The sequence below is a fragment of the Wolffia australiana genome, chromosome 1 (genome assembly GCF_029677425.1).
Source record: "Wolffia australiana isolate 7733 chromosome 1, ASM2967742v1".
Taxonomy (NCBI): Eukaryota; Viridiplantae; Streptophyta; class Magnoliopsida; order Alismatales; family Araceae; genus Wolffia; species Wolffia australiana.
Window position 1 is genome coordinate 18,731,186 of NC_135835.1, and position 126,105 is coordinate 18,857,290.

A 126,105-nucleotide genomic window follows, 5' to 3' on the forward strand; every position below is an offset into this window, starting at 1 on the left:
AGCTCCCAACCATGCGAGGTATTCAGCTTGCCATCGACCTAGTACCCGAAGCTTTTCTCCCAAATTTGGCACACTACCGGATGGACTCGGTAAAGTACGAGGAGTTGTATCGACAGGTCAAGGAGCTCTTGGCCAAAGGTCTTATCTAGGATTAAATCTAGGATAGCCATTATACACGATGGGACCACAACACTGATCAACGGTTGTGATCAGTTCAACCCCTCAGTTATATCGGTCAAGATTATATAACAGAACTGTTATAGTAGACGGGTACAATGCACCGATCAACGGTTGTGATCGGTGCAACCGATCCGTTATAACGGACAAGATTAAAAAAAACTTTTAAACATATATATCCGTTGTAAACTGTTACAACGAATATATACTTATAACTAATTATATGAATACATATAAATACATCACCAATGTTCCAAAATCAATTGCGAGTTAATACAACAATCTTTATCTTTCTTGTCTTTCTTCTTCCATCTTTTTCTTTTTCTTCCTCCTCTATTCTACATTCTCTCCCTTTGTCCCTTGGTCCGGTGATTCAAGAAGATCAAACACGGCCATCATTCACCGCTGGCGTGCGCTCTTCGCTAATATGGTCATTGCCCTCTTGCACTGCAATGCCAATGGGGCCCACCCCCATCTGGCCCACCGGTGAGAATCCAAGAAGCAGGCTAAGTCACTGACTTACGTACAGTACAATTGAAGGGCACCGTGACTGCGGGATCGACCGAGAACAAGTCAGTTGAACGGGGTTTTTTTTTCTTTTCGGCGAGTGTCGGTCTTTCCCGCCACCGGCACGGAGTCCTTGAGCAAAAGTCTATGACTCCCTCTCTCTCCCACACTAGCTCGACTTCTGGATTCCCTCCAGGCCACCAGCGGCCCTGTGGATGCTCATTTCGCTCTCTCTGGTCGCCCTGCTCACGGCACTGATTAACGACCACCTGTTCTTGGCAGTGTGAATGCGCGACTATAGCGCGTTCACACCCCCCAGTCGGCTTTCACTCTGCTACTTCCTCTTCATGGCATTGTGTCAGTGGGGCACCTCGGGTCTACCCCTGTTCGGGGTCAATATCCGACGACAGTGAACTCGTGAGAAGTGGACCAGAATGCTGTGCTTCCTTCCCCACCGAGAACGGAACTTTGATCTCTCAGATTCATTCCCGCCACCTCTCATTTCACAGTATCTTTACTTCTCTCAGTATCGATTGCCGACGTCTCCTCTGCTCGAGTGTTCAAATATATATATATATATATTGTAGGTTAGACACCACTTTGCGATAGGGTTCTCTTGTTGACGGTGTTAGATTGGTTCGTTCGCGACAACAGTGGACTCCCGCGGGCAGTAATACGCTCCTCACCTAGTTGGCGCTCGAGTTGAACATACAAGTTATTGGGAGCCTGCCCCCGGCTCGACACCTCCCGTGTGAGATAGTGAGATAATATCAGATGGAGAGCGAGAGTGTGACAATATGGAGTGTGAGATAGTAAGAAAGTGAGAAGGAATACCAGAGTTAGAGAGAAAGAAATAGTAATGGAGTGAGAGAGTGAGAAAGCGAGGGAATGAAAGAGTTAGAGAGCAATGCATAATAATGGATTGAGAGAGTGAGAAGGAATGAGAGAGCTAGAGAGTAAGAAAGAATAATGGAGTGAAAGAGAAAGAAAGAATAACATATTGAGAAAGTGACAAAGAATGATAGAGGAAGAGCGGGGATTTTATAACATAGTGTGAGAGTGAAAAATGAAGTTACAGAGAGAGAAAGAGAGAGAGAGAGAGAGAGAGAGAGAGAGAGAGAGAGAGAGCAAGAAAGATTGAAATAGACCAAGAAAGATTTAGAGAGGGAGAGAGTGGGAGTGAGAGAGAGAGAGAGAGAAAGATTGAGAGAGTGAGAGAATGAGAATGTAAAAATGAAATGAGTAAGACAGTGAGAGTGAAAGAGATACAATTAGAGAGGGGAAGAGTGAGGCAGAAACACATAGATGACAAGAGAAGAAGTTAGACAAAGTTGATAAGGTGAGAGGGAGAGAGTGGGGGGAGTGGGAAATGAGAGATTTAGAGAGATAGAGGCTGAGAAATCAAGAAAGGATGAGACATTGAGAGACAGAGTAATAGAATGAGATTGGATGACAGGTGAGAGAAAGAAAGGATGACATACTAAGAGGGTGAGTGATACCACACAGTATTAATAGGTTAATATGACACTATTTACATATCTATTTGCATTTAATTGGTTATATATGTGTGTATTTTCCTGAATTTTTTGACATTTTATTCATAAAGACATTTTATTCTGAGTCAAAATATCCACTTATTTATATTTTGGGGGTTTATATGAATTATTAATGATATTTTAGATTTTATTTCCACTGTACCACTTGTTGCAACCAGTGATTATGGTTAATGATTGGCAACAACCAATCACTAAGCCTCCTTAATGTTTGGTGTTAAACAATCATTAAAATCAAACTGTTATGGCATTACAATTAGCAATGCATTAATGGCATTTAATGGTAATGATTATTTTTCCTTTTTTTAATCGTAGGATGATGTGGCCCAACAAAAAAGATATCATTTTTTCAAAATAAATATGCACATGGATCAAGGAGCTTCTATTTAAAATATAATTATTTTAATGGTAGATTCTTCTTTGATCAGTCAACAATTGTGGCACCGATGATGTGTCGTGAGATATGTGGCACAATGTATACACCTGGTGTGCATTTGTCCCACATTCATTTATAAAAGAACTATGCTGATGTGGCCCATGCTGATGTGCAGACACATCAGACACATCTGCCTTTTTTAATATACATAATATAGTAATATATATTGTTATTTTTTTGTCTTTTTTCCAAAAGGGACACCTGGTGCGACAGGAGCTGTTGATCGATGATGGCCCAGGGAAATATGAGTGAATGATTGCATTTAACACCAGGACAAGAAAAAATCCTAAAAAATGACATGACGACACTGATGTGGACGAGGAAAGAGAAATCTTGGATAAATCAACAACCGGAATTGTCCAAGTTCTGTGTCCTCTATCAATTTGTATTGTTGGATTTATAAACTGAGCCCACGATATTTGTAAAAAACATTTTTCATCTCACATCCTCCTAGAGAGGCATATTAAAGGAAAGCAAAGTTTTTAAGGTCCATTAAGTGTGTTGTTGGTGTCTTGAGTTATTGGAGAAGGTCACTAGAGAAGTGGGGAAGGTAATTTGCATCAGGAAGATGTCTTGATCCTGGTGGAAGATAGGGATCTAAGGTTAATTAATTACCATACATTGATCATTCTCCTACACATTCACTCAGGTGGATCATATACATTTCATCTCCACTATCAACAATCACCCATCACCATCCATCTTCATCTACCACCCACATCACATATCATCTTCCACATATGTCATATATTATCCACACTGTCACGATCTCGCCACGTGTTTCATTGTCTAACCACTAGTAAACTCAAAAATATCATCTTCCTTCATCTCATTCCTCACTCACTTTCTACATCCATCACCTTCTTTTTGACATCTAATTTTGTCATCTCTACCACATCTCAACTTCAAATCCTCCTATCCTTTATTAAACCTTAATTTAAATATCAAACCCTAAATTAGATATTTATTGTTATCATGTCTCACTTCTCATCCTAATTTATCATAATTTCTTCACGTCTTCCTCCATCCTACTCTCTTGTTTTCATTCACTTTATTCACGATCAATTATTCATAATTTCTTCATGTCTTCCTCCATCCTACTCTCTTTCACAAAGGTCACCTCAAATTCTGCAAAAGATTCTTCAAAATTCTAATCTTTCCCACATATTCTAGAGCTATCAAACGTGGGTTCTGAGATCTTCTGCCTTGTATAAAACCGCTAATAAGAAGAAAAATAAAAATAATTGCAGAAAATATCTAAAGAGAAAAGTTTAGAGATCACCTAATGCTCTTATCTCTTTCCACTAAAATGACATCAAACCCCTAAATTTGGACTTATCAACTGGCGCCGGGGAAGCAAGGCAATTTAAATTTCTGAGTTTTTTTTTGGTTTAGAATTTCTGCTCAGTCTATATGGTTGACTTCAATTCAGACTTAACCAACAATAATTATGAAAATTAATTAAGGCCAAGTAAGGGGTCAATCAACAGAGATCAGAAATTTAATTTCAGATTTTTCCTCAAGCTTGGAATGAAGAAAATGAGTTTAAAAGTCGGAATATAATTTTTGGGATTTTTCTGGATTTTTAAATGCATAAAATAAAATTTCCTGATTTTTCCTAATCTTTTGGAATTTTTAAATGCTAAAAAATATGAAAATTTACCTTTTACGCTGGATGCATTTTTGTAAGAACTAAAAAGAAATATTTTTTCTTTTTTAAAGGGCCGATTTGACCCGGTCTGGTCGGTTCGACTTGTTCGACCCCCCTCGTGGACTTAGCCGATTTTCGACTAAGTCCTCAGAGGGCATGCCCCTCTATCTTATGGGTGCGTGGCTGCACACACACACACGACCAGCGGGCAAAAGGCAGCACCATCGCACAGGTGCTGCCGTGCAGCACACACCAGCGCACAAAAGCGGCAGTGGTGGAAAAGAAGGCCTTCTCGATGTGAAAACAATTATTTTTTTTGGATTTCAAGAAGGATGAAGGGGAGAGATGATGGAAGTTCTAGAGAGAGATATAGTAACGAGTCTAGAGAGAGAAAAAGTTGAAGTGAAGAGATAGGGAGAGAAAATGAAGAAAGGGTGTAGAAGGTGTTTGAGAGGGAACTTGATGGTGCAAATGAAGGAGATTTTTTATGAAATTTGGAAGAGATGAACTAGGGATATTCTAGAATAGACTAGGTAGGGAAAATGAGTGTTTAGAGTGAGAAAATGATGGGAAAATGGATATCTAGGTTCCTAAAACCTCAATGCAAGTCTAGCAACCCGTCAATGCTTCCTCTCAAGTCTGGATCCTTATATTTTTCTAGGAACAGACAAGAGAAAATATTGAATGAAAATTTTAACAAACATACATTTAGTAGGATGAACAACCTGGATTCTAAAATATGCCTTGTCCTGTTGGCGAGTCTTGTCCAGAATGAGGGAATATGAGAGTGAAAAAGAGTATTTATATAGTTTAAGAATTACTATAATACCCCTTTGGGGATTTTCTATCATTTTCTTGCCATTTTGCCTCTTTTTCTCCGTTGATTGAGAGCTTCCCAGTGTAATCTTTAGCTTCTTTCTTTGTAAAGCTTTTGAGAGCTCAATGGGAATGCCAGGTTGTGGTCCATCTCCCTCAGACCTCTCCTTTGAAGGCCCACAACACCCTTTGCTCCTTTCAAGCCCCTTTTGAGATTCATTGGACTATCAAAAATTCTCCAACTCTTTAAGAATTACCGTCTTCTCATTCCTGTAAATTTCTGCACATGTGAAACTTTATAATACTCATCAGTACTAAAATTGCTTGACTTAAAAGAAGTCAAGGAGTTTAGTTAAAAATTACTATAATGTGCAGAAATTATAATTTATAGCTTATGAATAAATATTAAGTTAATTCACATAATAACATGATAAATTGTGAATTAATAATACCAAAATCATTTAAAATGTATCTAAATATCCAGGCATTTATCATGTATCGAGGACCATTTAAACTTCTTTAAGAATGGGGTCAACTAAAGGCAAGAAATGTGGAATTAATCCACAATTTAAATTTAAAGTGTCTATTTTAAAATATGGAAATGAGGGAACATGGTGGCTGGAAACCAAGTAATCTGATCCTTGGAACTAAATCCAGTGGTTGGGAGAGCTAGGGCACTTCTGTATAAATTCTTCTTTCCTCTATTTGTATTACACCTTGGATTTCTAGTCCTAACTTGTTGTTGGAGGCCTAGTGCATCAGATATATTTGATTTATTTTTTTACAGGGTTTTGGGGGAGAGAGTTGAAGTGTGATCAAGATTCTTAGAGAAAAAGCATCATTTGGCCTGTGGGGAAGTGATAACTAAGTTTTGTGCGATCTCCATAATATTTTATTTGTAGCATCTCTTATTTTTCTCTAGATAAACATCCGAATGAATAGTCTAGATGTCAAAATTTCCAACGCATTAAACAACACTCAAAAACGTCTCCAATAGCTAACATTGAAACAAATTTTCCCCACTACCCATTGTTACCCCAATTCTACTGCCTGGCAGAGCACCACCACCAGCAAATTACGGGCCAGCCAGCATAACTGCACGCAGATTTCACCAACAGAAGGGCAGTCAAAGGTTTTAATTTTTCTTAAAATTTATTTCTTTCCCTAAAAATCCAAAAAAATAGTTAATAAATTTTTATAGCTTATTAAAACAATATTTATAAAATATTTAACTTATTAACCTTTTTAAAAATATTTAAAATTATTGAAAATATTAAATCACCTAAAATTTTATTTTTAAAATATTTTTTGATTTAAAAATTTTCTCATGTGTTGTTCATTATGGATTTGATCATTACTTATCATATACTAAGTAAAGTTTTTGAAACATTGTTCCATAAATTAGAGCCCTAAAATGTCTTATTTTAACCCAATTTCTAATTACCCACCCTACCCAATCCCCTTAGCCAGGGTCATATGGTCCCCCAGTCCTATATTCCACGTCCTCCCATTACCTTCAAAACAAGAATGGGGTAATTGGAGCGGGTGACCTAACTGACCTGAAAAGTCTTTTGTAAAAAATATGCCTCAATGTGTTTAAATATCTGATATCCGTACATGATATTGGAAATTGAAACATAAAAATCTTAGACATTGAGATACTTGTCTGGATGACAGTCCAAATTCTGAAAATGTGCATAAATTTATTGTTATCCATTATCCAATAATGATAATAAAACTATAAGTAAAAAATGAAAGACAAAGGAAACTGCTATCCATATCAGTATCTGACATTTAGTTGTGTGTTCATAATCTAAAAGATAGCACTCAACTTGAGTGTATGGAAACTTTCATCTGATAAACATTTTACTCTATAAATAAGATATTATGTCACTCTATAAATAAATTAAAATATTCATGGTATTGGAGAGTAACTATTGCTTAAATTTAGCATAGGAAAATATCTTTCAAGAACACATGAATGTCCAATTTATGTCATTCTATACTACTCCAACATCAAAGCCAAGAAAAAATATTAATGAAACACTAATTAACCCTTTTTATTTCTATTCCTCTTCAAAAATTTTCAAATATTTAAATAAGTGAAGATTTGAAAAGTGGATACTAATTAAGAGCTCTCAGTTTGATTAAAAAACAAAAATGAGTTATGGAAAAAAAACTCAGTTGAAACCCTCATCTTTTGAGTTTTAGGGATAACCATGGGAAAACAGGTAAGTGGACATCTAATAAGAGAAAAGAGGGTTCTTAATTTTTCCTCTTGGTTTTCTATTTTTACTATTATGTTCAATATAGTTACTATTTTCCCTCTGAAACATAGAGTATCAAATAAAACAGAAATAGCCATCTAGTATTCTCAATTAAGTTGCTAAAATAAACAGTTATTCAAATCTTAATGATATATAGTTTTAATTAATAGATATTTCATATTGTTTTAACATAAAACAAATAAACAAAGTGTCACATAAATTTTTTTTTATTCAAATTCTTTTGTTAACTGAAAATTTTTCACTTAGTATAATGTAACATAAAAATATTTGCATTAAATATTTTATTCAACAAATTTTTAAATAAATCACAAAAAATGTATCAAGGCATAATATTTCTAGTTGATAGATTATTTTACTTCCCTTATATTTTATGTTTTATATGATTTTGGAAAAATATTTGAGGCATTTGAGATGTTGCAAGTGTTAGATGTATTTCACAAATCTGAAAAAGTACTATTGAAAAAGCATAAAGATAGATTCACAATTAACCTTTTTTCCTAATTTTCTGATGACAAGAGAGGAGGAAGAACAATGGATAAGTCTATCCTCCTTGGATTTGATCTGGGCCATTGAATTGGCATGAAGATGCGTGGGCCGCAAGTGATGATTGAACGGCTTGATCGAACGGCTCGTGTTACACCACAGGGAGGGCAACGACAGTCATGTCATGTAGTGGCGACGACTAATGTAGACGTAATGCAAGTGATGATGATGCAACAATGAAATCACTGAGAAGTACAAATCTGGTGTCGACGAGCCCAACAAAATCACTTAGTCAGAGAGTTATTTCCATAAGATCTGATCCTTCTAGAGAAGACTTGTGCTCATCCACTATCATGTGCATTCAAGTGAGTATTGGTTTATAAATTTTATTGATTAAATTAAAATCCAACAATGACATGATTTTACCCTAATTTTGATCTTATCTGCAAGAATAATAGAATGAATGAGGGATTGAGAGAAATAGAGAGTGAGAAAATGAGAGATTGAACAAATATAAAGAACAAGAGAAAGATATATTGAATGAGTGAGAGAGATAGAAAGATAGAGAGTTAGAGAATGAGAGATTGAGAGATTGACAGATCGAGAGATCATGAGTGAGAGAATGAGATAATTAGACAGCAAGAGACATGGTGAGTGAGAGAATGATATATTTAGAGATCAAGAGACATACAAAGTGAGAGAGAGAGAGAGATTGAGAGTGAGAGAACAAAATAAAAACATAGAGAAATAGAGTGAAAGAATAGGAGATTGAAAGTTTGAGAGAGATACAACCTGAGAGAACAGGAGATTGAAAGATTGAGAGAACAAGAGATCGAGAGAGATAGAGACTGAGAGAGATATAGAGTGAGAGAAAAAGAGATAGAGAGAGATAGAGAGTGAGAGAACAAGATATTGAGAGAGATAGAGACTGAGAGAACGCAAGATAGAGAGAGATAGAGAGTGAGAGAACGAGAGATTGAGAGGGATAGAGAGAGAGAACAAGATATTGAGATAGATAGAGATTGAGAGATCAAGAGAGATTGATACGAGATGATGGGTCCGGATCGAACGACTCTTTCAGTGTCAATTAGGCAGGGGAATGCGCTGGGATGCTAAATGTGAAATCCAACAAGAAAAGTCAATGAGAAGCACATCATGTGTCGACGGACCCCAATGACCACCATGTCACAGTAAGAGGGAGTTGGGAATGCCACTAGGCATCCAATGACCTGGAAGCCAGGTTGAAATCGACGGTGGGAGCACGAGTATTGTCACTAGTACATTCACCCTCGACATGTTCATAGGGAAGTCCTTCTAGAAACCCTATCCTTCATAATGATAATCATATCTATTCCTATCTTAACACGGCAATGGAGATACGCTCAGGAGGTACAAAGGGGCAGTTGCTAGTGTGCATATGGAGTCAGAGCCCAGTCATTCAGACAATGGCAACGTGAGTCCAGGGTGAGCCTGTCGATGTCAGCGACGTCATGGGATGGGGCGCGATGATGGCAGCCTGGGAAGTCGTTCGGCTGGTAGGGAGCTTGTAGTCGATCTGAGGGCGGTATCACTACAAGGGCCCAAGCAAATTAACAGGGCGTGAGGGTGCAAGCGCGTGGTCTCAAATCCATAGGTGTGGATTCAGCAATTGCCTACACCAGTGGTCGGTAACACATGACCGGTGCCTAACAACGGTGGTGTAGCGTTGGTCCTCTTTAGATGGCAGCAGCGGTTGGGGGAACAGAGGCACGAACGGAGATACGAGGGGTGACAGTGCAATGGCCGCGGTGTCGGCGGCGCAACATGGGCGCAGCAGTGGAAGCACTATCTGGATGTCCAGCGACAAGGCAGTGGATTCAGGAGATCTGTATGGGCCATGCCTCCTGTTGGGTTCTATGCATTGGTTCATCCATGGAAAACATGATTCCATGGATGCAGAAGTGTGTTAATTGATTCGTAATTGATCTTTAAAACATACATCAAATGTACCTTGAGGGGAACTTGTTCCACCCTTGACTTTGACACTCTGAGATCGTTCTGAAGCCATTCACGTGTCCGACCTCTAGAAGTATCCACGCGACCACTTGGCGCTTGGATCTCCACTTCTTCTTCTTCAACTCTTCTTAAAAATCTTGAAGATCTTCTCACCATGAAGACACTCTCCATGGTTGAGTGGAGAAGAGAGTGGAGAAGGGGGGGCTCTCAAATATGGCTAGCCTAGGTGCTTGAAATGAGTTCCCCTTCCCAATTCATATTTTAATTAAGTTTTTCTCAAAAACCCATAAAGTAAAATATATTCACCAATACCCTACTAGCCCAATAACAATTATTGACCAACCTTATTAATTAGCTATATCAACATATAGATTAATAAACTAAAGATCAATCTAACCTAATCATTAGGTAAAGTTTTCAGCCCGTGGGGTGCCAAGCTACACCTCGTGCTCTAGAAGATACCGAGTAGTGTTTGAACTCTCTCATGGAACCTTTACTGTCATCGGTTAACATATATGTATAATCCATCATCTGCGCAAGACTCTCGAATGACTTAAGGTATGGTTGGTCGTCAAACCCTAATCTGTCATTTGATTAGTATTGATGCGTAATGGGGATCATTGGAGAATATCCTCACTACTCTGGCCAGGTATTTTATGCATCATCTTCCTTGAGCCAAACTCCTATTATACCGCGTGTGAATGATCTCGTCTTGACCACTCAATCATCTCCGTGAGCTTCTCACTACATCCAAGCTATGATTTGTTTGAATCCCATGAGTAGAGGCTGGTAAGTCGTAATTAAAATGTATTCATCCATTCACAAGATGTCCTTGGTGTCTCAAGTCAATGGATCACTTATACAAAAGCGACATGAATCAATCTATAATACCATTCACGGATTCCTTCGGATCAATTCAGTGGACTCTTTCTCCGAAGAGCACCCACTATATGTCCTTAGTGTCACCACACTAATAGCAACATGATAAGATATACTTATCGTATAAGTAGGATCAATTAGTGCTATTCTATCTGGATAATTTGATGTCCATCTCGACTGTCCATCGAATAGGAATATTTAGAATACATGTTTAAAGACTAGTGATCACTGTATTATGATGTTATCATAATTCACTATGTCATTGCATGTATTCATGGACTTCATTATAATTATCACACTGGAATAATAATAAACAGAATATCTTATCCAATGAATTTAAATAAACATGGTGGTGTGAATTTCTTGACGGCCACATAATGTCCATCACCTCCTAGACGGGTGACGGCAGCACTGCAATAGTATGTGGCGGCGGCGCTCCGATAGTTGAGGCGGGCGCGAGATGGCAAGAGGTCATCTATCGAGAGGATGTATCTTGCAACATGATGACTTCCAATGCAGCGTTGGTGGCAGCGGTTTAGGGTTTCATTGGGGATGCACAAATTTTAAGTGGCAACACAGTAAATATGTTTAAAATAAAAATGTAATAAAATATAGAAAAAAGTCTTTTACCGGCCTTTTTTCTTGAACCTTCAACAAGGGGTACCCCCCCTTATAGCAGGTGAATATGCCCACAGAGTTGTGTCCTATGGGCCCCTGTAGAAAGGAGAGGCCTACACATAGGCCACATAGGCTCACACACATACAAACACATGGGGCGAAACACAAAGGCCCGAACATACAAACATGTAGGCGTACATACAGGGCCTTCAAAATGAATGCAAACCCATAAAAGCAAGAACAAAGATAATGCCAACCTCGGGGGGGCCTGCTGACTAGGCCGAATACTTGAAAAGCTGGGTCTTTCACTTCAGCCCATGCTCCTCGAGTTGGCTGAGACTGGTCGGCAGTGATAGATGGTCCCCATCAGAGACAGAGAGTGAGAGAATGAGATAGCAAGGGAGATAGAGAGCGAGAGAATGAGATAGCAAGAGAGATAGAGAGCGAGATAGTGAGATAGCAAGAGAGATAGAGAGCGAGATAGTGAGATAGCAAGAGAGATAGAGAGCGAGAGAATGAGATAGCAAGAGAGATAGAGAGCGAGAGAGTGAGATAGCAAGAGAGATAGAGAGTGAGAGAATGAGAGATTACGGGAGATAGAGAATAAGAGAACGAGAGATTGAGACTGAGAATGTGACAAAGGATGAGAGATCAAGAGGGAGAGAATGTGAAAAATACTGAAAGATACAGTTAGAAGGGAGGGAAGAGTGAGAGGGAAAGACACATAGGATAAGGAAGAGTTACATAGGAGGAGAAAGTGAGAGGGAAATAGCGAGAGAGTGAGGAATGTTGAGAGATTGAAAGAGATGAGAGGTAGAGAGCAAGAAAGTGGAAGAGAGAGAGAGAGTGATAATATTATCATTATTTTTGGTCTTTGGTCTGGTTTAACATGAGACCCCAAACTAGACCAAAACATCCAGTCAGCCTTAGAGTGTGCACCGTGGGTCTTGTTCAGTCCGATCTGACAAGTCTTTGGTCAACCTTCCCTACTCTTGATCTCTCTTCCTCTCTCTCCTCATCTTCTCTCCATTGGTATCGCTCTCCCTCTTCTCACTATCTCTCTCTTTTATCATTTTGAAATCTGTCACCACTGGCACAAATGATGGCTATCTCATCGCGTCAGTCGTCAGAGACCCTCCACCACCACCACATCATCCCTATCAAGTATTTTGTCACATCATCCATCACTATCACCCTTATAAAACATTATTGATCATTCCTCCACCACTGTGGCAAATGACATGATAGATGAAGTTTGTTGTTCCCTACTTCTATGCGATCTTCTATAACAGGATGTGAGTCACACACGCACATGTATATATATTGTAATTGTCACTGTTTTCTCTTTAAAACTAGGTTGTTAGTTATTCTTGATCAAACCATATATGACTAGGATGAAGATGAGAGAATTTCTACTAGGGAACGTGAGTGAAGAATTAAGATGATGGCTCATGGTATGAAGGATGCAAAAAGATAAAGGAATGAAAAATTATGGTTTCATGAATCAGACTTATATGGAAGCCATAAGGTTACAAACATAAAGATGTAACTTATTTTTCATGTTTTGAATTGTCATGTTCATGTAGTATTTTTTCAGATGGCGACATGATAATCCAAATATGTCATGTGATTTATTACATACATGATATCCAGCATCATATTATTACCTAAGTCAGTTATATCCATCATGAATGATACTATCTTTATCTGAATAGATACCAATTTAATGTGAATTCCCTTATTGAAGTTACACGTCATTATCAATTAGTGGAGTTGTCAAAAAACTACCACGCACGTGATAGTAACTATTGGTTCCAATCTGGCAAAGGAAATATAAGGTAGGAGCTCTTTGTGTTCTTAAAGAAATAATGTGTTATTTTACCAAGGGGGATAGGTCCCTTTCTCCAAAGTCTTTTGAGTAAGCAACTAAGTTTTAAATTCTTTATCAATTATGCAGTAAACATGAAAATAACACACATTAATTGCATTTTGTGTTGCTGCATTTCTTGCACTTCTAGTGATGCTAGATTCATTTATGAATCATCTATTATTTCTCCAAAAGTATTCATTGTCTATTAAAGATATTCCAACCCAAATTACAGAAGATTCTATCATTTTCATCATAGACCAAATCCATAATTGGACAGATCAAGAACTTCATTCAAGGGTGCAAAACATTACATGTGAATAAACATGGTCGTTCTGTTTTCTTAAGCAAATTGTTCGTTATATTTGGTTATTTCTCCAAAAGTATTAATTGTTCGCAGACCCATGTGCGGTTCTTTTGTTTGCTTTATGCGAATTTTGTTCTAGTTTCATACGAATGTCCAAATTGGTGAGAACATGTGAATTATGTTAATTTAAAACTAAAAAAAACAGAACAAAGAATAAGGCCCTGCGCGGTTCTTTTGTGCGCATTTTTTGTAGTTTCAAACAAATATAACAGAACAACCATGTCTACAAGTGGGTAGATAGGGTATGTTCTCGGTCCAGTTTTAGTTTCTAGCAACCTAAACCTTAGCTTAAGTAGGGGTGGGGCGAGCACGAGTTGGTCGATGTCTAAAAGGGGAGGGTAGAGAGTTATTTTGTCTCTAAAGTTCACAACAAGGGCAACTTTCATGCTGGTCATTTATTTACAAAGATGTGCTTACCAGCCGTCCGATCAGAATGCCAAGTCGACATCGCCAAAGATCTCCAGATCGGACGGCCCAAAGTCGAGAAGCATCTCCAGATTCAGAATCTGCGTTTCTAGTTCGGCTTGGGAGGGGGCAGGGCAGGACGAGGCTGGAAGATCCGGGAAATTAAGCTTAGCTTTCTTACCTCGTATCTCGCGCGCCGCCACGTCGTAGGCTCTCGCGGCGTCGTCCGGGCTGCCGTACGTCCCCAGCCAAACCCTAACGCCCTTACGAGGATCGCGAATCTCGGCCGCCCATTTGCCCCCCCGTCTCCGCCGTACGCCCCGGTAACCGCCCCTCCGCGGGTTGTTACGGACTGTTGACTCTTGCACGGGCCCTGAAATTGCGAATTGCGAGGTTTTAATTCTTCCCCAAATCAACTTGCACGCAAACGAGAAATTTAAATTTCTTTTTGCTGAAATAGAGTTCTGTTCGGTCGATCTAGCGGACCGAGCGAAATCAGATGCCTCGATTCGCCGCAAATCGGCAACTATTCGAGAAATCGAGCATCCGGAGAACTCGTTCTGTTGCCGGATAAACCGAATCGAGCGAAATCAGATTCCTCGATTCGCCGCAAATCGGCAACTATTCGAGAAATCGACCGTCCGGAGAACTCGTTTTGTTGCTGGATTAACCGAATCGAGGGAAATCAGATGCCTCGATTCGCCGCAAATCGGTAACTATTCGAGAAATCGACCGTCCGGAGAACTCGTTTTGTTGCTGGATTAACCGAATCGAGCGAAATCAGATGCCTCGATTCGCCGCAAATCGGCAACTATTCGGGAATCGAGCGTCCGGAGAACTCGTTTTGTTGCTGGATTAACTGAATCGAGCGAAATCAGATGCCGCGATTCGCCGCCAATCGGCAACTATTCGAGAAATCGAGCATCCGGAGAACTCGTTCTGTTGCCGGATAAACCGAATCGAGCGAAATCAGATGCCTCGCCTGGATGTAAATCGACAACTATTCGAGTGATCGAGATATAGCGAATTTACTGTTGCTACACCGAATCAAGCGAAATCAGCGATGGAACGAGGAATCGAGAATGTAATAAACTCATTGCTGCCAGTTCAACAAAAGCGAGCGAAACAACCTCGCTTCAGATCAGCAACAGAACGAGAAATCGAGCATGTAACATAAACTCATAGCTGGTAGATACAACCGAATCAAGCGAAATCAGCGACCTCGCGTTCGATAGGCAACGGAACGAGAAATCGAGCATGTAACATAAACTCATAGCTGCTAGATACAACCGAATCAAGCGAAATCAGCGACCTCGCGTCCGATGGGCAACGGAACGAGAAATCAAGCATGCAATAAACTAATTGCCACTAGAAACAACTGAATCAAGCGAAGTCAGCGCTTCAGATCGGCGACCTAAGAAGAAATCAAGCATGAAATAAACTCATTACTTCTAGATCAACAGAATCGAGCGAAATCAGCTACCTCGGGGCAGATCGGCGATCACTGAATCGGCAGATGAGCGAAAACCGTCGGCAGAAGCAGGAATCTTGTTGAGATTGTCGCGCAGATCGGTGCGCAGGGCCTTGCGGATGGCGTTGTCTTTAGAACAGACGAGATCGGAGAGAATCGCCCCACCGCACATCTTCACCTTCTCTTCCTCTTCTTCCCCTGCAACATGCGTGAGTGACTCTCAACAAGAAACCCGCCGTCTATTTATAGTTAGTCGTTTTCCGCGATAGATTATGAATTATAATTGTTATTTATTTCCAATTTTTCAGCTCTAGTGACGTGGACTGACTGTTATATCTCACATCACGAGGGGCGAAAATTTTCTGGAATTTTCTTTGTTCCATAATTAGCAAGGCGCCACTTTAGGGACATCTGATGACGTGTCTTCATCTCGACCGTTGAGAAAAGACAAGCCGTACAGTGACGATGTGTCAGTTGCATACTGTGGTAAACGAGATGATGACAACATCCTCAAACTGCATGTGGGCCAAGTAGGTAGGTTACCTCATTGGTCAACTCTGTCTAATCCAGTCGGGTTGACTCGTCAATGTCAAAGTTTTGAAAAAAAAGAAGCTCAAATCTAACATTAGATGATAAACTAATAGAGTTAATACAATAATCAAATCACATTTACTGCCGCTTCAAGAACTTGAAATGGGGAATGTTGTAGAGCATCCATGTGGGATTGCATCTATTGATTTTCGTGCATGGTGAACAAAATCAATGGGTTTATGTTTTCACTCTCTTTTTTGGATTTGACGATAAATAAAAGGTGAGATGGGAAAATATAGTTCAAGGGGGGGATAGAGTGAGAGACAGGGGGGGAGAGCATGAGCAACCAAGGACGAGAAAGTGAAAGAGTGTGTGTGAGAGAGAGTGAGATGTATAGAGCTACAGAGGGGGAAATAGTGAGAGGGTGAGATTGAGAGAGAGTGAGTGAGTCGGAATGAGAAAGCAAAAGAGTTAAAGAGTGAGAGAGTGAGAGAGTGTGTGCGAGAGAGAAAGGGAGCGAGTTTAAAAAATTGAGAGAGTGATAATGCGGGAAGGAATGATTGATTGAGAGTGAAAGAAATAGAGTTAGAGGGGGGAGAGTGAGATGGAGAGATTTAGAGGGAAGAAATAATTAGAGAGGAACAGACAATGTGAGGGAGCAAAAAAGATTGAGAGGGGTAGAAAGTGAGAACAAGAAAGACTGAGAGAGTAGAATGAGAGCAAGAAGATTGAGAATAAGAGAGTGAGAGAGTGATAATATCAGAAGGGATTACAGAATGAGGGAGTGAGAGAATGAGAGTGAAACAAATACAGTTACAGGGGGAGGGGAGAGTGAGACTAAAACACAGATGGGAAAAGGAAAATTTAGAGAAGGGAAGACAGTTTGAGTGGGATAGTGAGAGACTGAGGAAAGAGAGATAGTGGGTAAGAAAAAGGAAATAATGAGAGATTGAAAGAGAAACAGAGTGGGAAGAAGAGAGTGGACGACATATTGAGAGATTGAATGAGAGAGCAATAAAGAATGAGAGCTTGAGTGAGATGTGAGAACAAATCAGAGGTTGTGAGCAATTGAGTGAGAGAAAGAGAGAGGACAAGAGAATAAGAGAACAAGAAAGGACAGGAGATGAGAGAGTGAAAATGTGAGAAAGGATGAGATATTAAGAGAAAGAAAATGGGAGAAGGAATGAGAGATAGAGTTACAAAGGCCACTGATGACAAAGAAAACCACTGATGGAAAGAGGAAGAATGGGAGGGAAAGACACAAACAGCCAGCTTGGGTGGTGGGGGATCAGGGTTTGATTGAGGGGAGAGGGAATATGCTCTCTCTCTCTAGTGTACTAATATCATCAAAGTTCAATAAGAAGATGATAATAATATTTTAATGCTAATTTACCTTCGGTCAGTGTTATGGTTTAATGTGCAAAACCAAACTGGACCAAAAGTTTGGTCCACCCTGGAAATGCAGATTGCCAATCTAGTTTGGTCCAGTCTGACCAAACCTCACTCAGACCTTCTCTATCTACTGTCATCTGTCCACATTCCATCATCCACACCATGTTGCATTTCATTCATGACGAGAACAAAATGGAAGATATAAATGGCAGAAATGATTCCCAACTCTCAAGCTCTCTCCAATTTAGTCGTGTTGTTGCTGCTTTCATTTCCACTGCAATGTCATTGCCACATAGTTTCCTTCATGCCACCATTGCGTCAGGTATCCACCTGATCACTTGAACACCTTTCTCTCTTTCCCGTTCACTCTCTCCCCTTTATTAAATCTATAGCTAACTGTCTCCCTCTCTTGATCTCTCTCTCTCTCTCTCTTATCCTCTCAATCACTATTTCTCTCCATCCATCTTGCTCTGTTTCACTCGCACTCTGCCCCAATCCTGATTCTCTCACTTTCTCTTTTCTTCTTACTCTCCTCCCAATTTCTCCCTTTTCCCTCTCTGTTATTTGCGTGTCATTTCATTCACCAGTCATCCATCATGTATTTTTTCTCACAATGGTAAGTCACCTGATCCTCATTCTAAGAAAAAATAAAAGATGAGACGCATGTTGTTCTTTTAATCCAAGATCAATGAGAAAAACAATGTATGAATCCTTTCACTGATAAACTAAAATGATAATGGGTATAAAATTGGACAACTGTGTCATTTTTTTGAATATCCTTGAAAATATATTTTGCTGAAGTTATCTTCATATATATGATCATATGGATTAATTAAATATATAAACTTTCAGTCTATTCTAATGTACTTTGGGGGTGAAATAAGTGAAGACTTTGAGGGTTGATGAATAAAAGGCTTTGAGGGCTGAGTTAAAGGAGGTTAAGCATCGTCACACTGTGGAATAATTTGGGGTTCAAGGATGGTAGAAATCACAAAATTTTTATTTTGTTTTTATCCTTATTTTGCCTTATTTCTTGGTGTCTTGGTATTGAACATTGACATAAATGTGGTTGGGGCTTATCATGACCTTGGGCTGGATACCTACGAACAACATTAAGGACTAGACAAGCCTGCACCATACCTCAACCTCCAAAAAGTTAGAACATATTTCACTTAGTTAACTTGTAAGAGTGAATAACTCAATAAGAGAGAATAAAAACATTTTTAATGATCTAAATCACCCCGTCAATGGCTGTCACTTATTCATTTAAACCAATATCTTTCAATATGAAATAAGAAGGAGAAGGTATCGTTGGAAAACTCACTCGGTGTTCTCTCAAAATCAACTTTGTCATTTTATAATTAAATTATGATTTTTCTATAAAATATTGGTATTTTAACTATATTTTCTTATATCAAATAAGCCTCATGTATGCGGCCCTTTAGGCCCATGTAGCAGTCTATTTAATGATTCCATAGGCCCAATAATTATTTATTGGTTAAATCTATTAAATAAATATTATATATAAGAGTGAATAATTAATGATGGATGGATTTAACCCAATCAATAGGCTGAAGCCATGTATGTATAATCTTTCCTCCTCACAACACTTTTAGAATGAGTTAGGGTGCGATCGACCACCATATCTTAATCGATGGGCCTAGCTAGGACTGATGCATTAGTAAACCATCGGGGAACTCCTCCTATATTTCCACTATTTTGACCAATGATTCATTATATCCTCTTGAATCTATATCCTCTTATACTGATGGCAGATGATCCCATCTTCAACAATCAATCATCTTTACAGATTTATTTCTGCATCTGATCTGAGACTTCTATATTTTTGTCGCAATACATCCATCCATCTAAAAAATATCTTTGATTTCTTAGGTCTTAGGGATACATTAATTAAATGTGACAAGAATATGCCACATTCATGGCTATGAAGGAAACCAATATATATATATATATCTTTCCCTAAAGAGCACTCACTCTTTCACCTTAGAGTATCCACATCTCTAGTTATGTAATCAACCATATCCATCATATGAGTGGGAGCAATACGGATATTCTATCTTGATATTTTCATGTCCTTCCCAAACACCATATGAATGTGATTAGTTAGACCATATCTAATATAGGTGATCCATGTATAATTGTGTCATCATAATTCATTTATCATTACACATGTCCTTGTATATTACTATAAACATCGCATGACTATAATAATGAACATGATTAATTCCAACGGACTTTAATGAGACTTATAAGTGCCATTGGCTTGAATTCCATGTAATGATATGAAATATATGTTATACATTATCAGGGAATAAAATTTTAAATTTTGTGTTTAAGGTAATTTTACACTGAACAGTAAAAACCACATAGCTACTCATCAAGAGATCCTTTTGGAACCTCAACTACTAAGACTTCTACATTTAAGGTTGTGATGCCATACGACCACACCGGGATCGACGGTTCGTATTACAACACAGTACAAGTAATGAATTGATTTTGAGAATTCTTTTAGGTGAAATGGATGTTGATAGAAAACCCCAATGAGCAATAAGAGACGTCTACGTACTAGGGCGAACTGTCAATGAACTCCACTAAGAGAGAGGTTGATCAAGTTAGACTCCCAATGACCCTTAAGACCAATTAAGATGTCTACAGTGTAAGGAGCATTTGACGGCCCTGAGTTGTTCCAAGTATAAGAATCAACGAGTAGTCCTTTACCACAATGAAATCCTAACTCTCAACAAGTGGCTATCCTAAAACAATTATCGTCTTCGTCCTAGGTAGAGGAATTGATAGGGGAAGCCTGCACTGCACGAAGTAATAATACCGAAGTGTAATGGGAGGGAACAAGAAGATACCTGATTGGCGGAAGTCCACGGAAAGATAATCCGGTACGGTGAGATCAAGACGACAGCGAGGCACCGAAGACGGCGAGACACCGATGGCGGGAAGCCGAGATGCATGATGGAGGACCGGGGGCGCTTCACCGCAGGGCTTGGGCACGCGGTGGCGTGGGCTTGGGCGTACCGGCACGCGGCCGCGGGCGCGCGCGGGCTTGGGCGCACGGAGTCGCCGGTGCTGGGCGCAGGCGCGTGGGGCGCAAGAGTTTAGGGCGTGCGTGGAGCACGGGGCGCAGAGCTTCGGCGCACCGACGAGCGGGGCGCGGGGGCGAGCGCGGGCTTGGCACTCGGGGCACAGGCTTGGCACCCGCGGGCGAGCGCTCGGAGCACATGCACTCTGGCACCGGGCTTGGGCGCGCGGGCGCACGGAGTGCGAGTGTGCGGAGCTGGGGCATGCTGGCGTGAGGAGCGCGGGGCGTGGTCGCGTGGGGTGCCCGCGGGGCTTGGGCACGCGGGATCGCGGGCGCGCGGGGAGCAGACGCCGGTGCGAGTGCTCACAGGTGCGGGGCGCAGGTGTGCGGGTGCTGGCATCCACATTGACGAGGCGACAGTGGCGAAGGCGTGAGGGCGACAGGGAACCAGGGTTTCTTGAAAGCTAACCGCTCAAGAACCCCATTTCTTGAAGAATCCCACGAACATAAGGTGGCTTAATGGTGTCGCTGGCAGCAATTTCGTCCACGGAGTATTCTTGACGTGGGAGACGGATGCCGTTGACGATGATTGCATCAGCACGCCCTTGGAGTGATCTCAACGAGGAGGGTGGCGATGAAAAATCTTGAAAGAAGCTTCATAAGAAGACTACCCGGAAGGGGCCGGTTGTCCTTGCGGTGTCGAAGCGATCTCGGAGTGATCTCGACGAGGTCGTTGTTGGCGACGACTCACGGAGTGATCTCGACGTGAGGTGGGCGAAGGCAGCCACATTCCCACTACTCTCTAAATCCTATCTAATCTCTCTAAGCACTAAGAAAGAAAGAAGACACAAATTTCAATTCATCAAAAGCCTGTCTTACTTGGGGCATGCTATCCCCTTATAAAGGGAGGATAGGTGCCAAGTGACGTTTGTAGAGGATGAATTGTCGCGAGACGTGGTTCATCCTCTATTCAATGGTTACAAAAGGAGAATTGAAAATTAACATGGACAAGGCCCAAACACCGGCCGGGTCTGTAAAGTTCATAAAAGGAAAATACAACTGAACAAAATAAGGCGCGAAATGAAATGTTACTTACACGGAGTACTTGAACCCTGGATGGCGAGCGTCGGCGCGAGCAGCCCAATGTGGTTGGACTCGTACCGTCCCGGCATCGTCCAGATGGTCCTCCATCAGGTTTGACTTTGTGGTTTGATGGCATCATGTATAGGCATGTACAGGTGTAGTGGCTTGATGACACTCTACAACTTTGTGGTTCAGCCATGTCAGTTGTTGCCGTGGGCCTGTGGTAATAATTTTTGTTTTTTTGATGTTCATAATTTTTTAAAATTCATTAAAAATATATAAAAATACTAAAGCTTTGAAAATTCATATATTTTAGTTTATAAGGCATTTTTAAATGAAATTTTATTTATTAATTCCTTAAGTTATCTTCGTTAAATTGATGCCACGTGAGACGATTGATTAGACATTGAAAGGGTTAGTTTACCATAATAATAAACTGGAGTTAAAAAGACAAATCAGGTGTTCTTTAAATTTTGATTGTTTTGCATTAATAGTCTTCTTATTCTTTTGGATTTCGTTTTCATTCACTTATGTTTTAAAAATGACTCAATTTAAGGAATATGGTTAATATCAAGTGGTTTGACCTTGATAAAGGTCAAATATGACTAATGGACATAATTCATCTTAAAATATATAAACTTAGAGTCTTAGTGTTATAACCCAGTAATAGTGGATATATCATACAATAAGGATAATACATATCATGATAAAAATAATTAGGCATTAAAGGTAGCAAATTGTGACGTAAAGAATGCACAAGATGCATGTTATTATATCTCTAACTCGTGTAATTTCTAGTATCTTAGCAATGGAAAGTGACCTTGAAAATTGATGACTTGAGCATTGATACAATTTGAAATATAAGGTGTACCTCAAGTGGGGTTAATGAGGATGTAGTTTACTTGAACTTTTAAGGTTGAGAAACTCCTCCCCTGAACTAGTCCGTAAATAAGACCTCGTACTCTACATGTTAGTGATTACAAATAAAAATAATTAACCACATCCAAATCAACTGTTAACTTTCTCCGTTTACAATGGACAATGGATGAAAAGAGCACACAAATTAGACCAACTATTGTGATTTTTATACATAATGGTGATGACTCTCAAATATGTCATCAAATAATTAAACTTTTTAGTTCTCATTCATCAAAATTATAATGTTAATTCATGCTAATATCATGCATATGCATCATTTTGTAAAATCACTAACCCCACTTGATCCTTTGAATCAAGTGGAATATATTTAACATTTTATGGTTAGTAAACATTCAGAGACAGGTTAAGAAGATCAAGGAAAGAGACGAGGATCAAGAGGAGCGGGCAAAAATTCAAAGAAGCAGAAATTACGAAAATGCCCCTGGGCATGACTTAAGAGAAACCTATAAATACTCTCTTGAGAGTTGATTTTAGGTTGTCCAGAATTTCTCTCAAGGAAGCTAGGGCTTGGAGAGAAAGGATTTCTGCAGACCCTCCAAGGCTGATGAGCATTGGAGCTGGGAGAGAAGCAAGCCGAGGAGTAGCTGGAGCACGACGATCGTCGCCTTGCCCGGAAGGAGTGACGCAAGGAGGCGTGAGCGTTTCGGTTTTGGTACAATCTTCTTCTCCCTTCTAAGACAGTCAGGGTTGGGCTGAAGATCACAAGCTGTGTCTTCAGCATTTCCAATTTCTGTTGTTCCTTTGGTTACGTTTGATTTCGAATCCCATAGTTGATTGAATCGTTTTCCATTCTGTCTAGCAAAAATTTCATTGTTCTCGCATCCGATCGTGAACTCCTTCCCTGCAGAACTTCCAACTGCTAGCAACCCAGGCCTCAGCCTAGGTTGCCAGCAATCCAAGCAGCGAGCAAGCTCGCCCGCGCGAATCAGCACCGCGAGCAGGCTCGCCGCGCGCCGCAGCGCCGCGCGCAGGCTCACCCGCGCGCAGCAACGCCGCGCACAGGCTCGCCCGCGCGCAGCAGCGCCGCGCATAGGCTCGCCCGTGCACAAGCTCGCCCGCGTGCAGCAGCGCCGCGCGCAGGCTCGCCCGCGCGCAGCAGCGCCGCGCGCAGGTTAGCCCGCGCGCAGCAGCGCCGCGTGCAGGCTCACCCGCAGGCGTTGGCATACAGGCACAAACACCCGTAGGGTGTTTGCTCAATTGCCTCACAGGGCATAAGCGAACCGTCAACAAAGAAAATTTCTCTGCTGACGGTTCTGCTCAATTGAGTTTGCCAAGATATCTCCGTAAAACTTAACTGAAGATAATTTGACTGAAGAATTAGCTGAATCCATACTTTTAAGGAATTCTCTGCAACTTATTCTGAAGAAAATTTCTACAGAGATTAACACTTGGAATTAGAGAACTGAATAGACTGATTTAATAGAAAAGAATTTTCCGTTGTTTTCCTTGCTTGCCAAAGGCTGTGAGGTTATAAATTTCGTTGCATAAGCTCAATCCTCACACGAATTCAACTGATAAATAACCAGTAAAAAACACCCTAAAATTGAGCTCATCAAATGGCTATAACTACAATCATTTAATACACATCGGAGATATATTTCCACACTATCTATACTTTTTTCTCTTCAAATTATTTTACAAAACTCCACCTTTTTGTATGTCTTATGAGAATGGGGATTATATGATACATAGAGAGTGGTGAATACATGAAAATGAGTAAAAAATTGAAGGCTTTTTTCTCAGCTTATAAACACACAAACATTCACACCCACTCAAAATGATTTTCATCCTAATCATTTCCTGTCAATAATAGATATGAAGAACATATTATGTATCCTCTATGGCTCAGAGAGCTTTACTCAGTAAATAAAATCATCACTCAAAAGGATTATAGGCGCAACAACTTTGTATAGAAATGGAAGGATCAACTCATATTCATTTTTAAAATAGATAGATGATAACTATATAAAATTATCAAGTGATATAGTACGAGATTGAGGAAACTCATTGTTAGACTCATTGGTTCGCAAATAAATGCAAAGATCCATAGTTCTGTCAACCCTAAAACCTGCTCTATATTGACTCAAGTTTTATCTTCTCATGAAAGCTCTTAATGCACAGGAGGTATTTAAGAACATATGTTTTGAAAATAATTGGTGAATGATCACATGTACATATAACTCCACAGAAGAGGAAAGCAACTCGATTTGAAAAAAAAGAAATAAAAAAATTCACGATAGGCACAAATAAAATCTTTGGAAAGTTTAAGTTTTTCAAAATCCCAGAATATCTAGCAAAAAAAATATTGTCCTCAATAAAACCACCATGCTCATGAAAGATGTGAATTATTATAATGCATGGCATGTAAATTAATAAAAATATAATGGTGAAGTGGGTTTAGAAATACTTATTGTGCATTAATTCCTTGTTGCAGTTGGGCTTCCTTGCCGTGAGGTTCATTTTGGATGACTTTCTCTCCTCACTTATCCTGTAAAATAGAAAATAACACAAAATTTAAGAAAAAAATATAATAAAAAAGGATAGATCTTGGGGTGCTTCCCAGCAAGCACTAAATTTAATATCTTCATTGGCACACAATGCATTTCTCTTATGAGTATGGATAAGCTAAAGTTTTAGGAATTTGTAATACTGTGATGTTTTACAGCAAAGAACTGGAGGTGGTATGGTTTAGCATTGATGAGAGTAAAGTGTGACAGTATTCCCGTAGTATGTTGGGTAGTTTTAATGCCCGATCGTTCCCCTCTGAACAAACTATCTTCTTTAATGATTCTTGAGTACACCGTTGCTCACTTCTGCTTGGCCATTTGCTTGGCGGTGGTAAGGGATCATAATTCAGCATTGCAATCCATATTTATTTTATAAAATCTTAATTACCATTTCTGAAGTGTGATCCACCATCACTAATAATGGCTATAGGACAACTGAATTGAGAAAATATGGTATTCTAAACAAACTTCTGCACAACTTGTTTATCATTTGTCTTAGTGGACGTTGCTTCAACCCCTTCATAACTGTACTGCTAGTGTTTATTTCGATTGGAAGGTGAAAATGTTCCAATGAAATATATTTCCCACATGTCGAATATCACTACTTCAAGGGTGGATTGCAAGGGCATTTCAGCTTGTCTTGAGATATTTAATGCAAAATGACATCTAAGGCATTTCTTGAAAGCTTTTAGCATCCATAAATATATTAGGCCAGTAGAAGCCACTTCAAAAAACTTTGTCTATTGCCTTTTTTCAAAGCAAAATATCCTCCACATGAGGAGTGGCATTACGCCAAAATATTCTGTTGTTCTTCCCCATTTACACATCATCAGATAAATTGATCTTCCCATAAGTGGTAATAGTAAGGTTCTTCCCAAATTAGTCCGTGATCTCATAGAAGAACTTATTACTTTGATTCCAAGATTCAGATGTTGGTCCTGTACTTAGAAGTTCATGATGTGGGCATTACATGGCACTTTATTTGAAATGGTAAAGGGTTATTTGTTCAGAAATGTGTCACTAATTTTTCCAAAGTTAGTAACATGGAGTTGAGAAAGACGATCAACCACAAAGCTCTCACCGCACTTTTTGTTCTGAATTTACAAGTTAATTCTTGAAGGATCAGCACCAATAGAAGGATCAGTACCCATACAAGGGTCCTACTCAGGATATAAGGCCTGAAATAATCTAGGACAAAGACAACAAGCAACGACTCCTCCATATTTGTATAATGGAGTTGATCTATGGTTAGTGAATTTCTTGTGTAGTAAATGAAAATCAATATATGTAATAAATGTTAGATGTCAATTAACATCCTAAAACAACATCCATGACATAATTGGATCCATTACACATAACCTCAAAAGGTGAGTCCAATTCAAGACTTTGAAGAGTTGGTGTATCCACTAAAGCTTTCTTCAAGATTACAAATGTGTTCTTGCCTCCTTATCCATATTGAATTCTTTTTTCCTCCAAAAGAGGTTGTCAATGGTTTTGAGACTTTAGAGACTTCAATGAATTGATGGTAAACACAATGTGCCCAAGGTAACTTTGTATTTCCTTAGTTTAGGTGACCATTATTTAGTATTGATTTGACTTTGTCCTGGTTCACTTCCAATCATTTAGCTGAGACTAGATGTCAAGCACTATTTTTTCATTGACCATGAATTCTAAAAAATTAGTGAAAGTTGTATTTTCTTGACCGTCAGGGTCGATGGCAATCGGATTATATCCATAGAAGAAGAGATATTAAGCTTGACTAACAAGCTATACACAATCTGTTTAATGCATGGACAGTGGGCCCTTTTTGTTGTTGCATTGAACTTTTGATAATAAATGCATACTTTCCATTTAGTTAAAAGACATGTTGGGAACCCATGCTCTTCACCCTTGTTATTTGTTGTCACTACGAATCCCACTTTGTTTGGAAATACATGCACCAGACTAATAAATGGACTATCATATAAGATATATGATTTCAGCCTTCAACCATTTCTATGGCCTCTTTGACCCCATAACATACCGTAGGGTTGAGCCTCCTTTGCATTTCCCTAGAGCGTTTAGAATAATCCTCTAGAAAAATCCTATGAGTGTATTAGGGTAAATCCCCTTAAGGTCTGATAAACTCTATCTCATTACTTCTTCATTTACTTTTACTTCTCAAGCGATATTAGTTTTTTAGTTCTTTATGGTTATCTAACTGTGAATATATACTTACAGTTTCTATTTTAGGGTCTGGGGTAAATTTTGCGTTTGAGAGTCAGCTCAATAGAGGGATATAGATCATCTTCTAGCTCCTCTATGTGCTCTTTCTCAATAGATACCATCGTGTCCTCAATGGAATTATTGATGTTTCAATTTTCATAAATATTGACAACACCTATTTCATGGAATAATTTTTAAGGGTATTTCATCAGTTCATTGATCTTCACCTTCATCTGGTGATCCCCTACATGAAATATGACTTTGCCTTTTCCTAATCTGTGATATCCTTCTTTGTATCTAACTAAGAATGGACTCCTGAGAGATGAGTGCAGATAGTTTGTGGTTTTTATGTCCATGAATATAAAAAGTAGTAGAAAGAAGCAGTTTTCTACCTTCACTATCACATTTACTACAATGATGTGAGGTTGTCTCACTCGCCTGTCTAGTAAGATCAACTCGATGAATAGAGGAGGCAGTTCTCACACTGGATATCTGTAATTAACTCCCTTAGGTAGAATATTCACACTCACTCATGTGTCTAGTAGAGATCTAGTAAATGTCTTTCACATATTTGGATGGTGATCATTGGGGCTCTAGGATCTCATCTCTTATGAGGCAGTGCACTCAGCATAATTGAGTTGACTGTCTTGCACTTCTGAATTATTTTCAGTTTCCTCTTGGAAATGAATAATACTTTTATAAACATGACATACAATGGAATTTTCTGGATCACATCAAAAGTGGGATGATAATAATAAGTCATTTTAAGGCCTTTGGTAATTGAACTTGGTTATCACTCACATTGGCCTGGGATTGGGTCAATAAATGAGGATTTGACACTAGAGGTTTGTAAACCTTCAGATTGAGATGAGCTTCAGGATGCTACTTAATGTGTGCATCCTTATCTTTCGAAGTTATAAAAGATGTCTAATCCCTCTCATTTGAGCTCTTGTGGCTTTGCTTATCCTTCTCAGTATCGTCTAAAATCTTTCCACCTGTAGGATTGAGATAGATTGTTACTCCTTCAATGTCGTATCAATATAAACATGGTTTCCATTCTGATGGCAGTTTGATGATGTTTTTCCTACACTCTTAGGGTTCACCATGTGTTGGGAAGGCAACTAATTAGAGAATTCAATGTGATTCTCCTTCTTCCAATTGACTTGGGCATCAGAGCTTTCTGCTTGATCAACTTTGAAATTTTCAAGTCAATCATGGCTGCCTATATATAGAGCCAAATTGATTATTACCCATTCTGCTGTTAGGGATAGATTGAGTTATAATAACTATTTTTACTATAAATCTAATTGGGTAGTTTAATCTATCCATTTGGCTAGGCCAATTATTAGTTAGAGGAACTTGTTGAAAAATGTTTTTACCTTAGACTACCATAACAGGACAGTCAAGCTCTAAATGCTTCAAGCTAGAGCAATGAGTGCATACAGAGATATCATTTTTGGGTGGTGGTGGGAGGCTCTTAAAATCATTTGTGAGAATACCTATCCTGGCCCTTGTGAGAATTCCCATACTGCTTATCTCACATCACTAGTCCTGGCCAGAGTAGAGTTTATGGGTAAATGCATACTCCTTTTCCTCTTATGAGTTAAACTCATGAGGTAAATAAATGAACCAATGCTTTATCTTCCTTCAAACCAAAGGATAACAATGACATCTTTGCCAATTTGGCAGAGATAAATGTGAAATTGACCCACTTGGTTGAATTCATCCATTAGTTGGATTTTCCTATATTGGTTCCTAAATTTTATGTTCTTTAAACACATGGCACCTGAAACAATTGATTTGAATGATAGGTTTAGAGTAACCTCTGGCAACTAGTCTTTACACAGTAGCAGATCTATTGCACACTCTTGGTTGTGGGAGTAGCCAGCTCTGTGTAGCACACCCGACATGTTTTAGCAAGTATCCAGGTAGCCCTGAAAGTAATGGATGCGCCACCATTAGCTGAGGGCATGGATCAGTTTTGCATGCACCTTCCACACAATGGAAGATAGGTATAGAGGGGGTATAGGAGTGCATCCTTTGTCAAAGACCTAAGGTGGGCCATTGAGGGACATATTATGGTCACACATGTGCTGTAGGTGGATAACATTAGAGTTGCTACTGTTGGGTTCAATGGGATTGATTGATTTTCTAAAACCAAATGTCATACCATATAATGTGAAAATTTAACTCAACATTATCACACTGCGTGGAACTCATTTTTTATCTCTTTGTTCCATGGAAGAGTTTCTTCAGGCCGTGTGTCTGGACTCTAGATGTATCAACACGATTGATGTGATGATGTATATCCTCTTGATCACCTTTAATCCTCTTTGAAGATATGGTGTCTTCTCACTACCCAGTCAAACTACATGAGTGAGTGAATTCAGAAAAAAATTAGAAAGTGATAGTCTTAGGTGTACCTGGCGTGGGCACCTAACATGGGTGCCCCTCTACTTATACTTATTTGGGAAGTTTTTTTTTAAAAATGCTTATAACTTTAAGTATATACAACAATGATCAAAGATCTTAGTTAATAACTCCAATGGTCCTATAATAATTTAATGACCAACATTATAATTATCTTCATCAATAAAATATAATGAATAAAGGATTAATTAATCCAACTGATGGGTTAAGTTTACATCTGTGGGTTGCTTCGCTACACCTCCTGCTCTAGAACATAAATAATATAAACTAAAGTCTCTTATTGAAATTTTATCATCATTGGTTACTCTATATGTATAGTGCTTCATCCGTCTGAAACCCTCTACTGACTTAGGGTGTGGTTAAAATTTAATTACTAATCCATCTTTCTAGTTATTACTAATGTGTAACAAAGATCATTAGAGAATGCTCTGTCCAATATCCACTACCTTGGCCAAAGATTTCCCGCATCTTATGCATTGAGCATATCTCCTCATATAATATACTATGAGCAGATGATCTGATCTTCATCACACAGTCATCTTTGTGTGCTTCTTTCTATATCTGAGGTAAGACCTGTTTGAATATGCAAGTATAGACTCTTTAGTCATAGTTAAAATAAAGGTGCCCATACACAATATATCTTTGGTATCTCAAGACAAAGGGCCACCTATACATCTGTGATATTGCTCAACCTGATTGAAATTAGGGAGCAATACCATTCAGGGATTTATAAAAATCAAATAAAATTATTTTTTTCCTGAAAGAGCACCACGACTTGTCCTTTATTTCTCTACACTAATGGACACTAGATTGACCCTACTCATTGTATAAGTAGGATCAGATAATGTAATTCTTTCTAGATATTTTGATGTTCGTCTTGAGTATCCATCAAATAAGAATATTTAGAATACATGTTAAATGAATAATGATCATTGTATTATGATCTAATCATAGTTCTCCGAATTTCATAGATGAAATTTGGACATCAACTCCCCATTTCCCTCCTCTGAAATCGGCGATTTTGTCATAACTTTTGCTAGAGTGCTCGGATCAAAGTGATTTTTGTTCCATTGGATTCAGAAGGCCTTAATATCTAGGAATCAACTGCAAGTCCATCAACAGAATCCTATTAGCTAAGATTGGAGGCTTTTGAATCCAAGAGGTAAGTTTTTCTATCCAAATTTTATTTTCCATATGTCTCATGATTCTAATGCGCTAACTATATCAAATCTATAGTCTATCTGCTCGTCTCATATAGTTCATTTGTTATGAATTTTCCATTTTTATCACAATTTTAGCTTCTAAAATCCGTCTCGCCGTGTAAGTTAACTCGCAGCCCGCAATCCAATGCATGGTGTAGAGTCACATGGGTGTTCACACGACGTGGCTGCCACGTTGGTGGACTAGTTGGCCCTGGCCGCCCATGTGGATACCGAAGTAGGGTCCACTAATACCATAGTGGACCCTTTTCAGTCCACGTCGGCCGTCGAGACCATCCACGCCGTCAGATTCGCCAGCGTGGACGCATCCGACGGTCCTTTGAATATCAAAAAAAGAAAAAAAAGGAAAAAGTCAAAAAGAAACCAAAAACGGAATCTCGGCAGCATTAAATGCTGCCGAGCAAGCGCCCCTAGAGTCTAGCTGGACCGTCGTGAAGCACACGTGTCGCAATCGCGACGGTTCAGAAGATGGACTTCCGGTGGACCTAGAGATGGTTCAAAAAATTGAGACGTTGGCAATAAATGCCAGCGGCTCAATTACTGCACCTATTTGCCTCGAAACTGCCCCACTAGCCACGTCAGATCTGACAGACATGATTGAATCTTATCATCCGATAGATTCAATCGCAACCGTCAGATCCGCCACCTCATCCCACGAAGACAGAACTCATTTGGCGCCGACAACGCATTAAATGCATTGCCGGTAAGCTCACTCTCTCGACCGCCCACACTTTTTGACCATTCCACACCTCACCGCCCGCACTTATTGACCGTTCAACGCCCTCGCGGCCGTTAGATTCTCATCTGGACCATCATTTGGACGGTCAAGATCCTTCCAAGAAGACCTCTCCATGCCGGTCCACCCACACGACTGACGTGGCGTCGTGTGATCAATACAACCTAGCTGAGTCATTCCCAGTTGACCTAGTCGACTCGGACGACTCAGCACGAGTCGAACCGTTCGGTAGAGGCCGAATCGACCTGGTCGACTCGGCTGATACCAATTGAGTCAACTGGGTCGTGAATGGCCGAGTTGACCAGGTCGACTCGGTAGCTTCCAAGGGAGTCAACCCGGTTGACAACGAACGAGTCGACTCAGTCAACTCTGATCGAGTCGACCAAGTTGACTCGGTCAATACTGACCGAGTTGACCCGGTCGACTTGCTCAACCCCAAAAGAGTTGACCTGATCGACTCGGTCATTTTTGACCGAGTCGACGTGGTCAACAACGACCGAGTCAACCTGGTCAACCTTGACCAAGTTGACTAGGTTGACCCAATCAACCCTGACCGGGTCGACCTGGTTGACTCAGTCAACTCTGACCGGATCGATCAGGTTGACTTGGTCAACCTTGGTCGAGCTGATCATGACCACTCGGTCAACGATGATCGAGTTGACCAAGTTAACTCGGCCAACCAGAATCAAGTTGACCAAATTGCTTGGGTCAACTCTGACCGTGTTTACTAGGTTGATTTGGTCAACCTTGACCGTGTCGACCAAGTCAATTTTGTCAACCCTGACCATGTTGACCAAAGTGATTTGGTCAACTCTGATCGTGTTGACCAGTTGACTTGGTCAACCTTGACCATGTTGACCAAGTTGACTTGATCAACTATGACCGGGTTGACTCGGTCATCCCTGATCGTGTTGACCAGGCTTACAGGGTTGACGCTGAATAGGTAGACCAAGTTGAATCATTCAACACAACCACCTTTGATCCTGTCGGCCAGGTCAACTCGGTCAACCCGAATCGAGTACACCCGGACGACCTAGGGCATTTATACTTGGGACATTCAGACGGCCCTAGCCGACCTGACTCGGGTACGTTGCCCCCCTCCCCATCTACTAACCGGACTGGCATCAATGGGCCAGCCCGAGAGGTCTTGACTAACATTGGAAAAGTCAGATTGACATCTTCCATCGAAGCTGTCCCTCCTACTTTAGATCAGGTCCCACCACTCGGACTAGGCATGGAGGATCAGCGAGAACCGAAAGAGTGTGGGGATGCACTTGCTGGGTAATCCTCTGGGCGACCACCATCGACGACCTGGGCGGCGAAAGTGGCGGGGACTACATATCCTTCTAGGTCACACACTCCATAGGTGTCGCCAACGGGCGTCACAGACTACCTCAACCCCCTCAAAGGAGTACCTCCCGCCTTTGCCTTATAACGACTTCATCATAGAAGCAAAGTCTACCTCTCAACGGCGTCACCCCACCTAGAGACCAACTCCCAGTACACGCCCTGCCCCTGGACCGCATGGTGCGCCTACTACTACCCCCGTCCTACCTAGGGACTCTATGTCGGCCCAACTTGTCTCGGCCAAGCATACAGTTTCAGGGTCACAATGGGTGAAGAAGGGGGCTGACAAGCGCCCACAAACCCTACCCCGTCCCCCGGATGTTCCCCCTATCAGCATTCGACCAGGCAAGGGTAAGGAGGTACAAGCACTCACTAGTACCTCCAATACCTTTGCCCTCTTAGATCTAGAATGCCTTGAGGGAGACTACGTGGAGGTTGGGCAGAGTTGTTCAAGTCTCCCCAGTACTTCCGGCCATACACCCACCCGTCCCTCACCAGTCCCCCATTCCTTATCGTCCCCCCGTTCTACACCCTCTCGCCTCTCATCAGTCCACCGACCTCCATCTTCATCATCCCAACCACCTTGCTCCCCTCCACCTCGCTCACCTCCACCTACATATTCCCATTCTTCCCCTATGTCTCCCCTAGCGTCCCGCTCCCCTCCACCAGCTTCACCTCCATCCCCTCCCTCCTTCACTATCCCACCCCCTGCTCCTGCACACTGCCCTCCTCGCCCTTCCCCCTCAGACCCACTCCTCCCTATACCTCGCTCACTACCCATCCCCATCCCTAGCTTACTGCCCCACCCTAGCCACACTCCTCCCCCACCTGATATACTCACCTCCATGCCCGGCCTCCACCCATCACATATCCCTTTTGAGCAGGCGGAACGCTTGACTAATTGTCAGGCTTCACTCACTAGTTCGGAGGACACTTCTGGAGGTACTAGTGGTCGGGCTTCCACGGGAGATGAGGAGGACGATGTCTCTCTCACTGAGGATTCAGACGTGGATGCTTATCCCCCTCTGGGACATCGTTCGGATGCCTCCCATACACGTTGCATATACAACACCCAATTGAGGGTGCGTCACATGAGCCGGTAGTTTTATGATTCCAAGTCTTGTTTGGAATTGTAGAGGGATTGGTAATCCTCTAACCCAGTCACATCTCCTCTCACTAATAAAAAATCACAACTTAGGGATAGTTGGGCTTATCGAACCAATGACAACATCGGATCATTCCCAATCCATAGCAAGGAAACTCGGAATGGATCATGTTCATTGTCATTCCTCGAATAAGCTCTGGCTTCTTTGGAAGCGAGATTATTCGTTGGTGCTATTGGATGAAGGGACCCACTACGCCACCTTTGACGTACCGTACTCTCCGAAGCCTTACTCGCTTACAGTCGTTTATGCACCAAATAGATAGCTAGAGTAGGAGGCCCTCTGGGAGGAACTCGCCTTACATGCCCATTCACACTCACAGCTTGTTGATCTCCCTTGGTTTATAGCTGGGGATTTCAACTACATACAGGCAGTTAGAGAGCGCCAGGGGGGCCGCCCACCACGATCACGATCTATGCAAACATTAGCAACTTTATCCATCAAGCATCACTAGTGGAGCCGCCTACCATAGGTGAGCAATGGACCTGGTGTAATGAACGTCAGACAGATGCGTGTATGTACAAATGGCTCGACCGTTGTTTTACCAATAGTACCGCACTGATGCATTGCACCATCACGATTGAGATCCTACCGCGATATTACTCAGACCACTCGCCAATTCTCCATCTCCCAGACTCCAACAACCGAGTCCGCCGCTCTCCATTCTAATTCCAAGCCATGTGGTTAGAGCACACCGACTTCCATCGTTATGTACGAAGCCATTGGCATGGAACAATCTCTACATCACCTATGGAGAACTTCAGTTACAGACTGAGGAATCTCAAGTTCCACCTTAAATGGTGGAACCGATATGTCTTTGGAGATGTACACGCACCGGTCGAAGCACTTAAGAGGGAACTAGCTACTATTGAGCGACAGTTGCAAGATAGTTGGACGGACGACGTGGGAGAGCGCCAACTTCACCTTAGAGAGCAGCTTGAGGATGTTATGCAGCGCTAGGAGATTTTCTATCTCCAGAAGTCATGTGTCCAATGGCTATGATAAGGTGATAGAAATACACATTTCTTTCACGCTCGACCCGTCATAGAGCGTGTCCTAATTATACGACACTATTAGAGACGCATAGTCAGGACCCCACCCAACTAGCAGATGCAGGAGTGGAGTATTATCACTCGCTCCTCTCCTCACAACCCACGGTTGTGAGTGAGGACATCCTTGCCTCTATCCCTCACTTGGTGACCGACCAAGATAGTGCACTTCTCACAACCCTTCCTATTTGAGTAGAGATCAAGGAGGTCATTTTTTCCTTGGGTAGGAACAAGGCCCCAGGACCGGATGGATTTTTCGTAGAATTCTATACTGCATGCTAGGATATCGTAGACACTGACTTGGTGCTTGTGATTAAGTTGGAAATTCACTTTTCTAACACTCATTCCAAAAGTTGACACTCCGATTTGCTTCCGAGACTTTCGCCCCATTCGTCTTTGTAATGTATGCTACAAAGTTGCATCTAAGATCATTACAAATCGACTAGGGCACTTCCTTGATAGACTTATCTCACCTGAATAGTGTTGTTTTGTCAAGGGTCGACATATCCATGACAATATCATGCTAGTTCACGAGCTAGCCCAGTCACTAGACGCTCATATTCGGGGCTCAAATGTCATCATCAAACTAGATATGGAGAAGGCCTTCGATCGAGTCAAGTGGGATTTTCTTACCCAAGTGTTACGTCGCTTTGGGTTCACCGATGCATCCATTGATCTGATCGATGCATGCATTTGAGAGAATCATTTCTCTCTCTTAATGGATGGAAATTTCACTAGCTTCTTCACGGCCATGAGAGGTCTACGGCAAGGTGATCCTATCTCACCCACCCTTTTTATATTGATGGAGGAGGTCTTCAGTTGATCGCTCACACGTGCGATTGATCATGGCCTAATCCAACCATATTTTAAGAAAAGGGGATGCTCGATCCTCTCGCACTCACTCTTTGCGGATGATGCCATCCTTGTCCTTAATGGATCCAAAAAATTCATTACGGAATTTATGAGCGTCCTCACTGCATAAGAGCAAGCCTCATGCCAGCTCGTCAATGCCTCAAAGAGTAGCTTTATAGTTGGTCCTTCCACCACTACAAAGTGCTCTCAGATAATCCAACACTCTACCCATTACTCACGAGGATGCCTCCCTTTTGACTATCTTGGATGTCCTATCTTTCTCGGACATGCTAGACATCATTACTTTGATGCCCTTCTGGCCAAATCGAGAAAGAAACTTGAGGGATGGAAACTTCATTTTCTCTCTCCTAGAGGACGTATCCAACTTATTCGACATGTCCTCATGAGTATCCCGCAACATACCCTTGCGGTCCACTCATTATCTCTCATAGTCCTCCGCTCAGTGGAACGACTATGCGCATGTTTCTCATGGTCCGGTCACCTCGAGGGCGAGCGTCGCCATCATTGGGTCTCTTGGGAGAAAGCATGTCGATCGACGATCGAGGGGGGTTTAGGGATCAGATTCCTCTCAGACGTCTAGGATATACATCAAAAGAAACTCGTATGGTGCATGCGCACCACACACTCCTTATTGGGAAGTTTTATTTCTGCCAAGTATGGCGAGTGGGCCCGTCGAGAGATGGATATCTAGGGCCATCGAAGATGGCAGATGTGGCAGCAATAGTGGCTTGAGATCGCCCAGGTCACATGTTGGCATCTAGGTCGAGGTACGATTAGCGCCTAGTTTGACATTTGGCATGCTGACGAGCCTTTCGCTCGCCATCCCCGCTTTGTACCACATCGAGTGCAACTCATAGTGGCCCAACTGCTTATGGGCAACACGCCACACCTATGGGAGCAACATGGCCTCCCGTCCGCCATGTTACCCCATGTCCTAAATACTTCAATCGGGTCCACTCCCGACCGTGCGATTTGGATGCTCACACTCGACGGCGCATACTCATGCAGTTCTTGTTGGGAGTATTTTCGTGAGAAATCCCCCATCCAGCACTGGGGTTGTCGCACCTGGCACTCGACGATCCTTACCCGCGTCTCTTTTTTCCTCTGGAGAGTCCAACACCATGGCCTCCCGACTAATGATCGGGTGATCCGTCTAGGCCACTCTCTCACCTCACGTTGCAACTGTTGTCCCGCATTTCCACATATTGAGACTATGGAACATCTTTTTTCCATAGTGAGACAGCCATAGAATATTGGTGCCAAATCACGCACCTTTGGTGCCCACTCCTTCATATTCCACTGACCCCGTTGGAGTGTTTTGGCAAGATATTTCTCTCCCCAATATGCTCTAAATGGAGCCCCATCCTACACATCACCATAGCTTATTCACTGTGGGAGATATGGAAGGGGAAAAATTCTTCTCATTTTGCAGGGACTCCCATGCGCGCTGTGGATATCATGCGTCACGTCAAATTGTGGATACGACGCACCCACCATCTCATCCCCACTCGCGACTGCAGCTCAGCACTTTGATGCAATCTCCTTCATGCCTGGGGCATCCCAGTGACCCTTGCCCCTATCCGCATTCAACTACAGGTCATCGATTGGCACCTGCTGCCAATTGGCAGCCTCAAACTAAATGTGGATGGTGCGCCCAAAGGGAACCTAGGGCCAATAGGGGGAGGTGGTATCCTCTGGGATCATACAAGGAGTATCCTCTTTGCTTTCTCCTCTTTCTATGGCGTACAAACTAACACAGTACCTGAAGCTATGGCGATACGTGATGGTTTACTCCTCTACGAGGAACAAAACCTTCATAATATCATTGTAGAATCGGACTCACAGGTGTTAGTCGACATGCTTCATGCAGGTACATGTTCCCAATGGCGACTACACTGTGTATGGCAGGACATCATGCGGTGCCGCCCTCGCATAACTAGCGTTCGTCATCAGCTACGAGAAGGCAACCAGACACCAGATGCCCTCGTCAACCACGTGGTACACACACGACTCCCTTCCACTATTTTCCTTACTTGGCAGGGGCTCCCTCCGACCGCTAGGGGATGCTATCACGTCAAACGTCTCGGCTTGCCGAACCTCCGCACGCGCCACACACTTTCGAAAGAGGCCCGAGGGAGTGGCGGATCGCGTGGAGCACTCGAGGTGGGAGCGCTCACGCCTGATCTGACAACCACGACAGTAGGGTGGATTGCGCCCACCTCGGATGAGGTCCACGCCACGCACTTCATTGATGCACTTGTTAAAGACGAGTACAGCTCCACTATCTCTCCACCATCATCATGCGGAGGGCTCGTGTGAGGCGTCGACGCGAGCACATCTTAGAGCACCTGCAAGGTATCACTTATGTATCGTTTCCTTTCTTGCACATGGGCGTGGATGAGTGGGATATTTATACTCGCTCCATGCCTATAAACATTGATAAACACGTCACTCTATCAATAAGATCCCCCTGGGTGGCGTCCAGGGTACGAATGGATCGATCTACAGGCACAACCGCAGGGTTGGCCGTACTCGGCATCGTGTTTTTTGCCAAAAAAAGGCTTCATTATCAATATTACATAAGAATAATGAATATATTTATTAAAATGAACTTAAATATGAAATGTAAGTGTGATTGGCATGAAGGATACATAATATCCATCTGCTACTCCAGTCTTGGAAACAAGGGAGGTGACCTGACAGAAAGTGATATGGTGGCCCTCTAGGAAAATCTGGTGATAATGCCAAGCCCTAAAACATAGGTTACGAGGACATGTTTCCATGCATGGGTTTCTTTATGAATTTTCTTGTCAATACAACAAACTATTTTATCTTAAGGTTTTGAAAACATGCATTTTTAGTACCTTAAGCTGACCATATTTACATGTTTATTTGCATAAAAATAATTATATATCCATGCTAACAAGCCTAAAATGCTTAAATATATTTTAGAATGGTATTTTCCATTTTTTGAATTTTTAATGTATTTTTTGGGATTTTTCTGGCAACAGATTCTGAAAGGATATAATTTTTTGAGTCAGTATGATTTTATAGAGTTTTTCGACATTAAATTCATGGAGATATGAGATTCTAGGTTGATATATATTCCTTGGAATTTTTGGGGCTTTAATTCATTAAATACTAATTTAAAAACTCATTTTACATCTTTTTAGTTTGCAGCTCCACGTGCCGTCGTTTGATTCGCCGAACGACGAGCGACATCCAATCATTTGACTACATCGATTATGGATAATGAATTACTTTTTCTCTTTTTTTGCGCAGGACGACGTGGACGAATCACAAAAAATTCCTTTTTGCAATAAATGTGTGCGTGGAGCGAGGCCAAAAAGACCAGAAATGACGATTTATTCTCTTTCTCTTTTGGAGTTGTCAACAAAATGGCTAGGGCGACATGGCCGCATGATAACACCCTAATTTCTATCTTTATTTCATGTTATTAGCACAATTTTATGCATTTAAAGAGCTTAAAATGGGGTTGTTATCATATATTTAAATGAAAATAGTGTTTTCAAGTGATTTCTGATTTTTCCCTAATTTTCTGTTAATTCTATGAATTTTAAAGGATTTATTGAAGCTCGAAATAATTATTTTTGTATGAAAATGGCATATTTAATATTTTATTTCGACATTTATCAGCATGGGAATGAATCAGTGAATTTTCTAGAAGTTTTTAGAATTTTTTAGAATTTTTTACGAATTTTTAGGATTTTTCTGAGATTTATTTGAAGAGGAAATGTATTTATTTCAAGGAAAAAAAGTATATTTATAATAGGAAAAAATTATTTTTATTATTTTCGAAATTTCAAGGGCCTTTTTGCGAACTTTCGTTGCAAAAAGACCTTGAAAACAGCTCTCGATCGCCACTGCAGGTGTAAAGATTCAATTTAAAATTTTACAGGGTTTTATTGCAATTTTTAATATATATTTTTAATGTTTTTAGGAGAAATCGAAGGAGAGAGAGTGCGCCAGGGGCATATACGCAATTACTTTTGCGTGGCGTCCAAAAGCAATTCCAGGCTTTTTAAGGACTTTTCTGCAAAAAGGAGGATTCAAAATGCGCCAACCAATGAGAGAGCTTGTCATTGCGTGTTTAAAAACGAAATTAATAAATAAATCAATTTTAAATCCAATGGATGAAATTGGTTTAAAATTGATTTATTAATAACTTTTGATCCTGAAGTCCGATAGAGATGATTTTTTTATAGATTTGTTCGTCTTGATCCCCTTTTTCTATCTGTATGGTTGGATCATTCAGATCCAGTCTACATTGATAGATAAATATTAAGTACTAAACGGGGGTAAAATGGTGATTTTTACCATATAACGTAAGTATAAAAGCTAAAGTTTGAGAGGAGGAGCTTATTCTTGATGGTTCTCTATCACAGCTGCAAGACAGAGAGGAGCCCCAGCCTGGATCAACAGTTTTGGTACTTTTTCCTTTCATTGTATTTAAACTTTTATGCATTTTGAATGAAATAGGTTAAGTTGTTTGTTTCTTCATCTCTATTCTGATCTGAACTTCTAAATTGCTTGGCTTGAGCGGCATGTACAAGCCCTGATTAGGATTGAGAGGAGAAATTGAGGGATTCACATGGGCATTCAATTGCATTCCAAAAGAAAACTCTAAAAAATTTAGTTTTAATTCTTAGGATACTCAATTACCCCATTTTAGTTCTGAATTATCAACTTGCAAAAATAAACCAAACCCAAATTAAAAATTCCCACCAACCTCTCTAATTGAATTCCTTGATCCATCCAATTGGATCAATTAATTCAATCTAGAGCCCACATTTCTTCCATTCTTCTCACCTCTTCTACCCCCCTTTCTCAATTCTCATCTAATTAGGGTGACTTGATCCTCGTTGAAGATCAAATTCACTCTAATTAGGATTAAAACACCAAAAAGATAATCACATTGAACTTACTACTTGCTTCCCTTGGACGACACTCACACTTATCACTATACATGTTATGTAGAGTTTTATAAATTTTATTGCATAAGCTAGAATTCACAACGACAGGGCTAAAAATCCATAATTTTCACTCCTATTTTCGGCTTATCACCGCACAACATGTACATGTGGCGCATGTGTGTCAGCCATTTATTGGATGAAAAAAAATAAAGGTACTGACATGGCGCGTGTTGACGCGTCGCCACATCAGCCGTGGGCATACTTCCTTTAAAATACATTGAAATAATATAATGTTATTCTTATTATTGTCTTTTTCCCCTACACGTACACTTGGCACCTCTGAAAAGTGTGATCACAGAAGTCGAGAAGACGAGGAATCTAAAGGATTTGACAATTCAATTGAAAACCATATCTGATGATCCACAAGTCTGATGGAGCTGAAATTTTTAGCATTGCATCTTTTTCCCCCCTCTGTTCATCCATTCCCTTAATCTATAAATAGAAGCTTGGATCACTGTGAAATTCATCTTGAACTTGCTTCCTACTTGTTTGGGCTGATTGAAAGATAGTGAGTTTTGAGATCCATCAAGTGTGCTCTTGGTGTCTTTGGTGTGTGGGAAGAAGCATTAGAGAAGGGGGAGAGCTTACCGGCACTCGCAAATCACCGTGATCCCGATGGAACGTAAAGATCTAAGTTAAGTGTCTTCGCTTTTTGTTGCTCTTTCCTGACAATGGTGTTCGCTTAAATGGGGTTTACTATCACCTTTTCATTATCATATCACCTACTTATATCCCCATAATCTCGTCTCTCTCTGTCATCTTACTGTTCACTCACTCGATGACTATCGCATCCATATCGCTTCATTTAATGTTATGTTCATTTCCTCTTTTCTTTTGCTAATTTAAAATTTGAATGATAGCTATTTATAACCTTTTACTCGATATCACTACCTCACCTAGTGAATTCTCATCTTGATCTATTCTCATATTGATAAACACTACAGTAAGAAGTTGAATCATTAATCATCGTTCCCTGTGGAGACAATCCGTACTCATCACTAACTAAATATTTATAGGTAAGTACTGGTATATATTTATTGCATAATTTCAATTATTGACGACAAGTTAAAACCCTAAAGTTGAGTTTATCAGGTTGAGATCCCACTTCCTCATCTTCCTTTGTACTTAAAATGATTTCTGACACATTGGTGAAGGTTGCATGACTTTGGGCACTAGATCAAGGTCCGCACACTACTAAATTAAAGTTTTAACCTTTGGAAGTTTAACCACATGGCGGGAACCTTTACAAGGAGAAAACCAAGTACTCTTTGTTGGTGGGGAAAAATATGAGGAAGGAACTATCTACCACCAAGTGGTAGAGGGGAAAGAAGAGTACAAAATTAGCTGATGCTAAGAATGATAAGGGACAAGAAGGGTGTCTGTTTCTACTATCACGTGAAGGATCACTAAAAGAGGGGATATACAAATTACCTAAGTGAAACAACTAAAAAAAAATAGCTTGATAATTCAGGGATCTATATGATTGATACTTAACTTATAAATATTCTACATCATGGTTATTGGATACTATTAAGTATTGCTCATATCTGCACTAGTTTGAGAGTGATAACAAACAGGAGAAAGTTGAGAAATGACAAAGTGAAGGGTATACTACGAAACGGAGCAAGAGTTTCTACAATCACTATGGAGATAGTGAATCTCAAGCTTTCATAAAAAATGTTATATCTTTACAAGTATGATATTAAATTTGATATATTTGGTCCAATGCATGTGTATGTCAGAGGTTGTTATTCCTACTTCATCACATTCACTAATGATTTTTCTAAACTCAAATGGGGATACAAGTCAAGTATAATTCCCACGATCTAGATAACGTTAAAGAGTTTTGTAACAAAGTGCAGAAACCATATGAAAATTGTATGAAAGCTATTCAATCACAGAAGATAATACTGGAGTATAAAGTCCACATAATTTATCAAGAGTAATGGTGTTGTAACTGAATTGACCACTCCTTATACCCCACATATGAGTAGTGTGTTAGAGAGAAGGAATTGCATCCTACTTAACTTTGTGATATCCATGATGACTTTTCAAAGTTACCAGCTTTCCCTAGGGATATGCGTTTAAAACAATGTTGCATATTTTGAACAGAATACCGAATAAATCTGTGACTTCTTATGAAAACTAATTATGATATTAATTTTATTAAATCAAATAAAATTCATAATTGTAGAAAAACCACTCTAATGTGTAGTAGGAGCAAAGTCGTATCCACAAGGACTGGCCTTTAGAGGTGAATTTAATGGTTGAGTTACAGTTAAGGAGAATTTGGATTATATGTAAAACTGACTACTAGAAAGTAGTGATAAGATAAGTTTTGAAAGAGGAAGTTGACGTATTGATAAAAGAATATCATTATATCTCTTATGATTAATTTTTTTATTAATATTCAAGATAGTAAGTAAGTTAGATTATGAGTTAGATTTATAGTTTTAGAATAAATAATTATACTAAGATAAGTAGTAAAAGAAGTATATATAATTAGTGTGATAGAGAGAATACTAATGCCTTATTCTTAATAAAAGATAGGAAGGTTATTTATTTAATCAATAGTAAGTCGTATATAAGATAGGAAATAGATATAATAATGATGGATATTAAGATTTAGTTAGATAGTGAATAAAATTTTAATTTAATAAGATGTGAGAAGTTGATTAATCAGAGTATTTATCTTAACAAGAGCTAAGAAGAAGAAGAATGAAGAAGATGTTGGGTTCGGTGCCTTGGTTCTTCCATGAAAAACATGATTCCATGGATGCAGAAGCATGGTAATCAATTCTCAATCAATCTTTAAAATAAAACATCTGATGTACCTTGTGGGGAACTTGTTCTACCCTTTACTTTGTCGCTCTGAGATCGTTCTAAAGTCGCTCATGTGTCCGGCCTCTAGAAGTATCCACGTGATCACTAGGGGATTGGATCTCCACATCTTCTTCAACTCTTCTTGAAAGTTTTGAAGATCTTCTCACCATGAAGACACTCTCCTTGGTTGAGTGGAGAAGAGAGTGGAGAAAGGGAGGGGCTCTCAATTCTTGCTGGCCTGGGTGCTTGAAATGAATGCCTCTTCCCTGTTTATATTTTACTTAGGTTTTTCTAAAAAACCCTACAAAGTAAAATATATCCTTCAATGCTCTTATTAATGTAACATGGAGAACGCCAGGATCGGTTGACTCGTGTTACAACACAGAGAGACGATGAGTTAATATGTAACTAGCAAGATGAGTGCATAGTACAATGAAATATAATGAGAATTGTGCAACAATTGCTGAATAAGATGACGATCAATTAAAGGATCGGGAGTGGACTAGTCCATGTCAAACTCCCAATGACCCGGTCTGACCAACTAGACGTACTAAGTGGTGAGGGACATGAGATGTCCAGTGGCGTCCACGACCTTCGTTGATAGTGAACTTGATTGCTACCTCAAGAAATCCCTACCTCTCAACAAGTAGGTGGCTAGTCCTATATCAATGTTAATACTAGGCAGATGAGCACATAATGGAAGACAGCACTGAAAGAAGTAATAATACCACAAATTTAAAGTGGGGAAATGGTAGAACCTAGCAGGGTCACTCACCCAAAGTGTTCTTGGCAGCAAGGCGGAGAGACGATTGCCCAGAACGGAGCCGTAACAATGGCGAGCTGAAGACCGGCGTGCTTCTTGCAGGCCGTGCGTTGTTGGAGAGGGAGTTTTCTTGAATTTTCTCCAAGAAGCTCCAAGAAAGCTAAAATTAACTCCAAGAAACTCCAAGAGTGGGTGTTTTCTTGAATCTGCTTCAACAAGCTCCAAGAAAGCTCTTGTAGAGGGTCTTTTCTTGAATATGCTCCAACAAGCTCCTAGAAAGCTCCGAGATGGTCTAAGAAAGGTTCAAGAGATGGTCTTCTCTTGAATATGCTCCAAGAAAGCTCCAAGATAGGGCGTTTTCTTGAATCTGCTCCAAGAAAGCTTCATTAGAGGGCCTTTTCTTGAATCTGCTCAAAGAAGCTCCAAGAAGACTCCAAAAAGCTCCAACAAAGGTCCAAGAATGGTGTTCTTGGAAGGTCATCCAACCAAGAAAAGGATTCTTGGGGAAACAAAGCTGAGAACAGCTGCTCAGGGCGGTAGTGTGGCGGGGGCGTGCAGGGATGGAAGCAAAGAGCGTGCTTCTTGCAGGCTGGCGATCGGGGTGAGGCAAATTTCTTGAAATTTCTCCAAGAAGATGTGGCAACAATGATGATAAGGGGAGAAGAGGTCGGCGACGAGCCGTTCTTCCACATAGTGATTTCCACGTGGTGAATCTGGCGACGTGCGGATGAAGCTCCCACGATCTCGATCTAGAAAATAGTAAAGTTAAACTCCCAAAGGGAGGAGGCAGGAGCCCAACCGAAGAAGACTTTTCAATTTTCAATTAAACTCCAATTGGCTCCTTGGGCATGCCTCCCTTTATATAGGGGAGGGAGGATGCGCAAGTGGTGCCGAAATAGGGGAAAACCATCTCGTGATGTGGTTTCCTCCTAAAATGTACATCAAATTGACATGCAATAAAATAACAATGGACGAGGCCAAACACGGCGGCCCAATCCGAACCATTTAGAAAATAGAAATACAGGAATACAAATGCACAACTCACAGTCATTGGCGATGTAGAGTACTTGAGTGAGGGTCGTGGACGTTGGCTCGAGCTGTGCGATGAGGTCTGTTGGTGCTTCATGGCTTGGTCAGTGAGATGATCCCCCATCACTTATGACCATATGTGTGTGACACTCTAGGCCCATGTATCATTCTCGTTAATAACTTTAGTGGCACAATAACAATTATGGCCAACCTAATTAATTAACTATAATGACATATAGATTAATTAACTAAGGATTGATTCAACCCAATAGATAGGTTAAGTTTCCAGCCCATGGGGTGCCAAGCTACACCTCGTGCTCTACAAGATACCGAATAGTGTTTGAACTCTCTCCTGAAACCTATACTGTCATCATTTGCCCTATATGTAGAATCTATCATCTGCACGAGACTCGCGAATAACGTAGAATCAAACCCTAATCCATCATTCGATTTGTACTGATGCGTAACGGGGATCATTGGAGAACTCCTCCAATATTCTCACTACCCTGGCCAGGGATTTTCTTCGTTGTATTCCTTGAGTTAATCTCCTCTTATACTGAGGGCGAATGATCTCGTCTTGACCACTCAATCATTTTTGTGAGCTTCTTACTACATCCGAGCTATGACTTGTTTGAATCCCATGATTAGAGGCTCCTAATTCATAGTCAAAATGCAGTCGTCCATTCAAGAGGTGTCCTTGGTGTCTCAGGTCAGTGGATCACTTATACAATAGTGACATGAATGAACCTGATTGATGTTTAGGTATAATACTATTCAGGGATTCGTACGGATCAATTCAGTGAGCTCTTTCTCCAAAGGGCACTCACTATCTATCCTTAGTGTTGCCACACTAATAGCCACATAATATATATTTATATATTATTTAGCTGTATATTAAATTTTATATTCATACCTAGAAATTTTGGATTTTATTTCTGTCATGCAATGTGTGGTTGTTCAATTTATCAAACACTAACTGGTGGTTACAATTAGTGATTTGTGATAGCTAATCATTAGACCGCATTACTCCCAATCATGAAAAGCAAAACTATTATGGCATTGCAATTAGTGATGTCATAATGGCATTTAACGCTAATGATTCTCTCTTTTAATATTTAAATAACAGGGGTGATGTGGCCTAATAAAAAAAGAAGGTACTTTTTGCAATAAATATGATGCGGAAATCGGGTCAATCCAAATTTTAAACTTATTTTACAACACCTCTCTCTTTTGATTGGTCAAAAATGGATATGTTTATGACGTGTCACAAGATGCGTGGCACATGTGTCCAGCTCTTATTAGTTTTTAGAGAAGTGCGCTAATGTGCCATGCACTGATGCTCCACCACGTTAAACATGTACGCCTTTTTAATATATAATAAAATAATATTGCCTTAATTCTATTTTGTCTTTTTCCTATAGGGACATGTGGCGCGACGTGAGTCATTGATTGCAGATGATGTAGAGTTATCCAAACCAATGATGGTATTTAATTCCATGATGAGACAAAACCTTATTTTTGATTTTTTTATTTTTTTATTTATTGACAAAATCATTGTGCCAGATACGTTCAACCCTGCGGTTGTGCATGTAGATCAATCCCTTCGTGCCTTGGACGCCACCCAGGGGGTGTTTATTGTTAAAATGTAGTGTGTTCATCATTTTTGAGCGTGGAGCAAGCGTACATGTCCCAATTACACATGGACCCTACTTGCCCACACCCATGTTGCAGGAAGGGAAAGGTACATAGGTGTTACCTAGTGAAGGCCGAGAGATGGTCACTCGTGCCAGCCATCATCGCGATGCAAAAGTGGAGTGTGTAGTCTGGTCAGTCGTTCGTAGATGTCATCGTGGAGGTGGGCGACTTGACGAACTATCAGGCGAGAGGGTGAGCTCTTTCGTCTTGAGCACTCCATGCTATCTACCACTCCCGCGGGCCTTCCTTCAATAGTGTGCACCGTGTACGAAGGGCCGTCAAGCTGAGGCGTTCAATGCGATAGCATGCACGAGCTGTCGAAGGGAGCGCCTGCCAAAAAAGGAAAAGGGAGAAAGGTGTTTGTGTGTGTACCACGTGGTTGGCAAGGGCATCTGCTGTCTGATTCCCCTCGCGTAGCTGGTGACAAACACTAGTTGTGGGGGGCTGGTATCGCATGATGTCGTGCCATACGCATTGCAATCGCCACTGGAAACATTTGCCTGCACGAAGCATGTCAACTAGTACCTGTGAGACTGATTATACGACGATATGATGAAGGTTTTGTTCCTCACACAGGAGTAAACCATCACGTATCGCCATAGCCTCGGCTATTATATTAGTTTGTATGTCGTAAAAAGAGGAGAAAACAAAGATAATACTCCATTTATGATCCTGTAGGATACCAACTCCCCCTATTGGTCCTGGGTTCCCTTTGGCTACACAATCCACATTTAGCTTGATGATGCCGATTGGCGGTGGGTGCCAACGAACAATCTGTAGCCAAATGCAGATGGGGGCTAGGGTCGCCGGGATACTCTAAGATTGAAGGAGGTCGTAGGCTAAGGCTAAGCTACGGGCTTTAGGTGGTAAAAGGTGATGTGTACACCGTATCCATTGATTGACTTGTCACATGATATCCAAGTCGCACATGGGAGTTCCTGCAAAACAAGAAGAATTTTGCCCTTTCTAAGTCTCCCATAGTAAGTAAGCTATGGTGACGTGTAGGAGGGGGCTTCATTTGGAGTGTGTTGGCTAGAGATACATCTTGCATAAACACTATAAAAATGTCACAATAGAGTAGGTACCGAGAAGCGGACGCCAATGATGTGTGATTTGGCGTCAACAAGCTAGAGCTGTCTTATTATGGAAGAAAAGGTGCTCTATAGTCTCAGCCTAGGGAGATGTGGGGCAACAATGGCAATGCGAACAAAGAGATTAACTGATACGTGTCACTCGATCATCATTCGGGAGGCCATGATGGAAAATTTGACGTAGGACGACCAAGGAAAAGGTGACTGAGGGGATGGATGGATGGAGGGATATGACGGGTAAAGGGTAATAGACGGGTTTGTAGGGAGGGATAAAACAACCACAGAAATACACGCGGTCGGATTCAGACTTTAAAACCGATGAAAAACTGGTGGTGCAGCTCCAACCCTTGTCGAGGGCGGGAGTACTGTCTTCACCTACCGCGACGATGCCAAAGCACCGAAATCAATATCCGAATTCGCGTCACGAAGAAACACTCGAAAGAGAGAGAGGAAGTGGGAAATCCAAACCAAATCTAATTCTGACGATGGTGGAAACTTCTCGAGAAAATACTGGACGGAGAACACTTTTGACACCAAAGAGTTCAGGCGTACCTCGGCACCGTAGTGCATGAAGAGGTTGTGGGAAATTCTGAGCGTGACGAGGCTGGGCGAATCTGGGTGTTGAGAGGCCCACTGGATGATGGAATCTGGACGTTCCGGGCGTTGAACAGCCCTGGTGGTGAGTGAGACGATTGATGGGCGCTTCGATGCGGGGTCGCGGATCCAACTGCGCGCTCAGTTGGTGGGGGTTCAAAGGTGGAGTCACCCCCTTGCGGGGTGCGGGGCAGCGCCCCTACACCAGCACGGTATGCACGGCGTGTAGTGGCGTCGACGACATCCTAGACGTTGGGCGGTCTGGGCAGCCTAGACGGGCGGCCTGGACGAGCGGCCAAGGATTGCCTAGGGACGGCCCTAGGAAGGCGGTTGGGTGGCCCTTGGGGCGGCCTGGATGGGCGGCCAAGGGGCTACCCTAGGGCGGCCCTGAGGGGGCAGCGTGAGCAGTCCTTGGGCAGCCTGAACGGGTGGTCAAGGACTGCCTTGGGGTAGCCCTGCATGGGCAGCCTTGGGGCGGCCTGGGAGGCGACCAAGGGGCGGCCTTGGGCGGCCCAAGGTGGGCGGCTTGGGCGGCCCTTTGGCAGCCTGGATGGGTGGCCAAGGGGCTGCCTAGGGGCGGCCTGGACGGGTGGCCAAGGGGCTATCCTAGGGCGGCCCTAAGGGGGCAGCGTGGGCAGTCCCTAGGCGACCTGGATGGGCGGCCCTGCATGGGCAGCCCTGGGAGGTGGCCAAGGGGCGGCCTTGGGCGGCCCAAGGCGGGCGGCTTGGGCAGCCCTTGGGCAGCCTGGATGGGCGGCCAAGGGAGGGCGAGAGAGAGAACAAGAGAGGGTGGGAGAGAGGTGGAAAAGAAGAAGATGGATGGGGAGAGATGGTGGCCGACGACGCGACGGCGGCGATGGCGGTGGCGACGGCTAGGTTTTGAAGGTAGAGGGAGGCTGGGCAGTCCTCCAAGAAGAGTTTAACTGAAAACTCAATTCTTGAAATTATGACTGCCTAAGTGTTTCTTAAAAACAATGGCCTATATATAGGCCTTGGAGGAAAGAGAAAATGACGATAAATTAGAGACGAGAAATTAAAGATGTGCGCCGTGTCACGCCAAAGGGCAGTTGTGGATCTGCCTCTGGCATCGTGGCATGATGCGCGAGGGGACGTGCGCGGGTGGAGACGTGCTTGTCGACGGTTGCGGCGTGTTGAGTTTAGTGTTGACTTTGGTTGGCCGTGGCAGGTTGACTTCGGTTGAATTCGCCGTTGGGTCCATAGCAGGCGTGTTGACTCCGGTTGACCGTGGCGATGCGTTCGACGGTGATGTGTTGGCGTCCTCGCCATCAAAAAGTCTCTATAGGAAGGAGATACGAGTAATGATTGTCGGATGCCGAATTCGGCGACCCTAGTGCTGGGTAGGGGATTTCTCATGGAAATGCTCCCAAGAAGAGCGACAAGAGAATGACCCATCAAGGGTAAGCATCCAAATAGGACGATTCTGAGTGGGCACGATGAGAGTACTCAGGGCCTGCGGTAACATGTCGATGGGAAGGCCATGTTGCTCCGAAAGGTGGCTTGTGTCGCCTATGAGTAGTTGCGCCATTGTCAATCGAAGGTGATGGGGCTCGAAGTGGGGGTGACGAGCTAGGGGTGCGTCAGTGAGCCATGTATCATACCAGGCATTAATCTCGCCTCGACCGACATGCCAACATGTGACGCGGCTATCTCAATCTAATGTTGTTGCCAAGTCCGCCACCTGAGATGGCCCTAGATATCCATCTCACTACGCGCCCACTTGCCATACTTCGATGAGATGCATCTCCCCAATGGGGAGTGTGTGGTACGCATACGCCACATAAGCTTCTTGGACGTCTGAAAATGTCTAATCCTAGACCCCCCTAATCCGTCGGTCGACAAGTTTTCTCCCACGAAACCCAATGGTGGCGACTCTCTCCCTCGAGGTGACCGAGCCATAAGAAATATGCGCACAATTGCTCCATAGAGCGGAGGACTGTTAGAGATAATGAATGGACCACAAGGGTATGTAGTGGAATACTCATGAGGACGTGTCGAATAAGTTGGATGCATCCTCCAAGGGATAGAAAATGAAGTTTCCATCCCTTTAGTTTCTTTCTTAATTTGGCCAGCAAGGCATCAAAATAATGATGCCTGACACGTCCGAGAAAGATTGGGCATCCAAGATAGTTGAAAGGGAGGCATCCTTGTTGGTACCCAATATGGTGTTGGATAATCTGAGCGCTTTACAGTGGTGGATGGACCGACCATGAAGCTGCTCTTCGAGGCATTGATGAGCTGGCCAGAAGCTCACTCGTACGTAGTGAGGACACTCATAAGTTCCTAATGGATTTTTTAGATCCATTGAGGAAAAGAATGTTATCATCTACAAATAGAGAGTGCGAGAGGATCGGGCATCCCCTTTTCATAAAATATGGTTGGATGAGGCCGGGGGCGATTGCTCGTGTGAGCAATCGGCTAAAGACCTGCTCCATCAATATAAAAAGGGTGGGCGAGATGGGATCCCTTTGCTGTAAATTTCTTGTACTCGTGAAAAAACCTGTGGAGTTTTCGTCCACCAAAAGAGAGAAATTATTCTCTCTAATGCAGGCATCCCCACAAGAGCGATGAATCCATCGGTGAACCCAAAGCAACGTAGCACTTTGGTAAGGAAATTCCACTCAACTCGATCAAAAACCTTCTCCATATCTAGTTTGATGATGCCATTTGAGCCCTGAATATGAGTGTCTAGTGACTGGACTAACTCGTGAACGAGCATGACATTGTCTTGGATCTGTCGACCCTTCACAAAATCGAACTGTTCAGGTGAGATAAGTCTATGAAGGAGGGTCCTGAGTCAATTTGTAAGGATCTTGGATGCACTTTTATAGCATACATTATAAAGACTAATAGGGCGAAAGTCTCTAAATGAAGTTGGGTTGCCCACTTTTGGGATTAGCGCTAAGAAAGTGGATTTCTAACTTCGAGGTAGGACTTTGCGTGTAAAGATTTCTTTGATGGCAAGCACCAAGTCCGTGCCTACGATATCCCAACATGCGATATAGAATTCCGCTAGAAATCCATCCGGTCCCGGAGCCTTGTTCCTACCCAACGAAAAGACTACATCCCTGATTTGTGTTCGCATAAGAAAGGCTGTGAGTAATGTGTTTTCCTAGTTGGTCACCAAGTGAGGGATGGTGGCGAGTAGGTCCTCACTCTCGTCATCAGTTGTGAGGCAACGAGTGAGCTATAATATTTAATGCCAGCAGTCGCTAGCTGGGTGGGGTCCTGACTATACATCCCTAACAGGATCGTATAATTAGGACAGGCTCTATGGCGAATCGAAGCGTGAAAGAAATGTGTGTTTCTATCACCTTCTCACACCCATTGGATATGCGATTTCTGGAGGTAGAAAATCTCATGTCGCTGCATCGCATCCTCAAGCTTCTCACGTAGCCTAAGTTGTTGCTCCCCTGCTTCATATGTCCAACCATCCTATAGTTGTCTCTCAATAGCAGCTAGCTCCATTTTGAGTGCTTCAACTAGTATGTGCATGTCTCTGAATACATGTCGATGAGACAAAACCTTAAAAAAATGACATGATGGTGTAGATGAGGATGAGGAGAGAGAAATCTTTGGATTAAATCAACGACCAAGAATTTCCAACTTCAAGGCTTGATATTCGACAATCCATAACTTTGATCGAGCTGAAATTTTGATGGTGGTTTTTTCTTTCTGTCCTGAATCCATATGGTTCGATCTATAAATTAAGCCCCCAATCGTTGTAAAAAGACATCTTTAAGCTCACTTCATCCTAGAGAGGTAGACTAGGAGGAAGTGAAATTTTGAAGGTCAATAGAGAAGTGGAATAGGCAGACCTGTATCAGGAAGATGTAATGGTCCTGGTGGAACATAAGGATCTGAAGTTAGTCTCTTTCCTTACATTGATTATTCTCCAACACATTCATTGAGGTAGATCATATCCATTTCATCACCATTATCCCCCATCCATTGTCATCTACCACTCACACCACATATCATTGTTCACCTACATCATATATCATCCATGCCATCAAGATCTCATCACTTGTTTCCTTCTGTAACCACCTAGTGAACCCTAAATCATCATCTTCCTCCATCTCTTGCCTCACTCATTTCCTACAAGCATCACCTTCCTTCCAATATCTCATTCTCTCATCTCCACCATGTTTCATCTTCAAACTCGCTTATCCTATTATAAACCCTAGCTAAAATATGAAACCATATGTTAGTTATTTCATATTATCGTTTCCCTTTAGTTATCATCTCATCTTATCGCTATCGCTTCATGTCTTCGTCTATCCCACTCTGTTGTTTTCATTTTCTTCATTCATGATCTCTTTCTTCCAGTCGTGGTAATACTCATCTCACTCTTATTAAATAGTTATTATCCCTATCTCTAATCGCCATCTTTATCTTACTGCTGTCTCTTACGCTATACATATCCCTTTTCATCTATTCACATCACCAATCAAGAGATATTTTGTCCTAAGATCCGTTCCCAATGGAGGCAAACCCTATTAATGCACTATCAAGTGCATTAAAGTGAGTATTGGTTTTTAAATTTTATTGATTAAACTCAAATCCTACAACAATGTAACTTTACCCTTAACTTGAATTCATCACCGATAGATGGTTGTCAAAATTACGCAAAGAGGTTAAATTAGCAAATGCAAATCAAATCGGATTCCAGATCAAATTTATCAAATCTAAGATTATAAGTAACATCAAATCATAAAATATCTACCAAAGATGTTCAAATGATCACCAAAACACCTTGATTTTGATGGTTGAGGAAGGGGCATGGTTTGCTGATGCGTGACTTTGTTGTGCGTCCCATCCATTCTCGCTTGTGTTGGTGCACTTCCAATGTGCTTTGGAGCTCCAAAGGCGCCATCATGGCTAGTCAAAGCACTAGGAGAGGTCTCACTCCTTTCCTCTTGCTCGTCCTATTGCCAAAAGAGGTTCCCACCATTAGCCAAATTTTGGTCAAAAGATGATGAATTTGGAGCAAGAGATGCCTTTTCAATGTCTTGGATGCCATAGATGGAAGGGGTGTGGCCTTGGAGGTTTTTGTGATCATTGGATAGAATCTAACAACTCTCTCAGCTAGAAATTTCCATCCGACCAAAGGATAACAATGGCCAGGGACAGAGATTGTCAGATCTTTCCTAGTGCTTTGACAACCTGTCCAATCCCCTTCACAAATCATCCAAAAGCTGTTGTGCCATATATGTGGCCTCGTTAATGGCCATGTCAGACAACCTGTCAAACACTCTTCTTCTGATTCATCCATCGAGGGATGTCGCCATCCTCATGGGTGACCGCGGCCAATCAGGAGCTTACAATAAAAAACAAATAAAATAATAGTGAGATACAAATCGATGCAGGCTTTCAAGCCTGGTTGGTTTAAAGTCTGGTCACTGATTTCTTTATTCTTTTCTTTAGATCACGCCTTGCTGGGCCCACCCTAGCCTAGTACAGAGCTGAAAGAAGGCTGTAAAGTGGTAGTCCCATATCAAAAAATTTAACAACACAGTTCCTTTATAAATCTTGAACTAGTCAATATACTGAATTAAATTATCTGCCTTCCCGGCGCACATGCACAATTGGCTACCTTAATTCTAGGCCTTGGACGCCTTTTGTGGGAGACTTGAATGGGGCTCGATGGACTCCTTTGCAGCTTGGTAATCCTAAAAATGGTGTGATTAAATGTAAGTTTAATTGTGTCGTTAGATTTAAGATTATGCATCAAATTTATGAAATTCCCTTTTTCAAAATATAGAAAGTATAGAATGAGAAAGGGGTCGATCCACAGGGAGCTACTGTCCTCAAAATCTGAATCTATTTCATGGTTCTAGGAAATATAAATTATGAACAAAGAAATGGGATACCTAATAAAGTGAGAAAGAATGCAAAAGGAGAGATGTGGGGGTCAAGTGATCTGAACCTTCTCCTGAAGATTCAGATAAGCTGAACGAATGATGAGAATGGTTGTGGTGCTTAGGGCTTGATGCACCTGAAAAATTCAATACCTAAGTGGAGAAATGGAGAGAAAGAAATCCTACCCTTTCTTCATCTTGATTCTCCCTTGGGGGAAGCAAGATCCTGAAGGGAAACTGAATAGAAGTCCTGAATACGATGTACATAACAATAGATTCAATCTAAATAAGATCCTGGTAATGGTAGATGAAAAATCTCGTTTTTTGTTTTTAGATTGCAATATTAAACTAAGGTGATGCTCTCCCCTCAATAACTCCTCCTCGAGCATAAATATTTTGTGCATGCTCAGCGCTTTGGCAACATACAAGAAGATCAAGAGGTGAAGAAGAAGCTCACAAGATAACTCAAGAACTGTAGAAAGTTTTGACTTCAAAAGCTTGACGTGTTATTCCTGGCCAACTAGGATTGGGGAAATTTCAAAGTGTTCCCCCCTCTTTCCCAATATTGTTTTACAAATCCTACTAATGGATGGAAAGATCAGGAAAAGACAAAACTACTGTGAAAATTTCATGTCGAGTCGACGGTCAGATCTTAAGATATCAAGGTTTGAAATTTTATGAATCATGACCATCCGATTTCTTCATTTTCTCTCGAATCCAGCTGTTGCCCACTCATCTTGCCTTCCACAATAAGAAAGTAATTTCTCTAAGAATCTGGTGTGGGAAAATTTGAGAAAATATGGGAAAAAATCCATAAAAATTAGCAAACACCTTTAGTAATTCCAAATAAATAATCTTTGCAATGTAAATTTAATTCCTTCATGAATCTAAATTTGAGAACATCTGTAAAAATTCCATATAATCTAGAAGATTCATAAATTCACACTGAATGAAATTTTAATCAGCTGAAATCATAATAAATTACAAATATGGACACTTAGATGTGGATATTTATGATTATGCATGATATTGGTACAATATTTTGGATGTTATTACAGCTGATACTACTTATTCACCAGCACTCACAAACTATGACGGGCTTGAGTACTATGCACTCCCTAACCTATGTCTAGCTAGAGTGTTGACAGGCCTAGCAGGGTCAATCATTGGCATTCAGCTAAAATGACCTCTTTATTATTCTTTTCTATATTATTATTTAAATTTGAATTCAGCTCCTCAAGACATAAACTAACCAACTTTAGAGAAGAATTAAACCTATTAAAATTATTTATGTTAAGACATGATTTGAGCCATAACTATTGGGCCTGAAAATTATTTTAAAACTGTAAGAAAATTTTTATTTTTAATTATTTAAAATTGCCCAACTAATGCATGAAATATGAATTAATAACTAAACGAGGATAATATCAGTCCAATGGTATGATTGCATGCTTGAATATGGATTTATAATCTAGCCATAAGTAATATTTCACAAGAAAATGTTAAAAAATGGAATGTATGAGTTTACTTATAAAATCTTCAGGTTTTTCAGAAATATTGTTACATTTGTCCATTGAATTTCTCTTTCCTACTCAACATTACAAACTTGGTCATACTATCAATAATTCAGTACACACATAGAGAAATCCAATTATTAAAAACTCAAAACCCAATCTTATACATGGAAGTAAACTGTTTGACTTCTTCTTTCTTAAGAGTCAACTCTAGATGCATGAGGACCCACTGATATGACTTTCGTAAGGAGTTAGGAGGAAGATGGTGCTAAGAATCAGTATGGCAACAATAGTTACTGCTAGTGCTGTACCTTATCAGAAATGAATTGAGGTGTAAAATGGATGCCTTGTTTCCCTAGCTGGTTGTACCCAATTAGTACAATTATAAGGCTGATGATGATATGATTGCTACCCATTCTTCTGCCAAGTATACATAGGGTTAGAATAATTATTGTTATTATCAACTTTATTTTTGGTATTTTAATCTACATAATTGACCAGGTAAGTCATAAGTCACAAGTCATTACTAAAAAGTGTAAGTTCTAGGTGCTCAAAATTATTTATTATATTAAAAAATCCATCAGTATATTCTATGTCTCTCTAACCTTTTTATCTTGTTCAAAAGCTTTTTTTTGTCTCCACGACTATAGCTTCTGGCATGTCTATCATGATTAGTGTGAAGTTGGGAATGGTATTATACCATACTTTCAGTCATTTTGATTCATGTCTTGGTTGTGTAAGTGGTCGTTAAACTTGAGACACCAAAGGCATATTGTGGATGGACTATTTTACTTTGATTAAGAACTATGAGTTCCCATTCATGGAATTTCAAACTGTCTTAGCTCGGGCGAAAAAATTAATTTCACCTAGATGAATAGTGCTCAAGATAGGATCTTATACCTTCAGCTAAATATGAGACAACTCAATGAATATGATGCAATGAAGTTCTTGGCCAAAAAAGCGAAATAATAGTAAAAAGTTCCCCGATGATTTCCTGGCACATTAGGAATAACTCAGATGATCAATTAGGGTTTGACAATTGACCATATCCTAAGTCATCAATGGAGCATCAAACAAATCATTTACTATACATACATACTGATCACAGTGAGGTTATATGAGATGGTCATTATGCTACTTTGTATATTCTAAAGAACAAGGTATCGCTTGGCATCCCACATGCTGGAAATTCAACCTATTGATTGGGTTAAATAAATTCATGATTCATTATTATATATACTGATATATAATAATGTCAGATGCCAATAGTCTTTATATGTCAGAAGAATACCTAAAGTTTTGGGGGTTTTGTTGATAAATTTGATTAGCTATAAATAGGATAAGACCCTGAACAAAAATCACACAGGCCAGAATGCTTCAAGTTCCCAATCTTCTTCTCTTTTCTCCCCTTGTCTTGGTAATAATGATCATAGGGAGGAAAGAGGAGATTCAACATTCCAGGCTTATCAAGAATCTAATCCATTCCAAGGTGATTTTATTATCATTTTTCAAGTATCCTTAGAATTATGTTCTAAGTCTTTTGCTGAGAGAACCATTTAAAGTTTCACCTCAATCACAACCTGAAAATGTGACTGGTCCTAAGAGATAGCTTACTTAAAGGTGATGCCAAACTTGAAGTAGATGTTGACGAGGGTTGGTTCCAACATAGGGTAGGGAGCCTCCATGCTTGGTATGACAACCACAAGATGCTTCAAAATGAATTATGTTAAATCGGTGAAGGCTGTTTGGTTTTGGGTATTATATCAAGGCACTGTATGCAGCTAAACTAGAAATTGAGCACTTTCAAATTTAGTCAGTTGACAAGAACCTTCAGAAGGACAAATCCAAGTACTCTTCATTGGTGGGAGCTAAAATAAGAGGAAGGCACTATCTGCAACCAAAATGTAAAGGGGGAAGAAGAGTATGGAAGGAATTCTAGAAAAAAATCCTAGTGACACGAACGGAACGTTCTCTACTACTGCATGAAGGGACACTAAAGAGGAAATGTTGAATTTACCTGAGGGAGAGAGCTCAAAATAAGAATGGTCCAATAAATTGATAATGGAGTTGATAAATTATTATAAAATTTGGAAATATATTTTTTATATTTACTTATACTTTTATTGGTCAATGTAAACTTACATTTTTATCTTCATTATTTTTGTCACCTCCATAACAGAAGAGACAAATAAATAGGGAAGAGAGGGAAAGGAAGGGAGAGAGAATAAGAGTGACACATCTCATTTTTGGTTTGATTGGCCTTTTCTGTGTTCCATTTTTATTATGCCTAACTTAAATGGTGTTGTAAGACACATATACTTATTTTTTTAAAATGTTCATTTAATCACCCATGGAAAGGAGGAAGACAGTTTCCACATCTCTCCAGATCTATATACCAATTTTGACATGTTTCTCCATCTCTCTCTCTCTCTCAAATGGTGTTGAGGGTATGAAAGCATCTTTGGCATTAAGACTCTCTTCATCTTCTTCCTGAATATTTGTTGAGTCTTGGATTGGCTTCCACGTGGCAAGGGGATCTTTTGGTTCACCTGGGAAAAGATTAGCTCTGGTCATAGATAATTTTTCAAAAAGAATGCTGTAAAATGGGATACATGAGTACACACAGTCACAGGTCATAATTCTCCTTCGAACAGATTTATACTTATGTCCATTGTATTTCTTTCTCCTACTCAACATCACAAACTCAAAACGCCTGAAACCCAAAACCCATAAAGGGTAGTAACCTCTTTGACTTTCTCTTTCTTCAAAGTCAATTCTGGATGCATGTGGACCATTTATATGCCCCTCTCTGGGAGTTTGAAGGTGAGCATGGTGCAAAAAAAAGCACGTAAACCCAAATTGATTATCTTCTTTCACTTTATCCAAATTTTGGCCGCATAAAATCCAGGTTGTTGGTGCAGACATTTTCAAGAAAGAAATATTATGCAATCAGAATCCATTTTTATTTTCATTGAAAAAGGTGGATCAAAGATTGATTATAAATAAAATAAATTTGTAATAAAACAAATGATTTACTCCCCTTCTCTCTCAAAACAAAAGAAGGATGTCAACCTTTCATCCATCACACAATGCAAGAGATGCCCAATCAGCTACGTAATGAGGATGAACTTATGATTGTCAAAGAAAACTATAAAGAATGAAATAAACTCTTTTTCAGATAAAAAATAGTGTCGTCAAACATCTTCTCAAATAACAGAACAAGGTAATGGAGTAAAAAATTTAGGCAATTAGAAATAAGTGCTTAAGAAACTAAATACAGAACCATGAAGCTACACTGAAGTTTCAAAAAGAGATATTTTGAAATTTGGCATTTATTTTTTGTTCATCCAATAGATGATTGATGAAGGTCAGAACTAAGGCCCACAGACACGGACATCAGATGAGACAGAATTTTGTCTACGAATCCAAGGACAAGACATTTTTTTGTTCCCAGATCAAAAAATCGTCCCTTTCTGCAGACATTGGACACCAGACAATGGTAAATGTACACAGATTACCTTTTATGGTTTTTTCTCAAATTTTAGAACTTCTATGATTCAGAACTTCAAGCATTTTCCATCCGAATGTCAGACAGTATTGCGATGCCAAAGGCGAGTCTGTTTTGGGACAGGACAGTTTCTAGACAAGACAGTTCTGGACATGATGGTCCAGAGATATGACACTTTCGGATGACCCAGAAATTAGGACCTGGGACGAGATGAAAACCATCCTAAACCCTCCCACCATCCCATCCCAGAAGATCATGCTCCTTGGAGCTAGCTACACTGCCCCACACCAAATCCTCAAACAGGGATAACTATCAATGTTTTGCATTTATTTTTTATTTATCCAAGAGATTGACTCATGAAGGCAAGAACACTAAGCCTTCGTCCTCTTCCTCTAGGGATCAGCACGCATCACCTGTCACGTCACTGAGACAGAAACGTGACGGATGACGTGACGGTGACGGTGACAGTTTTAGGGGTCTGTGACGATGACGAATGACGAAGTGGTCGTGACGGGGACGTGCCGGTGACGGGGTGACCAGGATGCGTGATGTGACGGAATGGCAGTCACGGATGACGGCCGTGACGGAATTTTTGAAAAGTTAAAATTGACAGAAATACAATAAAAATCACTATTTTTAATGAGATTTTGCCTCATGGCCATCTCGATTTCCTGGCATTTTGCACAGAAGTCCCTGTTTTTTTTTTCGTGCACAAACCCACGCCGCCTATAAATAATTGGAGATATACCCCTCCGTTGAAGTAGGGTTTTATTCATGTCACCGGTGACGGTGACACCGTCACGGTGACGAGGATGTGACGGGACGCCCTATGGAGGGACAAGGATGGGAACATGATGGTTTTTTTAGCACATGCTGTGACGCGTGACAGGACGGTGATGTGATGAAAGTTTTGCCACGTCACCGTCCGTCACGTTTCGTCATCTGTTCCGTTCTCTACCTTCCCCTCCCAAGGTCAGAACTTTGAACGGATGACTGATGAATGTTAGAAACGGAACGGACGGCGCTACGTTACTACCCAAGTTAAAACCGACCCGTTTCCTTCCTCTAGTCGTGATACCAGACGGCTGCCATTGCCGAGGAAGTGAAGCTCATCATGCGATCAACGGCGGCTTCAAACCCGCATCGTTACCACCACCGGCAATTGGCAGAGAGGGCTCTCGCCTTGCTCAGACGCGGGCATCCCCTCGACGGCCTTTCCAAACAGTTCACCGCAGAAGCCACCTTCGAGACGCTTCTCCAAGCACGCTTCCACCGATCCCTCGCCCTTCAATTCCTTTCCTGGGTCGAACCCCATCTCTTCTTCCGCTCTTCCCTCCGTGCCCAATGCGCCGCTCTCCATCTCCTCTCTTCTTTCCGCCTCTTCCCTCCTGCCCTGATCATCGCCCAAAACTTCATTACTTCTTCTTCTTCTACCTTGGATTGTGCAGCGATCTTTCAAGTTTTAAGCGATACCCATCTTCTCTGCGGCAAGCGCGGGTCGTCGGCGGCCTTCGACCTGCTCGTCAAGTCCTACTCCTCCCTTCAAATGGTCTCCGAGGCCGTGGCCACGCTGAACCTGACCAAGTCTCTGGGCTTAGCTCCCGGGGTGCTGGCCTATAACTCTATCCTCGACGCCATGTTCAAGAGCAGGAAGAGCTCCGTCGACATCGATTCCTTCTGCCAGGACATGAAGAAATCAAAAATTTCTCTGAACGTCTACTCTTACAACATTTTGATTCGTGGGTTTTGCTCCTCCGGGGATATAAACCGAGGGATGGAATTGCTCCGGGAGATGGAGAAAGAAGGTTGTTTGCCCAATGTGGTGACCTTCAACACGCTGGTCGACGCTCATTGCAGGTGTAGAAGAACGGACGAGGCTGAATCACTGCTGGGTTTGATGAGGAACAAGGGGTTGCAGCCGAGTCTTGTCACCTTCAACGCTGTTGTTCATGGGATGTGCTTGGAAGGGAGGATGAGAGAGGCCTGGAGACTGGTGAAGGAGATGCTGGGCAGCGGTCTTAGCCCCAATGAAGTGACTTACAACACTCTGGTTGGTGGGTATTGCAATCAGGGTGATGTACAGCAGGCCCTGGCTGTTCTCTCTGAGATGGCCAGGAATGGGGTTGCCCCTGATGTCTTCACTTATACTTCTCTTATTAGCGGATTGTGCAGAGATGGGAACTTGGGCCAGGCCATGGAGCTTCTGAAGCAAATGAAGAACAGGGGGCTTTCTCCCAATGAAGTGACATTTACTGCTCTCGTTGATGGGTTCTGCAAGAGAGGGTGCTTGGAAGAAGCCCACAGGGTGATGAAGGAGATGGAAGGAAATGGCTTTGGGTCGGCTGTCCCAGCCTATAATGCTCTCATCAATGGGTATTGCTTGGGAGAAAGAGTTGAAGAGGCATTGATGATTGCTAAGGAGATGGAGGAAAAGGGTCTGGTGCTGGATGCAGTGACTTTTGGATCCATCCTTGCTGCTTATTGCAGGAAAGGGGAGTTGGAGAAGGCAATTTCATTGGCTGAACTGATGACTGGGAAGGGTATCTCCCCAGACAAGTTCACTTACTCTTCTCTCATCAGAGCCTTTTGTGAGAAGAGGAGCGTGGCAGAAGCCCATGAGCTTTTCAACAAGATGTTGAGCCGGAGCATTGCCCCGGATGAAGTCACATACACTGCGTTGATCGACGCGTACTGCAAAGAAGGAGAGGTAGAACATGCGCTGCAGTTGCATGATGAGATGGTGATGAAAAAAATCCTCCCTGATGTTGTCACATACACTGTTCTTATAAACGGGTTGAGTCGAAAAGCTCGATCCCGCGAGGCGAGGCGGCTGCTGTTCAGACTGATGTATGAAGAGCCCATCACTGAGGAAATTAGCTATGATGTCTTGATCTACCGGTGTAGGGACGCTGATCTTCAGAGCTCAGTTTCTCTCATCAAGGGATTCTGCATGAGGGGGTTGATGGATGAAGCCCACAGAGTTTTTGAATCAGTGGTTCAAGGAGGGAAGAAGCATGTTGAAGCTGCTTACAATGTTATCATTCATGGGTACTGCAGGGCGAGAAAAGTGCAGGATGCATTTCTTATGTACAAGAGGATGGCAGAAGATGGCTTTGCTCCCAATGCCATCTGCACCCTTTCTCTCATTAGGGGGATGGTTGAGGAAGGAATGAGAGGAGAACTGAATGATATTTTGCAGAAACTTGTAGGTGGATGCAGTTTGATTGATGCTGAGACAGCAAAGCTTCTCATTGATCTCAACCATGGGGAGGGAGATAAGGAGTTGCTATTCAATGTTCTCAATGAGATGGTAAAGGAAAAGTGAGGTATATTCCTTACAACTGGCAAAACTTTAGGAACAGGAACAGTTCTGCAAGATTGAAAGCAAATAAGTTACACCTGTAAATGGTGATTTAGGGATGACATTAGGGGCGGATGATAGGAGCGACATGAGGAAGATTCAGGCGAGCAGAGCACAAAGAATAAAAGGGCCACAGAGCCAGTGAATCAGAAAACACAGCCTCTTCTTTTTGTGTGGAAACTGGATAACCTTTAACGCTTATTTCACCCCCTCAACTGGCAACTACAAATCCACAATACTTGATGGGTCCAGATGTCAGAAAGGTACTTAAAATGCTGTTAGGATTCTAGGATTGTATCTTCATGAGTTTCTGATTATGATCTGGGCTTCCATCGCATGATTTTTTGGTTCGAAGGTTTCAGGGACCTATGTTATCGCAACAACTATCCTGAAAACATGAAGAAAAAGACATGATTGTCTCTCTAGATGTTACCTGACGTGACCTTGATGTGGCTTTTGTACGGTATGAGGCATATTTCTATGTTTCCTTTGCTTTCTAATATTCTTGTCTTTGGGTTATTTAAAATGGTCTATCCTACTTATTTCTTCTCCTACTTGTCATTCGGTTTGGGACCATGAAGCTGTTTGTCAAATGATGAAATCTGTTGATTCATTTTTTTTCTATTTATTCTGTTTTATGCAGTCAAACATTTGTGGCATTCACTTAATGGACTCGGTGAACATAAATGTCCTTCCAAAGAAATTAAGCAATGCAGAAGAATAGTACTCATCACTGACACAAACGGTTATCAATCTAAGATTATTTAGAAGGTAGAGATCAGATGAAACAAAGATAGAAAGCTAGTCAGACACAATGGATGGCTTTGTAGACTTTCCCCCTTCTGGTCGCAGGCCTCCACTGCATCCAACCTTCACAACTGCCTCCCAAGCTAGTCAGAGACAATATAAACCTTGAATGACTAGGGTCTCTTGCCTGGCCCTTTATTTATAGCACTGGCATGTGCGAGTGCGTCTTGCAATCTCCGTTGCCTCTTTCTCCAGTAACGTCCTTGGAAGGACCTTATCAGTACTCCCTCCTTGTGACTAGTCAGACTAAAAGAATCCTAAAACACTTGTATCCAATGAGTGTCAAGGATTCATGAAAAATCACACCAGGAGGTTCCTGTCTCGAGCAATTGTGTTCTTTCTGAATTTAAGCTCCCTCTGTCTGCTCTATGTTATAATTGTCTTCAGAATTTAGCCTCCCTCTACTAGTTTACGTATACCTCATACGTGTGCCTGGAAGTCATTATTTGAATAACCGGAGATTTTATTGACTGCAATTTTGATAGACACCAAAGCACAAATCTATGGGGTAGTTTCTGCAACATAGTAACCACGACTGCAATTTAAGAGAAATGCATACAAACCTACAGGGTCGCATCTGAAACTAGATGACCCTTCATTTAATAGGAATAGTCATCGAGTATCCTTGTATGAATATATTGTTTTGGATGAAATTTTAACTGGTCTTCTCTTTTTACGTGGTACAATTTATTGGGGGCAGAGTCGCATGCCTTCTTTGAGTCCATCCTTCCTGAAATCTCATTGAGAGTCTCTTTTAAACGCACTGTTATAAAAAAAATTGAAAGATGTCCTTAACCAATCAAAATGGGAGAGCGAGACTTAAAGGTGTGACATGATTTTAACTTCTGGCTTCTCTGTAACATTTTTTTTTTCTTGACTTCCAGGGTTCAGGCAACAAGGAAGACTGCCATTGCTTGTTCCTTGGCTGCATTTTGATTCACAGACTTTAACAGACTTCAAGCTATATATTTTTTTCACTATAAAAGCATTCAAATAACTGGAGAAAAGGTGAGGCTTCTACCATGCCAATATTAACTGTACTTGATTTCTTTTACATAGAGGAAACTTATTATTTGTCTTTCAATGCAGAAGTCCGGGAGGTAGAGTAACTTCCCTATGATATAATTAATATTAGAAGGAAAATGACACAATACCCAATCTATCGTAGTCACAAAGGGGATTCAAGGAAAGGACTTGATGATGTAGTCTGGACCTCGAGTTGCCAAGTGAAGCTCTCACCAGCGAAGTGAAAACTTTATGTACACAACTTCCTTTATGATTCTCTGTTACATTCAGGTGTGATTACTTTTTGCGAAGAATACACTGAGGTGTGTTTATTCCCTCTTAAACAAAGAAGTTGATTGTGATACAAACCTTTCCAAGAGATACTTAAGGAGATGAAGTGTCAGAAAATAAGCATGATCGGGGCCCTATTCAGGGCGAGACTCCAATTCTACAAATAAGGGCGGGATTGGGCTATTATTACCTGATTGGGCAGGAGCAATGAAGGTTCTCCAAGATCCAGTGGAGGGACAACCATCTAACAGGCTCTCTGGCAAGTACAACCCCAATCTGGCTGTGTCTAGTCGCCATTCTTGAAATTCATCTTAGAGCTGGATTTTCTGTGTCCTAGTTGAAGGATTGTTTCCTAACCATTTAACTCATTTTGATCAGACCTTTAGTGAGCCTTGTCATTAAGCGGAGTCACCATAGTTTTGTTCTTTAGCTAGTTGATAACACCCTAAATTTGGTCTTTATTTCATGCTATTAGCACAATTTTATGCATTTAACGAGCTTAAAATGGGCTTGTTGTCATATATTTACATAAATTTAATGTTTCCAAGTGATTCTTGATTTTTCCCTATATTTCTGTTAATTATTATGAATTTTAAGGGATTTATTTGATCTTGAATTAATTATTTTTGAATGAAAATGGCAAGTTTAATATTTAATTTAGAGAATTATCAGTACAAGGATGAATCAGTGAATTTTCTAGAATTTTTTAGGATGTTATTGGATTTTTCTGAGATTTATTTGAGGAAGAAATACATTTTTATTAAGAAAAAAGATATATTTATAAGGAAAAAATGAGTATTAAAATTATTTTCGAACTTTGAAGGGCTTTTCGTAAATTTTTGTTGCAATGATGCCCTCAAAAACAGCTCTCGGTTGTGGTTGCAGGCATAAAGATTTCATTTAAATTTTTCTAGGGTTTTATTGCAAATGATTTAATATTTGTTTCAATATTTTTAGAAAAAAACCAGAGGAGAGAGAGTGCGCAAAGGGCATATACACAATTACCTGTGGGCGGCGCCATATGGCAATTCCAGTTTTTAAGAAGGATCTTTTTACAAAAGCGTAGGAAAGTTTTCGAACGACCGACGTGGCCTCATCGTGTCCGTCGGATGAGAATCCAATGGCGCTTGATGAGGACCAGTGTCGGGAGGTAAGCTCACCACCCTCACGGCGCGTACAATGCACGTGCACGGGTGATGACGTGGCAAATTCTGAATGGAAAGAGTGAAGAAGGAACGCACACCTACGTGCGTATCAAAAAGCACACAAATCGCGACGATTGAAATTTTTCTTTGTTTATATTTTCGCCAGGGGGGTACGTGGCGCAACGAGAATGCACCCGCCTGGAGAAGTTGAAAGATCGCTGGCCAATTAGAGGACAACACCTCAACGTGCAGGTTAAAAAAAATTATAATAAATGGATTTAAATCCAATGGCTAATATTGGTTTAAATTCATTTATTCATAACTTTTGATCCAGAAGTTTGATTGCGATGATTTTTTTATGGATTTGCTCGTTTTGATCCCCTCTTTCTATCTGTACAGTTGGATCATTGAGACCAAGCCTACATTGATAGATAAAAATTAATTACTAATTAGAGGTAAAATGGTAATTTTTACCATTTAACTTAAGTATGAAAGCCAAATTTCGAGAGGAGAGGTTCATTCTTGATGGTGCTCTATCACAGCTGCAAGACAGAGAGGAGTGCCAGCTTGGATCAACCTATTTGGTACTTTTTCCTTCTTTGTATTTGAACTTTTGGTGTATTTTGGGTGTTGTTAGTTGAATTTCTTAATCGTTCTTCTTGATCCCTGTCTGAATTTCTAAATCGCTTGGCTTGAGCGGAATGTACAAGCTTTGACTAAGATTGAGAGGAGAAATTGAGAGATTTACTAGCTATTCCAAGTGCATATAAAAGAAAACTATAAAAAAAACTAATAAAAAGGGTCAACATTCTAGGAGATTAAATTTTCCATTTCATTATCCAATAGAGTAGCTATTTTTGAATTATCAAACTTAAGAAACCGACCAAAATCAAATCAAAATTTTTCTATCAACCTCTCTAATTGACCCATTTGACCCTTCTATTTGGATCAAAGAAGGCAATTTAGAGCCCACATTTCTTCCATTCCTCTCATCTCTCCTACCTCCCTTTCTAAATTCCTCATCTAATTAGGTGATTTGATCTTCATTGAAGATGAAAATAACTCTAATTAGGGTCAAATTATTCAAGAAGATTATCAATTGAACTACCTTACTAGCTTCCCTTGGACGATACCTTTACTTATCACTACACATCTTAAGTAGGGTTTTTATAAATTTATTGTATAAGCTAAAATTAACAACGACAAGGGGTTTAAAAATTAAAAAATTCACCCCTATTTTTGGCTTATCACTGGTTTGTCACGCCCACTTCTGTTTTGGCTTTTTATTAAGCCTCGAAGACCTAGGTCTAGGCCTGGTTGGACCCAGGATTAAAAGGCCTACATATTGATATTTCTACTCAAAGATGTTATATAAGAAAATTTGATGTTGATACATGTTTTAATAATTGTTATTTTCCTGGAACATTCTCCTCAATGTTTATTCTCACCATCATTAAATTTCTGACACTGATTGCGCCAAAAAAATAAGCTTTGTCACCAACAAATTTGACATGAGAAAACGAAGATCAATTGTACCTCAAGGGCTAATATGAGTTTTCAAACTCAATGCAAATGAAAATTCTGATACTTCCCCTCACATCTCTAACGATAGCTGCTCCTTTTGTACTTATCACTCTGTTTGATGTGAACTAATGTGGCAACCTGATGTAGCCTAGAAGCCCATTTTCTCAGGCCCATTGGCAACTAGTGGCCCAAGAAGGAGATTCTTCTAGAAGCTGATAAGATTCGCATAAAAGTACAAGTAGCCCCACAAAATCCTTTGACAGATTTCTCTCTTATAAGATCTTCTGACACAGTCCTCTAACAGATTTCCATCACAATCTGCAGAATATCTCTACTCCAACTTGTTAGAGCTAAACATCAAATACCTCCTATTAGTGATGTAACACGACGTAATGCGAGTGATGGCGATGCAACGATGGAATCACTAAGAAGTACAAATCTGGCGTCGACGGACACCAATGACCAGTATGCTATGGTAAGTGCGACTTGGGAATACCACTAGGTTCTTGATGATCCAGACGTCGGATTGAAGGCCGACGGTGCGAACTCAGCCACTACCGCATTTATGCACGTCTTTGACGGTCTCAACCAAGGACATACTGAATGAAATCTTTATCTTCAAAACGTGAATCCTATCTATCACAAATCTAACCCCGACAATGAAGAAAACATTCGGAGGCACTAAGAGAAATAATATAATGCCGAGAGGGAATTGATGAGCGTACTAGGAACGCTAGGCCAAAGCAGTGTTTGATTCAACAGTAGTGGAGGGCGAGCAACACCTAGGCGTGATGACAATGCAGGTAGGTGTAGAGACGCAAGTAGGCGTGACGACTCAAGTAAGCGCGGCGATACAGGTAGGTGCAGCAGCGCAAGTAGGCGGCAATGCACGGAGACAGGCATGATGACGAAGAGTTCAATGGCAATGATCACGGCTAGCGTAGATCCAGATGGTCATGCAATATGCTGCCCTCTTATCGGCTAACGATTACGACAGGCCATTGTAGCGGTCGCTAGGGTTGGTGCGGCAGTGGCGGGCTGCGGGGACTTCTAGGACTGCTGCAGGGTCGAGCAATTTATGGGGCCGCTAGGGTTGCGGCGACCTCGGGCAGTTGCAGTAGCCGCGGTTGTGTTGGCTTCGGTGGCTCCGACGGCCACGGGTATGGCAGCTGTGGCTGTGGCAGCCGCTTGTTGCCACGGCAGCTGCGGCGGCCTCTGGCGAAAGCCGCGGGTATGACGGGTGCGACAACTGTTGCGGCTTGCGGCGTACGGCGGCTGCGGCTGCGGCTGCAACTAGTGGCCAGAAGGCCGCGACGGCGGCGCAGTCGGCCGCAAAGATGGCCATCGCGGGCGGGAAAGACGTCGGCAGCAGCGACAAAACTCCGATAAAGACGGCGACTACGGCGGTTTTTGGTGAAGGCAGTGGCAGTTTTTGGCGAATGTGGCAGAAGTTTCTGGCGAACTCTAGGGTTCTTTTCTCTCTCTCTCTCTCTATATATATATTTTTGCAATGGCATTTTTGTTAATATGACAAAAACTAAAAAGACACTTAAAAATATGGGAAAATATCCTTAGAAAATCACTTTTTCTTTAATCTTTCTTCTCTTCTCTTCCTATGGGCAGGCCCTACCTTTTATAAGGGTAAATATGGGCCTTCCCCCATAGAAATAAAGGGGATAAGGCCCAATTAAAAGTAATGAGGGCCCCCTAATAAGAGAGAGAGACACACTAACATGCCCACACATGCATAACACGCGCAAACGTGTAGGTCCATACAACAGTCCAAACACGTGCAAATAAACAAAAACAAACACATATGCGGCCAACATACAAGGCCTACTAAACAAAGAAAACATAAGGAAAGATAACGTCAAACCTTTATGGACCTTGACGAGGTCAGGTACTCCGAAGGATGGGTGTCACGCATGAGCCCTCGCTCGATGAAGTGGTTCGTGGGGCCCTTCGAAGCAAGATGGTTCCCCATCATCCCCCAGCGTGGGGAAAGCTAAGCACTGTCGAGTTTGAGGCCAATTGCAGTGCCTCGAGGTGGTAGACCAGGCCGAATGTCCAGAGCTCATCTTTTGTATCACAGAGTCCTTCGTTAGGGGGGAGACCCTCCCATTGAATAAGAAATAGTGGTCGCGTGCCGCCTTTCTCTGCAACGTTAATTATCTCCCCCAATACCGTCTCTAGGCTCCCATGCTTAAGTGGGGCGCAAACTAGAGAAGGTGGACTGGAAAACTCACTCACAAATATATGTAGACTACTAGGGCCAGAAGGGGACAGCTTTCTGGTGGAGAAAAGAGGCAGCATGGGTCGGTATGACTCAAGGTAGGGCACGTTGAATCCGGACTATCGGGAAAGGCCTGGCATTATGAGCGTAGAGTATCGTAGCGACACTTAAAGAGTATCTATTAGGCCTCAACCTATTCATAAGCAAGTCACCCTCACAGTAACTGATTGGGCACCGATGTAAATCGACAACGAGTTCATACTTCTCATGTTGGAATGCAATTCATACATGAATGTTATGACATGAGTCTCTCACATGATGCTCAAATGTAACTCTATAATCTGAGCCTAAAATGCATGACTTAGAGGGTGAGGTTAGGAGGCTTATGTGGTATTTGGCTGTACATGGTATCGAACATAATCAACTCTGCCCAAGGAATAATCCATTCCCACATCATGAAATCTCTTGTAAATGCACAACATACTGAGTAATACACGGGAGAGAAATCTGCCTCAATCTATCTATCCATGGCAGAGGGATAAGTCATAATAAGACCAACTCGTGTATCTCGAAGAAGCCACATCGGCTTCCAAAAGTACCTCACAAATAAAATATCACAATTGTAAAGGAAATACAGAGGTGCATCAGACCTCATCTCGTGAAAGCAATTTGTGGGATTGTGGTCTATGAGTCTGGGCTCCAAAAGCACGGTTATCACCATCTCAATCGTAAGGACAGTAAAGCGCAGAAACTTTTGTAGTGATCGTGAATCGTCCATAAACTCTCTTAGGATATAAACAGGAAGCATGGCTAAAAGCGGTTCTAAGTCTAGATCGGTACTAAATCCAAGATGCAATATCACCAAGGGCAGAAGCTCTTCTGGAGGCTCTAAAGATAACGAAAGGTTCAACTAACTTTAGAGCTACGCGAATCGTATATTGTAGCGTTTTTAGTGGCAGAGGCTCTTTTGCCTGCTCGTCCGGGAATCCATCACTAGGCTTAGCCATGAGTTTAGCTCGCTTGAGCATATCGAAAGAGGTAAACTGAAGTTTCCCAAGTAGAGGAAACTCTTCCGAATGGTCTTCTGGGAAATCGTAACATCTTGTAACATCAAGCTCTACTAGTTCCAAATATGTAGGTAAACTACCCCTAATGGTCTGTTGTGGTGGAGTCTCTATCGGAGTCTCTACCAGGAGGTCATCAGTAGGCGTAGCATCGAGTGCATCTACGCTTGGCTCATTAACGGAATTAAACTGTATCCTCGATAGTGGTAGAAGCCCTTCCGGTGGGTCTACCAAGGAAGTAACACTATGGGCAGTCTTAAGCTCATCTAGCTTAGGCGTGGCAAGGACACAAGCAACTGGTGGTGACTCAGTAGAAATTGTGAATGTACGTGCATCTGGTGTGTTACGAGAACTTCTTCTAGTCCTCCTAGTGGTCCTATGAGGAGGTCTATGAGGAGGCTCTACAACATCATCATAATACTCATCGTCGAACAATCGCGGATAGGAATCATCATAATGTGGACCATTGTAATACTCATAGTTCTGTGGGGGCTCATAATACTGAGTGTCATACTCCAAAGCAATGTGAGAAGGCTGGTATGTGGACGGGGGCGTATAAATTGCCAAAGGCACATGCGATGCGAGTGGAGCATATAATTCCAAGGTGTTCGCGGCGCAAAGGATGCATATGGCACGGGCGTTGTAGGCGGTGGTGAGGCCGCCAAGGTCTGGTAGTACCCCGAAGGTGTCATTGAGTGTGTAGCCAATGCATAAGGCGCGGGCAGCGCTGGTGGGTCATTTTGCCTACAAGGAACTGGCGGCACATGTGAGGTGATGTAGATTAGAAGCCCATTTTCTGAGGCCCATTAGCAAGTTGTGGCCCAAGCAGGAGATTCTTCTAGAACTGACAAGATCAGCAGAAATATACCTAGAGCCTTTCAAAATCCTCTGACACGATTTTCTCTGACAAGATCTTCTGACAAGATTATCTCTGATAGGATTTTCTCTGACAATATCTTCTGACAGAATCCTCTGCCAGATTCTTCTTCTGCCAAGATCTCTGCTCTAACTTGTCAAATCTGCATATCTTCTGTTTTGTCCCATCAATATCTTCTTGAGCCACAAAAATATCTCCTGAAGGCTTCTACAGGCCCCAAAATCTACAGGATATCTCTGCTCAGGCTTGTCAAGCTGCATATCCTCTGTTTTAGCTTGTCATATTTGTTTTTCTCAATGTTTTGACTTGTCTTGTCATGGGTACAGTCACTATGGATGACCCTGCACTTTTTGTGGCCTATATAAGGCCCCCATGTACCCTTGTTGTTTCTCCCCTCTTGAGTATTCTCTTTGTTAGAGAGTGCTTGTGTGCTTGTGATTCCAGTACAACCCCTTGTAGACTTAAGGGTTGGAGAGGCTAGTTTTGTGGATTCACGACTTAGCTCCTTCAAGTAGAGCAAGCCTTGTGGACTCAAGTCGTGTTCCTACATCATTCGTGTACTGAGGCATACAAAGTATGCACGGCTGATTGGTAGACATGCGGTGGCGGCATGTGGAGGGCAACACAGGATGTGGGCTGCACGTAGGGGAAGACAGGTACGAAAGAAGTATGATGGGCTTGGGGCGCGAGTGGGCCCCCATAGGTGTGCAACGCAGGAGGTGCGGAGCGTAAGGCATCGGCGGCGCATGGGGGCATCCTTGCCCATGTTGGGCTAGGGCAACATAAGGGATTGGTGGTCGGCATGGTCCACCCAAAGCTGGGTACTGGACAGGGATCAGTTCGCGATGTAGGCCCTGGTGATCATAGGGTGGTCCTACTATCTGATGTCTTTCTAGTTGTTTGGTGGCGGCCATCTTGTAGCTGGGGACAGCCATTCGAATATCCGTAGTAATCATCAAGCGGGTGGTAGGGATCATCCATATGGCACTCGTCAAGGTAGTGATCATCCTGATGTTAGTAGAGATTGCCAAACTATCTAGGATTATCTCTTGCAGATGATATTTGTTGTCTCACTCTCGATAACGATCATCCTAGGGGTGGTAGTTGATAACATGCATTTCTAGTGCATTATATTATTATAGTTATGTGTCTTTATGCATTAAATTACTCATATTTGCATGTTGTTGAGCTTAAAATGATTAAATCTATTTTTTGAACAAATTTCTGAATTTTTTGTATTTTTTAGGATTTTCCTAACAATATATATTCTAAAAGAATATAAATTTTGAGACAGAATATAATTATTCTGGAATTTTTTGATATTAATTTTGGAAAGATATGATTTTTCTAAGTCAAAATATATATTTATATGTATTTTTTGGGATTTTATTTTATTTAATATGATATTTTAAGTATTTTGGTTTTTTTATGGCATAGAGTGACGTGGCGCGCCAAGTGTCGCCACGTCAGCATCAAGAAATAGATTGTTTTTCTTTGTTTTTTGTCCTTTTGTCATGTGCATGTAACACAGAATGCAAAAAGCCACGGAATACAAAAAACCATGGAATACGAAAAGCCACAGAAGATGAAAAGCCACGGAATATGAAAAGCCACGGAATACAAAAAGCCACAGAATACCAAGTGCTTTGACTTCTTAACTGGAACAAAACCAATGACATTGATGAGGAGAGAGAGGAAATTAAAGGCTAGGATTGCTTCAACTTCCAACGGTCATAACTTTTGATCTTCCCCTCCTCTTTCTATCCATACCCTCTGATCTATAAATAGAGGCCTGGATCATTGTAAAAATCATCTTGAACTTGCTTCCTACTTGTGTAGGCTGATTGAAAGAGAGTGAGTTTTAAGATCCATCAAGAGTGTTCTTGGTGTCTTGGGTGTGTGGGAAGAGGCAAAAGAGAAGAGGGGGAGCTTACCGGCACTCGCAAATCGCCGTGATCATATCGCAGGCACTCTCTTCCCAATAGGAGGGGAAGTTCATCGTTATCATAGTTATAGTTTTTGGTGTCTTCGCCTTACATTGTTTCTCTCCCAACATCATCGTTATCATAGTTATAGTTTTTATTAATGTTTCATTTATCACTTCACTTACTTACGTCCCCACTCTCTCATCTCTCCATCCTTGCCATTGTACCATTTCATATCCAACCACTATCCTCGTTTATACCATCGTTCATTATCGTGTCCGTCACAATCACTTACTCTTTTATTTAAGTTATATTATCATATAAATTAAGCACTTCTTAATCGATATCACTCGCTCATATCCTTGAATTGTGTTTTTGTCGATCGCTCATTGATCATCACTTGTTTAAGAAAGTAATTCCTTAATCATCGTTCCCTGCGGAGACGATCCATACTCATCACTAACTAAGTATTTTCAAGTATGGTCAAATATATTTTATTGAATAATCTCAATCACCAACGATAAATTTTAACCCTAAAATTGAGATTATCAGTAGTCCTGGTAGTAATCATCCTGATGGTGGTAACGATGATATCGCAGTCGATAGTGATCGTCTTGGTGGCGATCATCTAGGTGGCAATCATCCTAATAGCAATCGTCTCAATATCAATCATTTTGATGTCGATAGTGATCGTACAGATGGCGATCGCCACGGTAGCGATTGTCGAGGTAGAGATCGTGATCGCCCTGATGGCAATCGTCCTGGTAACAATCATCTTGGAAGTGATCGTGATCGTCTGGATGGTGATCACCCTAGTAACTATCATCTTGGTAGCGATCGTAATCGTCCCGGTAACGGTCATCCTAGTAGCGATTGTGATCGCCCTAATAGCCATCATCCTAGTAATGATTATCCTGGTATTGATAACAATTGTCTCGCTGTCGATAACGGTTGTCTGATTGTGGCGGCGGCCATCTGGGCTGAGGAGATGGTGGGGAAAAGATCGTCCCACTTGTCGGGCTCACTCCATAAGCACTGGTGGTAACTAGATCGGGCAACTGATAGCACCAGGAGGGTCTTCGATGTGGTTGTTTCCGTCTCTGAAGTGTACTCCAATCACATAAATATGATTCACTATCCTCCGGATGGGTATCTAGACCATCATCGTCAGGGTAAGTGCCCGAAAGATGATTGTAAACCTGATATTCTGAAGGAAGATCGTAAATGCAGGCATCATTCTCCCATCCTTGAGCCAACAGGTAGTCTCCTCGAACACTACTATGTCTTTGAACCATCATCATAGCCAGATACTACGTAAAGGCTAGGGTACTCCTACTAAATGATGAGATGACGAGTATATGCATGAATGCACGTGCTATGAATTTTAAAAATATGAATATGTGCAAGACGTGAAAATAAGAGATTTTTTTTTTCTGGACCAACAGTGCTAAGCACAGATGTTAGCACGATCGGCTCTGATACCAATTTGATGTAACAAGACGTAATGCGAGTGATGATGATGCAACAGTGAAATCACTAAGAAGTACATGGCGTCGATGGACACCAACAACCAGTAAGCTATGGTAAGTGCAACCTGGGAATGCCACTAGGCTCTCGATGATCCGAACATTGGGTTGAAGGTTGATGGTGCGAGCTCAACTACTACCGCAGTTGTGCACGCCGTCGACGATCTCAACCAAGGACATACTGAATGAAATCCTAATCCTCAGAACATGAATCCTATCTATCACTAATCTAACGCTGGCGTTGGAGAAAACATTTGGAGGCACTAAAAGCAATAATATAACGCCGAGAGGGAATTGATGAGCGTACTAGGAAAGGTAGGCCCAAGTGGTGTCTAATTCAGCAGTAGTGGAGGGCGAGCAACACGTAGGCATGATGACAATGCAGGTAGGTGCGGCGGCACAAGTAGGCACCTATGCATGGAGACAAGCATGACGACGAAGAGTTCAGTGGCAGTGGTCGCGGCTAGAGTAGATCATGATGGCCAAGCAATCTGCGGCCTAGTTGTCGGCCAGCGACTGTGACTATTGGGGGACTAAGCAATCTGCGGCGCCGCTAGGGTTGCGGTGACCATAGGCAATTGCGGCAGCCGCGCCTATGTTGGCTTCCATGACTCTAGCAGCTCCAACGGCCGTGGGCCGTGAGCGTGAGCGGCTGTGGTGGCCGCTTGTTGTTGCAGCGGCCTCGGATGGCTTCGTCGGCCACGATTGTTGCGGTGGCGCGATGGCCGCTGGTTGTTGCGGCGGCCATGGGCTGTTGCAACAGCCATAGGCTGTTGCAGCAATCGCATGCTGCTGTGGCGGCGGCTGTGGGTTGCGGCTTGCGGCCGCGGGTTGCTGCGGCGGCCGCAGGCGGCAGAGTGCGGCCGTGGGTTGACGCAATGGCTGCAGGCGGTGGCTTGCCGCAGCGGCCACGAGCGGCGACTTGCGGCCACAGGTGATGACTTGCGGCCGTGGGCGGCGGCTTGCGGCCACGGCCTGCGATAGCTGTGACCACTATTGCGGTTGCGGCCGTGGCTAGTGGCCAAAAGGCCGCGGCACCGGTGCGGTCAGCCGCGGAGATGATGGTCGTGGGCAGGAAGGACGTTGATAGTGGTGCGGAGCTTCTGCAAAGACGGCGGCGGCAGTTTCTTGCAAACTCTGGGATTTTTTCTCTCTCTTTATTTTTGAAGTGGCATTTTCATAAATATGATGAAAACTAAAAAAAACACTAAAAAATATGGGAAAATATATTTAGAAAATCACATCTTCTTTAATCTTTCTTCTCTTCTCTTCCTATGGGCGGGCCCTACCTTTTATAGGGGTAAATATGGGCCTTCCCCTTTAGAAATAAAGGGGTGAAGGCCCAATTAAAAGTAATTAGGGCCCCCTAATAGGAGAGAGAGACATACTAACACGCCCAAACATGTGCTAATACACGTGCAAACATGTAGGTCCGTACAGCTGTCCAAACACGTGGAAATAAACAAAAACAAACACATACATGGCTGACATACAAGGCCTACTAAACAAAGAAAACATAAGGAAATATAACGAGGTCGGGTACTTCGAAGGATGGGTGTCACGTATGAGCCCTCGCTTGATGAAGTGGTTCATCGGGGCCTTAAAAGAAGGATGGTTCCCCATCAATCTGGATCTTCTTGAGCCTCACAAATATCTCCTGATACTTCTACAAGCCCCAAAATCTGAGGAATTTCTTTGCGCATGGCAGTCATGGTGGCTAATCCTTTTTTTTAGCTTGTCAGAGTTGTTTTTCTCAATGTTTTGAGTTGTCATCTCTTGGGTACTGTCATTATAGACGACTCTGCACTTGTTGCAACGTATATAAGGCCCACATGTACCCTTCAAGGGTCATTATTGAAGTGTATTATTTTGTTGAAACTCTATTTCTCCCCGCTGAGTGTTCTCTTTGCTAGAGTGTGCTTTAGTGCTTGTGGACTCAAGGACACACCCATTTGTGGACTCAAGGGTTGGAGAAGCTAGTTCTGTGGATTTTTGACTTATTTACTTCAAGTAGAGCAAGACTTGTGGGTTCTAGTCATGTTTGTAGACTGTTTGTGTACTATGGTTGTGTCACAACTAGCAACTAGGCCCCATGGCTCTACTGGAAACAGGATGACACAACAAGCTACATTTATTCAGTTATTCAAATTTAGAATTTCACAGAGCCTAAAAAAAGGAATCACTCCTAATAATGTAAGGAATACCTTCCTTTTAGGGGCTAAACCATCTATGTGATCAGGATTTCAAAATCATGAATAATGTTTGATTTGAATAGTTATTTTTCTGTCTTAATTAAAGATTGATAATTTTTTCCCAAAGAATTCATCACTAAGAAAAACTTAATAATTGATAAAAAGTTCCATATCAATGATACAATAATTCAATAGCAAAAAATGAAAACATGGATGTATTATATGTTTGCATTTTAATACCGTTATAGAAAAACAAACTCACCCTTTGAACCCAAGAACCAATCATCAGAAACTGATGAACAAAGCTTTAATACAAATTATAATAATTATAATGTGTCATGTAATGACGATTGGGTCTCACATATATATTGTGGTTAGAATGTCAGCACCCACTAACAAGTCACATCAATGAGTCATAGTCCTTATCAACATTGTGGTCCATGTTAACCTTCCCCATTGAGTTCCAGTTTAACCATGGGCTTTCTCTAATCAAAGGCAAGTTACTTTTTATTTTAACTAAAAAAAAAGGATATAAGTCAGCGCTTCTTTTACTCGCCCAAGATCCCGTCCAAATTCATCAACAAAATCAAAAATATGAGAATTGGGAAATATTGAATGGAATGACTTTATTTTGCCTAATATTCTTTTACCATAGATGGAAATATTTAATGGAAAGCTTTAATACAAATATTTAATAGAATATCTTTATTTTGCATATATTTTCTTTTGTGATTGATGCAAATATTAAGTGGAATATCTTTATTTTGCCTATCTCTTTCTTTGTAATTGATGAAAATATTGAGTAGAATATATTTATTTTTCTTATATCTTCTTTTAGGACTAGAACTTGGAGGAAATATTTCTGAATTCTCAATGGTGGAAAAACAAGCTAAAAGTCATATTTCCATGAATTATTATTTTTATTAAATTTACAGGTGAGAATTTCCTTAAAATAATATTGTTGTCCCCACAGCGTTGAATAATTTTATAATTATTAGTATTTTTTAAATTTGAATAATCTAGCTTCTATTCGATTACCTTGTGGAATTCCTAATAGATCGTTAAGGAAATCTGGTGTCAAATCAGTCTTCTGTAATGCATATCTCTACTCCAACAAACTGTACATTGTATTATATGTCACAACAAATGATTTACTAGTTTCATAAATCTCAACATCAGTGACAAAAGTTCTGCAGATAAATAAATATCAGCAACAGTTTTGTTGAACTCAAATGATTTCACATCACTAGATAACACCAACTCTTATTCAGGGCATATGTAAAATTAAACAAATATAAACAAATATTAATATTTTTTGTCCTAAGTTTTGAGAACCTGATCAAATGCTGGACACAAAGATTCAGGTGACTCCAAGGTGGCCTTTGAAGAAGTCAAAGGAGATTCAGAACTCTGGAAATTGGTCTGAAGTGACAGATTATATAATTTAGTATATGCTCACAAATGAAGTTTATAACTTGGTAGACCATCCTTACGGTATAGTACCTACTCATTGGATGTAAGTCAACCTTTCAAAGAAATATTGGTACTAGTAGATAAATTGACACATTAAAGGCGAGGTTGGTTACAAAATTTTATAACAAAATAAATATATCTGAAGGTGAAGTCATATTATATGGTTTCCAAGATGAAAAAAACCAAAACAGTCATTTATGATACATTTGAAGGGTATATGTACACAAGTTTCAAGAATGTGTAGAACTTTGAAAGAACTATTTATGTATATTCCTAATCTTTGTGAAGTTGGAATTTAAGGTTTGACTAAATTATCAAATCCTATGTCTTCACTACGTATGAAGCTGAACAGTGTGTTTACGAAAGACAAGTCGACTGTGATAACTTTTTCATTTATATCGATGAGATATAACTTATTGAAAATTATCGAGAGATATTCTCATTGGTTAAGGCATGAATACGAAATAACTTCTTCATGAAGGATATATGCGAAGTGACTTAAAAATTACCAATAAAAATCTATAGAGATTAACCAAGGAGTTTGTGAGCGTTGCATCAATTCAAGTACATACATACCATCTTCAAATGGTTTGACATGGAGAATTTTGAGAGAGGTTTCACATTATCATTCACATAAAATATTGAAGATAAACCTAAGATGGAAAGAATAATTTATGCCTCAATAATCAGGTCCACTATTGATGGGGACCGTCTAGCTCCAAAGATCCGATCTCAACCAGCTCGAGGAGTATGGGTTGAAGCTGAAGACTCAATCTTCAAGTACTCGGACTAGTCAACGGGCTCCCGAAGGTTTATGTTATGTTTGTTGGTATTTTTTTGGCCCTTTATCTCATTTTCTGGGCCTGTGTCTTTGTGTGTGGACTTGGGTATCTGGTCCCAAGTGTGGCCCTTCTAGAGGCCCATTAGTACCCCTATGTAAGAGTGGGGGCACCCCCTCACTTGAGAAGAAAAGACAGGAACAAGGAAGAAAGAATATGTCTTTTATCTTGTTTTATCTTATTTTTACTCGTATGCCACTATTTACAATTTTGCCATCCACGTTGGGCCAAACCTGTGAAACCTTAACCCAGCTCCCGCCACCGATGCCGTCTCAATGCTGCCGCATCTGCTTCTACTGCCATCACCGTTTCTTGGCCGCTGCCCACAACCACCACACCGTCCTTTCCGTCATGTGTGCCCACTTGTGTGCCTCCACGCCACCCGCACCACGACTGCCATTCTGCCATCTCGCCGCACCTTTGCCACTGCTCCCACTGCCACTGTTGTTGCCGCCGCTGCGTTATTTGTTTCCACCCACGCCAGCTGTGTCTCCCTCACCGTCATGTGTCTACTTGAACGCCTCACGCTCCACACACGCCGTCACCTCCCGCTCCACCCATACCGTCACCGCTGCCACTGCACGCCACCTTCAATGTCGCAGTGTGTCATCCCGTCACTCAGTTGGTGCCCACCCCCCCCCCCCCCCGCATCACTACCTGCGCCAACCCCAGCGCCATTCCATGTGTGTCGTTCTTGCCATCTACGCGCTAGCACCATAATCAATGCCTAATAAGGATATCACTCTAAGAGCTAGAATTTCTATCAGTACATCCCTCATTGGACTCATCGAGGGTGCACAGGGCCATTGGGGTTATATTGGCATTCCCATATCCCTCTTACATGATTTAATAGTGGCATCGGGTTTGTACTTCTCATTAATTTCAACGTTGCATTAGCATCAGCATCCACTCGCATTTTGACTACCCAATTGACGTTGGAATGATCATTCAATCCCGACCTGTTATTCCGCATCAACTATGTGTGCATGATATATACAAAGTCTGATTTTGCCAATGCTTAGGGCATTATAAGAACATCCCAAGATGAATCAGGAGAATAATATTCATGGGAGGTAAGATGTGTTATCTTGTGGTTAAGGACTAAGGATATATTTCTAGAGAATGCCAGAGAATCATTAAAATTCAGGGGTTACATGCTCAAGTTTTGGAATCAGAACTTGATGGTATAATGTCTATAAAGTCTTCATATTCACATTGATTGGAGGAAAGTTTATTGTGAGGGTGACAGGCATGCTGCCACCACAGAATCAAGGAATGAAGCTAAATCTAATTATGTAGCTAATGTCACAAAGATAATGTGTGGTTGAAGAAGTTCACCACCAACCATAGCTCCATCCCTTTGTCCATAGATGTTTTTTCCATTTTTTTGTAACACCAGTGATCCTATTCCACAACAAAGAGATGATATGATCGGATGTTAAATGATAATAGGAGTTGGGTTCAGTTAATTTAGGGATATCATTGTTAAAGGAGATATTGTGGTGGAAAGAGTTCCATTAATCGATTACATAGAGGGTGGTGGCGTGGACGCCATCGCATCGACACCAGACGCGATGCCGCCATCAACCAAAGTCAACGTCTCCGCCACGGACACACCGCCACAGTCAACCGACGTCAACACCTCCGCCACGGACACGCCGCAACCGTCTCCGCTACGCACGTCTCCATGCACGCACGCTCCTTCGCGCATCATGACACGTCGCCAACGGCAGATCAACAACTGCCCCTTGGCGTGACATGAAGCACGTCTCATCTTTAATTTCTCGTCTTTAAGTTGTATTTTCTCTTTCCTCCAAGGCCTACTTGTATAGGCCATTGTTTCAAGAAACAGTTAGGCAGTCATAATTCAAGAATCGAGTTTTTGTTTAACTCTTCTTGGAGGACTGCCCAAGCCTCACTATCCCTTCCTCAACCCTACCTCCGCCGCCTCCGCCGCCACCACCTCACGTTGTCGGTCGCCATCCTTCTCTTCTCTCTCTTTCTCTCCCCTTCTTGTCCCTCACTCTTGGCAGTCCTAGGTCGCCGTCCAGGCCACCCACCTTGGGCCACCAAGGACGCCCCAGGTCGCCCCATCCAGGGCCGCCCAGGGCCGCCCCAGGCCGTCCAAGACCGCCCAAGACCGCCCAAGACCGCCCAAGACCGCCCAAGACCGCCCAAGGCCGCCCCATCAAGGGCCACCCAAGGCATTCCCCAGACTGCCCAGGCTCTCTGCCTAGGGCCGCCCAAAGGGTCGCCCAGGCAGCCCCTGCCAAGACCGCCCAAGGCCGCCCTAAGGCTGCTCGCTTGGGGCCGCCCAAGGGCCACCCAGGCCGCCCCAACCAGGGTTGCCAAGGCTGCCCCAGACCACCCCCAGGCCTCCTGCCGAGGGCCACTTAAGGGCCACCCCTGGCTGCTCGCCTCGGGTCACCCCAAGGCCGCCTAGTCGCCCGGTCAGGCCTCCTGCCCCGCTTCGCCGTGTCTGCACTCGTCCGTCTCACTCATCACCAGGGCCGTTCAACGCCCAGAACGTCCAGATCCCATCATCCAGTGGGCCTCTCAACGCCCGGATTCGCCTAGCCTCGTCACGATCAGTATTTCCCGCATCCTCTTCATGCACTACGGTGCTGAGGTACGCGTGAACTCTTTGGTGTCGAAGTGTTCTCCGTCCAGTATTCCTCGAGAAGTCTCCACCGCCGTCAGATTTTTTTTTGATTTGGATTTTCCTTAAATTCTCTTCGAGTGTTTTTATCGTGACATGAATTCGGGTATTGATTTTGGTGCTTCGGAATCGTTGCGGTGGGTGAAGACAGTACTCCCGTCCTCGACGAGGATCGGAGCTGCACCACCAGTATTTCATCGATTTTAAACTCCGAATTCGTCCGTGTGGATTTTCGTGGTCTGTTTTATCCTCCCCATTCAAACCCCTCCAGTACCCCACATCCGTCGTTGTCGTATCCACCCCTCAGTCGCCCTTTCATTAGTTGTCCTACATCAGAGGGTCTCCTACTTTTAGTATCACATGAAAGCCTTGACCTATTCTTTAAGACTGATTGGCTTTTTCCAATTATATGGCATGCAAGTGAATCACATGTTCCACATCTCATTCAGATTTTTGAATGCACTATAATTTATGCTCGTAGGAGCTGGTTCTTTACCCAAAATCCTAGAAAATGGGTCTAGAAATGATATATAATTTTTGGAAGTTCTCTTGCTCATAACTTGCAAATTGTAATGTGAAATCGATGTATATTACATTACATTTATGTGTTTTAATGGCCATATTTGCATGTTATTGATAACACCCTAATTTCGGTCTTTATTTCATGTTATTAGCATGATTTATGCATTTAAAAGGCTTAAATTTGGGTTGTTATCATATATTTACACAAAAATAATGCTTCCAAGTAATTTCTGATTTTTCCCTAATTTTTTGTTAATTATATGAATTTTTAAGGATTTATTAAAGCTCGAAATAATTATTTTTGGATGAAAATGGCACATTAAAAAGTTTATTTCGACATTTATCAACATGGGAATTAATCAGGGACTTTTCTATAATTTTTTACGAATTTTTAGGAATTTTCTGGGATTTATTTCAAGAAGAAATGCATTTATTCTATGAAAAAAGGGCATATTTATAAGAGAAAAAAATGTATTTATGCAATTTCTAGACTTTTCGGGGCCTTTTTGCAACGTTTCGTTGCAAAAAGACCCTGGAAACAGCTCTTGTTCGCCACGGCAGGCGTAAAGATCCTATTTAAAATCATTCAGGGTTATATTGCAATTTTTAATATATATTTTTAATGTTTTAGGAGAAATCGGAGGAGAGAGAGTGCGCTAGGGGCATATACGCAATTACTTTTGGGCGGCGTCCAAAAGCAATTCCAGGCTTTTTAAGGACTTTTCTGCAAAAAGGAGGATTCAAAATGTGCCAGCCAATGAGAGAGCGACACGTCATTGCGTGTTTAAAAACGAAACTAATAAATAAATCAATTTTAAATCCAATGGATTAAATTGCTTTAAAATTGATTTATTAATAACTTTTGATCCTGAAGTCCGATTGAGATGATTTTTTAATGGATTTGTTCGTCTTGATCCCCTGTTTCTATCTATATGGTTAGATCATTCAGATCTAGCCTACATTGATAGATAAATATTAAGTACTAAACGGGGGTAAAATGGTGATTTTTACCCTATAACCTAAGTATAAAAGCTGAATTTCGAGAGGGGGAGCTCATTCTTGATGGTTCTCTATCACAGCTGCAAGACAGAGAGGAGTCCCACCCTGGATCAAGTTATCTGGTACTTTTTCCTTGATTGTATTTGAACTTTTATGCATTTTGAATGAATTAGGTTAAGTTGTTTGTTTCTTCATCTCTATTCTGATCTGAACTTCTAAATCGCTTGGCTTGAGCGGCATGTACAAGCCCTGATTAGGATTGAGAGGAGAAATTGAGGGATTTACCTTGGCATTCAATTGCATTCCAAAAGAAAACTCTAAAAATTTAGTTTTAATTCTTAGGAGATTAAGATTTCCCTTTTTATTTCTGATTTAGCAAATTCTCAAAACCAACCAATCTGACATCAAAACCCTCTTTCAACCTCTCTAAATGACTTCTTGGATCCTTTAATTAGGATCAAAGAAGGAAATTTAGAGCCCTTAATTCTTCTAGTCTTCTCATCTCTTCTATCCCCCTCTCTAAATTCTCACCTAATTAGGGTGACTTGATCCTCATTGAAGATCAAATTCACTCTAATTAGGATCTAAAACACCAAAAATTAAATCAAATTGAAATTCCTACTTGCCTCCCTTGGACGACACTCATACTTATCACTATACATATTGAGTAGAGTTTTATAAATTTTATTGCATAAGCCAAAAATTCACAACGACAAGGGCTAAAAAATTTGCGTAATTTTCACCCCTATTTTCGGCTTATCAGTTATCATATCTAAATGGATATAAATGACTTACACTTTGATTTTATTATTGTTTCTAATTGTTTAGTATTTTTACATGGTATTTAACCTCATTGCATGGAAGAAATATTTTTCTACAAGGCTTAAAATACTTGGCTAAAGGATGGTAAGGGTTTTACTAATTTTCTGGAATTTTTTCATATTTTTAAAAATTTTCTGACCAATATTTTTCCAAGAAATGATTTTATGAATCTAAAGAATATATATTTTATTTATTTCCCATTTTAGAAAGCATTTTATAATGTATTTATTATATATTTATCACGTGGCATCCACGTCATTCGCCTGAAATTTGGGCAAATAAGTGGATGCATTTTTTTAAAATAATAAGAGAGATAGAGGGAGCATTATTTGCTCATTATGGCATCACAATGCACGATGCCATGATGAGCAAATGATTTCTTTAAAAGGAACAGCGCGGTGGGCGAGGAAAAGGTACGTTTTGTTTTCTTCTTATTAATTTTTCACATGCATTTATAACGTACAATTATTCCTCGTACGTACAGTTTGGTAGCCGCGTGCATTTAATGCACACCGCAACAGACACATGTGCAGTTAATAAATCCCTTTTTGCATATTCAAGGAATGGTGAATCGATAGCCGCATGCATTAATTGCACGCGGAAATCGATTTCGCATTTATCTATAAGTTAATAGATTCCTCATACACGGAATCGAGTAGCCGCGTGCATTAAATGCACATGGCAATCGATTCCACGTGCATTTAATAGAAGGGTAAGCTCACCTCAATTATTTTATTTTATCCAAACGAGGGCAACGTGGCATCATTTTAACCACACAAAAAGTACATTTTTGTCTCTATTTTTCAGCAATTATTGCGACCTTTGGAAGCGCACAAAGATGTGTCAGAAAGCGATCTGAGAATGGGGAAAAGGTGTCTGCCAATTAGAAAATGCCATTTTTTTATTGCATGGAGGAGAGATAAAATGGTCAAACAATTGAGATTAAACGCCAGGAAGGACACATTTTGAGCTCTAACCGTTCGATTGTGCCCAAATTTTGAGGGCATGTTTGTCTTTTCCGCCTCTTCGATCCATATGGTTTGATTTTTAAATAGAGGTCGGGAAGAAGGCAAAAATCACTTTTTGAAGCTCTCCCCAAGGATTTGGCCAGGAAGGACACAGGAGTTGCTTTGGAAGTCGAGAGATCCTGATTCAACATTGAAAGTTGTAAGCATTTAATTTGTATTTTGAACTTCTTCTTGAAAGATTCTAAAACACCATGGCATGGACGAAATGTACATGCCCATGAAGTTGCGTTGAAATGAAATTAGCATTGCATTTTGATTTTGATTCACGATCTAATTTTTAATCTTTAGTTCTACATTGATTTGGATCCATTCTGCAATTTTAGATTTTTAGATTATGGTCGAATTTCACTTTTTTCCCAAATTCTTGTACTTTCTCTGTCTAGGTTAATTTGTCTACTTTCTCTCACTAGATTTGGAAATTTATTGTTTGGAAATTTAACTAAATATATAAAAAACCTGAATATAAAATTCCATCCAAAAATTCATCCATGTTGAAGTCCAATTTCAAAATCCCTTTCTTGATTATTAATTCCCAATTTTAATACATAAAAATTGTCTTAAAATTTCATCATAATTGAGAAATTAGTAATCCGAATTAATCTGATTTATAATTAAAAGTATCCTATCTTGAGCGTCTTGACCAAAAACATTAAAATCAAAATTAAGTTTTCACTTAATTTACATTAATTATGAACATAATTAAAGTCTATTAAGTGCAAAATTAATTCATTCTTGAATTAAATTATTTAAAATCTGACATAGGACGACTACGGGGCAGATGAGGAAGGGCGGAACGACTGGGTATATGGGTAAGGGTAGGATGGATGTGTGAGGGATGACAAAGGGGAAAGGACGACGGACAGGTTGACGAAGGGAATTGGGTTTATAAGGAGGGATAAAACAATCCACACGGTCGGATCTGGACTTTAAAACCGATGAAAAATCTGGTGGTTCAGCTCCGACCCTTATCGAGGGCGGGAGTACTGTCTTCCCCCACCACGACGATGCCTAAACACCGAAATCAATACGTCGGATTTGCGTCGCGAGGAAACACTCGAGAGGGAGGTAGAAGAAGCAGAAACTCAAAACCAATTCAGATTCCGACGGCGGTGGAAACTTCCCGAGAAAACACTGGACGGAGAACACTTCGACACCAGAGGGTTCAGGCGTACCTCTGCCTAGTAGTGCGTGAAGAGGGAGCGGGAAATTCTGATCGTGATGCGACTGGACGAATCCGGGCTTTGAGCGGCCTAGTGGATGAGGACGAGGCTGGACGTTTCGGGCGTTCAACAGTCCTGGTTGAGTGCAGTGGACGCAGAGTCAAGCGTGGGTGAACCCCCGCGCACGCGAAGCGCGCGAAGGGTGCGCGCAGCACACGGAGCGTGCGGAGCAGTGTGCACGGGTGCTGAGCGCGCGGAGCGTCGGAGCGCGCGCGGAGTGCGCGGATTGCGGCGGAGCGCACCCGAGCGCGCGCAGCACGTGCGGCTTGAAGCGCCGACGGCGTTCGGACAGGGGCAGCCTGAACGCGGTCTCGGGCTGCCCGGTTTGGGCGGCTTGGGTGCTCTTGGGCGGCTCTGGCGAGGACTGCCTGGGTGGCCTTGGCGAGGCTGCCTGGTGGCCTTGGCGGGGCTGCCTTGGGCGGCCTTGGCGGGGCTGTCTAGGGCAGCCCTGGCGGGGCTGCCTGGTGCCCTAGCGGGGCTGCCTTGGGCGGCCTTGGCGGGGCTGCCTAGGGCGGCCCTAGAGGGCAGCCTGGGCGGCCCTGGCGGGGTTGCGTTGGGCGGCTCTGGCGGGGCGGCCTGGGCGGCTTGGTCGGGGCTGCCTTGGCGGCCTGGGCGGCTTGGTCGGGGCTGCCTAGGCGGCCTTGGCGGGGCTGCCTAGGCGGCCTTGGCGGGGCTGCCTAGGCGGCCTTGGCGGGGCTGCCTAGGCGGCCTCGGCGGGGTTGTCTGGGCGGCCTTGGTGGGGCTGCCTAGGGCGGCCGGGTCGGGGCTGCTGGCCTTGGCGGGCTGCCCAGGCGGCCAAAGGCTGGGCGAGAGAGGGAGAGAGAGAGAGAGAGAGAGAGAGAGAGAGAGAGAGAATGGAGGGGAGGTGGGAGGCCGACGTCGCGAGGCGGCTCTGTCGGCGGCGGCGGCAGCAGCAGCAGCAGTGGCGGCAGCAGCAGCGGCGATGACGGCTAGGCTTAAGAAGGATAGGGGAAGCTGGGCAGTCCTCCAAGAAGAGTTAACAAAACTCAATTCTTGAATTAATGACTGCCTGATGTTTATTGAAAACAATGGCCTATATATAGGCCTTGGAGGAAAGAGAAAATGACGAGAAAATAAAGACGTGCGTCATGTCACGCCAAAGGGCAGTTGTGGATTTGCCTCTGGCATCGTGTCATGATGCGCGTAGGGACGTGCGTGGGTGGAGACTTGCTTGTCGACGGTTGTGGCATGTTGACTTCGGTTGACTTCGGTTGACCGTGGTCTATAGAGGGCGTGTTGACTCTGGTTGACCGTGGTGAGGCGTTCGGTGCTGAAGTGTTGGCGTCCTCACCATCAAAATCAGATAAAAATTCTTGCTTAGTGCCTCCCTGTGGTTTGACCCCTTGCTTGCTCTATACACAGTATTTAGTGATTAAGGGTTATTATAAATTTTATTGCATAAGTCTAAAAGGCCAAACAACAACGTATTTACACATCAATTTTAGGCTTATCAATTGGTGTCATTGCTGGGGAGGCACGGTGAGTATTAATAATTATTCATCAAGAATATTTATATTTAGTGAGCCTGATTTTTTTTGCTACATTCTTGAATTTAATTCAAGTTTGCATTTATTCTAGAATTATTAAAACACATAGTGGAAATCCCAAATTTATCAAGTCTCTTTCTTTTGTTGTGATTTTCTTGTTGAGATAATCTGACTTGTCCTCAAAACAAATTATCAGAGATTGAGTTTTCAAAACAAACTATCAAAGATTTGTGTATTTTATTTTTTATTGAGAGAAGATGAGGGTCTTGACTGAATCAGCAAAACACTGTGATCTGGGCAGAACATGAGGACCTAGGTAAAGTTATGTATCCATACATTGTCTTATCTCAATAGTCATTGTGAAGTTAGACCTACTTTATTATTCCTCCACATCTACATTAACTATGACTAACACCTCTCGCCTGGTCATCTTTACACTGCTTCATAATTCATCTTTTCTGGAACCTACCACACTAATCTGAATATATTACAATATATGTCCTTTAATCCACTTCCTCATCTTGTTACCATCTCTTCACACCATTCTCCATCTCTATTTCTCACTATCTCCGTGATCCCTATCACCAATATGTTCCTTTCATAATACTCCTTTCATAATGCTAACTATCATATTCATGTCTTAGTTTTATATGTATCTCTTCTCATCTCATTGATCGTCCTCTAGAGAACATTAAATGTCTGATCATCGTTCTCATGGACACAGCTCGTATACATAATTAGAAAGATTCATTTGTAGGAGCATATGTTTTATATGTTTAAATATATTAAAAATTATCATAGCACGCTAGTGAGCCAGCACAGTAATGTCGATGCACCTACAATTGAGATGTGGTACCCCTCCGGTGTAATGGTTACCCCAAAGCAATCAGGGGCTATCAATTTGTACTAAAACAAATGGAGAGTCTGGATATTGTGTTCTTGACCTCTATTTAAGATTCTCTCTCCTGATGGTGAGTTTTTCACCTAAAAAGTTAAAAAATCAAGTGTCGTGGAAATTTTTTATTCTACTTAAGTTATATAATTTTTCATGACATTGATGCATCATTTGATGTTAAACATATTTGAATAAAAAAAGGTGAATTTCCCCGCTGAATAATATAATATCAATGTAGAGGGAAATGGCAAAATCCAAATGCTTTAAATGGAATTTTGGCCAAAGCGTGGAGAAAATTAGGTTAGAAGTGTATTTCTTTTTAATTCCTTGACTATAAATCATTTGTATTAGGTTTCGATAAGTAATTAGCTTAGATTCAACAAAAATTCCACCATTTTTTTTGTCAAGATTAGCCGAGGAATAGGCATTTGATTTTGAAAAAATATTTTGATTTTCCCATGGTTTGATTTTTCTTCAAACCCTCGTTCCATGGACTAAAAATCCATAATTTGTTTTTAGATTTGGTCCCCCAACTCATTGTCTGACCATAACATATTTTTGTGAGTTCCAATTTTTGGGTCGGAATTTTTATGGTTATATCTTGATTGTAGGTCACTGGATTTATTTTTTCCTAAAACTTCCATCCATAACTCATTCGTCCCGTTTCCCGGCATCTTCTATTCTTCATGAAGTGGGTCTCTCCTTCAGGATAGATTTCTCATCCAAAATTATGATAGTTTTATTATAATTCTCTTTTTTCCTATACAATTTTTAAAATATAAGTTATAAATTATATTATGATTGTGGGCATCGATTCACCTTAAGTATTAGTAGGTCAAAATTAATTCTCTGGCTTGTCCATGGATTTTCTTCTTATTAAAACCTGTATAATTAAACAAAATAATGTTCATAATCCATATTTTATCCTTTTATGAAATTTTAAATTGAATAAATTCTCTAAAAAATAGTGAGTTGACTTGGTCAACGCATTCTCATGAGTTGGCATGCTATTAATTTTTTGTTCCAATTCTTAAACTGATTTTTACGTATTTATATCTTAGTAAGTCCCTTTTTTCCCTTATAAAAATTTTAATTTTATTCAAATAATAATCACTTATTTCATTTTCCATTTTGATCTTATTTGATTGAGTCAGTTAATTCAAAAATTCAAACCTTATTTCAAATGGATCCAAACCATACTTGCCATAATGCATGAATTTTACAGATTTTATTGGGAAAACAACAATATTTTTTATCAAAGATTCATGTACCCGATAGAATGTAAGAAGATTAGGAATAAACAATGTCATTTGAATTCTAGAGAAAATAGGCATAGATACTATGTTCAAGACTGTGGGTTGCAAGAGTGTCTAAAAGAAGAAGCATGAATATAAAGACCACATGACCCTCCTGTAAGATTATAGATATAAGTGAATGGTTTCAGTACCTTTACAGCCTCTTTCAGCTCAACATCTCCATTCTTCGACTCAAAAGATAGGCCTGACTCACAAGAAAAATAAGGTCAAGTGTTTCAGCTAAAAAGGGCATTATGTTGAGCCGTTTATATTTATACATAGGATCGAACAAGGAACCCCCTGAGTTTTCTAAGTTACAGTTCATGGTCACGTTAATCCCACAAATAAAAGGTAATGTGTTCACAAGAGTCCCATGAACATGTATGTATCTTCCAAGTAATTAGTTTACAAATGAGATAATTTAAATTTATTTATTTATTTAAAATTTAATAATAAATATAAAATTGGACCATTTTAAAAATAATTGGTCTTTCACCATTTTCAAATGATTTGTATTCACACGCATGGAAAAACTGCCTGAAATCCATTGTGAGAATTATGCGCTAGTGTTTTATGAAAATCAAAATCATCGTAGTATCAATAATAAAATAATATAATTACTTCTTGCACATTCCTTTATATTTTTAGGGAGAATAAAAATGTATATTAATCTTGAAATGGAAAAATGATAACATGATTAAGATGTTAGTAATTATATGTAGTTCATCAATTTGTGGATCTATAATTTGTCGACTTATCATGTCATTAATTGAATTTCTTGACTTCCTATGACTATAACTATCTGTTTAATATATACTCAATAAACTAAATATACTTGAATTCATTTTAGTCAATCAGTTTTATTGCAGATGTACTTTTTACTGCCATGTGTGAAGAATTACAACAACTAACATGTAAAAGCGTCTATGGGATGTTACATTATGTGGGAGCTGAAATCTAATCATAGGGTTTGTGGTCCAAAGTGAAGAAATTTGGTTTTGGTAACATGAAATTGGGCTGCGGCCGAGCCATCTACGGGGCCAGGATGGAACCCCTGGTGGGGCCGTGGTGGATGCCATGGCGGGGCCGCATTGGAGTCGCGCTGAGGCAGCGGTGTACCTATGGCGGGGCCATAGTGGAGCCACAATGGGGCCGCAGGAGAAGCGGCAGGCAGCTGAGGAGCGGCCACAAGGCAACCCTATGACCAGCGAGGAGGAGGAGAACGATGAGGAGACATGGTCACCTGATTGGGCTGGTGAGGAGAGGTCGGCAAGGAGGTTGATCATTGAGGAGAACGGCCAACGGCGGGAGGTCAGGAGACACGTGAGAGAGACGTTGGCACTAGAATTTTAGGATTTGATTGGGCTGACAGGAGCCGATACCGGATTTTACCGAAAAATTTTTAATTTTAGGATCAATCAATGCTCTGATACCATGTGTAAAAGAGAGAATGATTGTATTCCATTACTGATAAAGGTGCAATTACATGCCTTTATATAGGCTAATGAGGGTAGGATTAGAGGATTAATCCTACGTGGGACAAAAGAATAAACAGAGAGAGGGATACTGGATCAGGCCTAATGGACCTTGTTTAACAAATCCAATTCCAAAGGATTTGGAATCCTGCTTTTGGGGGAAGGGTGATTCAAGATTTAAAAGAAAGAAGGCTGGCCTCCAAATTTTGCACATCCTCGACCTTGTGATAAGTTTGACATCTTTAACATGATTTTTAGATTGATTTTGAGATTTTGTTCAACTTATGAATCATTTCTTATATTCATACGAATCCATAAAATTTCTAATTTTATTTTTTATTGAGTTTTGAAAGAATTATAGGGGCTTGAAGTTGGATGTAGAGAAATTGGATGGTTGATTAAGAATGTGGATAGATTGATCTCTAGATACTCTGTAGAAGACTTTGGGAGTTGAGGACGGCCAGAGCTTCATCGACTTTTTGTTTTTTTGGTATCATTTTTCAGTCCTATTTCCAAGTGATTTGCTTGGGGGCATTCGCACAAACCTCAGGACAGATACCCTTGAACAACATTAAGGATTAACCTAAGCTGTGTAAAAAAAATGATTGTGTCTCCCATTTCCTCTACCTCATTTCCTAGCTAGAAAAATCCTAGGTTACTTTAGAATAAAAAGATAATATAGCTAGATAACCTAATTCACCCCCCCCCCTCTTAATTTATTCCTAAACCCTTTAAACTAACAATCTTATGAATTTTGAAAATGATAATTTAAGTAATTCATCTATGTTTCTAGGAACAACCTTGTTTTATGCAAAAAATTAACATATAATTATGTTTTAATTTTAAGACTATTTTAGGGAATACTTACATCCTTTGTTTCAAAATTAAGATTCAGAAAATATTGAGGTAACTGAATATTCTAGTGTCAGTTCTTTCAAATGAATCATGCTTCTTGACCATAAATGATGGGGGACCATCCAGCTTGGAAGACCCCGGTGAATGACTTCGTCGAGCGAGGGCTCACACGTGAGACCCAGCCTTCGGAGTACCCGGCCTAGTCAACAAGCCACAAAGGTTTGACGTTATCTTTCCTTATTTTCCATTTTTAGTATTCTTTATATGTCAGCCGTGTATATGTCTGTTTTCTGTTTGTTCGCACCTGTTTGGACCACTGTATGGACATACATGCTTGCGCGTGTGTGAGCTGATGTGTGGCGTGTTAGTGGGTTTCTCTCTTCTACCACGGTGCCCTAATTACTCTTAATTGGGCCTTGTTTCCATTATTTCTAATGGGGCGGCCCATATTTGCCCCTATAAAAGGTGGGGCTTGTCAATAGGAAGAGAAGAGGAGAGAAAAGTTTGAGGAAAAAATGTGATTTTCAATGATTTTCCTGTCTTTTTTAGTGTTTTTTGAGTTTTTGCCTTATTTTAAAAAATGCCACTATCAAAAATAGAGAGAGAAAGAACCCTACTTTTCGTCGGCAGAAACTACCGCGCCGCCTTCGCCGGAGCTCTGGTTGTCGTCTCCCGCAACCTCCTACTACCGTGCACGGCCTCCTGCAGCCTCCTATGACCGCGCACGGCCTCCTGCAGCCTCCTACAACCGCCAGCTGCCTCCTCCGGCCGCCTGAACATCCCTCACGGCTGCTGCTTCTCCCGCTGTCACCATTTCAGTCCGCAGCTGCCACAGCAACCCGCGGACGCCGTAGTAGCCATTGGCCTCCACAGCAGCCAATGGCTGCCAGAGCAGCCCGTAGTCGCCGCAGCAACCAATGGCCGCCAAAGCAGCCCGCAGTCACCGCAATAGCCAATGGCCGCCAGAGCAGCCCGCAGTCGCCGCAGCAGCCATGGCCGCCGAAGCCGCCTACGGGCGCTGTAGCAGCCTGCGACTGGCAGAGCCATTGGAGCCACCGCAACCAACCTCAGTCGCCGCAGCAGTCGTAACTGTCGCAACAGCCCCTGGTCGCCGCAACCGCCCGAAGCCACAGCAACCGCCCTCGCTCGCCACAGCCCTAACTGCCTCTACAGCTATAGCAGCCGATGCGGCCCTAGCGGCCGCCACAGCCTGTTGCGGTCACCGTAGCCAGCCGTAGATAGTCGCGGCCGTAGCAGCCCTAGCGATCGCCGCAGCCGCAAGTCACAACCGCTGGCTGACAATCGGGCCGCAGCTCGCCCGGCCAACTAGCTCTACGCTAGCCGCACCTGTTGCTGATGAACTCGTTGCTCCCACGCCCGTCGCCTCTACGCGTGCTGCCGTTAATGCCGATGAGCCATGTTGCTGCTTTTGCCGCCATGCCTATCGTCGCTCCTGCCGCAGCGCCCATTGGTGCACCAGCCTCTACATCTGTCATAGTATCCATTGCCACGCCTCGTTGCTGCCACTCAGCGATGTGCCTACCACTGTTGCGGCCTCCCGTCATCGTGCCCACGACATGCACCATCGTCGCTGCCACCACGCTCATCGACGACGCCACCACGCAATTCATTGTCGTTGCTGCTTCTGTCGTTACAGTCTTTCGTCGGTGCCCCCGTCATCGCTCATCATTGCTCGGCTGCTCGCCAAGTCGTATGTTGGCCCTGTATGGATAATACAAACATTAGGCCAGCCGTAACGAATTGGGTACTCCCACACTTCTTCCCTCTTACGCGTTCAATTATTTCTTTCAGTGCCTCATGAGCTTGTCTTCACCACCTGTCTTAGATTAGGCATAGATAGGATTCACGTTCTTAGGTTGAGACCATCGAGGGTGTGCACAAAAGCGATAGTAGCCGAGCTCGCACCGTCAGCCTTCAACCCGACGTCCAAATCATAGGAGCCTAGTATCATTCCCAGGTCACGCTTACCCTAGCTGAATGGTTGTTGGTGTACGCCAGATTTATACTTTCATGGATTTTATTGTCACATTGTCACTAGCATTACGTCAGTATTATTCATCTTCGCTGCATAACATGAGTGCCCTCGCCTTCCGTGTGTGTAACACAAGATGTTCAATCCCGGCGTCCATCGTGTTACATCAATCAACATTTAAACTAGTTAAGCAGTTTATGAAATGGATAATAATCACATGATAATAAGAAATATGATCACGAAAACAGTGCAGAGGATATTTACTTTTTTTTTTGGAAACGACCTTAGAATTAGATATCACTTGATAGAGTCATATATCCATGTTATACATTCTTCCTAAGAGAAAACTTCCAAATAATCCGTCCTCTGCCTATCTTACAACACCTCTCTCTCTCTCTCTCTCTCTCTCTCTCTCTCTCTCTCTCTCTCTCTCTCTCTCTCTCTCTCTCTCTCTCTCTCTCTCTCTCTCTCTCTCTCTCTCTCTCTCTCTCTCTCTCTCTCTCCTTCCTCCGTATGTGTGTCCATTGCCGGAGCTGAGTGCAATGACAAAGCATGAGAATCTTATAATTTTTTCACATTTCTTTTTCCATGATTCCCCTTTAGGGTTTTCAGAGCAGAGGAATTCCTGACGTCCCTCGGAGAAGAACGTCTGAAATAAACACCCGGTCCTCCCAGCGGGTTCTACGGAGGAAGACCCGTTCCTTGTCTTCTTCCTTCCTCTCACCATTTGGAGGACGAACTCAGCTCCACCTCACGCCTATTTTTAGGCCTCCCTCTCTCTCTCCCGAGCGCTAGCATATTCCTCCGTCTTCTCTCTGATGACGCTTGATCAAAGGCAAAAGATTGTCTCCTGAAGGGCCGGTTACAGCCGTGGAGCATCAAATTCGTAGAGGTCGAGAAGGAGAAGTCCGAAATCCTCAAAGAGTGTATATAAAGAATATTTTTCCCCTCTCCTGGTTGGTGAATGGCTGGAAGAACGCCGCTGGGTAAACGCAACTTTGAACCGGCGAACCAGGAGCAGAATAAACTCTGAAACAAGACAGTGAGATCTGATCGTGTAAAATCGTTTTCTGTCTTCCTCTTTCAACTTCCTATTTGCTCTTTGCGTGGCTTTTCCAAGCATAGAAGGCGGAGAGAACAATCAGTTGCATGTCAATTAAGATGAAGGGCCTCCTTAAAGGCCTTCGCTACATCTCCCAGATATTCGGTTCGTGACTTCTCCCCTCGCCCTCGTCGTTTTCTTCGTTATTTTTATCGTTTTATACCTGCAGACCAGAAGGAGCAAGAAATGCAGATTGGTTATCCCACAGACGTCAAACACGTAGCCCACATCGGTTGGGACGGTCCCTCCGTCAACCCTCCAAGCTGGGTACGTAGTCTCCACATTTAGGAATTCCTTCCGTTTCCGAACCCTACTGAAGAGGAAAGTCTTGGCGCAGATGAACGAGTTCAGATCAGCGCCGCTGAGCACAGTCAGAGGAGAGGCCATGACAGACGAGTCTCCGGCCAGATATCCTTCCCAAGGTCGGTAATGGCGTCGTTTTAGCGATCAAACGACCTCTCCGTTAACATTTTTCTCGTTGATTATCCAGATTTGAACGTGTGTAATGGCGGATTGCACGGTTCGCCGCTGAGAGAGCTTCCTGACCAGTTAGTCTCCAAGCAGAGACGACAAGCGTCAGCCGGGTCAGCAGAGGAATCGCCGCAGCGTTCTCCGGCGGTTCCAAAGCACTCCCGGCGTAACAAGTCCGCCACCGCGCTGCCTGTTGACATGCCGGCGCGCGAGTCGACGACGAGCAAGAGACAGGGAGCTAATTCGGCCAATGGCACTCCCGCCGACGGCCCAGCTCTAGACATACCTTCAATTCCGAAGGTCGCTCGCAAGAAGAAGAGCAAGACGGGGACCGCCAGCGCCGGCTCTACAAGGTCTACGAGATCTAAGGCGCAAGCTTCGTCTAAGGACCCTGCCGAGTATCTCCCGGTAATGGTGTCTACGATCATTCCCGGGTGATGTATAAGTGGGTTGCCGGTTTTTCGTAGGCGCGTGTACAGAGAGGAATTGGGCTCGGAGTTTGTCCTGACCCATGCATGGCCGTTCTCCGTTCCCCTGGGGTTTCGAGGCGCAGGGAGGGCCACTGTATATTTCCCTCGGTCTCTTGCGATTAATGAGAAATGATGAAAAGTGATTCGGATAGTTCTTAGCAGCGGATCTTGCCAATGGTCTCTCTCTCTCTCTCTCTCTCTCTCTCTCTCTCTCTCTCTCTCTCTCTCTCTCTCTCTCTCTCTCTCTCTCTCTCTCTCTCTCTCTCTCTCTCTCTCTCTCTCTCTCTCTCTCTCTCTCTCTCTCTCTCTCTCTCTCTCTCTCTCTCTCTCTCTCTCTCTCTCTCTCTCTCTCTCTCTCTCTCTCTCTCTCTCTCTCTCTCTCTCTCTCTCTCTCTCTCTCTCTCTCTCTCTCTCTCTCTCTCTCTCTCTCTCTCTCTCTCTCTCTCTCTCCCCCTCCCCTCTCTCTCTCTCTCTCTCCCCCCCCCCTCTCTCTCTCTCCCCTCTCTCTCTCTCTCTCTCTCCCCCCTCTCTCTCTCTCTCTCTCGCCCCTCTCTCTCTCTCTCTCGTTCTTTCCTCTCTCTCCTCTCTCTCTCTCCTCTCTCACCCTCTCTCTCCCTCTCTCTCTCGCCTCTCTCTGCCCCCCTCTCTCTCTCTCTCGCCCTCTCTCTCTCTCTCTATCTATCTCTCTCTTTCTCTCTCTTCCTCCCTCTCTCTCCTCTCTCTCCTCTCTCCCTCTCTCCCTCTCTCCCTCTTTCTCTCTCGATCTCTCCCTCTCTTCTCTCTCCTCTCTCTCTCACCATATCCCAGTTCTCTAGGGATCAGGGATTTGGATAGATCGTTCGAGTGTTCGATCGGATTGGGCATTCGAACGATCGAATCCGAACAGAGACATGTCCAGTTCAGATCCGATCCGTGCATCAGGTGCGGATCGGACATTCGAATGATCGAATCCGAACACCGATCTGTCCAGTTCAGATCTGATCCGAACCATATTTGTGCATCAGGTGCGGATCGGATTGTTCGAACAAGACGGCTGTTTGGATCGAATGTTCGAATCGATCTGATTCGAACACGTTGTTCGAATCATATCGAATAGAATGTTCAGATCCAAATTCGGTGTTCGGTTCAGCTCCTGCATTACTGGGTTAGCCAGCGGCTGCGAGCGGCGGCCAGATAGAAAGCCGCTGGCAGTCGCTGGCGGCCGCTGGCCATTTGTTCAAACTTGCTCGAACAGTTCGAACAAATGGCCGAACACACACAACCCAAATTGTTTGTTGGAAACTTTCCATCGAACACGAATAAAGGAATGTTCGATAGAAAAAATTCGAACAGATCAGTTCGAATCGGCATTTGTTCGTTCAAATCTTTCGATCAAGATTTGAACAATCGGATCCGATCCCCGATGCCTACAGCTCTCTCTTCTCTCTCTCTCTCTCCATATCCCAGCTCTCTCTCCTCTCTCTATATCCCAGCTCTCTCTCTCTCTGACTCTCTCTTTGTATCCCAGCTCTCTCTCTCACTCTCTCTATATATCCCAGCTCTCTCTCTGGCTCTCTCTTTGTATCCCAGCTCTATCTCTCACTCTCTCTCTATATCCCAGCTCTTCTCTCATTCTCTCTCTATATCCCAGTTCTCTCTCTATATCCCAGCTCTCTCTCTCATTCTCTCTCTATATCCCAGCTCTCTTTCTATATCCAGCTCTCTCTCTATCTATCTCTCTCTATACATATATCCCAGCTCTTTCTCGCTCTCTCTCTATATCCCAGCTCTCTCTCTCTGCCTCTCTCTCTCTATATATAGATACCCCAGCTCTCCATTTCTCGAATTCTCTCCAGCTCCCTTTAATTCTCTCTCTCTTGCTTTCTCTAGATCTATCTCTGTCCAGCTCTCTCTCTCTTGCTCTCTCTAGATCTCTCTCTGTCCAGCTCTCTTTCTGTCTCTTGCTCTCTCTAGATCTCTCTCTGTCCAGCTCTCTTTCTGTCTCTTGCTCTCTCTAGATCTCTTATCTCTCACCAGATTTCTTGTTCTCTCTTTCTCTCTCTAGGTCTCTATCTCTCTCCAGCTCTCTCTCTCTCTCTCTTGCTCTCTCTAGGTCTCTATCTCTCTCCAACTCTCTCTCTCTTGATCTCTCTATATCTGTATCTTTATTCAGTTCAGTTTAACTCGCTCTCTCTAACTCTCCCCAGCTCTCTCTATCTCCAGCTCTCTCATCGTCTCTCTGTAGCTCTCTATATTGCTCTCTCTAGATCTGCATCTCTCTCCAGGTCTCTTTTTTACTTGCTCTCTCTAACTCTCTCCAGCTCTCTAACAGTCTCACTAGCTCTCTCTCTCTCCAGCTTTCTCTGTAGTTCTCTCTACGCTCTCTCTCTCTCTCTCTCTCTCTCTCTCTCTCTCTCTCTCTCTCTCTCTCTCTCTCTCTCTCTCTCTCTCTCTCTCTCTTTTACCAAAAGTTCTATTACTGAAGGAGTCAAAGCACCACCCAGCCTGAGATTGGCCCTCAACGGGGGCCATTGCACTTCCATTATTTGGAAATCCAAACCTAAACCTCATCCATTACTAGTTTAGAATCATTATCCTTAATTAAAAAAACAATTTTCCACTAATCTATACAGTCAAAATTACCATTCCACTTCTTATTGCTGCTAAAAAATGCTCATCCGCTGTTCTTTTCCCCTACGATTGTGTGTCCTCCATGAGCACTCTTATGCAGAATTATTTTGTACAACATTCATATTTGGTATTGAACAAACAATGTTTGTTGATGAACGGACAGCCTGGAATAGCCATTCGTGATCATGTTTGGTTTTTTCGCATTTGTTGACCAACGTTTGTGCACGAACCACCATTTCACTGGAACAAGCAGTACACTTGGTAAATCCACGACCCTTGTATCGTGCTCACCGTCAGTGTCTTCGACAACAGTCATGTGGACAAGGGAAAGGATGGTTCTGGACCAGGACCCCTGCTGGTGCTGCAGTCGATGAGCCTCTAGGAGATCGGCGAGCTGCACCTGGACATCCGATTCATTTTCATGGTCTGGGTCAACATAGTGGCACAATATTTGCACCCACTTCTGCCCAACACACATTACCAGCAGCCTATCCCCATTGTGCAGCTGGACAGTAAAGATGCTTGACGTTGTTGGGAATAGAAAATCCCCGTTTAATGGACGAGAGTATGTTCAAGGGATTAGCCAAGAACTTCTCTAATCACACTCACAACACAATATTCTATTAACTCAGGTAAAGGACTGGGTTACAAAACACTTAAAAAGCTCTGACTTTTATATGCACAAGAGCACACAAACAAACGGACTAAAAATGCACAAGAATTGACTCAAGAAATAAAAACCGCATTGAAACGGTTACCCTGCAGAGTCACCCACCACGATAGCACTCGGTGTGCCCCGTGGCGTGCATATGGCCGTGTTACTGGCACTACCGAGTCGTGTGACAAAATTTCCGCTGGTCATTGTTGCCCGGCATGGGGAGAAACACCTCCTTCACACGTACACTCACAAATGTTCAGCATGCACTAGAGCAAGGCCAACTTGCACAATGTGGTGGCACTGTTTCCAAGGTTGGCAGCTACACATCATTGGCTTGAAAGGGTCTACAGATGAGGAGCAACGATGGCTGGTGCACACACTCTTCGTCATCATTGTCTTCTTCCCAGAGCTGATTTCATCGACGATCTTCCTCAATATGTTTATCATCAATGTTTGGAATTATATGTGCCACCGATCTCAATTGAGTGTGGTGGGTAGAGTGAAAAAAAATATCGTTTTCAGCCATATGTTCATGAATGGTTTGTCAGTTCGTAAACCGTTAGTGAAGTGTTTGCCTGGGATTTTTCTGTTCATGTTCGTGTTCATTCACAGTCATTGCATACCATAGCTATGTGCATGCAGCTCATCTGAATATGTCACTATGGGTTTGATTGAAGATTCAAAATTGATATGCGCAGCACAAATCATTGGCATTTTATCAGTTAAGGTATAAACTTCAAGATGATATCCTCACCTTTTGTGGAACTGATTTCGTATAATATATTCTCCCTAAACAAGTACCTTTAAAGTAGTTCATGTGTCCAGCGTCTAAAATTATCCACACAATCACTATGACGATGGATCACCTCAGATGTTGATCTTCTCGATATCCAGTCTCACCAGAAGGGTGATAAATCTGAAAAAAGAAGGGAGAAGACAATAGGGATGCCCAGATGTGGCTTGCCTAAGCACTTAAACTTTTTTCCCCTCTGTTTATAGTTTTTGTGGTAAATGTTCACAAAAGCCATATAATTCAAGTATATCCACCAACATCTATAGATCTTGTGTGTATCACCTTCCAGTCCTTTGTTTTAGTTAAGTTAATTATTTTAAGGGCACAATAACATTTTTTGGCTAACCTCATCTAATAGATATTATATTGTCGTCAAGCCAATCATACGTCTGTGTTACTTTAATATCATTTAAATAAATATTTATTCATTTTTATTCTCACGGTATTTTTATAATGAAGTTTGTGAATACATGTAGTACTTTAGTAAATTATAATAAGATCATATTACATTGATCACTAGTTTCTAAATATGAATTTTAAATATTCAAAAAGTCAATGATGGAATTAGTACCCCATAAGGTGGTATGATTATCCGTACTTCAATAGAATAGAATAGTTTTATACTGATTAAAACCTTCAGTACATGAAATTTTATATCAAGCACTCAATTAAAGCCCTAATACCCAATATTATCGACTCTCCTTCAAGATCTAGTTATCTTCACACCATCAAGTCTCACAAAGGGGAGGAGGAAACTTAAGAAGGAGAAAAGACAAGGGCTGGATCCTAGATCTGGCTGACATGGGCACCTAAATAAGTTTTCACAAAAGCTCGTATAGTATAGTCGAGGTATATCCACCAACATCCGTAGATCTTGTGCATGTGACCCTATATCCCCATGTAAAATTTTTGTTAATAACTTCAATGGTCAATTAATCAATCTTATTAATTAATTATTTAGCATATAGATTAATTAATTGGTAATCAATTTAACTCAGTTGATAAGTTAATTTTGCAAGTCATATCATAGAAGATACAATGTAGTAAATGGACTCTGTCATGGAGCCTTTACTGTCATGTGTTACAATATAATATTACATCCATGACAGACTCCCAAATGACTTAGGGTATGCTTAACATGAAGGTTGTTGAGTTGTCGAGATGGAATCCTAAGGATAAGAGCAGATTTACTCCAAGAATAAGATGCGTTAAATCCTTGACAGAGGTAGTGAATGTCTTGGAGAATGTTATCATATGATTTCCATTATACATAATTACTAACTTTAATGACCAATTTGATGGAAATAAATGTGGACGGTGAGCCAATCATACACTCCATATCTCTTTCTTGGTCAATAGTATAATATATTCATTATAGTGTATGTGTGATACCTATGATGAAGTCCATGAATAAATGATCAGACTTAGAGAATTATGATGTATCGTAATGCAGAGATTGCTAGTCTCAAAAAATGTGGTCTAATAGTTCTGAATTGATCAAGTTGATTCATGCCATATTGCGTAAGCGGTCCTTAGACGGAAGAGCCAAAGACATCTTGTGGACAGACATTTGTACTTAGACTATGACCTACGATATAGCGATCACCCCATTTATATGGTGACACTCGACAGGTCCTCCTCTTGTTAGTCGTCTTGGGACCATTTTCGCGACAGATCCCCTACACAAACCTGGGGTTGTCGCATCTGGCATCTAGAGATTCTCCTTCTTCCTTTGGAGACTCATGGATCGTGGCCTCCCGACTGATGATTGAGTGACCGGTATCGGTCACTCACTCAGCTCACATTGCCATTGTTACCCCATTTCTTACCACGTTGAGACTATGGAATACATTTTCTTCCAACCGTTATAGGCTGTTGGCACCAATTTACACATCATTAGCGCCCACTACTCAGCAATCGTGCTTCCCTATCACCGTTAGAGTGTTTTGGCAAGATGTTTATCTCGCGTACACACTCTCAGCGGAGCCCCTACCTACACATCACCATAGCTTACTTACTGTGGAAAGGGCAAAATTCTTTTCATTTTGTAGGGACCCCCATGCAAGCATTGGACATCATGCGATGAGTCAAGCGATGGATACAATGCACCCATCATCTCCTACCACCCCTTGCACGTAATTTGGCCTTATATGTGATCTTTGCACTTGGGGCATTCTGGTGACTTTGACCCCCATCCCCACTCAGGTACAGATTGTCCATTGGCATTCGCCGCCAATAGGCATTCAAGCTAAATGTGGATGGTGAGGCCCAAGGGAACTCAGGACCGACCGGAGCAAGTGGTATTCTCCGAGATCATACAGGGAGTATTATTTTCATTTTCCCATCTTTTTGTGGCATACAAAATAACACAACAGCCGAGGCTATGGCGATATGTGATGGCTTGTTCTACAAGGAGAAAAACCTTCAAAATATTGTCATAGAATCGGGCTCACAGGTGTTCGTCAATATGCTTCATGCAGGTACATGCTCCAAGTGGTGATTGCAGAGCGTGTGGTAGGACATCATGCGGTGTCGCCCCCACTTGACTAGTATCCGCCACCAACTGCACAAAGGCAACCAAACAGCGGATGCTCTTGCCACCCATGCGGTATGCCCTCTAGCCCCTTAGTCTCTTTACTTCTCTTGGTAGGACCTTCCTGGGAAGCTCAGGGATGCCACTGAGTAGAGCGCCTTGGCCTGCCGACTCTTCGTACGCATTACTCCCTACCAAAGGATGGCCCTCGCGACTGGTGTATGGCATGGAACACTAGAGGCGGGAGCGCTCGTCCTATCGCCTGATTCTGGTACCCCCCTTGCACCTCCATGCTAACACCTAATATAGGCAGCAAGAGCTCCACACACTCCATGCACCACCACTGCGCCCGGGGTCCAGCACGTTGGCAAGCAGGGCCCGTGATCAAGTGAGACATTTATGCTCGTTCCACACCTATAAACGCTAATGAACAATTCAATTAATTAAAAACCCCCTAAGTGGCATCTAGGGCATGGCTGGATTGATCTGCGGGCACAACCCTGGGGTTGGCCGTACCACGGTACCATGTTTTTTGTCAATAAAAAAAGGACTATGACCTACAAGTTCGTAATGATGGAATTCTAAACAGCCTTAGTTCAGGTGCATCAAGAAGTTCATGGAGAATGGTTGAGTGCTCAATATTGGATCATCTATCCTCACTATAAAGACGAGACCACTCAAGGAAGATGATGCAATGAAGTCCTTGGACAGGCAAAATATTGCATCAATAAGTAAAATATTGGATACAAAGATTTGTGAGGCATTAATTTCGATGACTATTAGGATTTGATAGTTAACCATACCCTAAGTTTTCTTTGGAGCATCAAGCGGATAAGGGACTATAAGCACACAATAACCCATGGCAAACAGATTATGTGAGTGAGTTGAGACACGCTCCTTTGTATCTTCTAGAGCATGTAATGTAACTTGGCTCCCACGAGTTAGAGACTTGATCTGAAATTAATTAATATATATGATGTTATATAGTTAATTAATTTGAAAGGCCAATAGAGGTTATTTGGCAAGAGGAGCTCTAACTAGACTGATGCATGGGCTTTAGAGGGTCACATGCAAAAAAATCTTTTACACTTAAAATATACTTGAATCTTTTAGACAGTTTGGGGGTTTTATGAAAAATACCCACTTAGTAAAAATAAGGGAAGGTTGTGTACAAAGTTTACCCAAGCCATAATTATTCAAGTCTAGTCCCCTTATTCTACCTTCTCCACTTATCTCCTCTCCATTGCTGATGTGATCGAGATTATATAACAATGCAGAGCATGAACAGGACAAGATTTGATGCACCAAGGATCACAGGGATACATCCAGATGCTGCACTCATGAGCAGATCAAATCATCTCTCTCAAGAATCCAAGAAATCAAGGATGCGATCTATGGCCAAGTGATTCAATTTAATGCTTTGTTGATGTCTTATGGTTACGTTTAAGTCTTCCATTGCAAATCGTTCCAAGTTTTCATCAAGATGAAGGCCCTAAAACCCAACACAATTTCGTTCAAGTATATTGTACAGATTATACGTTTATAATAAGCAAAGGCAATAAAGGTACATAGATTTTGTTCAGCACATCGTATGCTCTATGTAGCTTGGAACCTTACAGACTTAATTAATTCAGCTATGTGCTGAAATAGTTCACTAATAAGGTTGGCTAATGTGTGTTATTGGTTCATAATATTTATTAAATAGATTGATACATTAACCTAAAGGGTCCCACAAAATATTTATGAATGGTTGAAGATATACTTAAGCTATAAGGGCTTTTATGAAAAGTTTCAAAATAAGTAAAAATAGGAGGTCGCACATTTTAGGTGTCCATGCAAGCTAGATCTAAAACTCTCCTTGTATTCTTCCCTTCTTACAGACTCCCTTTTCTAGTGAGAATGGATGGTGAGAAAACATATTATATCTTCAATGAGGGTTTAAGAAGCTAAAGAGGAGATCCATCGTGCCACTGATTATGTAATTCTCATACACATGAACTGCTTCAATATACTCTTAAAATGAATAAATTGATTGAGGGATCAGTTCTACGCAAGATGATAAGGCCAACATTAATTTTTTATACATTTATTCTGAATGTATTTACTTATTCTACTTCAATAAATATGATTTCAAGAAGTCAATCAAAACCCTATAACCCAAGAGTTTAACTCATTCCTGAAAGATATTGAGAACATTTAGATGGAAGCTTGAGCTAAGCTCGGAGGGAGTTGACTACGAATGAGAACACACATACATTAGAGAAATCGTGAACCTTCTATCAATATAAGACCTTTTAGGGTGTAGTTATTGGATACATACTATCAAGGACAACTTATTTGTAAATATTGAAAGATAAAAGTTGTAATCAGTAGCCAAAGTGTTTAAATTTGAACTGGCATTGATTATTTTTAAATATTTAAGATAAAAATGACTCATGTACATGCTTTTGAGAGAGCAAGAGGAGGGTGCCCTTGTCTGGCTTATATTATGCGCCTATAACTGTATTATACTCTCACATAACTTTTTATAACATACTCTAAAATTTAAGAGTATTGACTGCTAGTTTGTTACTTCAAAACAACTACTCATGAAGGGGGCCATAAAATCGGACATCATAATCCTTTAGATATCTTTATGCATCTACCATAGTTACACTACGGATGAAATTTATTAGAATTTTACTATACCCAACATGTCACCATGTTTTCCAGGATTTCATAGTTCCTTAGCCATCCACTGAAATACATTCCATCAGATATTATCACTTTGGGAAGTTCTACTTAACGGTGCCCACAACATGTCAAGGGATACTGCTTTCCAAAGAAAGAAAACAAGGAGAAGAAACTGCCTCTACAATAGTTAAACTATAAATAAACTTTCTCAGATATTACTATACCCAAATATGTCACCATGTGTTCCAGGGTTTCATAGTTCCTTAGCCATCCACTGAAAATACATTCCATCAGATATTCTCACTTTGGGAAGTTCTACCCGACGGTACCCACAATAGTTAACCTATAAATGAACTTTCTTAGAAATTACTATACTCAACATGTCACTATGTATTCCAGGCTTTCATAGTTTCTTAGCCATCCACTGAAAATACATTACAAAAGATATTCTCACTTTGGGAAGTTCTACCTGACGATACCCACAATACAATCAAGGGATCTTGCTAAGCGAGAAAGAAAACAAGGAGAAGAAACTGCCTCAAGGACTAATTAAAAAACCCAGCACCCCGGCGGGGCTACCATGTCAAAGCTGGTTAGAAGAGTGGGCGACATAAGCCAGTTATTCATAGTTCCTTAGTCGTCTACTGAAAATACATTCCATAAAATATTCTCACTTTCGGAAGCTCTACTTAACGGTACCCACAGTATATCAAGGGATCTTGCTACGAGAGAGAGAAAAACAAGAAGAAGAAACTGCCTCTAGGAATAATTGAAAAACCCAACCCCAGAAGCCGCAGAGCACCCAACCAAGTCAAAGCTGGTTGGAAGAGTGGGCGAGATAAGCCAGCGTGCCGACGAGAGGAGAGTTAATATAGGTGGCCGGCTCGGACCTGGCGTAGTCGGCCCGCTGGTCCGGGAACCGGTCCTCGGCGTCCGGTCCACCGACCACGGCCCCCACGAGCACGTTCGGGTTGGGCTCGGCCGAGCCCAGCACGGCGAACCCTTCGGAGCAGTGGATCCGCGCCGGGTGCGCCGCCCGCGCCGGCAGCGACGAGCCGCGGTGGTGGATTCGCCGCGGGTAACTCTGGCCGTAGCCGACCATGAACGACATCTTCAACGGGTTATCGCCGAGGATGTAGTCGACTTGCCGCTTCGCTACGCGGCGGAGAGCCGCCGGGGTGACGACGGCGCCGTCGCATATCGCCGTCTTCCCCGCCTTTGTCAAGTACTTGGCGTACGTGACCAGCAGAAACGACGCAGACGTCACGTACTGCATGTTGCTGTCCCCCATCTTGAACAGTAATCCCCCTGACAATATATCTAGTTATAGATAGATAGAGAGAGATATAGATGGAAAAGGAAATCTAAGACTGAGAGGGATAGATAGATATTGTTGGATGGATGGATAGAGAAACAGAGAGAGACAGATATAGATGGATGGATAGATAGATAGCTAGATGGATATAGATGGATGGATGGATGGATAGAGAAACAGAGAGACACAGATATAGATGGATGGATGGATAGATAGATAGAGAGATATAAAGAAGGATAGATGGATAGATAGCAAGAGAGAGAGATATATAGATGGATATAGATGGATGGACAGATAGAGAGAGAGAGAGATGGGTAGATAGCTAAAGAGAGTGGAGAGGGAGAAACGTTAGAAAAAAATATTAATCAGCGAGAAAGAGTGGGAGAGAGATCATGAAACTAGACAGACTAGCAGAGAGATGGAAGGAACTTGGCGAGAGATGAGAGCTAGAGAGAGAAAATCCGACATGCACTGAGAGAATCAGAGCGAAAAACAGAATGCATTTAAGCTAAAGAGAGAGAGAGAGAGGACCTGGTGTGTATTGGGACCGAGAGAGAGGATTGCCCGGCAGGAGAGAACAGATGAAATTATCGGCGTGGCCCTTATACCCTGCCAGAGACTTCACGTTCTGAACGAGGAACGCCTGCCATAGACAAAGCACAAGACTTCAGATATACATATATATGGAGAGAGAGAGAGAGATAGAGAGAGAGAGAGGGAGATGACCTTTGAGAGGAGGATTCTGGCGCCGACGTGCTTATTATCCCAACCGAAGATGTTATCAGACTCGTCCGCGCCAAGAGTCTGGCCATTGACATGAATGTAGCCGAGGTAGGCCGGGTCCCGAGTCGCCCGGTGCAGCCATGCCGCTCCCCAGAGCAGCTCGTCCTTTATGGGTCCAAAAAATCCGCCTCAGAGGAGCGAGATAGAGACATAACTAGAGAGCGACGAAGAGAAGCTCGCCCTTTGTGGGTGCAAAGAATCCGCCTCAGAGGAGCGCGATAGAGACATAACTAGAGAGAGAAGAAGAGAAGCTCGTCCTTTGTGGGTGCAAAGAATCCGCCTGAGAAGTGAGAAAGGTTGAGAGAGAGAAAGAAGCTCCTCCTTCCTGGATCCAAGGAATCCGCCTCAGAAGAGAGAACGGAAGAGAGAGCATTGGAGGAGAAGCTAATACTTTGTGGGTGCAAAGAATCCGCGTCAGATGAGCGAGAAAGAGACAGAACTAGAGAAATAATTGCTACTCCTTCGTGGGTCCAATGAATCTGCCTCAGAGGAGCGGAGAGAGATAGAACTAGAGAGCGATTGACAGAGAGAGAGAAGAAGAGGAGAAGCAACTCCTTCGTGGGTCCAACGAATCTATCTCAGAGGAGCGCAGAGAGACAGAACTAGAGAGAGAACGATTGAGATAGAAGAAAAGGAGAAGCTACTCCTTGAGTCCAAAGAATCTGCATCAGAGGAGCGGAGAGAGACCGAACTGGAGAGAGAGAGAAGAAGAGGAAAAGCAACTCCTTCGTGGGTCCAAAGAATTTACCGCAGAGAAGCGCAGAGAAACAGAACTAGAGAGAGAACGATAGAGAGATTAGAAGAGGAGAAGCTACTCCTTCGTGGCTCCAAAGAATCTGCCTGATAGGAGGGAAGAGAGACAAAACTAAAGAGAACGATAGTGAGAGAGGAGAGGAAGCAACTCCTTTGTGTGTCCAAAGAATCCGCCTCAGAGGAGCGGGAAAGAGACAGAACTAGAGAAAGAACGATAGAGAGAGAAGAAGAGGATAACTCCTTCGTGGGTCCATAATCCGCCTGAGAGCAGCGAGAAAGAAAGAGAGAGAGAGAAAAAAAAAGACCTGGTAGCCAGAGTAGGAGCAGTAGAAGGGGCACACAGCAGACCTAAGCCCGTTGCTGTAAGCGCCTCTGTGCTTATCTGCGAACTCGAAAACCTGCAAAAAGAAAACAACTTGGTCATTGAAGAAGAAGAAGAAGAAGAAATCGCGTCCATTTGACGTACACTGATGGCTCTCCGGCGTAGGAGTTTGGAATAAACCGGATCCGCCTTCTGAAACACGAGAGAAGCGGCGGCGAGCGCCGCCGCGGTCTCCGCCGCTACATCCGAACCGGGGCTGTTAACGTCGACCTTAAAGACCGTCCTCGCCGTGTCCATGTCCTCTGGCCTTTCCCAACATGCGTGGTCCTTGTTTGCATCCCCAACCTGTATAAAGAAGAAGAAGACAAAGATAATGAAGAATGATAATAAGAAGAAGATAATGAAGAATGATAAAAAGATAATGAAGAATGATAATAAGAAGAAGATAATGAAGAATGATAAAAAGATAATGAAGAATGATAAAAAGATAATGAAGAATGATAAAAAGATAATGAAGAATGATAATAAGAAGAAGATAATGAAGAATGATAATAATAAAAAGATAATGAAGAATGATAATAAGAAGAAGATAATGAAGAATGATACCAATAAGAAGGAAGAATAAGATAACGAAGAATGATACCAATAAGAATGAAGAATAAGATAACGAAGAATGATAATAAGAAGAAGATAATGAAGAATGATATCAATAAGAAGAAGGAAGAATAAGATAACGAAGAATGATAATAAGAATAAGATAATGAAGAATGATACCAATAAGAAGAAGGAAGAATAAGATAACGAAGTATGATAATAAGAAAAGGAAGAAGGAGAAGCAGATAATGAAGAAGGAAGAAGAAGATAACGAAGAATGATAAGAAGAAGAAGAAGATAACGAAGAATCATAATAATAAGAAGATAACGATGAATGATAAAAAGAAGAAGAAGAAGATGGAAGCAGAAGATGATATGGAAGGAGAAAATGGTGAAGAATGATGATGAGAAGAAGATAATGCAGAAGAAGAAGAAGAAGAAAGCGAAGAATGATAAGAAGAAGAAGAAGGAAGAAGAAGAAGATATTGAAGAAAGAGAAGATAGTGAAGAATGACAAGAAGAAGAAGAAGACGAAGGAAGAAGAATATATAGAAGAATGAGTAGATAGTGAAGAATGAGAACAAAAATAATAATAATAAGGAGAAGAAGCTGGAAAAAGAAAGAAGAAGAAGAAGGAAGAAAAGGGAAGACGAAGATAATGATAATGATGGCGGCGACCAAGAACTTACCTGGACATAAACGGTGTTAGGATGAGAGGTAGCCTTGAGAAGATAGTCTGTAGCCCAGCGCACGGCTTCTCTCGCGTGCTGCAGCTCTCCCTTCATCATTCCTCCAAACTCTATCACGCTCCACGCCAACATGGTCGTAGTAAACGCCATGGGAAAGCCGAACTTCACATTATCCCCCGCGTCGTAGTATCCTCCGACCAAGTCCACCTGCCTCGTCAAATCCAAAAGAAAGTCGAACAAAATCAAGCAAAAATGAAAAAAAAATAGTTGAAAGCGACGAGCTTAGTTGTTCTTACGTTCATGGAGGCGCCGTCGGAGAGGCCCGAGTCGCCTCTCCACTTGAGACGCTGGCCTGCGGGCAGCCTTCCCGACCGTTGACCTTCGAAGAAGAGAATCGACTTCGTTAGAGCATCTCTGTAATCGTGCTCGGCTGCCCCTCCTCCCACTACCAGCAAGAAGAAGAAGAAGAAGAAGAAGGTGGTGGTGGCCATGGCGCGCTCTCCCAACGTGAGCACCGTTGGCCAGTGAGAATCTCTTATTTATAGACCCACTACCCCTTTTCTTCTTACTCTATCTCTCTCTACTTCCCTCTCTCTCTTTCTTTCTCTCTCTATTTCCCGATTTTTATCTCTTGCTTATAGAGTTACCTTTTCTTCTTACTCTCTCTCTCTCTACTCCCCTCTCTATCTCTTTCTTTCTCTCTCTATTTCCCCATTTTTATGTCTTGCTTTTAGACCCACTACCCCTTTTCTTCTTATTCTCTCTCTACCTCCCTCTCTCTCTCTTTCTTTCTCTCTCTCTATTTCCCCATTTTTATCTCTTGCTTATAGACCCACTACCCCTTTTCTTCTTATTCTCTCTCTCTACCTCCCTCTCTCTCTCTTTCTTTCTCTCTCTCTATTTCCCCATTTTTATCTCTTGCTTAAAAGACCCACTACCCCTTTTCTTCTTATTCTCTCTCTACCTCCCTCTCTCTCTCTTTCTTTCTCTCTCTCTATTTCCCCATTTTTATCTCTTGCTTATAGACCCACTACCCCTTTTCTTCTTATTCTCTCTCTCTACCTCCCTCTCTCTCTCTTTCTTTCTCTCTCTACTTATAGACCCATTACGCATTTTCTTCTTCCCTCTCTCTCTTTCTCTCTATATCTCCCTTTTTTCCTCTCTCACTCTCTCTTCCTTTCCCTTCTTTACAGACCCATTAGGCCTTTTCTTCTTCCTCTCTCTCTCTATCTCTCTCTTTCTTTCCGTTAATTACAGAACCATTAGGCCTTTTCTTCTTCCTCTCTCTCTTTCTCTCTCTATCTCTCTCTTTTTCTCTCTCACTCTCTCTTTCTTTCCGTTAATTACAGAACCATTAGGCCTTTTCTTCTTCCTCTCTCTTTCTCTCTCTATCTCTCTCTTTTTCTCTCTCACTCTCTCGTTCTTTCCGTTAATTACAGACCCATTAGGCCTTTCCTTCTTCCTCTCTCTTCTCTCTCTATCTCTCTCTTTTTCTCTCTCACTCTCTCTTTCTTTCCCTTATTTACAGACCCATTAGGCCTTTTCTTCTTCATTTCTCTGTACCTCCCTCTTTCTCTCCTTTTTCTCTCTCTTCTTGACTAACTTTCCTCCTTTTGTTTCTATCTGTCTCTCTCCTTTTCTCTTTCTCTCTGTCTCCCTCTTTTTTCTCTCACACTCTCTCTCTTTCTCTCCCTTATTTATGGACCCACTACCTCTTTCTCTCTTTTTCCCTCTCTCTCCTTGACTATCTTTCTTCCTCTTTTTGTTTCTATTTATCTCTCTCTCCTTTTTCTCTTTCTCTCTCTATCTCTTTCTTTCCCTTATTTATTGACCCACTGCGCGTTTTCTTCTTCCTCTTTCTATACCTCCCTCTATCTCTTTTTCTCTCTCTCTCTTCTTGACTATCTTTCTTCCTCTTTTTGTTTCTATTTATATCTCTCTATATGTCCCTCGTTATCTCTTTCTGTTTCTCTTTATCGCACTGTTCATATATCTCTCTCTCTCTTTCCGTCTCTTTCTTTCTCTCTGTCTCTCCCCCTCACTCTCTCTCATTGCCTCTCGTTCTTTCTTCTCTCTTTCCCTCTCTTTCTCTCTCTATCACTCTATGTCTCTCCCCCCAAACTATCACTCTCATTGCATCTCTTTCTTTGTCTCTCTCTTTCACGCTCTCTCTATGTATCTCTTTTCCTCTTTCTTTATCTATCTCTCCATCTCTCTCTTTCTTTCTCCGTTTCTCTCTCTACATCACTTTCCCTCTGTTTCTCTCTCTTCTCCTTCGGGGTAGGGTACCATCATTGCTTACATTCCCCAACGGTCATTTTCCGACGGATTTTTCCTCCCAACGGTCAACCCACGGAGAGGCCTGTCCCGTCACGGGCTTCCCGCTTCCCGCTGCCCGAGGCCCCTCCTGCCTGCATCCACCGTTCGTTTCATCCTAGCGTAACAAATGAACGGTCAGGATTGATCTAAAGCCCAGATTGTGGGCCTCCCGTTTTGCACGGAAATGGACTCTGATACAGGCGCCGGACAGGTCCTATGTTTAACACGTGACAGATTTCCCTCAAATGTCCTCCCTAGAATTCTAATTACGTGTGTACCCCTATGCCTCGGCAGTGAAGCCAGAAATAGTAACAGTGATGTCCTTTCCTTCGAGGTGACAGCTCTTGTGGGACCCACAGTCAACGCTTACGTGTCGTTGAAAAACCGATAACGGCAGATATTCCCATCATTAATATGAATGAAATCATCATTTCACATGAAATGGCTTTAATTTCACATTTTTTTCTCTTTTCACCTCCCTCTTCTAACCAAGGCCACTTGTAGGAATTTCCTGCCCAAATGAAATCTTCAAACTGCTCTATAGGATAGTTTCTTTGATCACCTTCTATTTTCATCTCCACTAGATTTCCACTTCAAATATTTTAATGGGAATATTACAGTCAGCATGTACTATTTTATTGAAGAAACTCCAGTTGATTTTTTTCACTTGAAATTCAATGTATCTCCTATCTGCATCTCAACTAGATTTCTCCTTCAAATATTTTTTAACAATATAATAAAAGTCAACCAATTTTATTTTAGCTGCAATAATTTCCTGTTAATTTTTTCCGCTTCAAATTCGCTGTTTCATTTCAAATAGGCTTAAAGTTTCAAATATTTATAATCAAATAATAAAAGTTAACCTAATCTGTATTAGCTACAAATTATTGTTATTTTTTTCCAATAGAAATTCACTATAACTCCTTAAATTTATTATTTAATTCTCCAGTTATGTTAGTGTTTATCTTATTCATTTACTGAAATTTCAATATCTAATTTATATCACAATCTGTTTTAGTATGTTTTATCCTTCAATTTATAACTCAACCTCTATCAAATAAAATATGATGTCCTATATTTTGGTAAAAATATATAGTTCCTACATTACAATTCAAAAGCAAAATCCAAGAGTAAAAAATGGAAATAAATTAACAATATATTTAAATAAATTAATTCGGCAATTTCAAATATGTTTTGACTGATTGATAGAGTTAGTCATATCAATGTCGTGTTTTTGGACGTGAAGAATAACTTGTTTCACCCTTGACTTGTTGTATGGGAGAGTGTCTTAAATCATTTCATGCGTTGAGCCTCTAGAAGTATCCATGTGATCAAAGGATTTTTGGATCTCTTGTCCTAATAAAATTCTTATTGAAGAGCTTGTTGATCTCCTCACCATTAATTTGTACTGGGAGAATGATGAGAGGAAGAAGAAGGGGCCAGATTTGGCTGGCATTGGCACCTAAAACGGGTGTCGCCATACTTATTAGAAACTTTTCACAAAAGTCCTTATTAATAAATTATATCTTCAAACCTCTAACATTTTGTGTATAACCATCTACGCTAATTTTAAAAGCCCAACAACATTTATTGTCCAAGCTTAATAATTAACAAAATCAACATAAAGATTAAATAATCAAGGTTAAATTTAACCCAATTGATAGGTTAAGTTTCTAGTTCATACAGTGCCAACCTACAACACACTCAAGAGATATATAGTAGTCTTCAAACTCTCTCGTGGCACCTTTATCATCACCATTTACCATATAAGTAAAATATTTCATTTGTCTGACTCCCATGACTTATAATATGGTTAATTGTCGAACTCTAATCTGTCATTCAAGTAGTACTCATGTGTAATAGGAATCATTAGAGAACACCTTTATTATCGCTCTTGATAGACTTAAATTTAGGGTTTAAATACATGATCATGGGATTTGAATTTAATGAATAAAAACTATTAAAAGATACGCACATAAATATTCTAGATAGTGGATCAGTACGGATCATCCTCGCATGGAACATAAATTAGGGATTTAGTACTCGTTAAATGGCGACTAACAAGAATGAGAGCAGATACATTTAAAATAGGAGATAAGAGGTAGTGATGAGGTGAGATGGTAATAAGGATACTCACATAAAAACTATTAAAACGATACTCGCATAAATATTCTAGATAGTGGATCAGTACGGGTCATACCCGCATGGAACATAAATTAGGGATTTAAAACTCGTTAGATGGCGATTAAAAAGAATGAGAGGAGATACATTTAAAATAGGAGATAAGAAATAGTGATGAGATGAAGACGGTGAGGTGAGATGGAAGTAAGGATTGATATGAAGAAAAATGACAAGGGATATGTAAATAGATCAAATAAATGTGAGGAAAGAGTTGATAGAGGGAGGTAAGTGAAGAGGTCAGATATGGATAAGTGAAGGCGATCAAAGGATTATGTAGTGTTTTATATCTTAAATGAGAATATTACAGGGGACATGGTAGAGATGAAGAGAGGTGTGTGACGATGATGGATGATAGTAGATTAATATGGAAAATATGAAATGTGTTGAAGATGGGTCAATCCAAGTTAAAAGTACAATCTTAGATCCCTATGTTCTTTTGGGATCAAGGAATTTTCTTGATGCAGCTTAGAATCCCCACTTATGTGTTACCTTCTTCAATAATTGAAGACACCAAGAACCATTGACAGATCTTCAAAAACCTCACTCTCTTTCAATCTGCCTTTCTAAGAATAAGTGAGTTCAAATGTGTTTTATAGTAAAAATTGGGGTTAAATTTATAGATACAACCATTGAAAGACAAAGCTACCCTCAAAATTTCAGCTCGATCAACCTTCTAGATAGTTGGATATCAAGCCCTAAAATTTGACGATTCTTAGCCATTGACTTAATCCAAATATTAAAAACCCAATTAAAAACCTCCAAGTAATGATTGGCATGTTGGTTCCACACGTACATGTTTGCCCAGGTGCTCATGATACATGAGGTCAGCGACGCATTTGTGACCACTCAAAAGAGAGAATTGTAAAAAATAATGATATTTTATTTCGGATCTAGTCTGTATCTGCATCACATTTATTGCAAAAAATCACTCCTTTATTTTTTAGGCCACCTCATCGATGTAGTTAAAATAATAAGAATAATGTGTTAGTCCTTAATGCCATTATGACATCAATAATCGTGATGACATTGCAATATCTTTTAATGATTGGGTGATGCCAGTCATTGATAGGAATAATCTATTAGTCTCTGTTCAATGAATCGAATGACATGTGGCATGACAGAATTTTAAACCCTAAATTACATAAATAATTCATATAAAATTAAATATAAAACAATAAATATATACCAGCATATAAAATTCATATATAAATTAATACAATTTCAAACAATTAATACAAAAGCATATTCCCACTAGAAATTATTTTATTTCAGAATATGACGTCATAAAAATCCTTAAAAATACTTTAAAGTTCACAAATTTCATAACATCATCCTAAAAAGAGATTTAATAATTTATGCTTAATAGCATGTGTATATGGCCAATTTAATTGAAATAAACATTTAAGTATTTTCAATATTAACCTACCAAGAGTGGGACTCATCACACATTACTCTCACTAAGGATTCAGATGCATCTTCCTCCTCAATCCATCTTCTCTTAAACCAAGGATGGATTATCAGGTCTTGCTATTTGTATGGAAGTGCGATTCAATTAACAGACACAAAAGCATCCATCAATCAGTTCATTATAGTCATTTTGGGTAAGTTCCCTACTTGCAAGCTTCCCTTTAATCAGGATAGTTCTCCTTAATAACTGCAATCAAAAGTCATCACTAAAGTTGTCATTTCCCTTTTCTCTCTATAGACGTGTCCTCGACCTTCATTTAATCAACTCAATGGATCTTTTTCTGGATTCTTGATAAGCCAAAAATAGGGGTCAATTTCACCAAATTTAATCCCTTATCGTTGTAAATTTTAGCTGATACAATAAAATTTATAAAACCCTACTTAAGATGTGTAGTGATAAGTAAAGGGTATCGTCCAAGGGAAGCTAGTAAGTTAATTCAATTGATTATTTTATTGATAATTCAATCCTAATTAGAGCTTATTTGATCTTCAATGAAGATCAAATCAATCTAATTAGACAAGGAGGTTAGAAAGGGAGGTAGAAGAGATGCGAGGAGTAGAAGAAATAAGGAGCTCTAGGTTGAATTAATTCATCCAATTGAAAGGATCAAAGAATTCAATTAGAGAGATTAAGAAGAAAATTTTGATTTATTTTGGTTGGTTCTGTAAGTTTGATAATGCAGGAATAACTTCTCTATTGGATAATAAAATGGGAACCCTAATCTCCTAGAAAGTTAACCCTTTTTGATAAGTTTTTTTTTAACGTGCACTTGGAATAGCTAGGTAAATCTTTCAACTTCTCCTATTAATCCTAGTTAGGGCTTGTACATGCCGCTCAAGCCAAGCGATTTAGAAGTTCAGACAAGGATCAAGAAGAACGATTAAGAAATTTAACTAACAACATCCAAAATACACCAAAAGTACAAATACAAAGAAGGAAAAAATACCAAACAAGTTGATCCAAGCTTGAGCTGCCCTCTGTCTTGCAGCTGTGATAGAGCACCATCCAAAATGACCCCCTCCTCTCGAAATTTGGCTTTTATACTTAGGTTAAATGGTAACAATTACCATTTTACCCCTAATTAGTAATTAATTTTTATCCATTAATGTAGGCTTGATATAAATGAGTATATAGATAGAAAGAGGGGATCAAGACGAGCAAATCCATAAAAAAATTCATCTCAGTCGGACTTAAGGAGCAAAACTTATGAATAAATGAATTTAAACCAACTTTAGCCATTGGATTTAAATTCATTTATTTATTAATTTTTTTCTAAACACGCAATGATGTGTCGTCTTCTCATTGGAAGGCACATTATGAATTCCATTTTTTGAGTTTGATCTTTGAGTGCCACGTACCCCCCTGGCGAAAACAAAAACAAAGAAAAAAATATCACCAGAACTGGGTTTATAAATTTAAAACGCATACAATATGTGTTTCTTAAAGCGATGACCAATGGCAAGCATCCATGTCACTGCCCGTGCGTACGCTTTGCATGCGCAGCACGGGCAGTGACCTTACCACCAAGTAGCCGCCATCACCAAACGCCATTGGATTCTCATCCGATGGCTGCGATAAGGCCACGTCGGCGCCCGAAAAAACTGCCTGGCTATTTTGCACAAAACCCTTTTTAAAATAAAACATTTCAGTTGGACACCGCCCAAAAAGTATTTATGTATATGTCCATTTCAAAACCATTAAAAAATACTAAGTACTTGCAATAAAACCCTATAACTGTTTAAATAATATCTTTACGCCTGCATACACGACCAAGTGCTGTTTTTGAAGGCATAATTGCAACTAAAATTTACAAAAAGTCCCTCAAAGTTTGAAAATAACTTTCATACTCATTTTTGCTTATAAATATATCCTTTTCTTAATAAAAAATGCATTTCTTCCTCAAATAAATCTCATAAAAATCAAATAAAATCCTAAAAATCCTAAAAAATTCTAGAAAATTCAGCAATTCATTCCCATACTAATAAATCTCTAAATTAAATATTAAACCTGCCATTTTCATTTAAATATAATTATTTAAAGCTCAAATAAATCCCTTAAAATTCATAAAATTAACAGAAATTTAGGGAAAAATCAGAAATCACTTGAAAATGTTATTTTCATGTAAATATATGATAACAAACCCTTTTAATCTCGTTAAATGCATAAAACTGTGCTAAATTGCTTGAAATAAAGACTGAAATTAGGGTTGTTGAGGTTTTTGTGTTTTAATGTACACTAAATTACATTAATATCATGAATTTATAATTAAGAAACTAATTTATAATTAGAGCTTAAAATATTTTAAGATTATGTTTTTTAAATGTGTTAAAACTATAAAATAAACTAGAATAATCATAAAGTACTTGGGAGAATGAAAAATATTTTTTAAAATTTCTGAAAATAGTTTTAAAGTATTAAAATGTTATTTTAATACTTTAAAATATTTTAAAAAGTCATTTCATATTTAACGTATGTTGAAATTATTTTCAGAAGCCTTAGAAATATTTTTAAATACTTTAAAAATATTATAAATAATTTTCTATATTTTTTAAACAATTAAAAGTATTTTAAATAGTGTAAAATTGACTTCTAAATAAATTTCTGGCATTTTAGTTCATTTAAGAAGGGCCCAATAAGGCCTAAATGGGCGGAACCCATTAGCCTTAGTGGCGGACTCGACGGGCGGATTTAACCAGTTAAATCCGAGGTCGGGTCCGCTACTAAAGTTTGAATTAAATATATATATATATGGGGAGAACGAGATTTGAACCCAAGACCTCCGCCTCAGTAATGAAGCGATTTACCACTACGCCAGAAGTCATCTCTTAGTGAAGAAATAAATTATTTATATATAATGTACTTTGGACCCGAAAAATCGAATTAGGAAATTTGATTTATTCCAAAGGTCGGGTCCGACGGTTGACTTTCCAAAATCATTTCTTATTTCTAAAAATCATATTTTTCCGACTTTTGAAATTCCTATATTAAACCTAACTACTTTAATTAGCATTAATTACTATAATTAATTTTTTAATTAAGGAAACTTTCTATAAAACTTTGAAAAAATCATAAAAAAATGATTACAGCTCCTTTTGAGCTCAAATTTTTTTTGAAATTCTCAGAAAATTACAATCTACCCCTCCACCCCTATAAATACCCCTTCAGAGCAAGGGTTGAGGTATCCTCTTTGAAAACCATCTCTCTTGAGCTCTTTGTGTGTGAAGAAAGTGCTCCTCTTTGTGAAGTTCTTCCCCTGCAATTGGTGTGGCTGTGCTTCTCTACTCATAAGGGAAGTTTTTCATTTTGATCATTCACTCATTTAGTGAAAAGGTTGATAGATTCCTTCACAATCATAGTCTTAGTGGTGATTTTTCATATAGTATTGTGAATGATAGTGGAATTTTGATCTTGATCTTTTGAAAGAAATATTTGAAGTTGATTTCTGTGATCTGAGAGAGATTTTTGATAGTAGTTTGATCTGAGATTGAAAGAAGATTTGATTCTTGTGCTTGTGATATTATCACATACTCATCCATCATTGAGTGCAGTGATTGACTGTTGAATCAATCACGGGGAGTGGCATTGTTTTCCTTTTTACTAATCTGAGCAGGTGAAGAAGATTCAGAAGGTGGGGAGGTGACGTGGGTGGCATCAAGGACGTGACGGTGACGAGAGAAGTAGGCGTACGAGGAAGTGCTCGTGACGGTCTATCCGAAGGCGTTCGGGTTGAAGCTCGTGCACCAAGGAACAAGAAGTGCCACCGGAAGACTCCTCAGCAACTCTGTAAGTTGGGTGAGGGTACCTTACAAGGGAGGATCCTTGATAAGGATATCCTGAGTCCTAGTTTGGACTCGAAGGGGGACCTTGGATTGACTCGATCACTTAGCGGATCGAGGAACCAAGTAAACTTGGTGTCTTAGAGAAAAGAGGTGAGAGTTAAAACAAGGAATCATTAAAAGGTATTTAGATAATATAAAATCAGAAAAGCTAATTCACCCCCCCTCTTAGCTTCCAACAAGGGTGTTATCAATTCTTATGTATCAATCCCTTCCCCCTCTCTATCTATCATTACACATATTAACTCATCATCTCTTGATAAGAAAATTCCAAGTTTATAAAAGGTAACATGCAAATAAGAGCTAATAAAGTGTTAATTTCATCATATTTTTAGGATTTTAAAGCCTAACATTAATTTTTAATGCATGTTTTGATGATTTTAGGTTAAAAGAAGAATTTTCTTAAATTTCAAGTTAAACAACACTTTGGAAAAATAATTAGGTCAATTTATACATTTAAAATGTTTTAAAAATGATGTTTATAAGAAACTAAATGTTTGAATTGACCTTTTCTATAAATAAAAAGAAATTAAACAATAAAATGGATTTTATAAATTAATAAACTTTTTTTTCGCGTTAATAATTTTTTTTTACAATTTTTTCTAGTTTTTTAAATTAAAAATGTTTTTTTAGTGCTCAACAGTTGTTAAGTGGCGCAGGGCATACGCGAGTCGCGCAAACCAATCAGAAGGCAAATTTGCGCCTTCGGTGAGTGACACGCACGTACGGAACTCCATGCGTGTCGTGCACTACATGGAGCCATGTGAAGCAAAAAAAGACCAATCAGGATGCTCCATGCGACCTGCGTACAAAGCAGAACATACAAACGTAGTAACAGAATTGGAAGAACTTGTTCTTACGATTCTGTAGTGGTAAAAGGGGGAAAATTAAAATTGAGCTCCCATTCTTGATTTTGAAGCTCGAGGAATGATCGCCTAGCCTCCTCGAAGTCTCGAGAACGCCCTTGGTGCATTTTGGAGCTCAAACTGGATGAGAATTTTGACGATCTGGCGCCGTATTCGTTCCCAAATCGAAGCACCTATTCGCAGGAGATTCGATCGTTTGTTGCGCGGGATTCTTTCCAGTTGATTAAAAGTCACTCATGGTACCTCTAGGCTCTTATTGCTTTGATTTACCCTTGATTTTGCATTCAATCTTAGCAATTTTATGGTTTCTATTCCGTCCAAAGTCTCGTCGTAAATTGTGATTTTATTTCTTTGAATTCTAGAATTTCCTTATTTGTTTGAATCGATTAATTCTCATTAGTTTAGGTTGAATCATTTTGGATCGAATTAAAACCTTTAATCACTCACATTAGCTCCCAATATCCCTGAATTAGCAAATCGTGATCACGATTTGCTAATTTAAGGTATTTCCCCAATTTTAAAAATACGTGTTTAAATGTCATTATTTTTAAGGTTTTCTGAACTTAATCAAAAAAAATTATTTATCCCTTAGTACACGAGTAAGGGGTCGAACCCTGAGGTGGTGGTGGTGACGTTCAATTTTTGATCGAATAAGGGTCTAGAAATCCAAATGTAAATGAGATGAATTTTTCATTACTTATGTGATAGGAAGTGCTCACACCTTGCATTTGACATTCTAATCTTTCTTTTTTTAATTCAAAGTACCAAAATGAACCCTCTTTTATTTATCGACAGCGAGTTAAAATGCCTTAATTTCTGTATTCCTGAAAATCAGTGAGAATTAAATTTATGTTTACTTAGCAATTATTGATAAGATTTGCTAAATAGTCCCCTAATTTGGATCAATCATGTACAAAATTGATTTTAGAAATGTATTAAGGAATTTTAATAAATATTAATGGATTTATTAAAATTTGTTTTGATAACACATGCTCACGATTTTAGAAAGCCAAAATGAAAATGTTTATATTATTTTTTGAATTTTTATCCAAATTTTACCGTGACATTGGGGAAATACCTTAAATTAGCAAATCGTGATCACGATTTGCTAATTAAGGGATATTGGGAACTAATGTGAGTGATTAAAGGTTTTAATTCAATCCAAAATGATTCAACCTAAACTAATGAGAATTAATCGATTCAAACAAATAAGGAAATTCGAGAATCCAAAGAAATAAAATCACAATTCATGGCGAGACTTTGGACGGAATAGAAACCATAAAATTGCTAAGATTGAATGCAAAATCAAGGGTAAAATCAAAGCAATAAGAGCCTAGAGGTACCAGGAGTGATTTTGAATCAACTGGAAGGAATCCAGCGCAACAAACGACCTAATCTCCCACGAATAGGTGCTTCAATTTGGGAACGAATATGGCGCCAACTCGTCAAAATTCTCATCCAATTTGAGCTCCAAAATGCACCAAGGGCGTTCTTGAGACTTCGAGGAGGCTAGGTGATCATTCCTCGATCTTCAAAATCAAGAATGGGAGCTCAATTTTAATTTTCCCCCTTTTACCGCCGCAGAATCGGAAGAACAAGTAGTTCTGATTCTATTACTGCTTTTGTATGTTTCGCTTTCTACGCAGGTTGCACGGAGCGTCATTTATCATTAACCTCGTTAAACTTTGATTACACATGAAAGAGATTTATCATCCATAGTGGGCAGGTATAATAAATAGTGAGAAAATATAAATATACCTAGAAAAAGCTAATATGAAATGTCATTTATCATTTGTAGTCCACTATATAATAAGAATACGACAATTTTGATTAATCTATGTCAGTAGTGGGAAACTCATACTTGAGAGTTAATCATTTTTGTTTAATGGCTTCTGAACAAGTATAATAGGAATCACCCTAGTTCATACCATATACAGATTAATCATACATTTTTTTATAACTCCCAAGCACAAGTAGGGTGCGCCACTTTGACCGATCTAATACCATCACTTCGAGGTTCACAATTTTAAGGAAAATTAGATACTAGTTTCCATTTAGACAACAAAACTAAAACAGAGACTTACAAAATATGTTAAAATAAAGAAGATACCCTTGGATTTGGAACCCACTCCTCTCTCTTGGTGCCTTGCCCCTTCGACCAACTATACCAATAGACTCTTTTGAAAGATAAATATGATTAAAATATAAAATTTACTAATATGCAGAGCCAAAATGAAACCATTCCCACTTCCCTTGCATTTTTGGGGAATATCCCACATGGGTTATTGCTTGCTATTGTCACCCACTTAGTATAAATAGAGGAAGGCCCTAAACCAAATTTACCTAGGCCAGAATTGTTCAGGGGTCTTTCATAATCTCAAATATTGGGTTTTAATTCATCGTCGGTAATTGAGATTATTCAACAAATATAAAAATCAGTATTTAGTAATATTTAGCTAGTGATGAGTACGGGTCGTCTCCACATGGAAAAATGATTCAGAACTTAATATTTTTACTATAGTGATTATTGAGATGAGAAGAGATAATTTTTAATATGAAGTGAGTTAATGAGGAGATACTAGACGAGCATCAAGTCAAGTATCATAGATAGTTATAATTCTAACTTGAAATGAACAAAATGAGATGATGGTGAAAGATGATCATGGAATCAAATCAAACTATTAATGAAATTGAGAAAAAGCAACATAAGTAGAAGATGCGTACCATACATCCTTACGTTCTGCCAAGATAATGGCTTATCCCCTCTTCTCTAACGCTTCTTCCCACACACCCAAGGCACCAAGAACACACTTGATGGATATCAAAAATTCACTCTCTTTCAATCAGCCCACATGAGTAGTAAGCAAGTTTAAGGATGACTTTGACAGTGATCCAGTACTCTATTTATATATCAGACGGCATGGATGGAAAGAGGGGATAAGCCATAGTTGTGCGATAATCATTGCAGACGGACGTGATTGGTTTACATTCCACAAATCAAATGGCAACACATGGCGGGTGATTTTAAATCCAAAATTTTGATTAATACATTATTATAAAATAAAGACTAAGTCATAAAAATATAATAAACATATATTTGGACTCAGAAGATTCGTATAACCTTAAATACAAGTTAAAAAAATTCGTAAAAAATATATTCTGAATCGTAACATTAAGATATTTAAGAATACCATGTTGGAAAAAATCCTTCAAATTTTTATTAAATACACAAAAACAGAATATCAATATTAAATTATATTTACTCCTCTTAAGCTTGATAACACATATATTTAATTATTTTATTGCATAAAATAAGTAAATATCAAAGAGTTAAACCATTAATTTGTGTGTTATCGGACTTCCCCTTCTTCTCCCTTCTCCCATGTCTCTTCTCTATTCGTGATGTGATTGGGACAGCGTAACGATGGTGACAGAGGTTGAATGGTCCTCACCAAGGTGAAGGAGGTGATTCAACATGTAGAGGATTGTGTGGTTATGTCTAGAGGTTGCATTCATGAGTGGGTTGACTCGTCTTGCCTGAAGATCCAAGAAATCACAGATGCAATCCATGCATAGGTGTTTCATCTCATGTTTTTATGTTGTCATTATGATTCTGTAATTCGTTTTTCGCTGCATGGAATTATCATGTTAATCCAGATCAAGGCCTCTAGAACCCAATGGAATGTTGGCAGATTTATTGATTTCATTTGTCCCCCAAATCATGCATGAATTGAAACTAATTTATTAATGACTAAATTCAGGAATTCCCATGTTAAGAAAATTTCACCTATATCGAAATACTACATGTAATAAGTTAATGGTGATTATCAATGCACGCTTTATAAGGCCAAGGAGTTGATACTGAAAAAGGAAAAGATATGTAGCACAATGAGGTTGTGGAGGCACTTGAAAAAGTTTCATTTTGTAGTTTCATGGATAACTTAATCCTTCATCTAGTAAGAAATATGCCTTGGAGTATTTTTCAGATGAAACCATAATTTATAGGTAGAAAACATAAAAAAAGAAAAGCAGAACTATTAAACCTCATTATCATTGGTTATATGCTTTTCTTGATGATTGAAAATCTAAAATTCAAAAATGTGTGAGTGCTTTGTAGAATGTAATTTTCAGCTTCCAAGTGTGAAGACGAATATGGTGTGCAGTGGATGGAAGATTTGAAGAAGATAAATTTCCATTTAAATAGGA

General features: G+C 41.0%; 4 protein-coding genes and 1 long non-coding RNA gene across 8 annotated transcripts; 3 read left to right on the forward strand and 2 right to left on the reverse strand.

Moving 5' to 3' along the window:
- Positions 1-13,961: 13,961 nt before the first annotated feature.
- On the reverse strand, positions 13,962-15,732 carry LOC144709709 (ethylene-responsive transcription factor ERF071-like). The gene is made up of 2 exons (XM_078583332.1): positions 15,526-15,732; positions 13,962-14,415 (listed from the first exon to the last, which is right to left on the reverse strand). Exons 1-2 carry the CDS (start codon positions 15,683-15,685, stop codon positions 14,066-14,068), a joined length of 510 nt encoding a protein of 169 aa, XP_078439458.1. The 5' UTR covers positions 15,686-15,732; the 3' UTR covers positions 13,962-14,065.
- Positions 15,733-60,969: 45,237 nt separating this feature from the next.
- On the forward strand, positions 60,970-65,808 carry EMB2745 (Tetratricopeptide repeat (TPR)-like superfamily protein). Of its 4 annotated transcripts, XM_078583365.1 has the most exons (5): positions 60,970-63,256; positions 63,348-63,554; positions 63,647-63,754; positions 64,983-65,106; positions 65,188-65,808. In XM_078583365.1, the coding sequence occupies exon 1, from the start codon at positions 61,045-61,047 to the stop codon at positions 63,253-63,255; it is 2,211 nt and encodes a 736-aa protein (XP_078439491.1). In that variant the 5' UTR covers positions 60,970-61,044; the 3' UTR covers position 63,256; positions 63,348-63,554; positions 63,647-63,754; positions 64,983-65,106; positions 65,188-65,808. The 4 variants fall into 4 exon arrangements, with proteins under 4 accessions (XP_078439491.1, XP_078439470.1, XP_078439483.1 ...); XM_078583344.1 differs by having other exon boundaries at positions 60,971-63,554; XM_078583357.1 differs by having other exon boundaries at positions 60,971-63,554; positions 65,191-65,808.
- Positions 65,809-66,038: 230 nt separating this feature from the next.
- On the forward strand, positions 66,039-67,199 carry LOC144709747 (uncharacterized). Its single transcript, XR_013583098.1, has 2 exons — positions 66,039-66,994; positions 67,082-67,199. It is a non-coding gene; the product is annotated as an uncharacterized LOC144709747 (long non-coding RNA).
- Positions 67,200-96,461: 29,262 nt separating this feature from the next.
- Positions 96,462-97,657, forward strand: LOC144705965 (CRIB domain-containing protein RIC6-like). Its single transcript, XM_078578869.1, has 4 exons — positions 96,462-96,670; positions 96,735-96,832; positions 96,903-96,987; positions 97,056-97,657. Exons 1-4 carry the CDS (start codon positions 96,613-96,615, stop codon positions 97,472-97,474), a joined length of 660 nt encoding a protein of 219 aa, XP_078434995.1. The 5' UTR covers positions 96,462-96,612; the 3' UTR covers positions 97,475-97,657.
- A 9,723-nt stretch (positions 97,658-107,380) lies between these two features.
- On the reverse strand, positions 107,381-111,748 carry LOC144709752 (endoglucanase 17-like). Its single transcript, XM_078583385.1, has 7 exons — positions 111,526-111,748; positions 111,230-111,436; positions 110,091-110,291; positions 109,930-110,022; positions 108,815-108,976; positions 108,620-108,731; positions 107,381-108,081 (listed from the first exon to the last, which is right to left on the reverse strand). Exons 1-7 carry the CDS (start codon positions 111,718-111,720, stop codon positions 107,585-107,587), a joined length of 1,467 nt encoding a protein of 488 aa, XP_078439511.1. The 5' UTR covers positions 111,721-111,748; the 3' UTR covers positions 107,381-107,584.
- Positions 111,749-126,105: the final 14,357 nt, after the last annotated feature.

Excerpts from the sequence above, each read along its gene's own strand:
- LOC144705965 (XM_078578869.1), top strand. The coding sequence starts at position 96,613 with ATGTCAATTAAGATGAAGGGCCTCCTTAAAGGCCTTCGCTACATCTCC. Across the intron at positions 96,671-96,734 it reads CTACATCTCCCAGATATTCG|ACCAGAAGGAGCAAGAAATG; the intron begins GTTCGTGACTTC and ends TTATACCTGCAG. Across the intron at positions 96,988-97,055 it reads GGCCAGATATCCTTCCCAAG|ATTTGAACGTGTGTAATGGC; the intron begins GTCGGTAATGGC and ends TTGATTATCCAG.
- LOC144709752 (XM_078583385.1), bottom strand. The coding sequence starts at position 111,720 with ATGGCCACCACCACCTTCTTCTTCTTCTTCTTCTTCTTGCTGGTAGTG. Across the intron at positions 111,437-111,525 it reads CCGACGGCGCCTCCATGAAC|GTGGACTTGGTCGGAGGATA; the intron begins GTAAGAACAACT and ends TTGACGAGGCAG. Across the intron at positions 110,023-110,090 it reads TACGCCGGAGAGCCATCAGT|GTTTTCGAGTTCGCAGATAA; the intron begins GTACGTCAAATG and ends TTCTTTTTGCAG.
- LOC144709709 (XM_078583332.1), bottom strand. The coding sequence starts at position 15,685 with ATGTGCGGTGGGGCGATTCTCTCCGATCTCGTCTGTTCTAAAGACAAC. Across the intron at positions 14,416-15,525 it reads GATCGCCGATCTGCCCCGAG|GGCCCGTGCAAGAGTCAACA; the intron begins GTAGCTGATTTC and ends TCGCAATTTCAG.
- EMB2745 (XM_078583365.1), top strand. The coding sequence starts at position 61,045 with ATGCGATCAACGGCGGCTTCAAACCCGCATCGTTACCACCACCGGCAA.